The sequence below is a fragment of the Bradysia coprophila genome, unplaced genomic scaffold, assembly GCF_014529535.1.
Source record: "Bradysia coprophila strain Holo2 unplaced genomic scaffold, BU_Bcop_v1 contig_297, whole genome shotgun sequence".
Taxonomy (NCBI): domain Eukaryota; kingdom Metazoa; phylum Arthropoda; class Insecta; order Diptera; family Sciaridae; genus Bradysia; species Bradysia coprophila.
Genome location: NW_023503555.1, coordinates 9,020,148 through 9,164,326, shown reverse-complemented (window position 1 = coordinate 9,164,326; position 144,179 = coordinate 9,020,148). Strand labels below are relative to the sequence as shown.

Sequence of the window (144,179 nt, the reverse complement as noted above, 5' to 3'; positions counted from 1 at the left end):
TTGAAAATGAAATACCTTAAAAATCATGTAAAAATTCTTGAATCGACATTGACTAAAAAGTCTTGTCGAACCCTAGAAAATCATTTGAGCATTTTCTTCTAGAAAATCCATTTCCACTCAAAATGCACGATTATCAGCATTCAGCTAAGACATTCAGAATGTACGACCAAGGCTGTATACTTTGAGGAGGTCACGCAGACCGCCATTTTATTAGATACGCGGGAACACACCACTTCTGATGGTTTTACATGTAAAAAAAATTCACCACATCATCAAGACGACGAGAATCATCAGAGTAGGTGAATTTTTGTATGAAATCGGCCATTTTATCATCAACTGTGGTGTGTAACCCGCGTATCTGTATCTGCGTGACCTCCCCAAAGTATACAGCCTTGTGTACGACTCCGCTGCCTAATTCTGGCGGTAATAATTTGAAGAAAAAAATAAAAATAAGAATTAAGAAATACTTCGTGGTGGCGAAATAGCAGAGCAGAGCGTAGCACTGCTTCTAGCATGAACAGAGAAAATATTCGGAGACTGATGAAATTGCGTTTTTTCTTAAAGATAAATTACTTGTTTTCGCTGTATGAGCTAAAACATACAAAACAAACAATCCTAAGTAGTAGCTCTTATCACTAAAGGCTCCAAATTCGACACTTGTCGGTTGAGTGCTCAGTTCATGGTACGAGCTGTGCTGTTAGTGGATCGAGTTTACCCAGCTCTTCGAGTGTAGCTTGCCGATACTAATCTCACTGTATCGTACCATTACTCTCAAAGAATATTATTACTCTCGCTTACTCCGAGGATTCATGAAGTTTGGAGGGTGTTGCTGCTTCGACAAACCATCTAATAAACCATCAAACAGCTATGCACCCAAAAGTTTTGAAACATCTAAAGAATGACCGAAACGTTCTTGTACTTCGTTTGTTTTAGCACTTATTTTGCTGAATAAACTCACATTTACCGTAGGCCGCAGCTTATTTCATTCGTTGCTTTCGATATAACAAATGATTAGTGACGATTCTTTTAGGGTATTTATGGCTATATTAGAGACTCCACGGGACGGGGGCACTGAGGAAAGTACATGTAGCTCTAAATTTCTTTAAAATTATTTTTAATTTGTATGAGAATTTAGAATCATTGACGTATTGTGTTCGGCTTCGATCAATCAGTTCTTTCATTTCTTCATGGTTAATTTAAAAATAACAACTAGATGGCGTTGCATCTGGCATATGCCAAAGCAACGCCATCTCGGTATCATTACTCTGTTTGGCTTTTAGCATTAAATACTATTAAATAACGTTAATGACCTTTATGTACTTTGTCGTTGGTATGAGTTCGTTCACTACAATTTTCAACAACAACAGCCCCTCCAACACCAGTTGAGTCTAATTCGTTAACATCGAATATACTCCACTGTTGAACTTTGGCACTACCAAGAAACCAGTAGGCTATCGAACCCATAACGTACATTCCAGCCGTAATGAAGAATACGATGCGCCATTGGCCTGCTATTTCGTCTTTGTCCGATATGTCATTCTGCAATCCATTTGGGGTTTTAATCCATAACTTACAGTAATGAATTGAACTTAGTACATACCTGCACAAGCACTCCGGTAATCAACGGACTCAAAATTCCGGGTAAAGTGGTCAATGTATTCCCTAAGCCTCCTATGACTGCGGCAAAAGCTGGAGCGACATCAATGTAATTGATTCCGATGCCAGAATAAGCCAACGCTCCAACTCCAATACCGGCGGTGATGCACACAGCATTAGCTGTCGGATTAGCGACATACGCAGCACCGATGATCAATCCGGCTTGGAACAGCATCGTTACACTGATAAAATACTTTCTAAGCTGTGTAACCGTCAGCAACTGACGCACTAAAATGTTATCTGCAATCCATCCGGCCAGCAGAGACATAATGGTCATGGTCAGGTACGGCAGCGCAGACAGAAATCCACTTTTACTCATATCGAAATCCATAACATCCGACAAAAATTGCGGCAATTGAGTTAACATGGTCACATAGCCCCAACCCCATCCCAAACTGGCTATTAATACGCCATGTATTGGTAACGATTTTAGTATTGACAACCATGGTATTGGATGCGAGTGGCCTTTGCTTTCCTTTTCAATTGTGACGGAAATGTAATTTTTCTCGTACTTGGAAATGAACGGATCATTTTCCGGTGATCCTCTGATCAGAATTAACCAAATGATGTACCACAACAGGGCTGCGGATCCGATAACATAAAAAATGGATTCCCATCCCGCGTTGTCAGCCAATAGACCCGACACCGGTAGTCCAACCACAGTACCAACAAAAGCTCCTGATATTGCAATACCGTGCAGTCTAGATCTTTCTAGTGGAGGTCCTGAGAATACGATAAATTTGGAGAATTATCTGGGGGAATAAGATGTTTAGCTGCACCAACCCCATATAGTCCAAAATTTCATTATGCAGGGAATTGCAACTCCCTGCAACAGTCCCATTACGACACGGCTGGTCACTAACACCCATAAGGGTAGATGTGTTGCAATGAGCGGTGTAAGTATCGTAAGTAAACCGGGCAATGCAGTTCCGATTCCGAATACGATGTGTGGACTGATATACTTCAGTAGCATTCCCACAAAGATCTGCACTGGTACATATCCATAATAGAATGAACTCAAAATGACACTTTTCTCCGACGAACTCCAATTGAAATCGGGCACTTTGGTATCGTTAACAACCGCTTTTGTCATGGCCACTACAGCCACACTCATGTTCACCCTACAGGTGTACATATTGATCAATCCAAAAAAGCACATAATCGAAACATGGTAACGTCTATTGCGCCACATTTTCCACCAATTTTCGTCAACAATTGGACTACACAAGAGAAAAACGAATTTGAATTTGATTCCATTTTTCACTGAGAAAGACCAACCTTTCGTTCTTTGACTCAGCCATTGTTTAGAGAATGATGTAGAAATGGGTGCATTGACACACAGATGCTTCAAAGTTACTTGCTATCGTCTTAATGAATTAACCAATGAACCAATGGGCTAACAACAACCGATGAACACTCTTATATACATAATTTGATTAAACATTTCATGAAAATTACGATCCACCCATAAACTCAACGATTATTATCGAGCAATTATTTACATAGATAGCGAATTTATTGCGCTGGAATTTCGTCGTAGACGCTAAGACAACATTTACTTGTTGAGCAATTTTGTGGAACTTAAATTTTTACAATCACAGCCACGTTTTTCGGCATTTCGTTTATCTGTAACACAAACGGATTGACATTGGACTTTAACATTCAAATAACTGAATCTAAGAATCAAACTTAAGTTGTAAAGTCCAGTATACATCGGCCCTTCCTGAAAATAATTATGAAAAAAGGTAGATCGAAGCAAATTGTTGCGATTGGCTCGTGCGAATCTGTAAATCGCCCATCACCCCTGTCAGAGGTCCTCTGATTCGAGCGATTCCCGAGTGTCCTGACCATCCCTACAAATAAGAATTCTTTCCACCATTGTCCGGACCTCCTCTACCTCTCTTTTCCATTTCCAAATAGGAACCCACGAGCGCTGAAGTTGTATGGAAGAAAGTCAAACCGCTTATCGCATTTAATTTTGCCGATTTTTTTTATTGCTCCTTGTTAAGTATGTTTCAATCATAGAATCGCTTTTATGTCGTTTTATTGGCGCTTGTAATTAGAAGCAGAGTTGAAGTGGTGGTCTATGCAAGTACAACAAGTTTCAGTTATCGAATCTACTACTTTCTTTGTGTTTTCCACAGACTAAAACAAAAGCGCAAGTTCACTTCATCGTATCACTTTCGATTTCAATAGAATCTTCAACTCTATCGAAACTGTATGCGCTAAGCCGATCGAAATTCATCGTGAACCTGGGCTTTGTTTGTGACCTCCTGAAGATTTGCATTACCTTTCAGTGTTAAAAATACTTTGAATAAATCCGGCCTTGCCGAATACATTTTCTCACTCATAGTACGGGCCTGAACATGATGAAAGAGACCGACAAATCTGTTGCTTTTTGTGCTGGGATACGCCAAACTTTGTTGTTCGAATGTGTCAGAACTGATGATTTGATAAGAACATGTTTATGATCATTAATGAACATTGAAGTCTGACGAGTCAGTCGATTAAAGCAAACCATTCGAAAACTGTAAAAGAAATTTTGGAAATGTTAGTGGCTCAAAGGAGGTCTGTATCGATTATCAGTACTAAGTGGCTTCATCAAGGCCGAAGAGTTGAAACGACGACGTAGCAGCACAAGAGATTAATTTTCTGATGGTATTTGTAATCATAGAAGCATAAGAAGACATGAGATTCTTTTCGCTATTTGCAGTTTGTTTCCAGTTAAATATCAAACACATTAGTTTCAACATGTAGTTGGCAAAATGCAAAGGCAGCAGAATAAATTTTAACAAATGCGAATGTGAATTGAAAAGCAAAACTTATAACAAACCAACCCATCTGGAACAGGTTTTCATTTCTAACATTTTCGAAATAAATCTTCGTAAAATCAGTGACTGAACAGAAAAGTGGAACAAGACAATTTCCAACAGTACCGCAACACCCAAAGTTTTAGATTTTATGCCAAGCTATAACAGAATTATAGTTTGAGATTTCAGTTCAGATCTCTTATCGGGTACAATTGCAGTACTCAGATATTTTACTAAATAATATAAATTACATGAATAGGACGGGGATGGTAACATGTAAATAAAAGGGAAGTTGATTCACAGTCTCTTTGTATAAATGTAACGAATGAATGTATAATCGGGTAACTCAATATGGTATCCTTTATGTTCCGAGGAAGAGGTACACATCACAAACTATATAGAATGGAACTGTAAAACCACTGTCATTCTGTTTGACTGATTTATAAATAATTTGTGAGACGTATTGATTTTGTGCAATGCGTTGAATGCAAATCGAATGTAAAAGCATTTATGTGCGGAACTGTATTAACAGAGTCAGTGTTGGAAATGGAATTAAGCGAGGCTAATGGTGTAAATGTACCGACCAAATTTCGATATAATGAAAATTTTCGGTGTGGTTTGTGTCGGTGATAGTTTGCTAGTTGAAGGGATAATATGATGTGTGTTCAGTGTTCATCTGTATGTTCTTTGCGATTCGGTTAACTCTGCTCATTAGATAATTGGTGAATTGTTTGATATTTATTTACCTGAACGCACACGAATATTATTTTGATTTGCATTCGCTATCTGAGGTATTTTCAATGAATTTTCGTAATTTTCTAATTTTGACATAGAGCCAATGTTATTAGCCCTGACTGTAGTGAGAACAACTACAATGAAAACTCTTCCCAGTCCAGAAGACAGCCCAAAAACGCTTAGAAATCCCTCCTTGAATTCTAGAACCGGGAAGATAGCATATCATTGGGTGCAGAAACCATCACATTGCCATACAAATAATCCCAAAACTCACGAAGAGAACCAAAAAAAATCCACAAAACATCCTTCAGAATCCCAACATTCTAGAACTGGGAAGATGGTGGTCAATGAGAAGAGACGCAACTTGAAAAACCAACATACCTCCGCAACGTTCTACATAGATCGGGTTTTAGTTGTATGCCTGAACAACACTTATTATTCTACGGCTGAGTCGCACGATTTATGGCCACTCTTCTCTATTGGTGTGGTCAATAGCTCTCGATTTCACCATCAACCTTTTACTTACGGCAAGCATATCAGCAGTTTTACTGTCGAATCTATTACTTCATTTTGTTTGAGCAAAATTGAGCAACAAATAGCTCATCTGGGTTGAGGTTTTTGAACGTCCATCCGAATTCCATGGTAACTTTTTCAAAATCAGACAGATTGTAAACCCTCCCAAACCCGTTTTCTGTATACAAAAACCGTCCCAGAACCGGGAAAATTAATTTCGTAATTGGATTTCTCTAAAAGAAATTATTTCCAAAATTCTAATAACATGAAAAATGTCGACTGTAACTAAATATTCGTTTGGTATTTCCTGTGTGGATAGAATGTCCACAATGCCAATTCAATTTATGTAGTTGATTAACGGTCACATGTAGTTAGAGTGGAGAAACACAGTCGAGCGTGCTACCGCTCGAAGGTATTACGGTTAATTGGTTTTGAAAAATTGATTTGCGAAAAAGAAAATTCGAACACGAAATCCTTGGTATCCAGACGTCATGGCCAAACAATCAGGTATCACAGTATTGTGTCCACAATTGTTCATCTAAATTAGAAATGTAATGTCTTCTGTGTTGCTCACTTATACAGACTGCCTTATCAGTGCAGAGGTTTTCATTTTCCTTTCAGACAACAACAAAAACTTCATTTACTTCATTTTAAACCTACGAATCCGTTCAGTTTTCGTACAATGGTGGAGCTGAGATACAAAACCGCTTATTTGTATGACCACAAAGCACGATTCTGCATCATCGCCGGTACAATTTCGCTTATCGACAAATCGAAAATGGGTTCAAAACAATAAAGACTGAAAGTGTCCACATTCAGAAATGGAACAATCATATGGATGGGGTGAAAGTTTGATTAACCGGAACGAGATAGTTTACCTTATTCATTTGTTCACATTCTTTTATATCTCTCCTATCCGTCTATTTGTGTTAATTTAATGAAATTAGGCGAAGGTATTGATTGTCCATGGGGACATTGTTTGATTTTGCTATAAAAGAGTATTTTTGCCGGACACAATAATAAGTAGTGCAAACACGAAAGAACTACGCGAAGAAGAATTTTCTGAATGGGATGCTGAGTGGCTTTAGGAATGAAAAACGGAGAGATCTGTTTCAGTGTTAAGCCGTCTTTTACTTTAGATAAATTTTTTAATTGTAAAATGATGTTTATCCCCGTACGAAGTACAAAGGGGCTTATAGGATTTAAGTGATTTAAGTCTTTTGGTGATATCTATGGCAAAATAGACGATAGATAGATAATGTAAATGAAACTGCAAATGATAGGTATTGTCAATACCAATTAGGAAAAAAAAGTTTTTTTTAAATCGGGTGAGTGGACCGAGAGTTAGGCCCTTAGAAGTGAAAGGCTACTCGGCCCTATGCGTATTTTGCATAAACCTCGAGTAAATTTCATCCGTTTTTCGTAATTTTTGTTTCATTTAAAAGGTAGTCGAACACCGAATAGAATGTTGTTGAAAAAAAATATTGAGTATTTACTAAGTAGACTAAGTATTTATACTCAATAAATTAAAATTTTAGGGCTATTTGAAATTTTTGTTTCATTTGAAAGGAACGTCGTACGGGGCTTCGTATTTGTGCTAAACGCAATTTCTAAGATGTACACATTTCATATTAATTTTACTTTAACTACATTAACGGGCGCAATAGGCTTACGGTCAAAGTAGGGTGACAGACGCACTAGGGTCACGTACGCAGTAGATATACGGGTTTGTACGGGGCTCAGTCGCAGCAAACGCTCCGACTGTTCTGATGGCTCGTTTTCTGTAAAGATATAACGTCAATATGTGAATGAAGATGCACAAGTTGTCAGGACTGAAGGTTAGTCCAAATACTTTTTTCTCTTCTCTCTTAAAGTTCCTTAAAGTAGCAAAATGTGTGGTAAAGAAGCAAAATATTTTGTTTCGATGTCTCTGTTGAAAATACGTAGCTCAATAGAGCGAACAGACTAGACAATTAGAAATAAAGAGGCTGGGAGTAACTTAGTCCTAAAAATCACGAGATAAGAACTTTGGCAAGTAGTTGGTAAGTAGTCACGAACCAAGCTTAGCAATCATCTCTACAGAATGAATATAAGTCAATAGTCTGATCTTGTGTGGTAGCCGGGTCTGACACCCGACACTGGTGTGCACATCTTCAGCACCTTCGGTTGGATGAAAATCACCTTAGTGGCTTCTTTTATCAAAAACCGTTGAACTTCTATGATTATAGAAACGAGACAGTGAGTTAGGGACAAATGATCTTTGGTCTGTATTTCTACTTCTTTAGTATCTAAACCTCAAAACTAATCACTAATCTAATCTAAATAGCCTCAATACAAACAACACACACTCTACGGATAATAGCGGCAGAGTCAAAATGACCCAAAATTATATCGGCTAAATTTGAAGTTTTTGGACAAAATGATGTATAGACGACTTGTACATTATCAAAAATAAGGGGCACCTTCCATACATCACTTTTCGATTGGACCACAGGTACCACCCGGAACCACCTGGAACCACTTGCAAAAATCAAGCAAAATTTCGACTCGCCGCTATTATCCGTAGAGTGTGTGTTGTTCGTATTGAGGCTATTTAATCTAATCTAATGCGTGGAAGGTTACATGGAGACAAAATCAAGTACCGTTTTCCGATGAAACCTTCTACAGTGAACGACATCTCAAATGTCTCACTGTCAAATTTTTCTGAGAATTTTATTGTGTCATTGCAAATTCACAATGACATTCTCTGAAAAAAATGACAGTGAGACATTTGAGATGTCGTTCACTGTAACCTTTGACGGACTGTTCTTTTACTATCGATCTATTACTTAATTTGATCTGAGTATTTTCAAGAGATTGATTTCAAATCTTTTACTTTATTCTATTAGACATGATTTTTATCGATAAAAGAGTGCTGCAATCATAGGGAGTCTTTATCGAAAACAGATGATGATCCGTAACAAGTTAAATATGAACTTCACATCGCGGTTTTAAATGAATCAACATTTTATCGATAGGCCGAAAGTTTCGGCCCGAAACACCTGAGAAATTTTTCGTTGCAGAGATCAACACAATAGTGCTGCATTTTCCATTGTTTAACGTTTACGACAAATCCGATTACAATGGAAAACGAAGCTCAAACTTAAAATTGCTCGTGTATCTTATACCTTAAATCTGTTACTTCTTTTGTTAAGATTGCATCCTAATCATAGAGTTTAACATTCGTTTTCCTATCAAGAGCACAATGAATGAATGAATGAATTTATTTACACCGCCAAGACTGGCTGAATAAAGATACAAATACAAAAAAACAGAAACAAAAACGATACACTTTAACTTAAAATTCTTCGTCTTCTTCTTCTTAAAATCACGTCAAAATTAAAACTCGTCAAAAAATCACATCCTTTCGTCGTTCAGTCTTTCCATTACTTCACCTTTAAAAGCGATCCTATTGTCACATTTACTCACTGACGCCTTGTACTCATTGATAATCCTAATTAGCCGAACAATTGGTTGATTGGACAAGTATTCGGTAGACATCCTTGGTTCGACTAACAGTTGCATTGTTGAATCCCGAAGGTTGTAGACACTTTCGTTTCGGATAAAATTTGGTGAGATTATGTCATCGGCGATGTTGCCTTTGTAAATGTCGAAAGCTAGTGCAGCATCCGCGGCGGTTCGTCTCTTCTCCAAACTTTGCAATTTCAGCTGCTTGCAACGGTCTTCGTATGGTGCCAGCCTGTATGACGTCGCATTCGCTCGACTTTCCAGCAGATAGATAACAAATTGTTTCTGTATTGATTCAATGTCGTCGATGTAGATTTGAGCAGCCGGATTCCATATGGTCGATGCAAACTCTAGTCTTGACCGTACGTATGCCACGTATAGAATGCGCTGGGTCTCTTTCGTAAAATTTCCGTTTGAAAAGTGCTTGATACAACCAATCATCTGTCGCGCTTTCATCGTCATTTGTTCAATGTGATGTCCAGAATGGTACCATCTGTTGAAATAAACGCCCAAATCATTCTTTTCTTCAACACGTTCAATTACGTGGTCGCCCATTGTATAATCCGCTCGAATAAACGATGAATCGTGTCGGTATGCACTGAAAACATGGCATTTGTCGTTGTTAAAATGCAGGCAATTTCTTTCGTTCCAATTCATCACATTATCGATGTCTCGTTGCATTTTTTGTGTGTCGTCGACGTCACCAATAATGGCCGCCAATTTCATATCGTCAGCAAACAGCAAAGTGTAAGCGAATTCCAATACGTCGATCAGATCATCGATGAAAACGGTGAACATTACCGGTCCCAAAGAACTTCCGGGTGGTACTCCAGATGGTGACTCGTACAGTCTGGACTTCGACTTACCAATTTGAACATAATTAGTACGGCCGATCAAATATTGCCACAACCATCTTGCAGTTCTTTTACCAATTCCAAATCTGGCAAATTTGATGATCAACAGCATGATGATCAACTTGTCGAATGCAACCTTGTAGTCGCCATAAAACGTATCCAATTGACAATTTCGTTCGAATGCTTTGTGTGCGAGCGTAATCTGGCCTAATAAGTTCGTGACAACCGATCTCCTGCTCCTGAACCCATGTTGTGCACTTTTCAATTGTGGATCGATCATTTTGCTGATTTCACGTTTTACGGCAATGTCATGGACCTTCATGAGTATTGTCTGAATGGCAACGACTCTGTAGTTTTTAACGTTCGTTTTATCACCTTTCTTTTTGTACACTGCAACAATTCGTGATACTTTTGCCGCTGCCGGTATTTTACCACATTCGAACGATTTTCGATACAACAGCCACATAGGCCATGCCACTGCTGCTTCACACATTTTGATAACAAACGGCTTGATTTCGTCGGGTCCAGCACCGCCCTTCCAGTCGAGTGAATGTATTGCTGATTCGATATCAAACATCGATAGATTGATATCCACTGCACTACTTATCGGCATGTAACTTTCGTCGAAATTCGAGTTTCCTGCATCGGATACGTACAGCGATTCAAAGTAGTCGGCGAACATATCGACTATTTCTTCCGTTGAAGTACCAATTCTGTTATCGTAGTTCATTCTGTCAGGATATTTTTCGGTTCCACCATTCAACTTGGCGAATTTCCAAAATTCAGCTGGGTCTGATTTGATATTTTCTTGTACAATACGAATGTGTTCGTCAAACCGACGGTCATTTTCTTCACTAAACGCTTTATGTGCTTCTTCATACTCGTCCACCGATCCCAGTTTCGATTCTGATTTACGCTTATACAACTTGTTCCGATGATTATACATTTATAAATGAGGACGCGTTTGACGTTTGTACTGAAGCAAGGTGTTTTGTTTATACTCGATTGTAAATGTTGAATATTTACTGGTTTTTGACGAAGTTTTGAATTGATTTTATATGTAAAGTGACGAATAAGTTTGTTAGTTAGCAAAGGATTTGGAGATCAGCTGAAATTAGTAGCTGAATTAATGAAATAACGTGAAACGAATACGACGACAACAACAAAAAAGAATCGAGCTGACCTTAGTCGAACGTTATTATTGACGTATTTGGGATTTGGTGAAATTTTTGTTTTTCGGTGCGTTTTTCTTTTTGATCACTAGATAAAAACGAAAAACACCAGCCAGGTGATTGTTGATTTTTAAAGTATTTGACGACGAAAAAATTATCTGGATTATTTGATAGCTGAGGCGATCGACATTTGACAATATGGCCCATGTATGCAACCGCGATTCATGTCCGACGGCAAATGTTACTGGACCGAAAACAAGTTGCATCAAGTGCAAGAAAATGTGTTATTTGCTGTGCTACGGTGCTGAGAAATCATCGATTGGAATGATACGTTTTAAACTGCTGCAGGATCTGACGATTTATGTTGAAACAGCAAATGCTCAAGTCGCTTGTGGTGATTGTGTTTCGGAAGGCAACGTAGCAATACAAACGAAAATACAACTGACCCAAAAAACTGAAACGAAAGAGTCTGGAGTGGATGACGTAACGAATGCCCAATTGATGGAAGCACTGAAGACTGGATTTATGGATCTGAAAGAGCATATAAGCGTCAACGTGGAAAAGAATAAATCAGACGTGAAGCAGTGCATGAACGAAATATCGGAAACGGTAAAGAAGGCATCGACGGTTACTGAACCACTGAATGGATCCTTCAATAGGCCGTTGTACTCGTCTGTTTTACAAAGCAGAAGGAAAATTGTTTTTACGACACCGGCTTCCAACAAACGTAAGCGACCTGATGAAAATGAAAATGGAATCGACTGTGATAAAAACAAGACGACGAAAAAACTGAACACTGCGGTCCCGAAGCCAATGCTGGGGCGCAGCGAAGCTGTTATTGGACTGAAACCGAAAGCAATGGAACGAAGAAGAAATGGTTTAGAAAAATCTCTGCGTGTTGGCGGCTTAGATCCCTCAGTTACAGTGGACGTGCTTTCTGATTACATAGTAAAGAACACTTCGCTTACGGACAAATCTAAGTTTCGTTGCACGATGCTGGTTAAAAGAGGACAAGACCTAAGTGAACTTACGTATGTGTCGGCAAAAGTTGATGTGGCATCTGAAGATTTTAATATTCTGATGAATATGGACCTGTGGCCGAATTATGTCACAGTGCGTGAATTTGTGCGAATTAACAAACGAAACCAGCGACAAACTGAAAACGATGAAATGAATCCAAATAAGGTTCAACGGATGAATGATGAAAATTTAGACGAAGCATCGACGAGCTCAACGAACGATGCTAATTTAATTGACTTGAATTCTCAATTGGGGTTTCGAGAAGGAGAAGCTATGGAAGTGTTGAATTAAGTAATGAGAAACGGACAATTCCAAATGAATCACGACCCATGGTACTGTGGTGATCACAGTTTGCCATTGAATTGTCAAGCATCAAGTATATCTGTGGTGATCACAGGCTACTTGATGCTTGACAATTCAATGGCAAACTGTGATCACCACAGTACAATCACTGATAACGAGCTTTATTACAAATAATGAAATTGACGAGAATCTGACAAGTGGATTACATCCAAGATTTGATGATGTGACGATTCTGATGAAGAGAACCAGTGAAACGAAAAATTTGGTAGACATTTCATACTTACCGATTTATTATAACAATGTGAGGGGCGTCACTAGCAAAAATAATCTCTGCACGAAAATTGAGCTGGCAATATACAAAATTTTGGTTTTTACGGAGACTTGGCTAAGTAGAAGGATATCTAGCAGTCTATATTTTCCTAGTACATTTAAAGTTTATCGTAATGACAGAATTGTTCCGAATTCAATGAGAAGATATGGTGGTGTAGCAGTCATCGTTCATCAAGAACTACGACATCAACGTTTAAAGCTTAAAGAACAGGACGAAAGTGTGGAATGTGTAGCGGTTGAAATAAAATTGAAGCCGATATCATTGATTGTGTATGCTGCGTACATGAGAATTTTCGATCCAGAAGTGGCTGAGAAACATATCGTAAATATAAAAGAATTGTGTAACACGTACGGTACACACAGAATTATGGTGATTGGAGACTTTAACATGAGTTCGGTGAGATGGAGGCTGGATGAAAGTGCTGAGTATTACCTGCCGACGAATGTTGATACGAACATGGAACATTTCTTAGCCGAAATGCACGATTTGCCATTCTTTCAATTGTCAAATGTAAAAAACAAGTATCACAACGTTCTCGATTTGGTTTTTGTAAATGACTTGGGAGATGTGGAACTGTCAGTTGATCAATCGAAAATTATTGGAACAATTCAACAGGATGTATCTCATGTGCCTTATGAAATTGCTTTCGAATATTGTAAGAGGGGTACTTCAATGAACACCGTTGAGAAAGAAGTCATCTGCTACAAAACTGGCAACTATGAACGCATCATAGAGGAACTGGGTGCAGTGAATTTCACGAGTGAATTAAACAACCGAGATGTCGATTCTGCATTTGATTTTTTCTATTCGACGATAAATGCTTTGGTAGCCGCCAATGTACCAAAGAGAAAAATTACAGTCAATCTGAATAGACCGGAATGGTGGACAAATGAATTACAACGACTGAAAAACAGACGAGACAAACTGTTTAAAAGAAATCGGAATAGTACTGAATATATGGAGGTGCTAAACAAGTTCGACGAACTGTCATCAACTTTGTTTGATCATTATGTTGATGAAGTGCAAGACAGTATAAGTGACGATCCAGCGGCGTTTTGGAAGTTTGCCAAACGGAATAGCAGATCATCGTCTTACCCTAATGAAATGCATTATAAAGACACTACAAAGCAATCAACCGAAGGAATAGTGCAGTTATTTGCTGACTTTTTTGAAGGAAATTATGTGGAAGATGATGAGCAGTGGCTGTTTGAAAATGTCTACAACGCGCCAGAGGCACCACAAGAAGTTGACATTACTCGCGAAGACATCGAATTAGCGATCCATTCGCTGAAGTGGAAGGGAGGTATTGGTCCTGATCAAACGTCACCCTTTTTTCTCAAAAAGTGTATCGAAGTTGTAGCACTACCGTTGTGGCTGTTGTGGCAAAAGACTTTCGAGACTGGGAACATTCCTCAGAAGGTAAAACTTTCGCGTGTGATACCGGTGTTTAAAAAAGGAAAAAAGACAAACATAGAGAACTACAGGGTGGTGGCGATTGGTTCAAGCATTTTAAAGATTTTTCAACGAGCCAGTAAGCTTCACCTTACAATGATTGTAGAACCGCATGTGAGTGACTCACAACATGGATTTCGACCAAAAAGATCTGTTACGACAAACCTATTGTGTCAATCAATTGCGACACATGAAGCGTTCGAGCGTGGAATTCAATTGGACACGTTTATAGGCGATTTTGAAAAGGCTTTCGATCGGGTGTTTCATCGATTTTTGGTTGGTAAAATGGCAAAGTTTTCCATTGGACCAAAGACAGCTAGATGGTTATATGAAAATGTTCGTCAAATAAGATATTATGTCCAGATTGGTGAAACAAAATCGCGTGAATATGAAGCAACATCGGGTATTGTTCCTGGAAGCATTTTGGGACCAATTTTGTTCACAATGTTTATCAATGATGTGGTGGAAGTAGTGATACATGCGATGGTGTTGTTGTTTGCAGATGATATGAAAGCATCAATGATGATATATGATATGAATGACAGTCTGAGATTTCAAAGCGACATAGACAGGATTTATCAGTGGACCGTGACAAATCGACTTCTGTTCAATGTTGGAAAGTGTGCCACATTCACGGCTTGCAGAGCATCGAATAATGTGGAAACGAAGTACAAGCTTGGAAATCATGACTTGCAAAAGAAAGAAGAGGTTTGTGATCTGGGACTAAACGTTGATAAAAGATACAATTTAATTCATCATATGGAACTAACAACAATGAAGGCCCGTCAAATGGTTGGTTACATAAAGATGAAGTCGAACGGAAAGTTTAAAGAAAAGACGCTAAGAATACTGTATTGTGCATATGTGAGATCGAGGCTAGAGTTCGCATCTGTAATATGGAGTCCATATCAAGGAGTGTATAAAGATGACATTGAATCAGTGCAAAAACAGTTTATGATTGATTTATTAGACGATAGAAGTCGTGCCGCCTCGTACAGGCTTGCACCATATGTTGACAGGTGTAAGACGTTGAAATTGCAGCCTTTGTACGTGCGAAGACAAATCGCGGACGCCATGTGTGCTTATGATATTTATACGGGACACTCAAATGTTGAAATTTTGAAGTCGAAATTCGTGAGGTCAAGGTCGGTGAGACAATTGAGGCATAGTAGGTTGTTGGAGGAAAAGTTTTTCAGTGTAGACTATTTGATGAATCAGCCCATATCTCGTTTAATAGCTTTTGTAAATCAGTATGCGGAGATGGTTGTAAATTCGAGGTCGAGGTGTGAATTTAGAATTAAGCTTGAAAATGTAATGTTAAATCTAGTGATAGATTGATGTAAATGAATATTCAGCCAATTTGTTGGCGGTGAAATAAAGAAAGAAAGAAAGAAAGAAAGAAAGAGTGAATGTATTGCTGATTCGATATCAAACATCGATAGATTGATATCCACTGCACTACTTATCGGCATGTAACTTTCGTCGAAATTCGAGTTTCCTGCATCGGATACGTACAGCGATTCAAAGTAGTCGGCGAACATATCGACTATTTCTTCCGTTGAAGTACCAATTCTGTTATCGTAGTTCATTCTGTCAGGATATTTTTCGGTTCCACCATTCAACTTGGCGAATTTCCAAAATTCAGCTGGGTCTGATTTGATATTTTCTTGTACAATACGAATGTGTTCGTCAAACCGACGGTCATTTTCTTCACTAAACGCTTTATGTGCTTCTTCATACTCGTCCACCGATCCCAGTTTCGATTCTGATTTACGCTTATACAACTTGTTCCGATGATTATTCAAACGTTGCAATTCCGCCGACCACCACTTTGGTTTGTTAGAGTACTTTTTGATGGTTATCTTGGGGACATTACGTTCGATTAGGGATTTCATTGTTTGAACGAAAAATTCGTACGCCGAGTCCACATCCCTAGTATTGAATTCGTGCTGAAAGTTGATCGCTTCTAATTGTTGTGTCATCCGTTCGTAATGTCCTTTTGAGTACTGATAAACAATCATATTCTCTACGTTGCCGGACGGATTGGTGTCACAAATCATTTTTATTTCGTATGGGATGTGTCTGGCATCCTGCTGAATTTCATCGATGATCGTGTGACAGTCTTTATTTACATTGAATCCACTGGAGTCATTCACAAACACCAAATCCAGGAGATTTAATGCGTTGTTTCGGAAATTCGACAATTGTGACAAAGACAAGCGGAGTCCAAAAAGTCGAGTGCGTCAATTTGATATCTCGTTCGATTCGCATTAACATTATGTTCATTCGAAGTGTGCGGCAAGTAGGAGTTTTCGTCATCGTCATCTGGAGACCAGCTGATATCGTGTAAATTGAAGTCACCCAAAACAATTATTTTGTGATTGCGGTACATTTCTACGATAAGTTTCACATGATGATAATGCTTCAGGGCGATTTGCAGATCAAATACACTCATGTAGCAAGCGTACAAGATTAACGGTTGCGGTTTGATGCAAACCTCAATGGCCAAAAATTCGCTTCCATCGTCCGGTCCAATTGTCGAACTTATCGTTACTGTTCTGCTAGAATGATGAACCAAAATTGCCACACCACCTGAGCGCCGCAATGTTTACGACAAATCCGATTACAATGAAAAACGAAGCTCAAACTTAAAATTGCTCGTGTATCTTATACCTTAAATCTGTTACTTCTTTTGTTAAGATTGCATCCTAATCATAGAGTTCAACATTCGTTTTCCTATCAAGAGCACACAAGTCAGAGTTCCTTATTTCTGTCGTTTGCTGTCGATTGCAAAAGATTAGCCGTTTCAAAGATAAACGTGAAAATAAGACATGAGTACTGACGACAGTATACATCATTCAAATAAACCGTCTTCCGTCGTCGCCCAACTCTTTAATACGAGAACGGCAACAAATAATTTCCATTCTTCGCGAAAACAAAATGCATTTTCATCAATTACACCACACCAAATGTCTAGGAAAATAATCGTTGTTTGCCAGAAGTGTGTTTTCAAGTCTCAAGTCTTTACAGAAATTTATGCGAGGTTTACTTTAGTATCTGCAGAGATTTACGCCACACATACACAACAGCACGACAGCATTATATTTGCAAAGCGAAAAGCATTGTAAAGGTGCAATTAGATGTTTATTCTCATGCTACATAAGTACACAATTTGTTGCATAACTGAATTAAATGTGCATATTGCACATATTCCCAGTTTATTGTGCATCATCTCCCTCACCAAAATACACATTTCACATTATAATGGAATATATATTGTGTTGAAGTGTGTATACGCAGCGGTTGTATACCGTGTGGAACAATCATCAGCAGTGCACTGATATAATACAGCATACGAAAATAACAGTTTTATTTGCACAAAACCAATTCAATGAAATAAATTCAAGCACTTCGTCATGTATCGTATGGAAAGTGGATGTGGATACCAAAACCAAATGTGTTGTCTATTATTTACTGGTACATGTAATTACTGTCGATAACAATTTCGTTCATTATAATTAGGCTTATTCAGTTGTCCAGGGATCTGGCAACCAAAAATTAAACATTCAAAGTGGTAGTCGGCGCTCTGTTGATAATCACAAAAGTTTTTTTTTTTGGTTGATGAAAATGGTACACCGAAGACTTGAAAAAAAAAACAAATTTTTAGACGTGTCCCCCATTCACAGACCATTTTGTCAACAGTAATACCCAAAGCGTGATAAAGGTTTCATCATCTCTGTTTCAATGAGAGACATAAAACTGCCATGCACAAAGAGGGTGCAATTATACGCCGAGTTTTCCATGGAAGGACAAAAGGAAAAAAGAAAATTCAAAGTGACACATAAAAGTGTGGTACGATAAGGAAGAATGAAAGTTTAAATTGTCTCGTTAACATTGTCATCTCTATATGGATTTTCATATATTCCCGGCGGATGAATCATTTGTAGATATGCCCAATGTACGAGACATCGTGGCATAGAGACATTACACCATAAAATGACTGATGGTCTTTTGTAGTCGTGTGTATTAGGCAGGGATTATTTTTGGGAAAACATTTTCTTACATTTTCCGGAAATTTCCCAAACTTTTCCAAATTTTCCCAAATTTTGTTTCTAAAATATGGAAAAATTTAGGAAAATAAACGTTTTCCCAAAAATACTCCCTGGAAATGTTTCAGATTGAAATTTAAGCGATCCAGCAAGTACTGTCCTAAAGCATAACCGATTATTCCGATACAAAGAAATATGGCATCTGAATGTAAGAATGCATATTGTCAGAACAAACTTAGTTGTAAAAATAAAAGTTTATGACACGGTTGGGCTAATGTAGTGTCAAGCCCTTTCAAACATGTTCAATTTACTCTTATTACTGATTTGATAATGCTTTTAATTGCTTTCCCAGATGTGTCTATGAAGGGAATGCGATCACTTTGGGGTCGGGATCTTTCGTGATCTGAAGCAATAATAAGAAGAATGAATGATGGATGCCTATTTCCTTAATTGAGTGACGGAGCAAAAAGAAAATATTTGTTTAAGACCTCCCTAGCTTATGTAGTATTTTCATTCTCTAAAGTTTGGTGGACCTAAATGGTATCAGTCAAAACCCTTAATAAGGGAAATGTGTCGCAAGTCTTTTTTTAGCTTACTTCTAAAACATCTGATACCGTTGATTGCATTTAACTTGTTGAGGGTTTTGACTAATATCAGTAGTTTTGGAAGAATTATTTGATCTTGATCTTGAAAAGTAATGCACTCATTGCATTAACTCAAGCACGTTACACAGCCGTTGCATTATCATTTGAGACATCTGCTGTACAGGACGCAACGAACTACCACCTAATAATCCCGAAAGTCCAGCCAAAAGTACTCAAAATCCTAGAATTCTACGACTGGGAGCACTGGGGAAGTACAGTCTTTTCGCTATTCTTCCTAATTTGACCTCAGGTCCTTAAACCCCTTAAAATTCTAGAATTACGGTGGTGGGAGCAGCCAGCGGTTCGCGAGATTTTTTGTTCACTATTCACCCGTATTTCACCTCAAGGTGGCAGTTACTACAAAAAATCCCTGAAATACCACAATTATTTGTTACTTCCAACACTACTGAGTAGGGCCTACTCTGAGCTGTAGCTACAAAAGATTATGAGCTAAGTACTCACTCACTTTAGCAAGTTGCAAGTTCGTTCTCCTCATTTACTCCTCTATACTCGCTCTTTGCAGATTATAGCAGTAGAAAACATACCTAAGAATAAGAAGTTGTCGAGGTGGTAATAACATCAGCCTTCACTACATCCTATCCATATCTAACGAAGTGTATAGGTATCTCCTCTCTAACTGGAATATATCGGGCTCTGCTGTCTTCCATAAACGTTCATTCTACATTAGACGGTATCGCATTAGTCTCATGGTCAAATCTCGTTTGCGACGTCTGGAACACCCTAGCCAAAAATCACATAAAAAGTTTAGCAGCTTTCCACTAATTAGTTTTGTTTACTTACGATTTCAGAGTAATTGCTTAAATTTTGATGTTACAATTCAAAATCTAAATGAATTGTTGACTCGAAATGTATGGCTCTAAAGTTGGCTATGGAAGTAACTACGACCATTACATGTAACAGTTTATTAAGTAACCCACAGAATTACAAATATCCATCAAACCCAAAACAGTGTTCACCTGGGTGTATATGGAAAATTCCTATTATCACCTAACATCGCTCAATTTCGTTCCTCAAATTTCTACAGCCTTTTTTCCCTGAATATATTTATCAACTTGGCACTTTTCAACAAAGTTTTCTTCAATAAAAGCATTAATTTTTCTTTTTTGTTCTAACTTTTGTGTATGCGAGGGGATCTAATTGTGTGCAGGTTATACACAGCCAGTAAAGTTTCCTCTTTTTCACTCGCCTGTTGTGTGGCTGTATGTGTGTTCGTCTTTTTTTATATTTCTTTTTTCTCTCTTCTAATCCCAAACCAGATCGTATCAAAATACATTTGCGAGAGGATGTGGAAAAAATAGAACATAATTATGTACCTACCGATTCTCCACTCTCTCTACATCTCACTCACTCTCTCCCGACTCGAGTGATTGATAACCTTAGTGTGTAAACAGACCATTAACAAATTTAACATCAAAGACATTAATTCGAGGATTTTCTGGAATATAATAGCAACATTGAACACACATATATACCAACCATGTAAGTATGGTATCCGAACATTTCCATATACATTATACACAATGCATTACAATGGGCCATGATATTCTCGATGCTCGATTCACTGGAAAAAGGGAACAAGCGAGAAAGATTGACCATTCCATATCAATCACGATAGAATGCTATTTATATTCACTGTGATATACACATGGTAAATTACGCACTCATGGATATATAGGGAACGTAAAATAAGAATTTTCCACTCATGCTTGACATTCTAAGCACGCCCAGACTGAAAAACGATTTGCCAATATATAAAAATGTGGATAAAATAAAGCAAAAAAAGGAGAGAGCGAGAAAAAAAAGCCGGGAAAAAAATGTAATAAAATTCGTGACACTTGAAAATAGAAAATTGAGATAATGGCATTCGCAGTTACTTTGCAAAAAAAAGGGAAAAAATTGAATCTAATTCGGGATGCTGTTGATGTTTTACATTAATCAAAGGAACACAAATTTGATTGTTTTTTTTTTCGCCTATAGAGTTGTTTTGCAGAATGAATGCTCGAAATAGGTTTTTATTTTCAAAATTAATTTCAGAATTTTTTAAATAATTTTAAATCGATTATGAAAATAGCGCTCAATTCAATTGAGTTCTATGTTTTAGTATAATTCTTGTCTAGACGGGATACAGTAGCGCTATTTGTTGTGCAAGAATCGAAAATAATTAACATTACTGTCAGTGGTACAGTCGGACAGGATGGCTCAGTGGTAATGTACTAGCCTTCCACCAACATGGTCTGGGTTCGATTCCAGTGTCAGACCAAATTACACATAGAATTTTTCTAGCGATAATATCACATTGATAACGTTTGAGAGTGTGTTTGGTGGCTGCAACGATAAACACACTGATAGATGACTTAACTAAAATGCGACGAATCTGTATGCACGCATGTAGCCTACATTTAGACCAGCTCGCAATTTTTTTTTTTTTCAATGTTAAACGGCTATCGCATCATTTTAAGCCAATAATATCAGATTATCGACGCGAGATTGCCTCTCGTCTGGGTTCTTATGTCGAAAAAAACCGTTCCGCGCGCTGGGGAATTTATCGAAAATTTGACAATGAAATGTGATAGAGGGGTCAAAGTTGTGGAACTAATTTTTTTTTTGGTGTCGCGAACCGGTAATACCGGTAAAATAACCGGTTTAGTGTAAAACTAAAAACTTTAATATCTCCGTTAAAAATCATTTTCTTATGGGGTTTGTTTTGCTTGAACGTCTCATTCATTGTTGACATTTTAAAGAAGCACTTTTTTCTGGGACTGGAAAAGTGTTCTAGATATTTGGGGATCCCAAAAAAGTGACCCAAAAAACCGCTAAATTTGACCTCAATTTCCCTGGCCAAATTGAAACATATTTTATTTATATGGGGCTCTTTGGAAAGCTGAGAACTAGCACTTTCAGATGTAGCCGGCCGAGCTTGAGCTTTTCAGAGGGACCATAGATACGAGGCTGGAAACTGAGAGTAGCAAAAGTAATTTTTTTTTTGTGTCACGTTTCGTATATTGTTTAACCTATAAAGTGGTGCTTTTCGATTTTTTTTGTGCCCAAAATGTGGACAAAGTGTTACAATACCCACTAGTAAGTAGAACCTACAATTACTTTCAATACTGAATGCACCACCCGTTCACAATCCTAGAAATCACGGATTAAGTTTACTTCCATCAAGTTTTATTTGGCTTTCTGCTGGATTTGTGGCTTTTTAGAGGTGAATAGAGGTAAGTTCCTATGATTCCATTATTCCTGGATGCTCCACCTCGTTCCCTATCCTAGAAATCACGAATTATGTTTACTTCCATCAAGTTTTTTTGGTTTTCTGCTGGATTTGTGGCATTTTTGTGGTGAATAGAGGTAAGTTCCTATGATTCCATTATTCCTGGAACGAGGAGGGGGAACGAGGTGGAGCAATATATATATAGACTTCCCCCTTTCCTTTTCCCGAAAACTGACAGGATTTCATTTTGGCACCCGAAATTTTCTTTTTCAGGGTCCCAAGAGCTATCCAAATCACCCAAGACATCCCGTGCACCTTTCATGGACACGACCACTTCTATGGCTACTGCACTACCGGAGAGATCGTTAAAAAAAAAAAGTTAAAAAGTTACGAAATGATCACCTCGAATTTCCCCATCGATAAACGCCCAGAAACAAAAATGGTGTGTCTGTTTCAACAAAAAATTCAGCTATTGGAAGTCACTTAGATTTCATCTGTTTTTATTATTATCTGTTATCAACAACGACGACAAAAATAAGCGATAAGTGATGTCAACTAGGATATTTTATAATAAAATACATGCTAAATCTAATGAAGTAATAGATTTTGCATCGATCTTTTGAAAATACTCCGCGTAAGTAACAGATTCGATTATTCACCGACTAATAAATAATAAATTTGACGAAGCAACAATGCAATGAGTAAAATTAAGTTTTCGACGGAATGTCTGCTGTTGATTATAAATAATTCCGCATTTATATCGAGCGATAGTTACTACAAACGAACTAATTTAGCACACAAAAAGTTTATTCATTTTTCATTTAACGTGACAAAAAGTTACAAATTTTTTTCCTTCTTTTTATTTTTGCCTTTTCGAGCAAAGAATATTCGAAATAATGTTCCGTCGCTCTCCCTTTAACTTTCAATCTGTTGGGTGTATTTTCTTGGAACTCTTATAATCAAGACCATAACTTATGCTTAAGTTTTCCCCCGAAGTTAAAATGTGTTTCTTGGCGATGGCGAAGGCTACGGGCACCATTTACAAACAATTAAGCAATAATTTTTTGTTGAATTTAATTAAAATTTCGTTAAATGATGATGATTTCATTTTTCAAATTTGAGCAGCGCATTGTCAGCTGTTGATATTGAACAGATGAAGACGTCATGACGATGACGACGACGAGTAATACAATAATATGTGGTAAGGTTACCGCTAGCAGATACCACAAAGTTGCTGGGTGTGCGAAGGCTTAGCAATGATATAATAATGTAGTGGCCAAGAGATTTAATTTTCCATTTCCTTGTTATCAAACTCTGAAGAACTGTAATTTGTGAGGATTTGTAACACTTGCGAATTCGGCTCTTTCGAGGAATCGTTTTTCTGGATTTGTTACATCAGCTGTTTGTACTCATACTCAATGATTCATAGAAACGGTTTCTGTATTTTGTTTTAGATCTGCAGTGTGATCTTTTAGTTCTGAACATATTTGATATGTTTTAGAGTTTCAGAAGTCATCGCCGTTTCCAGCGAGGTTTCCAGTCAATTAAGTGTTTCTAGGTTATGATATTTCGGCGCAAAATTTTAAAACACCTTACCGAATTCAAATTTTAAAACGCTGATAAAACTATAATTGCCTTTTCATCTGGTAGAAATTCTCTTTGAATCAATTCTCTTCAGCCTGACCTTTATGCGACAAGAGATAAGAATATTGTAATGAATAATTGTTAAGTGGGGTCTATCTGGATATTCTGCCTTTATTCCAAGAAAATTTTTGGACGGAACAAAAATAAACTTTTCACCCGTCTGTTTATTTTACAAACTCATTCATTCGAATTATCCGAAAAGTTCTGAAATCAATTTCCATTAATTAATTAAACGAAACGAGAAATTGCAGCCTGGGAAAAGTTGAAACTTTTCGTAACAGAAACGCAAAAGGTTGTCATGCACATATTATAAAATAACAGGAAGGCTCTTATTACAGTCTTTAGTTGCAGCGAGGAAATTTATAGTGACACACATGTTATTTGATATACTGAATTCTAGCTCGCAAGAAAGAAGAATCCATGAAAAGTTTAAACTATTTGATTAATAAAAGCGCATTGCGAATTAATTTTAAATCTTATTTTCCAAATTTTGCATGCAAGTTGCAGAGAAACTTTGTGCTAGATGCGTTTCTTATTGTTTAAAATGTCGGAGGTGTTCTCCGTCTGTTATATATATGAATAGTTAAATGCAAAAAGAGGACGTAACACATTAGCGAATTATTAAGAAAAATGAAATTACATTTATTTAACTTCATTTCGAATAAGCTGACGACATTTCTTTTCGTTTAAACTATCAAAACACTTCTATTGACATCATCAGTCTATTTGGAGAATGTGATTAATGAAGTTTCATTTTTCTTATAATTCGCTAATGTGACCCGTCCCAGTTGTGCATTTAACAATTCATATGTGTGTCTACTATATACACTAGCCGACACGGAAAAAGAGTGACTATGATTGTACTCATAGCCCTAGTCAAAAAACCATGAAAGCGTTACAATAATATGCTTAAGGGGTAGTCACTAACATCAATTAAGCCAAACGTGCTAAAAAATTAACAAAAAAGGAAGGCAAAAGAAACGTTAGAGTTGGTTATGTCTTACTGCACTCGTCAGTGAGAAGGAATTAAATTTTAAGTTTTTTTAAAAGAATATTCAAAAGTCAATAATCACCGGGATCGTTCTTTCGGATTTCTTTAAGGTAGTGAAAAGAAAGCACTAAACAAACACATAAATTCACGGTACCAAACATTCCAAATACTGAATCGTCTGAGTCGTGAACTCTACGTCCCAATTCGCGGGATGATAAAGTTGTATCAATGTGGTTGACTGCGAGATTGAATAGGCGACAAGCAACGTTGAATGGAGAGAATTGCATGGACTAACTAATTCTGTCACGGATGAATTCACGCCGTAAGTGTGGTCGAAATTCAAAATCTTTCTCACGCAAGTCTTTCTAACGCAGCGTCATTTTCATACAAGAAAGCGTTGAAATGTGTTTTTCGTTCACTTTTTCTTCGACTCGTTCACTTGAATTTCAAATTTTAGGCACACTTACGACGTGAAATTGTAAATTGTCATGACGTTCATCCTACGTCGTTGTAGGTGAAATTCGTCACTAGGGTGTGTCGATTTCAATTATTTTTTTTAGTCATTCCGGGTTCCGCCCTACCGCGATTCACCCTCGCACTAGCAATAATAATCAGCAAATTTTTTTTTTTCTAAGTCAATATAAGCTTGCACCGTCACTTTTTCAAAAATTTTCGAGCTACACGAGATAGCTGGATTATGGGTCCGAACCAAAAAAAATCTACAGATGCTTTTGCAAAGTTTTCACTCTGTACGGCATCTAGAGGGTCTACTAGAACATACAAAAATTAAAAAAAGTTAAAAAAATGTTTTACCGTCATTTTGGTATAGCATTAAGTTTCACCGAGGTGGAATTTTCAAGAATTTTGTAAGTGGAAAAGTCATCTCTTCTGGGTGAATTTTTTTCAAGCTATTTCAATATTAAGCTATTTTTCAAGCTATCAAGGTATTTCAATAGCGAATCCAGCAAACATACAGTTTAGATAGATAAATTTAAATATTTTTTGGTTTCGCTGTTGGAAGGCCCAAAAATTGGGCATTTCTTCGAGTATGGAGACAATTAACATTTTAAATACAGCAAGTAAATGAAAAATTTTGACAGAAATTCAAATATTATTCATGAATAACACATTTAAAAGCTGAAAATAGTAAGATTTCGTTTTTTAAGAGAAGCCAATTTGTTATGTTTTCGAAAATACCCAAAGAAATGCCCCATTTTTGGGCCTTCCAACAGTGAAACCAAAAAATATTTAAATTTACCTATCGAAACTGTACGTTTGCTGGATGCGCTATTGAAATACCTACAAAATGAGCTATCACAACAATAGCTTGAAAAAAATTCACCCAGGTGAGATGACTTTTCCACTTACAAAATTCTTGAAAATTCCACCTCGGTGAAACTTGATGCTATACCAAAATGACGGTAAAACATTTTTTTAACTTTTTTTAATTTTTGTATGTTCTAGTAGACCCTCTAGATGCCGTACAGAGTGAAAACTTTGCAAAAGCATCTGTAGATTTTTTTTTGGTTCGGACCCATAATCCAGCTATCTCGTGTAGCTCGAAAATTTTTGAAAAAGTGACGGTGCAAGCTTATATTGACTAAGAAAAAAAAAAATTTTGCTGATTATTATTGCTAGTGCGAGGGTGAATCGCGGTAGGGCGGAACCCGGAATGACTAAAAAAAATAATTGAAATCGACACACCCTACGTCACACATTTGACTTCGTAAAATGTACTTAAACACAATTAATGGCGACGAATGTAGGCTTATTGTAAAGACGAGGTGTCCAGCATTACATTACAGTCAATTACAGATCGGTTGAGACTTACTTACTGCTGCATAGGAGGCCAAACCTGACTATCTATGGAAGCATTATCGAAAATTGACAATTTTAAGGTGAACAAATGGTTTTTCTTAAAAATTTTTGTCTATAACGGCGTGGTTGGTACTTCCTCTTCATTTCTTATTGAAATGTAGTAATTTCAAAGATGTTTGCGTAATATTTCGTTGAATTTTTTGGTTCAAGAGGGCCTCTAAATACTACTTACAACATTTTTCGTTAAATGTCCATTCCACTCAACAAAAAGTACTCCGTGAGAGAGCAACCTGTCAGATAAACAAAGGAAAAATTTAAAAAAATCAATTTTGTCTCTCATACGAAGTACTTTTTTGGTACGAGGAAACTAAGCATTTGTTATAGAACAAGTATCTTCCTAATTCGTGGTAAACGTCAAATATAAATGTCTAATTTTTTGAATATTTGTCAGCAGAGTTTGGCTTGAATCGAAATTTATGATCGATATACCATTTCGACGTACAGTGAACGACATCTCAAATGTCTCACTGTCAAATTTTTCTGAGAATTTTATTGTGTCATTGCAAATTCACAATGACATTCTCTGAAAAAAATGACAGTGAGACATTTGAGATGTCGTTCACTGTAATACCACTGAAAAAGTAAAAAAATCACAGATTTTTCTTGTAAAAACCTTACAAATACAGAGAAAAAAATCGAAAATAAAAATATGTTCTATGAGAAGGGATCAGCTCAGACATTTTCTTGCTTGTGGACCGCCGTGCGGAAGTATTTAATACAAAACTATAGTTCAGATTTAAAAACACTCGTAAAACACTGCTCTACCAACTGCTAATGTATAGGTATTCCAAAGCGAGGTGACTATTCATGATGCATTCAATATGTTAACTGAAACTGGTATTATCTCAACATGGAATGAAAAAAGGTAAAAAAAATCTTTACAAATACCCCTGTCGAAAGTCATCTATTATGCACGAAAAATACAACACACCGGCAACGAAAAAAATGCAAATATCTCAATAAAGACATTTTGTGCTATCCTTTAATAATAATATACGAATAGTGTACGACACTGAATCTTATACACACCTCAGTGCCGAAATTCTATTCTTAGATTACATTATACACCAAAGAAAAAGAAACCGTGTTCCATACAACGTATACTACTTTATATACAGCATCGAAACATACGGTTCCTTCTTGAGCTTTTCATGTTCTTCATTTCTCACACACCGAACGAACGAAGGAACGAAGAAAAAAAAAACACACGACGACGAAAATAAATAAACTTTTAATGCCATTTCCAAAGTTTTCTGTAGCTTTATTTATTCTGTATGCCTTTAGGTAGCTTTAGCGCATGAAGTGTTTTAAAATCCTCTTATGTTTCCTCTTATGATATTATGTAAAGTCGCTCGTTTCTTTGCACGTTACTTTTTCGTGTAAGTACTTATCTATGGTGTATTTGTGTATCCAATGAAATTTAACGATATCTTTGCTCTTATACCTACCATCCTACCATACTCATATACTGTACCGAAAATGCACACCGTATACTTATCACAGCAATATGTATACACATTGCATACACCATGGATTGGATGTGCTTGTTTACAATATATATAGAATGTCTTCTATAACGAACTTACTAAATGCTTTAAATGCGATTTTCGGGCTTTAGATTTTAATATCAATAGCCATCTAAACCAAGTTTTTGAAAGCATAAAGTAGACACAAAAAGTGTTTTCTTAAGAACCTCTGTATTGCTACATTGAATGAAAGTTTCTATATTTCGTATGGTACTGCTTTTGTCAGATAAGTCACAGTATGATCAGTTTTGTGGCATTGTGCTTTTTATGGAATGAATTGGTATGCAACGCTTAAAACCCATTGACATCAATGTTATTATCAGTGGTTGGTATGTTGTCCTGTAGGTGAACATCGACTCATCGGATAAGCTGTGGTTATTGACCTCTGGGTCTGCAGACTGAACAAATAAAAGTACAATTTCAGTGAGCCAGTTTTGGTCGATAAGGATTTAGATTCAATAGCCTGTTACAGGTGACGTTGTCTACAGGTACAATAGCTGTCACAGCTGTACAAAAAATACAACTCTAGCACATTACCTGAGGACAAAGTTATTAACAGACATTTTGAAAAGTTAACGTTAAGTGGGATTAAGACGGCACCCGCACTTTGATTAACCACTTCTTCATCATGGTTAATCAAAAAAGAGTACGTACCTTTTTCTGGATTCCCAGTTTTGACTTCTTTGCTCATACGTTTTTCCGCATTTTCCTGAATTAAAAAGAAAAATTGGAAAATGTGGGAAAATTCTGAAACAAGTAGGAAAATTGGTGAAAACGTGTGAAAATTCCGGAAAATATTGGAAAGTAGAGAAAATGAGGAAAAACTTAAAGAAAGATGAGAAAATTCTCAAAATATGGCAAAATGTGTTCTTACAAAAAGTCATTGCATTTTACACAAATTACATTTAGAGCAGCAAAACGAAGCAAGGATAGTCCCTAAAATGCTTTTGAATTTTCCCGTATTTTCCTTAAACAAAAAATGGAAAATGTCGGAAAATTCTGGAAAACGTCAGAAAGTTCCGTAAAATATGAAAAAATTCGAGAAAAATAAGAAAAACTTAATGAAATGTAAGAAAATTTGGAAAATATGGCAATAGTATATTATGTTACTAGGAATAAAAAGCTGCGTCCATCCTCGGACGCTTTCACCACCTGGGTCTAAAACAAGCACCTTTTTGTTCCGTGTGACATATACTATTCAGGCTGAACAAAAAGTCACATTCCGAACAAACCATAACAACAAACTTGAATTGAATATTTTGTTTACTGGGTTATCCACTGCGATCACAGTGATCACTGTGATAGCACTCATATTTTTGTGCCACCGAGAATTGAAATACGACGGATTTCAATATCGATAACTAGATTGAAATGTCCAAAATTACAACACCCGTTTTCATGGCTTATTACAACACTCAAACCAGTGTTGAAATGAAATTCGTATGAGTTATTACAGCATTCGTTTTAAAAAAATGCAAAGCAACGTGATCGATCAAATTCGAAGAGTGATTGTTTACAATGAAAATTCTGAATTTTTGTGCATTTGTCTATTTCAATTCTCGGTTGGCACAAAGCATGATGTGTTACACGTATTGTAATGAGATTTTTTCAGCACACGACCCAATTTTCCTTACGAGCGGAGCGAAAAAATCAACATTACAATACTTGTAACACAACATACTATTTACTTCATCAATCAAAGTAATGTAATCAATGTTTCGCAAGTTAACTCAATTCTTTATAACAAATGAAATCCGAAAATGTTTCAACGTTTAAAAATTAAAAAATTCCTTCATGAAGTTGACACATCGATCTAATATAGGGTAGATAAGTAATGTCAAAGCAACTTTATGCGGAAAGATCACATGGATGTAGGTCGCTCTTTTCGGGTCCTAGGTATGAAATAGTACATTTCGTACCTAGGACTAAAAGTCATTTTTAGCGTGTGAGAAGTTTCCAGACAGAGCAGAAGGCGGTATGAAAAATGTATTACAACAAAATGTCACTGGATTTTGCACACATTACTTAGCATTAGAGAAGCAAAACAAACCAAGTACCATTGATCCTAGGATGCTTTTACATTTTCTAGCATTTTCCTTAATTTAAAAAAATGTCAAATGTTGTAAAATTAGAGAAAAAGCGGAAAAACTTTATGGAATGTGAGAAAATTTGAAAAATATTAAAAAAAAGCAAAAAGTCACTGCATTTTACACACATTACATTTAGAGCAGCCGTAAAAAACCCTAGCAAAACAAAGCAAGGACACTAGATGCTAGGATAAATTTGCCATGGAGATCAAAATTAAATCAAGTCAACAGATCCAGTCGAGCAAATCCTTTACAAATTCATCTGTGGTAAACAAAAGTTAGCTATGATATCCTTACTTAAGTGACATTAAATAATAAAGTGTATGTTGAAGAAAATGAAGTAGATTACAGTAGAGCCTATGTAAATGAGTAATACATGTGTGCGATGTTTGCGGCGTGTGAGCCGAAGGCGAACCGCCTAATTTCTCACACATGTATTACTCATTCACATAGGCTCTTCTGTACTGTTCTTTAATGTGTAGGCATCCTGTGCGTTGTATTTACATTGTCTAAGATGAAAACTACGAAACAATTTTGCATAAAACAGCATTTCGGAACCTTTCCACTTCTAACCATTTTGAACTAAAATTTTATTTTCATTTAGTAGGCGTCGGTTGTGCACGCCATTTCGGCTATATTTAATTGACTTCTTTGTTGTTGACATTCTCAGTTTCAGTGCAAAATTTTTGATTTTGTTGTTTAAAATTGTAAATTCAGTTGTGATTTTAGTGTTTTCTTAATTGTATCGTTGGCAAGTGCACCAAAAAATAGTTGTGCCTGCGTAAATTCTAATTTATATCGTGTTTTGTGTGAAGTGCAAACATAAACAAAATCATCGAAAAATTTCCGACCAGCGCATGTAAGTGATCGCGCATAGGATGTAAATCATAGAAAAGTCTAACATGTAAGTTCCATTTACATTCTCATCGCAGACAATGTAAATTAAAATATTTTAATGTGTAGGCATCCTGTACGTTGTATTTACATTGTCTGCGATGAGAATGTAAATGAAACTTACATGTTAGGTTTTTCGATGATTTACATGCTATGCGCGATCATTTACATGCACTGGTCGGAAATTTTTCGATGATTTTGTTGATGTTTTCACTTCACACAAACCACGACATAAATTAGAATCTACACAGGAAGAACTATTTTTTGGTACACCTGCCATCGATAACATTAATAAAACACTAAAATCACACTGAATTTATAGTTTAAAACAACAAAATCAAAATTTTGTCACTGAAACTGAGAATGACAACAACAAAGAAGTCAAATAAATATCGCCGAAATGGCGTGCACAACCGATGCCTACTAAATGAATATTAAATTTTAGTGCAAAATGTTTAGGAGTGAAAAGGTTCCGAAATGCTATTTTTATGCAAAATTGTTTCGTAGTTTTCATCTTAGACAATGTAAATACAACGCACAGGATGCCTACACATTAAAGAACAGTACAGATTACTGCTGTAATCTACTATTACATGTAACCAAAATTGTTTGATCAAAGGAAGTAGTAGACGCAATAATTATACTCATGATATTCACTCAAAATACATATTTGGTCGATGAAGTTGAATGGGTAAATCATCGATGTCTTCAAATTGTGTAATCATATCTTAAACAGTGATTCATACCAGCCGTTTCACCAAATTAATAATAAAAGAAAAATCATATTAGCCACTTGCCACTTGTTACAAGTACCGTACATATTGATTGATATGACTTGCGGTTCTACTCCACTGCATTGATGTTGTACATTTCCTCGTGTTAATGATAGCAAATCTTTTCACTGCAAAATGAAATAACGAAATCAATAAATCAAATAAACAAACCCACCATACATTCATTCAGCACACACAAAACAAACTATATTTCAATGCCATCGATACAACATCAATTCATCAATTCACCAACCGCACAATCATATATGCCGACGAACCGAGAAAAAAAGCCACCACCACCAACAACAACAACAAATCGCAAAAACCTTAAATTCATACATCGATTTCTATACATAAAATTTTATTCAATCCACCCGCGGTTGTGCTGCATTCATATATATATGTCGATTTTTCAAGCTCTTAGTTTCTCTACAGCTATCGATGGTATAATCCTCTCGTTAAAATCACTCAATCACCACTTGAAATTTCCATTCATTAATTCAAATTCAAAACTGCGACTTTTGCATTATTCAAATATATGTGCGCTCTCGAAACAGTTTCCAACTAAAAAGCGAAAAGAAAAGTTTAATTTTGTGAGATGGGAATAATATTCCAACCGATGATGATGATGACGGTCGTTGGTATATATGATGTTGATGGTGTGACGGCAGGGAGAACCGTTTCTCGTTTCTCTTTTTTTTTAATGACTCCGGCACACTAATTAAGGTAATTTGATTCAATTTTATATATATTTCAATGTAATAGACTGACTCTGTGACTTGTGTGCCATGGATTTTTGTAGTCGAGAAAATCGGGATAGTGGACAGAGAGACAGCATTATGGGTTGATAGTCAGCACATTTTTCTGAAGTAAAATGAAATTTGACTTGGTGAAATTAAAATCTTTTGTTTTTGACTCACTCCTATTTATTCAACAAAAAAAAATCTTTTCAATTGATTCGATTTTGTTTGTTTGGCATTTTTAACTCCGTACGAAGTACTTGGGGCTTATAGGACCGCTATGCCATTTATTGTCGTTATTAATAGTGGAATTCGAAGTATTGATGAAAATGAGATAAATCGGATGAGTAGTTTTGAAGAGGTTCGGAGAGCTGGTTAAGGTCCTCATGGTCCAACATCTTTTATTTTCTAATTCTAGAAATATGAGATTTTCAAAGACTTCTGAGAGTTTTTTGGTCATCTTATAGACTTTAGGGATTATTGAAGTGGTAGCGTGTTGGTTTCCGAAACTCCAGCTCCTCACATGGTCCAGCATCTTCCCAGTTCGAGAAATCAAGGAATTTGAAAGATTTGTTGTTTTTGTTGGGTTTGTTGGGTTCACTCCTGAACTTTTGGGATTACTTAGGTGGTAGCGCGTTGATTCCCAAAACTCCAGCTCCTCACATGGTCCATCATCTTCCCAGTTCTAGAATTCAAAGAAGTTGAGGGATTTGTCAGCTTTTTTTGGATTCTCGAGACTATTTGGATTTTTGAGGCGGTAGTCGTAGGTGAGTCGTAGTTCCCTTTAAACTGCAGCACTTAACATGGTATACCAACTTTTCAGTTCTAGAGTTCAAGGAATTTGAGGGATTTGTCAGTCTTCTTGGGTTCTTCTCGAGACTATTGGGATTTTTTGATATGGTAGTTTGTTGGTTCCCACGTGAACCCACCATCGTCCAACATCTTCCCAGTTCTAGAATTCTAAGAATTCCAAAGATTTATTAGGTTCTTTGGGTTCACTCCTGAGCTTTCGAGATTTTTAAGGTGATTGTGTATTGGTTCCCAAAATTCAAATCTACTGACGCAATAGGATCACGTATACGCAAATAAGCATACTTGATCGTACGGGGCTAACGTCGCTGCATCTGATACGTCCTCCACATGTTTTTTCGGGTTTTTTTTGGTTCTTGCCGTTCGATTCCGTCGAACTTGGTAAAAGATGCCTCCCCCATATTCGGCGGAATTATCCCAAAACAAGACACATCTCAAAAAGGATTTTATTTATTTTACTTTTTCCCTTTCTTTGCATACACTTTTAAATTCCTTATGTTTGCCTTTCAACAATATTTTTCCTTCTCTCGTGTAGCTTCATCCTCCTAATCCCTTTTATTCCCTTTCTGAAATCATGGGACTTAAATGCATTGAGAATGCGAGGTACGTGATAAGAGAGTTTTTTTTCAGCAAAAGGGTGTTAGCGACAATAATGTATAACAATCGCAATGTGTTACATAAAAAGCTTGTGGAACATTTTCTTTTTATATTTAAAGGCAAACATATATATCTGTTCGTATGTATGTACACAGTGAGAGAGCCATATAAAAAACGACGCGCTTACAATTACGTAGCATTTTACATGATGTTTGGATACAGAAAAGGTCGTATTGATTATTGAAATGAATTGTAGAAGAGCAGATAATGCTAGGATACACATAAATCATTGATAATCAAATATATTCGTTTCTACAGTAAGAAAAGAAGTAGAACAAGAAGAAGAAGACGAACTTTTTTTTCCTACTGTTTAAGTTTTCAAAGCTTTTTAAAGTCTGATTTATGCTTGGTGTACAAAGTACAAAGTATGCGAATGGGGATGATCTCGCATATATAACAATATGGTGTGTGACATTTCCTTATGTAATCACGTATCCTGGCTTTTTGTTATTTTCGTGTGTGTTTTTGTTCATGCTTGAAATGAGTTTGACCGAAGTGGATGAGTTATACATATATGTAAAATGTGTGTGTGTGGGCGATGTTTTTTCGTTAAATTTTATTATAGGTGCGGCTATGTATATGTGGGGAACTGTTTTAAAACTGGAAAACTATGTTGGGGCAGATTTTTCATGAACTTAAAAATTCAGTGAAAAAACGCCATAAAAGTTGAGTGTGCTGATGGTGGCAATTTGTTTTGTACATTTTTTGAGTGTGTTCGCCTCTCGGTGTTCACTTCACTCGTTTAACAACATTGTTACCAACAATTTTATTTTGAATTTATATTAGACGTGCATTCGCTCACGGGGTTGTGTGTGTAAATATTTCTGTAGAAGAACCATACATAACTTTCACGTCAAAAGCGTCAGTTACAGAGGTGCAAAAATGTAAAGCTTCGCACAGAGGTTGCTGTATTTTTCTTCCCATTCTATAGCGAAATATATGGAATATGATGAAGGCGCTCTACGTGTGCTGATTGCAAGACTGTCTTTGACTTGTTCAACTGATGGTTTAATTGACACAAAAAGAAGCAATCTAGCGATAGAGAAATGCAAAACAATTTTAGTTTTTGTTGACGAAATTACGCAGGTAACTCGTTGTCGAAAAATGGATTTTAGCAGGGACCAGGGACTATTTGTGTTTTCCCACAAATAATCCCTAAATTTCGTATATTTTTGACTTTTCCAACATTTTTCAACATTTTCCAGAATTTTCCTTTATTTTGGAAAATCAAGGAAATTTTGGGAAAATTCAAAAAAATCTGTAAAAATATTTTCCCAAAATTAGTCTCTGGATTTTAGCGAATCTCACTTTTCGCTCTTACGAGATGTGTCGAAACATCAGATTCATTATACACATTATGGGATTTTGACGAATTTACCTTTGGCAGACTGCAAACGTGTCGACATATATACATGCTAGCATATGTTTTGATATAAAAGACCATAACCTAGAACTCATCGCATATTTTTGTCGGAAAATGCATCAAATTGTCGTCTGGTAACGGAACTATATCCCTACTACGGATTTCTATGTCCCTTGACTGAAAGTCAGTGTGTTCAGCCAAGGTTCTTCATTGATTAAATTAACCTCTCACATACGGCTATTCATTTGTTATCGATAACGATGAGAAAAATAATGACAAGCTCTAGGTAATATTAGTATATTACTTCCGAGGTTCCAAGTTGTGTATTTGATAAGTGGGGTGTTACAGCCCGACCCGAAGGGGAGGGCTGTATTCCCCACTTGTCAAATAACAACTTGGAACCTCGTAAGTACAATGCTTTACGTGATTAGGCAATGTAAATGAAAATGAAACATGCCGTAACACGTAAAGAATTTTGTATTGTACTTACGAGGTTCCAGTAGGGTCCAGTTAGCTCAATCGGTAGAGCGATGGACTCATGGCCTATGGGTCCCGGGTTCGACTCCCGGTGTGAACATGTTCATATGGTTTTTCCTAATCATGGATGATTAGTGTCTGCTATTAGTTTCAATTAATTGGCTTTATCGACTGTAAAATAGTCTAACAAAAATTATCGGAATCGCAAAAAAATGATTTCTGAGGTGTAAACACCATCATGACTTAAAAAAAAACGTCAAAGAATGCTGTTCAGCAGCTCCATCTATGATTTCCACCTATAATTTCGAATTGATAGATATTCAAAAAATACGTGGGCACGCACAACAGGCCCTTTGGCGGCCAAGGTGCAGGAGTCTATGAATATAAATTCCACCCACTTAATCTATCTATCTATCTACGAGGTTCCAAGTTGTTATTTGACAAGTGGGGAATACAGCCCTCCCCTCTGGGTCGGGCTGTAACACCCCACTTATCAAATACACAACTTGGAACCTCGGAAGTAATATACTATTATTTAAAAAAATCCATATTAAACAAATTGAAGTAAAAGATTTAAAATCAACCGACAAAAAATACTTTGATCGATGGAAGTAATAGACTAGACCCCATAATAATACTTGACATATGACATATGTGACAAGTTAAAACGTTACAGAACATGTCCGCAGCGTTTACACGATAACTCAAGTAATTTTCAACCGATTTTCAAAATTGTTGTTGTAATCTACGAAGAATACCTTTAGGTTAAGAGTCAATTTGCCAAAACGTCGAACAAGTTGTATGAAACAGGAAAACAAGCCATCGGCGATTTTTGGAGGGTATACAGTAATTGAATCAGGGGACCCTCTTGAGTCATTTGCAACAAAATAAAATCCTCGAAGTAATTATGTTTTCACGCCAGAAATCATGAAAAGATGGTCTGCACTAGGGTGACCAAAATAGTTTTTGTTGCATATCTGAAATTATGGTGGTTGGCAGAGGTGTTGAGGACGCATGCCTTTAAAAGATTTCGAAATTTTTCGTGTATGTGGTGCAGTAGCTATTTTATGGGAAAACAAGCCGTCAGAACAGTCGGAGCGTTTGCTCTAGGTCCCTTAGAGTGAGCTCATATTCGGCTACTCGGCCGTACAGTGAAGGTGGTGTTTTTTGCGAATATCTTCATTAAACTTTGACCAAATTTCCTGAATTTTTTTTTGTTTGAAAGGTATTAACGAATGCCGGCATCCATATTGGATTTTAATAAAAACGATATAAATCGGTTAAAATGAAGTAAAATTCATCTGATTTCTCTTTGTTTTGTTTTATCTGTCAGGTACTTGCACACCGATAGCGTGTTGTGGAAAAAGTTTTAGAATTAGGTCATTGGGCTAGGCCCTAAGTGTTTTTTGCACATAAGTCGAGTAAATCTCATCCGATTTTGCTAGTTTTTATTTCATTTCAAAGATAATTGAATACCGAAAATTGGCAAAAAAAAATTTTGGTTCCTTAAAACTCTATGATTACTAACGGTAGACCAAAAGTGTTGCATTGTTGCATTTTTGTTGTATTTCAGTACAAAATTTTTTGAAATTGTTGTATTAAAACAACACGTCTCCTAAGGGTTTTAAATAATGTCTTAAATTGTTGGTTTTATTTGAGAGGTACTTCGTACGGGCTTTCGTAATTTTCAACACGAACACTTTCAGTAAATTTGCACATGCCGTTCTTGGGCTAGGTAGGCAATAATTACAAGTACGCAATAGGGTTACGGAAGTATTTTGATAACGGACACATAAGAGGTTGAAGACATGAATACGTATTAGGTCTACGGACGTATTAGGGCTACGGGACGCAGTATAGCTACGGACGTAATAGGATTACGGGATGTAGAACGCTCCGACTGTTCTGAAGGCTGTTTTTTATTGCGGATTCGTCATCTATGAACATAGGCAAATGCTTTGCACTAGCCGTCTGCTTCTAATTCGGCATGTTACAAACGGCATATTAAACCTATAAGTCCCCAGTACTTCGTACAGGGTGTCAGGTATTCTAGCAAGTCACTCGAGAGAAAATATAAGAAACAATCAAGGAGCCGAGTTTCGGGGAAGAAGAATCTAGACGAGGGGAAAACCACTCTTTTTTATTGATGTGATTAACATGATTAACATGATTAACCAGTATTAACATGATGGCGAATTGGTGATTAACCAGTATTTGACCGGAGGAATCGTCGCAAAACTACAAATAAACGTGAAAAATAGCGGTTAATCAATGTTAATCACCGATTAACCCTTTAAATTCACAAAACTTATATTTCTGATTAACAGATTAACCGATTAACCATGTTAATCACAAAATAGTGGTTTCCCCCTCGAATCTAGACAGCGAGAAAAGGTGTGTGTCATAATGGTGTAATCGAGGAAGAAATAAAGAAATTGTCGGACAAGAGTTCGGGGGACAACATCCCCAAGTAAATAGTTTCAATGTAGAAAATAGCATTCCCAACACGGGGCTAAAAATTCCAACTTTCGAATAATGTTTACAAAAAACTATAATGATAGACTCGGAAGATATGGGTGTCGTTGGATAGGTAGTGACCTCTACTATCCATGACACCATAAACCTACCGCGCCACGACTTTCGTTGAGCTTCAATTTTGATTGAAGTGTACTAACACAAAAATTCTCTAGAATTCCAATATTCTCAGCGTCTAGCTTAATTTTTCTGACGAATTAGACTTTTTTAAGGCAGGGTTGGAGTTACTGCCAACTTCTGCTTCGGGAAATTTCGTTTAGGGCCTACAAAATTTGAAAAAAGTCAACTAATTAAATTTTGTCGTATAAAAATTCATCTGTACTTGTGTCCAGTATGGCCAGAGAGGCCCTGTATCAAGTGTTTACTAGCATATTATGATCATGTTTTGTACGTTAGCCACTTACCGGAAGGATTTGGAAATATGTTAAATTTTTCGTATTGGTGAATTTGTGAAAATTTTTCAAATCCTTCCGGTAAGTGGCCGTATCACGTAAATAGTATATTGAGTTTGTTGTTTTGGCAAGTATGAGCTTTGCGGAACGAGCCGAAGGCAAGTCGGGTAATCACACAAAACAATAACTTACTAGCAATTACTTAAAGTTACTTTACATGCTTATGTACGGTAAGTGCAATTTTATTGTCATAAACAGTGAGTGCACATTACCGTGCATAAGCATGTAAATAATTCCTACAAAGAACTTCATAAATGTTTCACTGAATAGTGGGCTCAACATCCTTACAATCGAAATCTATTACTTTTCAGCTTAAAGTATTTTCAATATATTTTTGACAAAATCTTGTACTTCAATTGTTTGAACACACATTTTGCTAAATATAAGACCACAAAGCCACAGCTCATTGCTTATTATGGTATTTGTTATCGATAACATATGAATAACCGTTTCAATTTGATTCCATTGCGATCAAACTTAAAAATTTCACAAACAAACAAAAAAGTGCAAGCTGATTCCATTTAAATGCGCATCCATTTCCATCCTAAATCACGCATTGTTGAACACATAAAAACACTTTTTTTCTGTTTTCGCTCTCCATTTTATTTACTTCACAGAATGTCACTTAAATTGCTCGATAAAAATAAATTAGTTTGGAGCGTTGCGAAAATAAAACGTTCGTCACCGGAGTGCAAGTTCTTCGCAGCATTTCACCATTGAAAATCGGCGCGCATCAAATCAATTATTTGGTTTTGTTTTTGTTGTTTTTTATTTGAGTAAATATAATAAAACAACAGACCGCAATTCTTCTCTCACTTTAATAGATAAACTAATTTTAAAGCCAGGCACATTGCCAATTTCGATAAAAAATATTTTCATTTTGTCTTGATGCCTTTCCACAATATATATAACCGTGGTGTACAATGTACACGGTTGAAGATTGATTGGTAATTTTCATACACTCTGTTATACTGTACGGCTTTTCTTGTGTGTCTTTACGTTCCGTATTAATAGCAGACTCTACACGATATAGTTTTTCAATTTGTACGATTTTAATGGTTATTTATAGGCCATTCTGGTGTAAGGTACTTAATACACTTGATGAATTTATTTATCGTTTAAAACGTTTTGAACACATGTTTAATTGACGGCTTACAAAATAAACCAGCCTTGTCTTCATTAATTAACAAGGAACAAAATGCTATGTTGCGGTTGGTTAATGTTTCGGTTAATTTATGATTTCTAGATAGAACGGACATTAAACGATGTGCATCAAAGTGCCCCAGTTCTCGTTCCTAATTGTCAGTTTCCGTTTAATGTACAAAAAAAAAGTTCGCTTTGGAAATGCATGAGGGTAGTATAAACAAATCCGTATGAAAAAACACCGTCAGTACTGAGACTACCTCAGCAATTCCAAATTTTTTTGTTTCGACTAGTGGGGAATTTTAGACTAGATCAGAGAATAGTTTGTTGTGTAAACAATATTCTTCGGGTATAATATGTCGTATCCTGAGGAGTGGGTGACATACTTCTTGGACTTTAAAACACTAAAGGGACGAAAAGTACTAAATGGACTAAAAGTACTAAATGGACTAAAGGTACTAAATGGACTAAAAGTACTAAATGGAATAAAAGTACTAAATAGGCTAAAAGTACTAAAAGACTGAATTTAAGTGCGGCCTCTTTCGCCTTGTCTTTCGCAATTATCGATTAGACAATTATCAAAGTGACATTTCTTATGATATACTCTCAATACTGACTATGGTGTGACTATTTAACGTGCGGTGCGGTACATACTACAAGCCAATTCATTTAAGAGGGCATACTACTTACTGAACAAGCCATCTGTTGGAAGGTTCATGTAAACAGCGTCCTTTGTATAAAATAAACCTCAATTTGTGTAATCATTATTGAACGGAATTCACATTAAGACATGTGTTGGACTGCAAAAAAATTAAAGTTTGGATCTTTCATCACCATGTACAAATTGAGCTTTATTTTATACAAAGGACGCCGTTTACGTGAAGCTTTTCAACAGATGGCTCTCAATAAGTAGTATGCCATCTTAAGTAAAAGGATTTAAAGTAGGAATAGTCTTTTTCCATTTATTTTATTTTGAGTAAATAAACATGTCAACGTTTCATGCCTATACCTGCTGAGGTACCCTTTTGCCTTTAAGACTTTGTTAAATGTAGTGTGCGTCATTTTTCTTTTCGTACTTTTACAAACTTTTGCAATGAACAAAATATCCAGACATTTTACTCTAACCCTCCTTCGCAGAAAGAAGGTAAAAACACCCGACCAAGGAAATGATTTCCCTATCGATTTTAGTTGTCATTCAATTCGCATAATCCCGTAATTCTGTACACACTTTCTTCCAACATTGATGATGATGAAAGGTACACGATACACGTTCAACATTCATTTTCAATTTCATTCAACTTTTGACTCTATCTCAAAACCTTGAATGACTCTGAAGTTTTCGTATTATAATTAATTGAATGTATGTTTACCTTAAACCATTGAAAATGGACGCCTCCCCCTTTTCAGATATTCACCGAATATATGGAAGGCATTTTCAAAACAATGAAATTTAATTCCATTCAAACGGCAAGGCACTATATTAAATTCCTCATCCGTAATCTCGAATATTTTCCGTCTGCGATAACATCTCAAAAATAAGTTAATTTGCACTTCACCATTCATTTGAAGATTATTTTGCCATCATTTTCCCAACATGAAGTTGTAATGCTTTTTGCGCTCTTGCTATCCGATATCCCAACCCACCATCTGTACATAAACATAAATATGCATGCAGTACACACACCTCTAGGTCATATTCTATTTAGGATTCTACTTTACATTTATGATAAACAAATACCACATTTTATTCAAAAGAAAACCATTGCCTGAGTATTAGAGTTGCTTCTGAAGGATACACGTAATTGCAGAGTGATAGAATGGTGTACCATTTATAACATACCCATCGTGCAGTATAGTAACACGGACGGAAGTCATGTAGGAAGCTATAAATTACAGCTGCATGCTAAAATGTTGGCTGTGAAGCAGAAATTTTATTAATTTTGTTATTCATTAAAAAACATGGACAACAACGATTTGATTTAGCTGGACCGTTGAGTGGAATGTCCACATTTTCAAACCTGTTGGTCTGCATTTCAGCAGCACCTTAATTTAAATAAATTTGAGTACTGGTTCGCATTCGCTGTGAGTCGTAGTATTTGCAGCAAATTGTTCTCTGAAGAATGACTACTGATTACATTAATTCACATAGAGAACGACAGAGATATCACCAGACCAGACCAGACTAGTAAACAATTTAACCACTATACAAACAACACACGCACTATACGTAGAGGGTGTGTTGTTTGTGTTTGTTTGGAGGTTAATTACAAGTAGAATTGCCGAATTTGTTGTATTCCTATTTTAGTAGGTCTTGGGCTTATTTTCAGCATTTTTTTAGAGAATTTTCAACAATCCTTTTCACGAAAATAGGTCCTGCACAGGCAAAACAAATTGGTTTTTGACATTTAAAAACTTTGTGCGGCTAAAAAGTAGCCAGCATCACTTTGGGCGACGTCTGATCCCTCAGTATAGTCAATCAGGGCCTGTGTATAGTTCCAAAGACTAGATCAGGAATCTGGGCCGGCGGTAATTCTTTTCATCTAAGTATTTTGAAACCGATTCATACAAAATCTTGTACTTCAATAGTCTTTGCAATAAGCTATGCTATAAATGCTGCAAGCTGTGCTACGCTAGAACTTACTTTTGAAGCACTTGTCGATAACAGATGAAACATCATTATACAGAAGGTTAAGCCGCAAGATGCCTATCAACGCACTTCAAGCAAAAGTGATCATAGTGGTCAGATGCAGAAAGTACTCTATTTTACATGAAAATGTGTGCCTTATTTAGAGTACCACTAATGCTTGGAGTGCGTTGCTATCATCTAAACATTGTGATTTCGAAGGTTAAACTTTGGAAGAAGACAATAAAGACGCTTTTTGTAACTTTTTCAATTTTTCATTGACATTATAGGTGTATGCGAGGACTATAACAACAATATTCGTCTTTATGGTAACCACTTTCAAAAAGTTAGTCAACTAATACTCTCTCTTAGTTTCTTTTCCAATTCCAATGTCTACCTAATATCGTCAGAGTCTTCAACTTCACTAAAAACTTTTGAATAAATATCCGAATATTTTCATGCAAATTCGATATGGCAGAGCTATATTCAGACTTAGATTTAGACATTTTGGGCTCGCAGTTGAAAATCCTGTAATTGTCGAACTGAGTTCGTGAATCTATCGTCACAGACACAGTGCCGTACTTGAGGCACTTGGGGGAGTGGTAAATCACAGCATAATCTATAATTTTTTTTGTTGAACGTACATTTTAATGTTTCGTACATAATCTTGTACGTCATAAGTTTTAACATATTTTTTGTCTTTACAAATTGTAATGTTGTAAGGCGTGGGGTAATTTGGCACACGATGTTAAAACAACGTATTTTTCAACTACGTAAAAGGTGAACTCGCACACGATTTTTCGATACCAAAATTTTGTAAAAGGAGTCATTACGTCGATGACATGGCTAAAAAGCATTTGTAGCAATAAACTTGCGTGTACGAGTTCACCTATGACTTAGTTTAAAAGTGTGTTTCTTTTGGCACCGTGTGCCAGTTTCCAGTTCCAGTTTCACGAACTTCTCATTGATTCATATTTCTTGAACAAATGTCTTAATTCGGCAGTGTCAGTCGAATATTTACTCGTTTTCGTTGTATGAATTAAATTATACAATACAATCTTATGCTCTTAACACTAATGCCTTCAAATTGGATGCTTGTTAATTTTTAATGGTAATACTAGGAGCATTGCCATTGATTAAGAGTTTCAAAAATCAGTGTTTTTGCTTGTGCCATTTAAATTACTGCTTAAGACGCATTGATACTTGGCTGAAATTATAGTCTACATTTGGGCGTTTCACGATATATTTTAGAAAAGTCAACGGATTGCTTAAATTTGCACAAAGTACTAAGCTTTCTCGCAGATGGTCCAACTGTCATAAATAAATCTATTTTTTCTTGAAACACATATTAATTTGTGGTAGGTCGGGCTACATTTTTCAAAAAAGATTTTTGCTGAAAGGTAACAAGTGTAACCAAAAATCCAGCACCTTAGTGTAAAATTTGTTATCAAGCATCCATTCCTCAGCATTTAGTCAGAGTAATCGATGCTTCGGTAAAACACCTACATTTAGGCGTTTTTTAAATATTGATGTTTTAAATAAAAAAAAAATCAATAAAAAATCAATGAAAAGGTTACAAATGCACGATTTCAGATAAGCATCCTCTAAATTGACGATCAGTCAGTTCTGTTCGCCCGTTAAGAGCAATGAATCCCTTGCAAAATTGTAGTCTACATTTAGGAGAAAAATTAAAAATATTCGTTTTTTGATGATTTCTATGAATCAAAATCTTTTTTTGAAAAAGTAAAGGAGATATTGGTTTTTTTGGTGCACAAATCTGCACAAATTTCTCCAAGTAGGTTTAGTTATTTTGACTCACACACCAATTTTTCCTTTAAAAGTAACACACTTTTGCTTACTTTATTGGTTTTACTTAAAAAAAATATTTTGGTTCAGAGAAATCATCAAAAAACGAATATTTTCCCTCCTAAAGGTAGACTACAAATTTGCAAAGGCTACATTGCTTTTACTTTGATTGAGTTCACTTTAAAACATTTCAATTTTAGTAGACGAACGCCTCGATGAGAGTTCTGATACTAACGGCTCTGTGCAGAGATACATAAGTTACCAACAAATCGAAAAATATTTTTTGAAAAGAAAGTCATAAGTCTCATTATTGTGTTACGTTCATCCCTCATTTTCTGTGTATCTGATAAGCATTCAACCTTTTTCTAACCAAAAACGAAAATTTTTTACCTTCGAAACTTTTACTTGTCTTTAAACTGAAATAACAGAAAAATTTGAATATATATACCCCAGTCAAATCGTTGTACTCTTTTTTCATCCACTAACACCTAAATAAACAAAAGTTTAAGGAACCCAAATCCCATACAATTTTTTCAATAAAAAAAAAGTTTTTTTCGCCAGAAAAAAGAAACTTTTTTTGCACACACACACACACAATATAATAAAGAAATATACAGAAAAGTTAAAACCACAATATAAAATTCAACTTGTTTGCGTTCCCCTTGTACTCTCCTAATGGTACATTTCAATTCGAAAAGTATATTCCACATAGGATTAAGTCACAGCATCAGTCATGGTATAGAAAATGTGGAAATATTTTCTATTATATATCCAACACAGAAGAGACACGAGAAGAAAAGATATGAGGAGTTGGTAACATGATGTATAAATTCAGTTTTCGCGACAACAAATAACAATTTGGAAGAAACTCATCTTTTGCACGTTCAAATTCAAAAAGATGGCACAGTATTTTCAGACTTGGTGGTTGATGCGACTGTTGTATAGCATCGTATAGTGATAATGCTGTACATTCTTCACTTGAACCATACGGTACACAGCGGCATCCCCTTATATTGTTATAATAATGTATCTCATTCAGATACTCTTCTTGTACCAGAAAGTAATACCAGAAAATAAGTTGGATACATAACACCACATAATTAAGTCTTGAAGAAAGTTTTAATGACAACAACAATTTTGTGCTACGTTTTAACTCTTAATCTTTAATGGTTTATGTTCAGCGTGCTCTGTAGGGGTTAAGCAATTTCAAGACACATGATAATTAAAGTAGATTTCTGAATTTTAGACTTGTGTAGCGGAGCATGTGATGGATGGGATGGAAATTTTGTTGTGTCAAAAGAATAATTTTTTATTGAGTTCGCCATACAATTTCTCTCGTAAAAAAGTCGAAACCGAACGGAAAACATTGCGAACATAATAATGATATTGGATGAGAAATAATTATTCAGCGTTGCTTTAATTGAACATTCGCGGAGAGAAGTTTCTCCAATTTTCTTTTTATTGAGTTGATGAATAATAAATCATTTTTCCAGATGAACTTGGCACTCGAGTTACAATGTTGGCGTACGGATAGCTATAGACAGCAATTGGATTCAGTTGAACGACATTTTAATTTTATGTCGTCGAATAGAGCGATGATAATTTTCGAAAAATGTAATCAAGATTTAAAGGGATGCAGATCGCAGGCGCGCAGAGTATCTTATTAAAATATGGGAATAATTTAAATTGATAATAGTTAGAATAGTAATTTGTTTACCGAATGGAGAAGATACGAAATTCCAACAAGAGCGATGTGTGTGTGACTAGAGTGAAGCGAGTGCCGCAATTTTACTCGAACACAAAGTGGGCGAGATGTAACCTACCGTTTTTCTCCACGAACCTAAAACCATTATTCGCCATACCATTTTATAAAATATAAACAAAGTGACAGTTCAAGTGTGAAAAGTTCTATTTTCTCCACACGGTAGATAAAGTGCAGCAATTTTATCACTATAAATGTCATTGGAATAATCGTCAGCAGGACGCAATTTTCTGATGGCCACTCTATCGGTAACAAAATAAGGTAAATCATACTGCACATATGAAATAGTTATGTGTTCACCGAGGGAAGAAAAGATGCAGATTTCAGAGAGTTTTGCTACGTAGCGAGGGACACAAGTCACCTGAGAAAATGAAATTTTCTACTTTCGCCCCAGGTCAACAGAACGTTTTTCACACGAACGGCAACAGAAGTTTCAGCTAAAGTGAGAAAATGAGAATTTTCTGGCCTGCCTTCTTTGTAAAAAATAATCTTGATACAGTCAGTAACATTGTAAAACGAGTCACTATATGGAAATTTATTTGTTTTAAGAGCGCTCACCCCTTGGCAAATTTTTAGCCTATATTTGTGTGCAAAAATATTCGTTTTTTGATGATTTCTCTGAACCGAGATCTTTTTTTGAAAAAGTAAAACCATTGAAGCATGCAAAAATGTGTTATCTCTAAGGGAAATTTTGGTTTAATGGTTTTACTTTTTCAAAAAAAGATCTCGGTTCAGAGAAATCATCAAAAAACGAATATTTTTGCGCACAAATGTAGGCTAAAAATTTGCCAAGGGGTGAGCGCTCTTAATGTTCACAGTGTTTAAAATGTCAAATGTCAATGGTTTTTTATTGGTTTTATTACTCGTAACGAATGTATATGACAAGAACTACCGGATTAAATGAATGTTCTTTGACGTCTTTATAAAAGAAGGGACGTAAAAATGGTTTAAATCCTGAGAAATTGTCAAAATAATCCTCTAGAATCCTATCAAATCCTCAGAAAATCATTTGAAGATTTCGTTTTAGAAAATCCTTTTGCACTCAAAATACACGATTATCAGGCACTCGGAGAAGTGTAAAAATTATCAATAAACTCGCTTCGCTCGTATCGGCAATCTCACATCTAGTGCGCAAAACAACCCCATTTACTAATCAGTTAACAAAATAGCTATTTGATATCCTGGAAAATAATATTCCGAAAATGAAAATGTGAAAAAATATGACTTTGAAAGCAAAAAAAAAATGATTTGATGTCCACAAACAGCCTTGTATATCCTTGGAATATAAACATTGGTAGGTCAGGGTCCCATAAAGGTCCTATCATTTGAATAATCTTTCTAATTAATTAGCAGAAAGCTTTTAAAGCTTTTAAACGACCTTAACGATCTCGTTTGATTTTTCCTTTCGTATCATGAAGGACAATTCAGTTATTTTCAGCTATGGTTTTCACTCCCCGGCCTGTTTGCAAGTACTATAAACATCGTTTACTACGCGTGATTACGAGTGATTTTGTATTATATAGCGTGTAAAACAGTCTTTCGCTTAGATGCTTAGAATAATGTTCTATGCCGATTTTGAAAGGCCCCCAGACGATACTTTTTAATTTCAAGAGCATTGAGTGGCATTTATGAATATTATTATTATTTATCAAACGTTTCAACCTCCGTGTAAAGTAGATGCATATGATGCAGCTAAAATGTTTCAACAATAAAAATTTCAAAGTGTTAAACAAGCCGCACTGTTAGACCAAAATAATTTACAACAATGACAACAACAAGAAGAGGTATACCACACCACACACCATACAACATAACATGTTTGTCAGTAAATAAACAAATGATTTTTTTTTCTTTTACAATTTCTGTGACTTCATCATATTCTTCGGTTGTTTCGTTCTGTTTGTTTTCCGCTTTACATTATATACTTAGCCCAATACCATCATTACGAACATGGTATATATCGAAAGTAGAAAAATTTATTTGAACATTTCATGAATGAAGTGGAATTATGAAAAGCAAAAGTGGAAATAATTATGTTCTCTGAAAGGCGATCATTGTTTTAACTCTTGTAACTGAAGATCTCTTCGTTTGTAGTTCTATTATTTATTGCCACCAAGTAAGATATGAAATGAAAAAGAAATGTTACAACGACTTCATCAAACTAAATATGTCTTAGAAAGCTTGAAGTGTTCTTAACGAATTAAAGAAAATATTTTTCACGACGCAGGCGAGAAAATAGTCATTTTCTCCCATCCACTGAAACTTTGGAAAACTTTGTTGTAAAAAACGTTGTGTTTGCCTCTGGAAAAAGTTGGAAATCACATTTTCACCAGTGATTTGTTACCAGTGAGTAGGAAGAAACGAAATACAATTTCCAACCTCGTTCACGTGCTTCTTATTTTTCTAGGGTCGAAAGTGGCTTATTACACACTTAGGAAAAACAAGAAAATTGGTTTAGGTTTTAAAGACATGTAAAATCCATCACAAACCTCGGGATAAAAATTTAAAGAATCGTTTTCGTGTGCTTATTGACCCAGAATAACTACTACATAACAAGGAATGCAAAAAGAAAAAGTAGGCGAGGCGGAGCCGAAGTCAATAAACACACGAAAACGAGGCTTTTCGTTTTTAGATCGAGTTATGTAATGTATTTTACAAGCGTCGAAGACCGTACTGAGGATAAAAATATGAAAAGTAGAGTTTTCGTGTGAAACATTGTTGATCCGAGGCGAAGCCGAGGTCAATAAACGCACTAAAACGAGATCTTTGATTTTTATCACGAGTTACGTAATGGATTTTACATGCCCGGGGCGTCGAAAGACGTGCTTCAAACATGAAAAGTACGGTTTTCGACTCATGTAGCATGTAAAATACTATTTACAACCTTTTGAGCCACTTTCGAAAAACCAAAAGAATGTTAGTAACTATTGTTGGAACATCGTCAATTGAATTCCTAAGATAACTGCCATATTACGGGAGCAGCAAACAGCAAAAATTTACCATTCCAACAAATCTTTTAATACTTGGAATTATACAGTGCAGGACAAAAATTCCACATCATATCAAAATCTTGACAGTGACAAGATATGACCGAATACTAAGATCTTACGTTTTTGCATATACATGTCTAGCGAATCATAAACAAAATGAAACTTTCATATCATTTGTTAAAAATGTTTCTTCAAGTTTGCCTACGAATCCCAATTCCGGTGTGGAAACAATACCCATTGTTGTTGGCTTCACCCAAACATCACTTATTCGTGAATTTATTCTGGCATTTCGTCGCAAAGGTGCTATTTGGACCGACAGTGTTGGAATAACGAGTGATAAGTTAAGAATATTTATCTTTGAACATTTAACTGCCAACTTGAGGAAGATTTACTTAAATGCTAAAAGATTTCAGAAAGCGAACGGCTACAAGTATTTGTGGACCAAGGATGGAAAAATTTTTCTTCGTCGAAGTGACGACTCAATGATTATACGCGTTTTGCCTCATACGGATCTGACCAAAATCGAGGTTGAGGCTAATCATGAAAGGAACCAAAAGACAAACGCTGGTGGTAAGCGGGGAGGCGGACGCAGTGGGGTGAGTAGAAGGTAGAGAGTGTCCCACGCACTCTCCGCATCCAATGTAATTATATCTCAATGACTAATCATCTTAAAGATGTGCTCTCGTCGAATGTCACGAATTATCAGTGTTTGGGTTCCAATGACCCTCCCCATTTCCTAAAAAGTGTCAAAGTATTTGAAGACGCGGGTCTCGTAATGATCCAAATAAATGCGCGCAGCATTGACAGTTTTTCCAAGTTTAACAAGTTCAAGCGTTTTATTACGCACATTAATAGACGGATTGACGTTATAGTCGTTGGCGAGACGTGCTTTAGGTACGGCACTGCGAGCTTACATGATTTGCCAAACTATGACCACTATCCTGCGTGTAGAGATTCTGCGGGTGGGGGCCTTAGTGTGTATGTTCGGGATGACTTGCGGCACACGTTTGTTGAGAAAGTAGACCTATCCTATTACTCGGTTGTCCTGAGGCTTAACGTCTGTGGTATTGATAAGCCGGTGACTGTGATTGGCTACTATAGGCCTCCTTCGTACAGGAATATTCCCCAGTTCCTCTCTCACTTTGAAGGTGTGCTTGATCGCTATCTGGACCAGTACTGCGTGATTCTGGGTGACTTCAATTTTAATTTGCTTTCTAATGTTATGATGGCTCACAGTGGTGTGAGCAGGTATGCCAACTTAATTTCTTCGAATGGTTTTGAAGTATGTAATGACCGGGTGACTAGACAGGTTAAAGGGACCTTGCTGGACCACGTCTTGTGCAATTTTTCTGACGGCACTCACGTGACCAACGTGACTATTGAAGTTGAGTTTAGTGATCACTCTGCAGTTTTAACCCGATTCCCACTGGTTGGCCAGACTAACCACCGAACGGTTTCGACAGTTGTGACTGATTATAGTAGTATGTGTGAGGCCCTGTCTGTGTCCATTGGATTGATGAGCCAGAGTAGTCCTAGCGATTCGAGCGACTACATGAAGGCGTTCGTTGACGCCCTCAATGAGGCTTACGCCGCGAGTACGACTACTGTGGTAAAGAGAGTGAAATCGTCGCACCTTCTGTGTCCTTGGATGAATGATCATTTGCTTTCGCTGATACGCGAGAACAATAGGCTCTACAGGTGGTCCAAGCGTCGTGGCAATAGGGGTAACCCGGCCATTAAGGACAGTCTCAAGGTCTCCAATGACGAAGTGTCAAGGTGGGAGCGCTATTATGCTGAGAAGTACTACGAGAAGCTGTTTGAGGATGCGACTAACCCTAGACGAATGTGGCAAAGGATAAATGGAGTGTTGGGACGGAGGAAAAGGGCTTGTGTCATTCCTGAGATGACTTACAAGGGACAGAAGTTATCTGATGAGTCATCGAAAGCTGCTGCGTTGAATGATTTCTTCGTTGAAATTGGAAAGAAGATTGCGAGTCGGTTCCGATGTAAAGCGAATGTCAACAAGTACGGCACCCTTCGATCGAGTGTCCATTCGATCTTTTTCCATCCGGTGCGTGAACAGGAAGTGTCTGAATTGATTGCGAGACTAGATAATGGCAAGAGCCCGGGTGTAGATGGTGTGACTGTTAAGATGTTGAAGGAGTGTGCATCGGTAGTGGTCCCTGTCCTCACCGACATATCGAATCTCTCTCTGTTTTCGGGTAAGTACCCAGATTGTCTCAAGGTCGCCCAGGTCGTCCCTGTATTCAAGGATGGAGATAAGTCAGACCCATCCAATTATCGGCCAATCTCAATACTCCCTATTCTCAATAAGGTGTTCGAACTATTGGTTTACAGGAGGTTGTTAGCCTTTCTGGATAGGCAAAACTTCTTCTACGTCAAGCAGTATGGCTTCCGACAGAAGGCTGGTACGCATACGGCAATGTATGAGATACTCGATAGAGTGTTCTTGGACATCGACGGTGGTCTCGCGGTTAGTGCGCTCTTTCTTGATCTGCAAAAGGCATTTGATTGTGTGGACCATTGCATTTTGATTTACAAACTTGAAGTGGCTGGGATTAGAGGTGGACCGCTTCAGCTAATGCGTAGCTACCTGACGGGTAGGAAGCAGTGTGTGTCTCTGGGTGGAGAGAAGAGTGATTTTAGAGAAATTGATATCGGAATACCCCAAGGTAGTGTCCTCGGTCCCTTGCTCTTCCTTATATACATAAATGACATTTTCCGTCTTCCCACCCACGGCGTAGCCGCCCTCTTTGCTGATGATACAGGTGTGTTCTGCTCAGGTGATACTGTTGAAACGAATGTTGAGCGTTTGAAAAGTGATGCGAAACTGATCAAGGACTTTCTCGACGAGAACAGGTTGTCCCTTAATGTAAAAAAGACTAAGTGTATGCACTTCCGACGCGCTGAACGCTTACTTGCAGATTCGGTGACCCTGGAAGACCAGGTCATTGAGAGAGTAAGTGTGTTTAAGTACCTGGGTGTCTTGCTGGACGACAAGTTGACTTGGAATTCCCAAGTTACGGAAATGTGTCGCAGGCTGTCGTCTGTCTGTGGTGTTTTGTGTAAGCTCAAAAGGCTGCTACCGAGGGCAGTGCTCATGAAGGTTTATTTTGCCCTTGCGCACCCTATAATTTGTTACCTGCCGGGAGCGTGGGGCACTGCGTGTAAGAAGTCTATCGAACAGCTACAAGTTCTGCAGAAGCGTTGTCTGAAGCATGTGAATAGACTTCCCTTGCGTCATCCGACTGTCGACCTGTTTCGGAGATACTGTCCGAGAGTCCTTAATGTAGACAGTATTGTTAAGTATAGCGTTTGCAGCTTTGTGTATAAGGCCATCGGTAAACAGTCCTTCTGTAACATACCCTTCCAAGGGGCCTCACATTGCTACAATACGAGAGGAAAGCACCTGCTCAGAGCATCGGCTACTAGGACGAAGAGCGGTGAAAGGGCGATTTCTGCTCTAGGGTGTAGACTGTACAATTCCTTACCGAATGAGGTTAAGTTTGCTCAGCCGAATTGCTTTCAAGCTCGCCTGAAGGGTTGGCTTCTAGAGAACCAATACTGATATTTCTGTGACATTTGACTGGGATAGTGTCGATGAGTTGATGGATCATCGGGGTTTTTTTCATTGGATGCTGGATTTTTGGTGCGTGAAGGATGCCTCTGCCTCCTGCTCCCCCACGGCAATGCCTCCTAGGCTTACTCCAGCTTGTCTCCCCATTCCTTTCTGATTTATTATCGTATTAAATTTTTCATTTAATTCTATATTTTTGATTTCCATGCTGTATTTCAAGTAAATTTTTCCATCCTTATTTTTAGGCCAGCTATTGTAAATTGCAGGTCAAGTTTCATGCTATATTTCAAGGACAATATTTTTTTATATAATTTTAATTGGTTACTCCTTTAAAGTGTCTCACAGTGGAGAACCGCAATGCGATTTGTTATACTAATTTCATGATGTAGAAATGTTTGAATAAACTAAACTAAACTAAATTTCATCACCAAGGAAGCAAACACATTCTGGTACATAGTGAGGCTACCACAAAACTCTGCTTACCCAACAAATTAACAAGTGTTGTGGGGGTGATGAGAGTTTGAATTATTGAGATAGAAGAGAAATGACAAAGGAAAGAATTCTAAATTTTCTTCTATATAATCCAAGCTTGTCCACCGTCGAAACTACAGAAAAAAACAAGGTTTCGGCCTTCGAGCTTAAACAAATTTATCCGTTTTACCTTCCTTCGAAATCTGAATTCATCGCTCAACACGAAACACACTCGTTTATCATAGAGATAAAAATGAACTCACAACACACATTTTATGTTGCTAACTCCTTGAGCTTTTGCTAATTAAATGCTAAACATCTTACACATACCTTATATCAATATTGTGTCTTGCCAAACGAAACGAAAACCGATTGTAATTTACATAATAAATTTTCAACTAAAAATAAACCATTTTATCGATTGAAAGACGTAGATGCAAAGTAAAATTACTTATTTGCGCTCGTTGATTCATACAATGAGGCGGATAATTTATGTTTAAATGGTTCGGCTCTTGATGGGTGAAAATATTACAAATTGTGTAAGTCTTTGTCTAATGTTAAATTTAGTTTGCTGCATTTGAGCGAGAAGATGTTTCTTTCATGTAGTCTTGATGCAATCGAAGAAACGGCTTTTTAGTCGCGTATAGTTTCGGTAATGCGATTATTCCAGTGAGATATTAAGCGAATATGTAATATAATATATTCATAATCACTGTGATGACTACACATCGCCTATTCGTTTCAACTTCCCTGTTTGGCGAATGGTGACTAAAACGTATCCCAAGTGAGATAGAGAGAGAGAGAGAGAGGTGTTTTCTCTGATATCCTTGCTAGAGATGGTTGGCGTTTGCCAAATCTAGAAAATGATGTTACCGATATGAATTTCATCTGTTATCAACAATGTCCGAAATAAACAATATTTTGACCCGGCGTGGCCTTACATATAGCGAAATTTATTAAAAGTAATGAAGTAATAGATTTCGCATCGATCTATAAAAAACATGTAGATCAATAAAAGTAACAGATTATTGAATAATTCTGGTGATATGGAAGGAAAAGGACTTAGAAATAATAGGACGAGAGCCCTGAATGGTCCCTGGCAAGGATAGGCCTAGTGTATATCTCGACCAGCGCACATTGTAGGAATTCCAAGTTTATTTCAAAATGAAATTATTTGTCACAAATGACGAATGGAATTGAAATAATAATTGATTTGACACCAACTTGAATTTTCTAAGATGTGTGCCGGCCATGCCGGCAGAGATACACACTATGCTTAGAGCTCAAGAATAAAAGTCGCAGAAAATTTGCTTTCCGTAATGTAACGCCTTTTTACGGCTATTTATCTGTTATCGGTAACGACAACAAAAATAATGACACGCTCTGGGTAATATGATACTTTATATGGTAAAATGCATGTTAAAAAATTGAAGTACAAGATTTGAAATCAACCGATTAAAAATACTTTGTTTATCTACTTTCCGCGTTCCTTGTGGGTTCCAGTCCAGTGCGATTTTGCCGATGCTTCCCGCAGGGCATCGGATTGTGTGGCCGATCCAATTCCATTTCCGACGTTTGATCATCACTTTCATTTTTTCGAATTTGGTTCCACAAGTCGATGTTTGAAATCTTTTCTGGACAGCGTATTCTCAGGACTCTTCTGAGGCATCGATTTACGAAGACTTGTATTTTGTTCTCGATTGTCGATGTCATTTTCCAAGTTTTGTAGCCGTAGAGCAATACTGACATGCAATTTGATTTGAAGAGTTTCAACTTCAAGTTTCTCGTTAGTTGATTAGAATTCCAAATATTGTTTAGCTCGTCGCGCTTTTTGAATCCGACTCTGAACGTCCATATCAGCTCCGCCGTCCCTTGCTAAGAAACTTCCCAGGCTTTTTTAGCGAACTCGATTCCAAACTCAAATATTTTCGAGAATTTAAATTCTTTCCTCATAATAGCAATCTGAACAACTTTCAATAAAATTTAACGCTGTTAGGAGGCATCGGTGCTTTGCTGAAAAGCCTACATTAGGGCTCGAGAATTTTCAGGAATTTAAACTCTTGAAGTCGCTTAAATTCTTGCAAATTCTCGGGGGGAAAAATTCACGGAAATAGGCCTTACCATCTTAGATCGCAATACATCGCCCGAGTCAAACAAACACGTTACAGAATTTGATTAGTGAAATTAGTGAAATTAATTTTTTAATTGCTCAACCTGTTCGTCTGTATTATACTTCAAAGCCTCTCTTTCCACGTTTACAAAAGAACCATTTCAACGGATATTTTCGATACATTTATTGTACCATACACTCATTTTAACGACTTAAGTCAACAAATAAAAAACAAATTTCGTTTCATTTGAACAAAAAAAACGAAAATAATGCGTCACGATCGGTAAAACATTTTTATTTTGAATTTATATACTTCTCACCTTTTATCACCACATATATATCAGTTTTCCCGCAACGAATGAGAAGTCGGTGATGTGAATTTTTTATACATGTGATAACCGAAAGCAAACGGTTTACACATTGTTTCGTTGTACGATAATAGTTGAAAAAAAAAACACTTTAACCTACAATTGAGTGTAGCTCAGATATTATTTATGTAGGTAGACGTATGGATCACATGTATAACCGAATATGTGTAGATGGAACACAAAATGAATATCTTTCAACACTTTTAATGTTTCGTACGTGTATTCCCCCCTCAAACTCATTGATGTACCGAAACACATTGATACGAAAACGAGCAATCCAATTGTACATTTTTGACTCATTTTTATTCCTATTCATAACTCATGCGTCTTCTTCCACTAGAGACATTTCTAGGGACAAAACACTGTGTTTATACCATAACTTTAACGGAACAATGAAAACATTTTTCGCTCATCCATTCAAAGAAAATCAGAAAAATGATAACAGATGGCGTTGCCAACGCCTCACCGGCGCCATCTGTTTTCATTTCTCTGAAAAAAATTCATGCGATTTTCGACGATTCTACAAACGACCATGGTCCATCAATTTGCTGGAGCGAAAAAAGTCATTCGAATAAGTGTTTTGATGGCCTGCAACAATGTTATCGCCGAAACGATCGGACAAGTTTCTTTCAAATAAACTAGGTAACTATCTTACAAGTGAAATCACTGGACGGTTCATCACGTAGCAAATAGGCAGTATATGTTTTATCATGGTCTGAATAAAATGCCATATAGCATTCTGTACAATGATGATGCGACGACGATATGGTTTCACAATATGTTTGCCTTAAATGCAAACAATAGACTAGCCTGTATTTGTATTTTGGATAATATTGCTGAGGTAAGGCAATAATTCGTATATATATGGTTTGAGGTACGTGTACACATCATCGTTCATATGTTTCCGATGTTCAATTTTCCTCTCAAGCACAATATTATTCAACGAGAGCGAGATTCGCATAATTATATCGAGTTTTTTTCTTTTCTTTATTATAGCGAAGTTGTTTTGAATGCGAATGTGTTTACTGTAGACGGCTTAGGAGATTATGATGTGAAATGCAGTTGATCCATTTTATTTACAGTCGTAAGCTGTTTTAAATTGCTATTCATATAGCGTACGGTGAACGAAAACATTCATTACGGAAATGAAAGAAAGTATTGACCCGTTGCTGTTCTAAAAATGTGATACAAGAAACTAACGATGTCTTTTTCACAAAATGCAACACAGGAAGGTAGTGTCAGAGGCAGCACTGTTAAAGTGACTGCTTTGTAAATTCCCGTGTTCTACACAGTGTAACTCGAGGGGAAGATAATCGTGCATTTTGAGTACAAAAGGATTTGTCGAAGGAAAATCCTCAAAGGATTTTTTAAAGACCAAGTTTAGGCGTTATTCATGGCTATATGTTTACATTGCTATGTAAAGCTGCCTTTACCTGACCCTAAGGAAAATCTTCAAAGGATTTTCTTTGATTTTCAACTATTATCTCAAAATTTATAGGATTTTCTTACCAAATGATTTTCTTTTAATTGCAAAGGATTTTCTATATTTATCTGCCCCTTACAGTAGCTGTTAGTACAAGGCTACCACGTGCCTTACGTGTAGCCAAAATGGGAAATCATTACTAAACGATTCATTAGTCCATATTCCCTATTTTTGGCTTTTCAACCTTCCGCCAGCGATACCGCAAAATATTTAATTTTACTTCCCTAAACTATTCTTTTATCGGATGCGCTATTGAGCTACACAGAAAATGAGCCATCACAAGAAAAGTTTGGAGAACGTTTATCATGATGAGGTGACTTTTTCACTTATAAAATTCTTGAAAATCGGACCTCGGCGAAAATTGCCTTGAAACATGGAAACAGCGGTACACTCCAGTAATCATCTGTTTTCGACTGGAACGCGAACGACTAAAATGAACGATTGCCTCAAGGTATTATGGTCTTATATAGTAAAATGAATGTTAAACAGCAAATCAAGTAATAGATTTCATATGATAAGACGTTTCGACCACTGTTTCGATCTGTGAGAAAATTTGATACGTCTTTCGACGTTTTGCATTAATATGCAGTTCAAAAATACTATTTCTCACCAGGCCATGGCGACAGCGCACAGTGGTACTACTCGATACAGTGCTCTATCGAACACTATACCGATTTGCTCACGAAAAATATTTCATATCAAACACTGAACGACAAGTGGAACAACAGAAGTAATAGATTTACTGATTATCCGATCTGATTATCACAACGCTACTTTTGGCGCTACTGGTATGATAGTTGTTTTTCGTGTTTGTTTACAATGTTTTTTTTTGCTTTCGAAATACCAGTTTGATAAATAGTATTGATACAAGCAACACACTACTCTACGGATAATAATAGCAGCCGAGACAACATTTTCGTCGATTTTCTCAGGTGGATCCAGGTTGGTGATCAACGGTTGGTCTGCCTGAGAAATAATGTATGTAAATTAGAAGTTGCTACATCTTTTCGCCCTAAGCCTTGTAATTTAGCCGCTGTATGATATCGGTGGCTCGACCACTGTTATTTGTAGAGTCTCTATCTATTTATACAGTCTAGCTAGTCTTAGATATGAATTACCGGAATTTATTCATTCCTCGGAGGAAAGGGAGTAACAGAAAACCATTGAAACCCTTAAACCATTGTTCTCAAAAAGTCCACACATTCCAAGATTTCCGGGCAGTACATCGTTATTATGCTAAGGCAATTTGTTTTGTGCCTCTATCGATTACTTCCTCTACGTCTTTCAGATACCATTTCATACAAATTGAAAATTTACACATGGCACAAATCTTCAATTTTTTGCAAGTAATACTGACCCAGAAAGCACTCCCAGCTACAGTCCACTGTAGTGTAATACTGACCCACAAAATCTAATATTGAAAATCGGATGATGACAAGGACATAACATAAAAAAGGGAAATGCAAAATCATTTTTGCAAAAAAAAATTCAATTTATGGAAAAAAAACCTTTTGAATGAGAAATCAATTCGATTCTCATTTCCCACACGGTATAGCTTCAATTTATCGGTGAGTTTTCGTTGGGATTTTTTTTTATTCCTTTTTTACTGTAGTGATGCTTGGAGTAGGTATTTAAAAGCTAAGCGTCACAGTTCGGAAAATGAATTCACATCTAACCAGAGACTATTTTTGGGAAAGCAATTTCCCATATTTTACCAAATCTTTTCCAATTTTCCAAAGGATAAGGAAAATTAAGGACATGGTGATGACATTATAGATTTGTGTGGCACTGACACTTACGGTAGTCATAGAATTTGTAAAGAACTTCAATAGAAAATAGGTGAACGATTATTGTGAGAAACAAACCGTGATGAAGAGTGATCGTTAGCTCGTATTTATTGCCTCAAGATACCGACACCTTGATAATGTTATTGTGGAGTTTTGTTGACCAGAAATTGCGGATTTATCGCTCTTACATTTGTTACAAAGTGCAATCTCTTATGATTCAAAACCGAGCAACCGATTTGTCGTTAGCTCAACCGTTAGCCCAACTCGACGATCGCCAACGAGTCACTTTCGCTCCCAGTTTTTTGATAAGTGAGATCCATCTGAATAAAACGTCGATTTTAATTAATTCTCAAAGGGCTTTAACCTGTTACAGACGGCAAACATTTGACCAGTATTATTATCGAGTCTATTACTTCCATCGATCAAAGTATTTTTAATCTGTTGATTTAAAATCTTGTACTTCAATTTTTTTAACATGCATTTTACTGTATAAAGGACCATATTACCCAGAGCTTGTCATTATTTTTGTCGTCGTTATCGATAACAGATTAATCAAATTATACTCTAGTACATTGATCATTGACGGATTTTCCTAAAAAACACTTGATTATCTGAATTTACGTCCACAATCAAATTGCTGCTGCTGTCTGTTTCCATTGACTCATGTAATTCTTGTCGTTCACCGGCTTTGAACTTTTCTTCAGCTTCGAAAAGTTGGGCCGCAACTTTATCTGGGTCGTTGAGCATGATGTCAAGTTCCGAGAACATTTCTGACGATTTTTATATACTTTTTTATCGGATGAGTACTCATGTAATATTTGTTCCAGCCGTCGTAATCTGATTCAGGGAAAAAGATGTTGTTAGCATTTGCATATGCCAGCACAATGTCCTTGCAACCTTTGGACGTCACCGTCTGTTTTTCCATTATTTTCCGTACGTTGACTTCAATATTTAAAAAAAATCAACAGAAATTCGTTCAAATCGAAGAAAATGTTTCCATTAAGCATGGCCCCATTAACAAGTCAAAACCGAGAAGAAGCTAGAAATTTTATAAAAGTTCTCCAAGAAAAATGGGCAAAAGAGCTGTCTAAAAGAAATGATGAATTGTTGAAAATACTAAATATGGATGATGAGCACCAACACCAGTTCAACACCAACATTCAACACCAAAAAGATAATTATGCCGAGCGTGTAAGAAATCATCGATTCTCATAGCCTTCGGTCGGACCCGATTCGTTTTATCATAAATACCATTCATCCGACCAACGATATGCTGATCACGTCGTGCAGCTTTGCCGATAAGGACATGGATGACACATTTGCGATCGATCGATTCAGCGGACGAGTAGTTCTGAAACGGCACCAAGACTACGAAACGAAACAAGAGTATGGATTGAAGCACACATTGCATACACAACACTGTCTGTACGCGTAACGGATGTAAACGATAATCCGCCTGTGTCCCGCATATCACGTCACTCTTTCAATTTTTCTTTCAATCACTCTTCGATTCGCCGAAATTGGACCGAGAATTGCGGTCAATGATTTAGAATCATCCAGTCACCACGAAGCTTTAACAACTATGTTCAACACTATTACGTCCACACTATATCTACCTACAACTTTATAGGTCAATGATTGATGCTATCATTTCGTATCTCAAAAGACCGACTCAACGCGATGGCAGTGCCATCGTTGATTTTTACTAAAGTGACAAGAACAATTTCCACAATCTATTAAGAGTACCACTTATGTTTGAAAATCGTAGTCTCTACACTTTACGTTGGAAAATGCAAAATTTAGTAACCAGAACTACAGGGTAGTAAACGTGCAAAAGATTTTCAGCATAATATTGTTTTTCAAGAACCTGAACCAAGAAATCTTTACAGTTTTGACAGTGATACTTCAATTTTAATCACACGACTCTTGAAAGCTTTTGGAAAAGTACTACGGAAAGTTAGTCACAAGTGCCCCGGCACATAAAAACCATAAACCTCAATGAATACAGATAAAACGTACACACACGTACCGCATTCTACACACTCTTGTGTATCTGAACAATTCGGCGATAAATCAGAAATTATTATTTTCACCTTTGGTACCTGTTAAACGTGCAATAATTTGTAAATATTTAATAAAATAATTTGAATTCTTCGCTGGCAATAACATGCATAAAATATGTGTTACATGTTAAGTTAAGTCACTTATAAATGGTACACACAGACACCTCCGCTCGCAGTATCATTTTTTAATAATCGTTTTTTATCTACAGAAGGAAAATCTCTGCTATGTTCGCAGGGAGTTAATATTCGCAAGCATCTACCGAACACAATTCCACCTACAATATTGTTGGTAATTAAAAGCGATTTTTAATAAAAAGTGCCTCTGGTACACGATAAAACACAAAATGCTTCTAGTGTTTGCTGATATGATTGTTTATCTGTTTGTTTACACTCATACAATAAGCAAAGCATTCCACTTTTCTACTGAAAAGCTTAATACACAGTTTTGTTATGCTCTCTTCTTCTGGTTCTGTTTGGGAAAAACTTTTTCATCATTCCCAGGTATGTTTGTTCATATATAATATAGATCATGCCAATCGTTGTGTGTAAAACGGAATAGACATACCATCGGATTATATATACACATACAATGTATGCTATACACCCAGCGTGGATGGATATATAAATTCTGTAGAGGTAGCGCATTTTCTAACTGATTGTATATATATACATGTGATGTTGGTTTGGGGGATGTGAACACGATAATGATTATTAATTTCGTTTTAAGCTTCATATTTATGTAAAATAATTAGCTTTTATATAGCGTAAATAAAAGCAAAAGTTGAATGAAAGTTGAGTTTATTGAAATTTTGGTTTTAATTTGTTTTAAATTTTGTTTTAAAATTTTCTGAATGAAAAAGTTTAGGCAATAATTACAGGGGATGAATGGATATATGGGTGAAAAATTCGAATAAAATATAATTTTAATGGAAAAATGATTTTGTAATAAAAAAAAATATAAAAAGTTTCGGTGGTTTAATGAAAACGCAACTGCTTTTATGTTGACGAATTTTAAAATGGAAAAAAATATATTTTAATTTTCGGTGGTATCCACAGAATTTATTTAATGGATGGATTTTAATTATTTAGAGAATATAAGAGAAATTTACACAAAATTTTAATTAATCATTTTATAAGGTTAAATATGGGCTACGTGGACCCGTACGAGAAGTCTCGGAACAGTTCGAGTTTGACCTGACCTGTACGTGAAATCAGCTAGCCTGCAAAATTCAGGTCAGGTCCGATTTTTTTTGACCTGAACCTGACCTGACTTAAATTTTAAAAAAATTCATTTTAAAATTGAAAAAAGAAACCGAAAAAATATAGAAATCTGACAGCTTGTCAGGTCAAGTCAGGTTACTTTATTTTAGGGCATTTCAGGTCAGGTCAGAAAGAAAAATTCAGGTTCAGGTCGTCTCAGGTTTCAGGTTTTTCGGGTCAGGATTCAGGTTGGTCTGACCTGCTCAGCTTATCTGAATTCTCCATTTCGAATTTTATTGAATTCGTTCAGTAACAACTTTACGGCCGATAACAAGTGCAGTACGGACCACCGGCCTAATGTGACTTCCGAAGCACGCCTCGCCATGCAAATACTTTATGAGTGCTTAATCGATATATCGCCTAAATGTAGGCTTTCATGTGCACTCGGATTAGTCATATTTGGCTTAAGAGGCATCGGTACTTTATTGAAAAGCGTACATTTGAGCGTTTTTAAATACTGGATCTTAGTTTACTTTTGTTGATATCTTTCTACCAGAATCCTTTTTCAAAAATGTACGACCGCAATTCCGACCACGAATGTGGTAGCTTTATTTAGTTCGTAAACACTGAGCCGTCCCGTCCATCATTTACCCTTTTCTACATCTTCCCTCTCTCACTCAATCAATCTCTTCTGCATCTCCTTTTACCCGTGACTTTAATTAAGAAATTATGTTTCTTTAAGAGGGCAGACTAGGTGTGAAGTAGGCTGTAATTGAAAAATTGGTTTTAAAATTAATGTAGACCATTTAATGAAAATCTGTTCCAGCAATTAGATGAGCAATATGTTTATCTATCTCTAAAAAACGAAAAACGATTTACAATAAGCAACAGTTGGAAGAAAACCGATTTCCAAAATATGAACGTCGCTTAAAGTTAGGCTATGCAATATTTTTTTGGAAATCGGTTTTCTTCCAACTGTTGCTTATTGTAAATCGTTTTTCATTTTTTAGAGATAGATAAACATATTGCTCATCTAATTGCTGGAACAGATTTTCATTAAATGGTCTACATTAATTTTAAAACCAATTTTTCAATATATAGCCTACTTCACACCTAGTCTGCCCTCTTAACATTACCAGCAATGTTTATCGACCTCTCCTAATTTTTGATATTCTTTCACGAAAAAAAGGTTATTGAAATCGGTTACGTTTTGCTCGTTGCAAAGACAGACCAACTTTGACCATAACCAACGCACTTCAAGCAAAAGTGCTATTAATGACAGCTGCCAAATAGAGTACTATTTTGAATGAAATTTTATAAATTTTATAAAGTATTAATGCAGCTAGTTTTTGTAGTTGTAAATTACCAACAAAAATGTTCAAATAGTTGATTCTGTACTAGCATTGCCAGTGTAACTATTTTATTCCTCATCAAATATTTACTAAAAAAAGTTCGAAAATCTGTAGCACATAGTAGCACAAAGTGAGTCAACTTCACTTTGTAACTCTTATGTAACTTGCAAATTTGTCAAAACCTTTACCGAAACCATTTTTTTCGCTTAATAGAAAGGAAAAAGAAATGCAAAGTACTTCAACTACAACAACTACTATTACGTATGTTCAAACAATTTGGGTCAAGCCCTTCGGTTTTAATGTTTTTATCCCTGATGCGAGATGTATTGTATACCCAACGATGAAATATGCAGATGCAGATTTCATGTCTGAAACAAATTTCTATCTCTAGAATTTTAATCAAAAAAAACTTATTGTTTATGACCCGCTGTAGAACTTCATTTTGTATCGGAGGTTTCTTTGGAAAAGCAGCATATAGAAACCCCATTTTCCGTTTTAGTCATTTTAATTTCCCAGAAATTTATTGAACTAGACTGATCTGAAGCGGATAAATCTGCCTTATCGCAACAGCGAAGTTTTTAAGTGAATGATTTTCTTACAGTGGACGTCAGTGAAATTTAGGAATGAATTTGCTTCAGCTGTTTTTCAGCTGGTCCACTCATACAAACAAAATACTTATATCTTAACGGATGAAACAGTTATGCGCCCTTGCGTGGTAGTGGTAAAACCGTATAACAATGTATGATTTGAACCGTTTTGTCTGTATGAGTGTACCAGCTGAAAAACAGCTGAAACAAATTCTAAATTTCTTAATGTCTAAATTTCACTGACGTCCACCGCACTTCAAATGTGTCATTGTCAATTGAAGTATGGTCGTAGGTAGTTATACTATCTTAGCACATTCATAAGTCATTTTAACTAAATTTAACAAAAAATCGACAATAACATCTTTTGTTACGTAAAATAGCAACAACAACCACAAAACAATAAAATTATTAACTGCCACGATAGCAACAATAACTTTAAAAAAAATTGTCGTCTGTTATTCTAACCGCATTGTGTATATCAATTAACTGTTGTACGTATCCACCTTTTTTCAATATGGAAAAAAGCAACACACATCGATCGAAATATTTTAATCGTCCGTAATCGATACACATGTATAATACGCTCTGTATTGAAAGTACACACGGCCCAATATCAATACGTACGTACTAAGCATTATAATATCAAAACGGTATACCTAATGTATGATACAAACCAACTCTAATCAATGTGCATTCTTAATAGTTAGTTTCACTAGTATAATAGTTGAGCGAAGCATGGCTCACATGGTGTGTATGTCAATAATGTGCCAACCTAATCGAAATATTTTTTTTTATATAACCGAACATTACACTAAGCCGACTTCCTATCGTTATTCGCGGTTCTCGTGGTACATTAGGTTACTTTTACACACCGTATTCTTCAAGTGTGTATTCATTGTATGGAAGGTGACTCTATATACACTTTGTTTGAAAAAGAACGCAAAGGAAATTACCCAGTTAACAGATTCGTTTTAGTGCTGGTGTGTCTAGATCTAGATGCATCTGGTGTAGATTATTTATTTCAGCAATTAAGTAGCTTTATTAAAATCTACTACTTCGAGTGATCGGTAATTAAAGATTTTTAAGCTGCGATAAGTTGTAGGTTTCGATCAGTTTCGAGTCGAGGAGCTATAAGTTTCGAATAGTTGTAAGCTTCGGGTAGGTGGAGGTTTCAAGTACTTGTAAGTTTCGAGGACTTATAAGTATCCTGAAGATGTCAGTTTCGAGATGTTCTAATCTATCTCCAACAATTTGGCACCCTTTGGTAACCAGTCCGGCCCTGTTTGAAGGAGTTGCAAGTTTCGAGGTGTTGTAGGGAACGATGTGTTTCGAGAAGTTGTAGATTGTTGTTATCTTTAGATTTAACACCCAATGAGCTGTCAGACAGCCAGTTCGGCCCTGTTTAAAGGAGTTGTAGGTTTTCAGAAGCCGTAGATTACGAGTAGTTTCAAGTTACAAGTTTAGTTTTAGAACTGAAATTGTCTAAACGTGTCAAGAAGTTGTAGGTTTCGAAGAGTTGTAAATTTCGTGTAGTTGAAAGTTTCTATGAGTCACAATGTTCTAGAAGCAGTAAATTTTGAGGATGAACTGTTGTAGCCTACGAGAAGTTGCAATTTTCCTTTGTTTGTTAAGTAGTTGCAACGTAAGAGTAGTCGTGGTCTTTCCAGTCTCGCGGACTCGGCAAAATACCTATTTTACAGGACCTGTTCAATAAAGCAGAGTAGTCATCTGATGTCGACAACAATGACAAAAATAAGCGATGGCGTCTAGTCCGTACTCTATTATATATAGTGAATTGTATGAATGAAGTAAAAGATTTTGTGCCAAACACTAAATAAACTTTTAACAAAAAAAAGTAACAGACTTGGTGATACGTTTGTCGTTTCTGAAAGATTGTGGTGAGTTTTCATACTTACTGCACGAAGAAAGTGCCTGTGAGAGTGTAAAAAAGATCTACAATCAAAGAATCTAAAGAATCTACTTCCTTCGAACAATATGATTGTCAAGGAATGATTGTCACGGGTGGTCACGTAATACCACGCATTCATTTTTTGTACAGTCAGAGACAGTGAAATTTCAGCATGAATTTGCTTCAGCTGATCCACACATACAATCGAAGCTGTTTATGCGTCCTTATATGGTTTCACCACTCCACGCGCGCGTGTAGCAGCTTCAATCGTATAAACAAGTACAAACCATTGTGATTGTATGTGTGAATCAGCTGACACAAATTCATAATGAAATTTTACTGCCTCTGACTGTTATTCTTCAACAAAAAAAAATCTCAGAAATATCTTACAGCCATCTGGGTTCCACATTTTTTATCCATCCTCGACGAATTAATGACTAATAATAATTGAATGAGTTGGACCTGCAAAAATTTGTTTAAAAAAACAATTCAACAAAATCGCATGAATCGCGAATCGCATCCAAATTCTAAATAAGTCTGAAAATAAAAGAAATATTTGTGTTGGTTGGGATATGGCTATACAACACACATATGTATGTCAAAAAAATAATGAATAAGACGAATACCATACTGTTCGCGTTGCTCATTACCTCTCCGCACACACGAGAGTCGCGAGGCGCGATTTCAATACACATCAATACAAGAAAACTACAATTCAATATTTAGAAGTTCTCTTTGGAACTTTAATTTTTTTTTGTTTCTTCGTTCTTTCTTCAATATTTTTCTTTTTTGTTATCGGTCGAAACGCTAGAAATAGTCTGCCATTACACCGTTCAAGTAGTTTCAATCGTCTCGAGAAGAACTATTTTTTTTTCATGTATATAAAGTACGCAGTGCATTTCAAAAACGTTTTCAATATACCTTCTGTGTTAGCATATAATATAGCATACACAGCATTACTCTTACTCTTTATACAATCGCGCGAGTTGAGTAATTTCAAACGCAAAGACGAACCGTCGATATTGAAACGAACAGAAAAAATATTAAACTCAACGCTGCTATCAATTTGAATATTGAAATGAAATAAAGACGAAAAAAAAACTATCGTCAACAATTTTTTTTTGTCATTGTGTACATAAAATTAATAGTTAAACTAACGTCGGACATACTAGTCGCATGTGTATTCTTTACGATTTTTTTTCCGTTCGTTCGTTGGAACAATATTAAGTGACATAACGTTTGTAGTGGAGTGTCTTTCGAGTATCATAAGAATATTGTAGTCAGAAAAATGTGCGGTTTATACAGTACACCGAGACATAACCAAGGTATATTGTGATGATAATAATAATAAAGTTAAAAAAAAACGGTGGTGCTATTAAGTCATCCGGTGTAAATTATGCAATCGATTTGATTAGACAATTATGAAACATTTTTTGATTCCATCGATGTTTCGTACTAATTGACATTGACGTAGCCGAGGACGTATACCTGTTGAATCATACTATACCAGTGAATTGACAAAATAAAAGTAAAAAAAAAAATTGTGCAAAAAAAGCTGCTACCGTTGCTACCGGAATATATATTCCGCATCTCAATAAAAATTGTTTTTTCAAAAAAAAAATTATTCTTCCATCAGTTTCATCAAAAAATAATATTTTTCCACGTGAATAATTCATATACAGCGCTCATTACGTCCCACAAAAATTTTATCTGTTTTTCGGTTTGTCGTCTTTTTTTTAAAAAAAAAAAAAAAGGAAACAACGAGACACTATTTTGGAATCGTTGTTGTTGGTAATTCATGTCTCTAAATCATTGAAATTCGGTAATGTGACATCTTTTTCACACTTTAACGTGACGATTACACAGAGAAATTCATTATTATCATTTTTTTTTTCTCTCGGTCGAAGAGCAAAACAATACGTTAATAGATTTCTCATGAGTTTAGCAATATATAGAGATTGCATTATACAATATATATATTCACAATATGTGCAACAAGTGAACGAGCGAAACAAGTGACACACTTTATGTATTATACACACAACTCGTACAATTTGAATCTTGTCGACGCACCCATAGAGACTTTGGAAAATATACTTACCGATCACTTAATTTAAAAAAAAAACGTTTTTCATTTGTAAGAAACGATCTGGTTTATTTCAGGCTGAAAACCCAACTTTTTTTTAACATATCGCCGCAGAAACAACTCTTAATACTTCTCATACCGAAAACCTATAAAATAATAATTAAATTTGACTGATATGCGATACGTGGTGTATCTGGAATAATTCAATGATTAGAGGAGAGAAACACATTTATATATCCATACATTATACCAGAATATTGTCGAGTGATACGTGTTCATTACTCAAAAAAGATTTTTTTTTTTTTTTGTTAAATGAAAACCGATTTTTTTTTTATTTTTTGAATGAAATTCAAGTGTTGCATTGATTCGACCGAAACTCCAGAATAATTTTTTTCTTTGTTCCTTATACATATACAAAGTACTACGTGAAGATTTTACATAATTTCAGAGTTTATCTTTTGTCATTACATAAAAATTTCGTAATTTCGTAATAAATAAAATTTAACAAAAAAAAGTGCAGTGCATAGATAGACATATATAGACACACTATAAACCATCATATATATCTGAATGCACTTCACATCAGAGCATCAAATGCACTACTGCTGCAGCTACAATATACAACAGTGCAACAACAACAAAAGTGCGGCTTGAACTATCATGGAACTATATGCAATTTTTGAATTGCACATTATAAAATGAATATTATTGTGTGTTTTGTTGAATGCATTTTTCATTAGGTTTTAATTATAAATGCACATAATATTGCCACAGTATATACATCGCAGTACATACATGCATTATAGTGTTGTGTCATAGAATATAAAAAAATTGAGAATCGAATGTAAAATCTACCTTAAATGAAAACACATGCACATTAATACGAGGTTTTTTTTTTGATTTAATTGTTTTCGTTAAGTATTTCAAGAAAATTAAATTAATTTTTATTTTATTGTGTACAGTTTAAGACGACAAAAAAATAATCGCAGAGAGTGTGAGCTATAAAAATTGCTTATATTGTAAATTGGTGTGTCACGACAAGCTCCAAGTCGTTACAACAAAGTGAAAAATCAGTGAACGAAAATTAAAAAAAAATCAAATTATGAAAAGTCGTACCAAGCAAATAAATTCGTTTTCGGTTCAAGGCTTAAATCATACTCAATCAAATGGATCCACATATCCCTCCATAAGCTCGGCGTATTGGCAGCCGGCACCCAATCCGACACCGTACTTAGTGCCAGGTAATTTAAATGAAAAGATTTTTTATTTGCTAACACTGTAAATCCGATTAGCCGACGTTCATTTCGTATACATGTTTTCAATGGGTAGGTGACAGGGACTATTTTTTAGGAATAGATTTTCTCATTTTTTTAAGCAATTTTTCCTCAATTTTCCCGCTTTTCCTCAAAATTTTCCGTATTTTTTCTGAAAAATGTTTTTGCGAAAATTTTTGAAAATTGAAAAAAAAAATTCACAAAAATAGTCTCTGCTCTGGAAGACCCGCCTTTTGTTACATCTTTTTTGACTTTGATAGCACATGAGATTATGTTGCGAAGGATAATATTATGTAAAATGTGAACATTGGTCGGTCAAAGGATATTTCTGGTATTGTTGTTGAAAAAGCGTATTGCTTTCACAGAAAACTTTCATTCCGTAATTGTTGAATTACCTGAAAGTTACAATACAAATATCGCATCCCAACGGGATGATTCTGGAAATATACCCAGAAATGCATAAAGAATTCTTTGATACATAACATATTACAAAATAGTTGAATTGTTGCTCAACATATCAACTATGGTTTACAATTGGGTTAGAGCATCCAGAAAAGCATGCTTCGAAGCAAAAAACTAGTCCACGGTATGGCTGCAAAAAGATTTGCTCCGATATAATTTAGAAGTTAGAAGAAGTTTTTGGAGTCCAGAAAAGAATTACGAAATGGTGGACCAATAACTTCGATTTTACACTATTTTCAGACATTCCTTTGATCAAAAGTGTGGCCAGACATAAGGATCAAAAAAATGTTGTCTTATCACGACAGCCTGAGTCAAGTTTAAAGCGACTGATAAAATGCGGTGCAGTGCGAGAGTTAATATTATGACCAAATCATTTTTATGAAATTTTAAGCATTTTAGAGACATACCACAGAACAACTTCATTTGATCGAATATTTTCAGATATTGATTTCAGAAATCTTTTACTTCATTTGGTTTGAACATGCTTTCTGCTATATAAGACCTCATTAGTCATACATTGTCGTTTATTATTGTCGATAACAGATAACAGCCGTATGTAACTGTTAGAACAGTCCTTAAATGATATTACTTTTACGTTAGTCCGAATTTCAAACCGCTTACCAATGACAAGTCTGACAAGTCTCCAGAACTTGATACAAAATCTTTTTTTTCATTTGCATTGACATACGTTTTTCTATATAAGAAAAACTAGTCAGATCGTCCCATTACTTATTTCTTCTATTGTCGTTAGCAGAGGTGACAAGTAAGAGTTTCTGTGGCTTCTTGAACACTTGGCGTTCATGTGATGCTTGTTACAACATAAATATTTTCACATTTTCCCCCATTATTTACTTTTCCTGATAAATGCTCTTTTCATTAAACGTAGAGGTCATATTGTACTACTAGTCTGGCCCTGTGAACAACCGCAATGATCTAAAGAACTCATTCGGGAATTAAAAACTCGTTACCCAAAGTGAAGATTTTGACATATTTTACATGAAAGAAGTGTCAAAATTCTCACCAGTGAAACTTAACGAAGAGTTTCTGAAAGTGATTAAAATAGCAGAATGTTTCTTTGAAAAAGAGCGTGAGAAATTTATAGGAAATGAAATAAAATAAAATCATTGCTGCGAAAAAAATGTCAATCCGATCCGAGGCCAAGTTTAACGACACACTTACTTGAGACGAGTTTGAAACAGAATTGAAAATTCCATTGAATATAACTCACTAAAGATGAATGTTAGCAAGACTCGAAAAAAAAAAACAGGTTAAGGCAGTGGTTCAAAGGATTTTCAAGTATTTTTAAGGTTGTAAGGATAATACGTTGATTTCCTAGGATTTTCTTTGATTTATAATGATTTTCTTAAAATTAAAAAAAAAATTGAGGATTTTTAACGAAATATAGTTTTCTTTGAGTGCAAAAGGATTTACTACGTTTATCTAACCCCTGGCGCGACGTCATCTGTGAACGGCCCGTGACAGATTCCATAAGATGATAGATGTTATATTGACTCTTCGTCAAAGAACTTGCGTCACTCGGACTCCATGAATGAAATAAAATTTCTGTCAACTGTCCCAACGTCACTAATCCTTTATTTTCTGCAACATTTTCCTTTGACCAATATGCAAACTTTTCCTATTTTAATTCATCTCAATTTTATGTATTTTATGCGCTCCATGAACTCAATGCCATCGTTAGAATCCAAAAAGCGATTGGATTATGACTGTAATATTAGGGCCAGTCATGGAGCAGATAACGAAATTATATTTTCGGTAATAGAATTCATTCAATATGGGGGCTTGTATGTATGCAAAATATTATGCGAAGCCGTTTACTGAATGTAGGTGAAACCAGACTGACATTCAAGCTCTATTAAGCCGATTATGGGAACAGAATGAATGTAATTGAAAGTTGATAATAAAAGCGTTAAGCTCGTTTCGCTTTTATGTTATATTTTCCGCATAACCGAACCTTTATCCCAAAAATTGCGAACGAATTGGCATTTATGCAACATTATTTCGACGAATTTGAAAATTTTATTTTACATTTTACAATCCAAACACCATATACCAGATTCTGACCATCGTTGCATGAGAGCACAGATAGACTACAGAAGAGTCACACTGACAAACATTTATTTTCCATTTAAAATATTAATGCTGATGTATGCAATGTGCATGTTACGTTACGTATGTTTAAATAAATATGAAAAATTACGACTCGCTCGTACAAATTTCTAAAACTACCAGAACTGTTATGCGAGGAGTCAGGGCCGGACTGGCTCGAAAAAGCACTTCGGTCGTTGGATGAAGAAAACTTCTGAAAAGTCCTTTGCCCTTCATTGATACAAAAAATAAAAAACTCTTCGAGCATCGCCCCAATACCCATAAGGTCAGTACGAGCCTGGTGAGACCAGCGCCGTTCACGTTTTATTTTACTTATAATGGAGTTCATTCATAAGATTTTTTTGAATACAATGAAGCATGGAGACAGCTTAACATGATGACATAAGTGCATTTTCTACACACGATTCGTATTACGCATTTACACATCATCCACTTCATCCACCATATTTTACATAGAACGGCACACATTGTTTGTATACTACAACACACGTTCAGTGTCCATTCGACGCCTGAAAAAAATTGGTAAATCTACTCTCTCGTTTTATGTTGTCTGACTTCTCTTAAGATTTTTGATTTACTTGCATCTCCATCCACTTTCGATTTTTTTTTTTTTTTTTTTGAAAACTGTTCTGTGAGTAATGAATGTCCGTCAAATGCATCGAAAAAGGAGCACAACAATTGGAATTCCAACCATATTGGTATGAAGCTTGTCGGAGCGATGACCTCTTGTGTTGTTGCTTCAGCAATTATTGTTTCCCTTTTAGATATGCAAATGTACAAACCTAGAGTTTTCAATTTGTTAGAGGCACAGTGAACACGTGAAATTAGAGAATGGAGCGGCAGATTCATTATTTTTGATTTTCATCAAAATTTTTGCACCGCTCCTTGTGTTCCTTCATTGTTCTATATTTGTTATAGTTCATGGAGTTTTAGGAATATTTGTCTGTATGTGCACAGTTCCATATCATTTTCAACAATTTACTCGAGAGTTACCAATTAGAGAGTTTATGAGAAGTAATAATACTAGAAAGTCATAGGCAATGGTCTAGGTTGTACATCCTTGATAGCTGTGACTCCTTGAAAGCTACAAGTTGACACATGTATAATTTACAAGTGATTTTCTATGGCTCTGTTGTCCAAAATGTTTATTAGCTTTTCTTAGTCATGAAATAATGTGGAATACCGCAAGGCAAGGACGAATCAATATAAAATCAGAAACCATTGATCCAGTGTCTGCAGCCATTTTTTCTCCATAAGTTTTTCAAGTGCTGCCATATCATTTTCAGCTTAATGGAAAACGGATAAAGAGTGAAATTTTTGGAGAGCGAAGCGAGCGTTTTAATATTAACCGCTAAATGCAGAAAGAAAACGTGTCACATTAGTAAATCGTAAGAAAAATGAAATCTCATTCGTTTAGCTTCCAAAAGTCGGACGATGTTAATAAAAGTTTGAAATAGATTCAAATAGGAAGAAAATCGTTAGACTCGAAGTTAAACGAATAAAATTTCATTTTTCTTACAATTCGATTGTATGATGTGCCCCATTACCATTTAGCTATTAATGTGTGACCCACGGATGTGGAAGAGCAAAAGAGATGCACATTCAATTCAAAACCATATCATACATTTGTTTTAGAATATAATGAAAAACCGGTTTTTGTTTAGGAACTGACCAAATATTACCTTCCTTGAGACTCAAGTCCAGAAGGGAACCAATAAGTTCACCTCTATCACCAGTAGTTCTCGAGTTCTAAGACCCGAAAGATGGCGGACATCAAGTGGAAGATTTCTTTTAGGTATTTATCTCTGTTCTTTTCGATAGAAAACTAATGGAAAAATGAGTCTTCCCAAAACCTTGAAGGGATCCGAAGGAGGAAGGAAGTATGAGCTGAAAATCTGTCTCAGGACCAGGCAAAAACGAATCCCAGATTACAGCCATGTACCTTTTAAAAGTCTAAAAAAAATTAAAAAAAACTTTGAAATGACCCATTCCCAGTCCCTATAGTCAGCTGTCCTGGATGGTCCAAGTTCGGCCGGCCAATATGAGTAGTATTTGAATGTAGCTTTCGAATGACACATCAACTTTGAAAGTTCGATCAGAAATGGCCAGGGAAAACCGCACCATAGTTGAAGAATTTTTCGGTACACTTTTTCGGAAAAAGTGATTTTGACCTTATTTCCGTTCCATACAATATCGGCATTGAGCCATACTTCGCAAAACAGACTTTTAAGGTTTTTATATAAATTTTTCCGGTTGGATTCCAACCGTTGGAAAAACAAGAAAAGACAATGTACAGAATAAGTATCATCTGTTATCGACAGCTCGGCGACAACAAAGTGCGAGAAGTTCTGTGTAATGTGATCTTATATAGGAAAATATATGCAAAAACTAGTGAAGTAATAGATCTCGTGTCAATCTGTTGAAAAATACTTACATCAAATGAAGTAATAGATTCGATAAAATTACATTATTAATATGACTGGTTCTCACAAAGACACCACTGCTACTTTCTCACACCAATTTCAACGGTTCATTTCATTTAGTAGCGATCGTCTACGTCAATCCGACACAAAGTCTGTAATTACAACTGTTTTAGTAGGTCCCCATTTGCCACCAACATTTATAATCAGACTACTAGCTGGTGTACATTATTACACGACGATTAAGCTGTGCTATACGTTCACGTATGATTTACAATAAATAAAATTTGAAAACATATGTGTGTACGCTCGCTCCCCCCCAACACACACACACGGCTTGCATGCCATCCACGTTTAACAATAATTAAAACCATTTATTTTTCTGTCAACAATGATATCCCTTGAAAACGTTGCCATCTGAATATTTGATGGTAAATCATACAATTCGTAAACATTAATTGTACAAAACAGTTTTCGTGAAAATTATAATAAATTGTGTCGTCGGACGAACATTCCTGGTGACTATATGTTGTTGGATGAGCGAATGTGGATGTTCTTTCGGGGGTGTTATGTTTTAGTGAATAATGCAAATCATCTGACTACCATATTACTACCACCACCCCTCGGTATATATTATACAATGTACACAGTCGGATGATATGTTATATACGTTCATTACTGTGTATTAGATTACACATAAAAGCTAAAAGCTATGCGTTGTCTTTCCAGTTAAACAATACGTACACTTACACGAACATTTGTCATGCACCATCGTGTATGACATGGATATACGTTGCTGCTGTAAATACATTTTCATTTGACACACGCACATAATGGATAGTTATATGTACGTATCTCGACTGTATCCTTTGCGAAAAATGTATAATTCTCACTAATATCCATGAAACATACAAAGCGAAACGTTGTACGTTTAGTGCCATATAAATTTAGTCGATCACTTTAGATGTCATGCATTATTGTAGCTATCATCATACGTACACGTACATTTACATCAGTGGTGTGTGCTATGTAGATATATCAATGATCCTTACACTATATATAGCGTACGACTAGACTAGACACATTTCACATACAATAATACGTTCATTGAAGATGGCCCAAGGCAGTTTAGTTACTAATTACATCTTTGTGCCTACAATCTCATTAATCAGCATATATCAAACTTTCTGTTTTACACAACTAGACATGTGGGAAATGAATTTATTGCCACATATAAAGTGCCACAAAGTGGCGCACGAAGTGAGCTTTTGTGTTGACGAACAAAAGGAAAGTTTTCTTTTTTGTGTGTCGAAAAATGTTCCAAGACGATGTTCGGATGGGAAAACTATATTATTTCGACACAATGTGCACAGATAGACATGGGTGTGGGTTTGAGGCGAGAGATAGAGAGAATGTGTATACTCTGCCAGTGGTACGTTTTCGAGAAAACATATGTCTCTGGCTGACAATGCATATGGATTAAAAGTTGTACGAATTGACAAGTACATTGGGGAAGGAAAATGATTAAAAGTTTTCTTCCATCTTACACTATACGATGAAGCAATTGCATATCAAGCACCATTGCATGAACTTTTGCATTATGGACTAAAGTAGCGGAAATTCACCATTTTGATGGCATTTTGATTTCACGAGTCAGTGGAAATCGTTTCATCGTAGCCCGGGTGCAATTGTTAGGCAAGTGAATCGATTTGAATTGGTTTAATTGGTTAATTCAGAATTCCTTGTGAAGGGGCTGGGGATGCGGTCTGAATCGAATTGTCTTTTCAAGTGTGGTGAGGGCAAACCAGTTAAAACAAACTGCAAAGCAGTGGAAATGAGTTATCCGAAAAAAAGTTTTAATTAGTGGTTGGCAGTCAAAGTTTCTGTGTCGCTTGTTCAGAACTCAAGATTTTTTCCTTTTCATTTCACAGAGAGGAATTCTGTTATTGATTGGCGGTAGCTATTTTATGGATACGTTGGTGTCTATCTGGCAGTGCCTATTTTCAGAAATTTTCGAGAACCTCGAGAGTTTTCAAGAATTTCTTGAATTTTAAAACTTTGATCCATTTCAAGAATATTAAAGAATTTCCAGATTTTTGAAGAATCAATCGCACGAAAATAGTAGCAAGGCTGCTTCCATAGCTACTGTTTCCGCAGCAACAATTGCCTTCAGAGCTTTGCGATCTCGACAGACTCTTAGGCGACTGGTAGTACCTATTATGAATAGTAAGCAGTGATAGGCCTCGAGACAAACGAATGTCCATAGTTGTTGTGCACAGTAACGGTGTTATGACAACATTCTACATAAGTGATAGTTGGGATCATATTGACCTTTTCATTGGCAGATGACAGCGACGCTTAAACGTCAAACGAAATAGGTATGAGAATTAGCCACGCAATGGTATATTTTCCCTCAATTGTAATTGTGAAATAGAATTGAAGAAAAATCGACGATTTTGTGACCACTTCGAATTAATATTTTCGTTTGACGTTTAAAATGTCACTTTGACATTCGGTCTTCACTGTCACATATCAAGCCTAGCCAGCAATTTTGTAGCCATAGCTAAAGTTACCGCAGAAACAATTGTCTTGAGAGCTTTGAGATCTCCATAGTTACTGCTTCTTAAGAGTTAAGAGACCTTGTGACTATCAGACTCTTAAATTCTTAATTGTTGCGAAGACTACTAGTACTAGTAATAACTGGTTTGACTAGTAAGCAATGGCCTTAAGACTAACGAGCGTCTATTCTTGGTGTTTTCATATCAAGACTACACATATAGCAAGCAGTTACACAGTCTACAGTTTCCGCAGCTACAATTACCTCGAGAGCTATGAGATATCGATTCTTACAACTTCTCGAGAGGTTAGGACTGGACATTTAAAGTATATTGTAACATAGAGAAACTAAATTTCAAACTCCACCGGAACCCCGTGCTTCTGCTTATAGTATTATACATAAAAAACACATATCGGACGAGCCAACCCAACGAAAAATTGCTCGTATGTTTTCAGCCTAAAGTTCATTACACCATTGCAATAGTTTACTTGTACTTGTGGCTACACGGACCAAAATTTATACGGTTCACTAGAGTCCCCCAAAACCATTTCTTGTTAAGAAATCAACCATAAGAAATTGGACAATCGTAAAATTTATCCCATAATCCCATAAAGAAGGGAAAATATTTCGATAACTCTCTGGGGATTCATCTCCCATGACAAATAAATTGATTAAAACTTCAAATTCCAGACCATATTCCTCGATAATATAATCCCTTTGTGTAAAAAATTCCATCAAAAACAAATCATAATTCTCTAGTTAGTCTCTCCATGCACGTATAAATAAGGGCATTAGTATTCCGAATAATATCTCTATCAAAACGAAGTACATGTGACTCTTCATGCCGTTATATGGAAAATAATTTTTTTTTTCGGTGTTTTTCAAGCATTAGGGGAGAGAGAGTGTGTTATGTGTCACATTCAATGGTAACAACACACATGGGGTTAATCGGTTGACCTATGCGTACATTTATGTATACAGCATATGTATTGGACAATATCTCCGTCAACATATAAAGTGGGTATACGAAACACTCGTTTTCATTTCCAGAAAAAGGCTATCTTCATCAGAGCAAACTAACTTACATTCGGAGCTTTTTCCTCGTTTTACTTTCGGAAGTAACTAACCAAAATCCATTATTTATGCTTTGTGTTGAATAGAGAATAATACGACGACGACGAACAAAAAAAGAAGAAGCAAAAATCGAAGAAAGATAACTCTTACCATGGAGCATTTCTGAATAGTTGGACGTGTACACAGCCACACACTATTCGGATACAAGAACCGAAACAACATAATAGAAGAAATAATAAATTTTGTTTTTATTTTACTTTTCTGTCGGAGGATATAAAGATTTTCACGGTACTTCGTCTTACCCATTGTACGAAAAATGGAGAAATGGGGGTAACAACGTACAAAACAAAAGTCAAAAACGGAAATTAATTATCTACAAGTGGCTCTTTGCTTTTTGCGATATATAGGTCAAGTGAATGCGAGATGCGAAAGCAGGAAGAAATCTTCTAGCGAATAAGTGGGGAAGTTGTATACACGAGAATAGTTTTGTTTTGTTTCTGTCTGTATAACGGAAGAAAAAAATGCGAAGGATAATTGAAGATGAGAATAATTCAATGATACTGAATGATTTAAAGAACAGTTGTTAGTTTCATTGTGTGCTGTTTTGTTACAATGCGAACCCGTGAAATGAAGAGTCAAACAAATTAACAAAACTACTTGGATCAACGACTTTTCCGTTATTTCGGAGCATAGACAGATGCCCCACGGCACTTTGAGTCTCTCATAAGCCAACGGCTTGAAACCTATGCCATATTATTGTATTACCTAAGACGCAAAACATTTGTTCTACGACTTTAGTCATCTAGCGGTAGAAGGGCTAGAACGTGGGTAGTGTGTATCTCGTCAACCACACATCATAGCAAATCCAGACTGGAGTGAAACTGAAGGTATTAAAGCCAAACCTTTATTTTGACCCCAATTTGGGTTTTTTATGATGTGTCATTGTCGAGATATACAATAGTGCTACTGTCGTTCTAGCCCTTCTAGCATTAGATAGCCAAAGTCGTTTAAGTCGTGGCCTTAAGAAGGACTCAAAATGCCGTTCGGTATCTATTACTTAAATCTTCAATAGACCAAGAGTACACGGAGAGTCTAGTTCTAGTTGAGGTAGAGTCTAGAAGGCAGAGAGGTAACTAGTCTCTCTATATACTAGTCACTAGTAGAAGGACAGACTGTAGTAGAGGGATATAGTCTAGTATTGTCTAGAAGAAAGAGTTTCACAACGTTCCTGAAAAAATATATTTTTAGACACCTTAGAAGCTCTAGAAAAAGAGTTCTAATGATGGCATGCCTAATGTATGTATTAGAGAAATTAAATAGGTGTCAGAATAGAGTTAAATTGGCTCGCATAGTTTGTACTACGTAGGTGAAAGCACTGGGTTTCAGGTGGTTTAGAAATTTAGTTTTTTCATGTTGGTGGCAAATACTGTCTTAGGTCTTAAGTTTGTGAAAGAGAAAGTCAATTTTGAACAAAGCAATATGCGTAACCTTCCTATAAAAACCTTGAATTTGGCAAATGAACGTGTGGCAACGTGTAAAAAACAAAAATTAAAACCCCCTCAAAGCCAGTGGCGGTCCACTCGTCAAACCATTACCTGAACAAATTCCTTAATCTCTTAGTGTCACACGAAGCTTGCCATTGAAAAATTATATTTCTACTGGAAAATCTGTCGTAGTAAACAGATTCGCCAGCATGTTCCCAGTCTACGTATCCTTAATTAAATCAAAGTTGTTATTAACACAAGCAAGCTCAAAACAAAGATCTGGTCCATACAAATTGTTACGCAAAACCCATGTTTCGTACAGTTCAGGCAGTTTAATGATAAAATGGTGTTTTTAGTGTTATATTGAAAAACAATGACACTTCAAGATAATTGAATTTACATGCTTTTGTTTTCCCTACAGTTGAAAGTGGCTTATTACACACCTAGGGAAAACAAGAAATTTTGTTTAGGTTTCAAAAGCATGTAGTGTATATTACACACTTGTCACGAAGAAGTCGAGACTTGCCGAGTAAGTGTTACATAGAAAGCAATTTAATTATTTACTTTTTTCATGAAATTTTAATTTATTCAACAAACCTAAATTTGTATCTGTATATGATACAAATTCCACCCATGGAGTGGCTTCTATTCTTAACAAAAATTGCCCTACTCTATCCAGAACCATGGAAACTGGAAACTTTTTATGCCTTGTTATGTAAATAACTATTGTTATACGGTTTTCTTAACATGATGCGCTGCTACGTTTAATGAAAATCGATGCCGTTTTCTCATGCGATTACTGACTATGTTAAATAGGTCTGTTTCTGTTGCAGTAAGGTTGTTTCAATTTAGCATTATTATGTATTTATAAGATTGGGTCCGACTACTTACATTTACCATGCTAGTCGTATGGTATAAGTACCTCGTATTTACTGTCAGTGGCAAAATGCTTACATTCAGGTAGCGTGCAAGCTTCATGGATTTCTTTGGCAGTTTTATTGCATGTGAGTAGATTCAATGAATGACATTTTACCGCCCTTGTTATCAGTTTTTGTTTAGAATTTTTATAAATCTGTACATTGACAAGTTGGTGTTGAACTATGATACTAACCTCTTAGAAACGGTTAACCATCTGCTATGACGAAAATGCCAAAAATCAGCAATGAGATCCGGCCAGTGATCCCTTTTATATAGCAAAACGAAGCAAAAGATTTTAAATCAATGACTAGTCCATACCAAAGAAATGGCAGATTTTTAATCATTCTATCTAACTTGGGTTTCGGTTATGTCGATTTGAGGATATGTCGGGTTGAGGATCAGGCGAGTTAGGGATATGTCCGGTTGAAGTTTAGTCGAGTTAAGGATATGTCGGATTTAAGATGTGTCGGTTTAAGGATTATGTCGGTTTGAGGATGTAAGGATATGTCAAGTTGAGAAAATGTGCAGTGCAGAATATGTCGAGTTGATGATATATCGGTTGAAGGATACGTCGATTTAAGGAAATGTCGGGTTCAGGATTAGTCGAGGTAAGGATATGTCAGGTTAAGAAAATGTCGAGTTAGGGATATGTCGAGTTGAGTATATGTGGTGTTAAAGCCATGTCGTGTTAAGGCCATGTTGAGTTAAGGATATGTCGAGTTGAGGATATGTTGATTAAAGATAGCTACGTTTCATTGGACGTTACAAACGAAAATATAATGCAACGGCTTGGTGGCTCTCCAAATCCCTAATGCAATGTGATATCGTATCCACTCACAACCACATTGAGATTAGAAATTAAGAGCAAAACAATTGTTAATTCGATTGAGTTGTGAATGGAAGCCGATGTGGATTGTGGCAGAATGAAAATGCAGAGTCAGCATTTTGATATGTACGAATGTGAATCGTCTACCTTGCATATTTTAGACAGTTTCTAATCGTTGCATGAAGAGGGTTTTGCAAACAAACGATTTTCAGATTATTTACGTACGAATGATGTGAAACGTTGAGTATATATGTGAGCGTGCATAACGTTATTTCCCAGAGAGGAAATGCTAAAAGTTTGTGTTCCCATTCAATGGCAAAGAGACGTACGTAGCCCGAAAGATTCTACCAGCAAGTAAATTTTGGAACGTCTGTTCTGTAGTTAGATTAATTATGATACATGATCGGAACGATGAGTTGAGTAAATTTGCGGTATTTTCGAACGGTCTTGTTTACAGCCACACATTAGTTCACATTTCTGTATGAACGTGTATTCCAATTTTCCATTTTCTACCCAAACCGAAAACCTGATCCACCTTACCCCAAACGGACAGTTTACATATTCGATATAACGGTTTGAAAACCTCAGATAATTATACAAAAACATTAAATACAAAAGGTTTACCCACCTGCACACATTTCTACAAATTATTAACTAAAACGCTACAATATAATTAATGATTTTAATTCCAATTTATGAGTTTTCCTAACGTTTATACATACATACAATACGAGGAGAAAAGCTTAAAAGTTTACAAACTCCATGTATAAAGCGACCACATTATATGGGCATAATACCGCAGAAAATGCAGAGAGTTTCTGTTAGTTTTGTACGTTTTAAGTCAGTATATTTGAATGGAAAGTTGATAATTTAAATAGTCGCATGTTATATGAGCAACGAGTTTCACCACCACTTTTTTAACGACGGTTTATTTATAATGTTGCAGTTGCGTCCATATAATGAGTACCGTCTCCGTAATACCCCATATAATGTCATAATTCTGCCTCCCGTTTTTTTAATTTTATTTTTTATTTTAACATTTTTGAATGGGAAAATATTTAAATGTGAAATTTGCATTTGTTACTCTCGACTCTTAAATATACGGATTATGTGAATTCCAGGAATAAAAAATAAATATTTTACGTAACTGGTTGGCAAATTTAGACTGTGACACAGTTTAAGAATATCCTTTGCTAGTGAGGTTCCTAATTCAAATTTTATTGCCAGACTAGGGTTGGGTAGAGCAAATAGTTACATTTTAGACATTTTGAGACATTCAAAGGCAAAATTGTAGTTTACGGTGGTCAATCAATTTTTCCAATCTAAACCCTTCAGATATGACAATAGCACAATTATGAAGTCTGTTCCTTCTTTTGTGTTAAATATTTTCAACAGATGTTAATTGCAAACCTTTTACTTCATTTGTTTTAACATTTAATCTGCTATATAAGACAACATTAGCCAGTGGTCACTGAGCATTTTTGTGGTAGTTGTTGATAACAGATGCTACACCAACATAATGTCTTGATCTGTCATGGCCTTATGGAACGTTGGCAGCATCAACGATGAAATATGAGACGTTGAAATGTTTAAGTCAACACTCTATTCTTTCTGTTTCATGTATCTCGAGAAACTTCTGTAAAAAAAGAAGTTTTCAGTCTTTTTCGATTAAAAACTTCATCTGTACATATCTCAGTATGGATGAATTTTAAACCCATAAGACCCTATTTGTCCCGAAAGTACATGCGATTGCATTTCTAATGACACCCACACGACCCTGTGCGGTTCGTGTAAGTGGAGAAATTTCTGTAAGAAATGTGCAAGTTTTTGGTTTTTGACAAGCTTCGAATCGAAGAAATTTTTTGAAAGTGGTTTTGGCTTCTAGGGTGCATGTAAAAAAAATCACTGGAAAATGCGTCCGATTTCGGTAGGCTGTTTTTCAAAAGAATCCCTCACATAGACCTAAAATGGTAATCCGAAAATTCTATTTTGCCTGGAGTTGCTCAGATTGCAGCAATTTTATTTTTCCATTCATTCCATTTTAGGAATTAAAAGTGTGTCATTGAATGTATGCAACAAAATATTCAAAATGTCAAGCCAAGAGAATGATTCCAAAAAGACTAAGCCGCCGAACCTTAGTTTGATTAGAACCGAATTCAGTATAATTCAGCATTTGATTCACATCCGAATCTAAATTTACTGAAAAATAATAGGCTCTGATGTGACGTAAAAAAATCGTTTGTTCACGATCAAATAACCCGATCGATCAAGTTTGCTAGAATCCTAATTAGAGATTTACCTGGACTACTTTAACGAATTCACTGATTTTCGAAAGAAAAAATATTTATGCAAGGACTACAATCGCTAAACCGAACTGGTGTGCATACGTTATTTTGCACCAGCTGGTCACATACAATTCCAAATGGTACCAGCTGGTGCAAAATAACGTATGCACACCAGTTCGGTTTAGCGATTGTATTTCTAAAAATATGATTTCCTTATTTTCCAAAAAAAATATCTGATATGCACATAGTCATCGCAAGACATAGGTGCACTGATGATTGCGTGATACGCCGAAATCAGCATTGTTTTGTCCTGTTGTTCGTCCACACAATGATTGTAAACGGTAAAACGTTTCGTCACGAATCGTAAACGTTAACACGTTTCGTTCGCCCTTCGTTGAATAAGAGAAAAAAAAAATTCAACAATTTTCGTCAAGTCAAAGCAATACAACACTTTGTCAATGTTGAATTACTGACCAAGCAATACAACAATTTTATCAAGAATAAACGACATGCTCTGACTAATGAGTTTTATATAGCAAAACGCATGTTCGAAACAAATGAAGTAAAAGATTTCTGAAATCAATCTGTGAAAATCGTTGATCAAATGAAGTAATAGTGTGAATAGTAAAACTGTTAATATGCTTGCCGTCCGTCTGTGACAGGTTAAAATTTAATCGACAGTATTCAAATAGCGTGACAAGCATATATATCTCTTCCGCTCTCTCTCTCTCGCCTACCACAAACTGCTTTGAAATTACAAATCAAATCGAAACAATGATGGCCCTACGTCAGTGAAGAGTAGTGTAGTGATGCCAGTCCATTCACACAATTTTAACAAATCCGTAGAACCTTTCAACTTTACCCCTTTGTTCGAGTTCAACGAGCTATCACACGCCTCATAAGGTTAAGATTATGCCGAGATATTAAATTTCAAAACTTGGAAATTTGTATGAAGAAATGGATTTTCATACATTTTGAAATTGATGAATTTTACCTTTGTCACTTTGTTACTCTGTGAGTTTGTTACAACGAAACTTTTCAATTACTCGGTGGTTGTGGCTGAAATTTTCAGGATATGTTGAGGACGTAATTCTAATTTGAACGAATTTTTATAATAGCTATGTCCACTCTGTGACGCAAAATTTTTTTCTACAATTTTTTCGGTAAAATTTTTGCTTTTCTTTTTGCGAGTCGAAGCTGTAAGCGTCACCTCCATCGATCTCAGTTCTTTTGTAAGTGGATAAATGAACTTGCGTCACAGCGACGCTGTAAGTGTTTTTTTTTCGATTTTTATTCCACTGAAAGCCAACCCATTTCCATTTGGTTATTGAATAATCATAAATAAAATAAAAAGTTCGAAACTGTGAACGAATTCCCAGCGAATATTCCAATATTCTACGTTATTTGACTAAAATTAAGTTTTCATATCCTATCCAAATCCCATCGAACAACAAACTAAAATAGACAAAATTTAATCCACCTTGTCCGGATATTGTAAAAGTTGTTTTCCAATTTTGTAAAATAGAAAAAAATAAATTTGAAAAAAAACGCTCCGCTCAACTGACGATTTACTTCGAATATTAAAAAATACCTAATATCCCGTTTGCCATTCCGTACACATAAAATTCCATCATTTCACATTACATAATGTCGTGCACAGTCATCATATTTGTTATTTTGCATTTTGTGAACATCTTCTCTATGCATGGAAAACTATTATTGAAATGCAGATACCGAGTCAGGTATTTGAATATTATGTATCTAGAGATATTTTCCACCGATGTTGTGTATCTATACAACGGTAACAACACAGTTTTCCATTGGAAAAGCCATTGCAAACAACATTATACAAAGAATTTACTACACTTGTTGTAATGTGCTATATAATACGTTTGCGCTCCTTTTATGATGGTCCATATCGAAAATTGAACAACAAATTTTGATTAAATTTTAATTTTAATATAGTTGCTGCTTACATATGGGTTCGGTGTATATACGTACAAGTATAACACAGATGTTTGTTTGTCGGTAGCTTCTGTGAAATGTTTGTATTTAGGATATGTTCATGGTTATAATTTTGCTCATAATAAATTCTGTGCTTCATGTTTTAAAGCTTGACTTACTGTACGAGTTGAGCGTTACATTTACATTAATTTCAGTTTTTTTCTCGCATATGAGCTTTGTGCGAATTTACAATTTGTTTGTTTTTCACAGTATTTTTGTTACAGTTAATTCCTAGAGTCAGGCTTTTAATATATTTACGTGGAACAGGTCTGGTCAATACCCTCTCTAGCAAACACACTTCGTTTTGACGCTGTCAAAATACCAACTTTTTGCCTTGTTGGTAGAATCATCCATGCGCTGCTAGCGAGGGTAATGGCCAGATATAAATACATTTAAAAACGAGAAATTTAGATAAATAACGAGAGTGAAAAATAAGTGAATCCGATGTGAATTCGTCTAATCAATTTTGAAAATAAAAAAAAAATCTGGGAAAGCTCCAACTAATTCCGAAAAAAAAGTTTTCAGAAATTTTCGGATTTTTCTTTGAGTTTTCAGATTTAAAATGTACAAAAATTTGTCCTGCCATGGCTTGAATTTGAAATTTTTCTTGAAAACGATTTTTTAAATTCCCGCTGGATGTCCAATGCTCAGAAACTGCGAACCGGAAATCGTTGCCCACACATGTCTTCGTTCATTTGTTCATTTGCAATTAGATTGCAGTCAGCAATTAACGTTTTACAAGCGGATATTTCCCTGATCGCAAAATATTCGATGTTGTTATCAGTAACATGACGGCTGTTCCTCTCCGTTTCTCTCATTTCGGATGCTATTTCAAATGGTAAAAGAGAGGAATCATGAAAAGCAACAAATAACGCTGAGAACCTCAACTAAGATTTCAGACTTGACACGAACTTGACCTAACAGACTCGAACCTAAATTGGTTCAACCCGGATTCGAACCCAACCTGAACTTTCACTTTCGTGTTTGACTTGAACCTGACCTTCAACCATAGATTGTTTTAATTGAGAAATTATACTAGATAGGCTCGTAGGTTATCACAGGTGTACGTTGTCAGATTTTCCATAGAATAATGTGTGATGCGCCGTCTTCCCTAACCTGTCACATAACAGGTTATTCATCTGTTATCGATAACGACGTCAAAAATAATGACAAGCTCTGCGTAATATGGTCCTTCATATCGTAAATTGCATGTTAAAAAAATTGAAGTAGAAGATGTGAAATCAACAGATAACAATACTTTGATCGATGGAAGTAATAGACCCGATAATAATACTGGTCAAATGCTTACAGTCTGTAACAGGTTAATATCTTTGTATTGACAATGTACCACTGGGTGCTGTAGTATAATTTCTCAACTTAAACAGTCATAGTTTTGCCGACTCTAAATCAATGATTGAAATTAAGGAGAACAGTTTCCTCGTCCATACATTTTATTCTTTCTTTCCATAAACAATTTAGAGCACACACCTAGAAATCGACTTATTGGTTCTTTAATTCCGATTGATTGGCTAGCATAGTCCAAGGTTTCTCATTAGTTTGACAATTACAATGTACCTAGAAAGATGGTAGGTGCTTTTCTTAGAACGTTCTTAATTGATGAGTAAAATAATAATACCAAATGTATAAGACTAGCAATCCCAAACAAATGTAGCCAATTACTAATGCAGTTATTCTGCATGTATCTCTAAAAAGTGCATTTAAAAATTTCGCGTCAGTCAAAGGTCAATGAAAACATTTACTCATGAAAAGCATTTTCACGTACAATTTACAATCTGCGATCACACCAAGTTGAAACAAAGAACCATCGGTTGTGATGGAACAATTCAGCAGTGATTGATCGGCGAATTTGGCTAAAAGTGAATTTGGCATAATGACAAAGTTACGAAAATTTTCCGGTGACCGGTGACGTATTGAATGACTGAATGACTTAAAACAATCTGCTGCTTGCTATGCTGATTTAGTCCTTATTACCATATTATGAATTGTGAAGTGACCGCAAGTCATAAATCGTTTTGAATCACGTGTACAGTAAGTCATTGCATTCAACCCTCAAAAGTTTGGGTTATTAACTAACGATCTAACTATTTCAAACCAAAATCCAATTTCAAAATAAGTATTTACGTTACTAGGAGTAGGAACTAGGACCAGGAAAACTTGAAATTTATCGATACGACGCAACGTCGAGTCAATCTTAGTCACTTTTCAACTTTCCTGTTCGTCCTAGGTAAGTACGATATTTTGCATGGACTACAAAAAGGGCGATTTTCGGTGTAGAGAAACATGCAATAGTAGATTACTCTGCCAAGGAAGTAATTTGATATCTCGTATCCAGATGAGTAAAAGGATCCGAGGGCTTCGGTCCGAGGTACTTTTACTCATCGTGTTACGAAATATATATATTTTTTTCCGTGTGCAGTATGCCATTTTACTTTACGAGCGAGGTAAAGGGTTTTCCCAGTAAAGTAAAAAAAAATCCGGCAAAATAGGAATTAATCATTGACAGAAGATGTGTCTGTCTGTTTCTTTCCGAAACAACAGGCACAGTGATGATCAACTTTCTCATGGGGCAGGCAGTAAAAAGTTTGTTTTTTTTTGCAATTGACAACTGCACTATGACAGATTGTAACGATGTCGATAAAAGGTATGTTTTCGAACAATTTTCGCTGGTTTGAAAATCTAGGACAACACCAATTATTTGACATACTTTTCCGCTCTTGTATCGAAATGACGTTATAATTTGCCGCACTTGTATATAAATGAATGACGTTTGCGTTGATAGCGAATTTGATTTCGTCTCAATTTAATAAAAAAAAATTTTAAATTATTTCGGTGGTTGTCCGTTGCAGCTGTCAGTTGCAGCCTTGTTCACAAGTTGATTTTTGAAGCACACGTTCTGAGGGATTCTTCTGAAAAACAGAAGACCGAAATCGGCCACATTTTCTATTGGAATTTTTTATATGTGTCCAGTAAGATATTCGACCCCAGAACCCAAAACCACTTTCAAAAAAATTCTTCGAAGCTTTTGTGGCTGGTAAGAGGTCATCAAAAACCGAAAACCTGCACTTTTCTTACAAAAATGTTTCTGTGTCATTAGAAAGGTAATTGCATGTACTTCCGGGGAAAGCAGGCACATATAAAAAATTCCAATAGAAAATGCGTCCGATTTCGGTCTTCTGTTTTTCAGAAGAATCCCTCTCTAAATTTCTTGAAAAACTTAGGACTGGATTGATTTTGTATCAACACAGTGAACTTGCACAATGTACTCTTGAAGCCAACGCTGGAAACCTATCGTTTCTCTAGGAAAAGTGCGTTGAGCATCGCATATGAGGGATTCTTTTGAAAAACAGAAGACCGAAATCGGACGCATTATTTTTTATATGTGCCCAGTAAGGTATTCGACCCCAGAACCCAAAACCACTTTCAAAAAAAATTTCGAAGCTTTTGTGGCTGGTAAGAGATCATCAAAAACCGAAAACCTGCACTTTTCTTACAAAAATTTCTCCAGTTACACGAGCCGTACAGGGCCGTGTGGGGTGTCATTAGAAAGGTAATTACATGTACTTCCGGGGCAAGTAGATATTATTGGGGTTTGGAATCATCTACGACGAATTATGAGAAGCTGAAATGTTTAAGTGCTTATATTGAATCGCAGATGCTGCCAAACTTCAATTACCTTTCTAATGACACCCCACACGACCATGTACGTTTCGTGTACCTCGAGAAATTTCTGTAAGAAAACTGTAAGTTTTCAGTCTTTTTTCGGTTAAAAACTTCAACTGTGCATATCTCAGAGTGGATGAATTTTAAACTCAATAAGACCCTATTTGCCCCAGAAGTATATGCAATTACCTTTCTAATGACACCCCACACGACCCTGTTCGGCTCGTGTAACTGGAGAAATTTTTGTAAGAAAAGTGCAGGTCTTCGGTTTTAGATGATCTCTTACCAGCCACAAAAGCTTCGAAGAATTTTTTTGAAAGTAGTTTTGGCATCTAGGGACCAATACCTATCTAGGCACATTTAAAAAAATCCAATAGAAAATGCGTCCGATTTCGGTCTTCTGTTTTTCAGAAGAATCCCTCTCTAAATTTCTTGAAAAACTTAGGACTGGTGCTGTAATAATTGATTTTGTATCAACACAGTGAACTTGGACAATGTACTCTTAAAGCCAACGCTGGAAACCTATCGTTTCTCTAGGAAAAGTGCATTGAGCATTGCATTTATAGACATTTGAGTTAGTTGATTAACAGACAATAGAAACGTCCATTGCAAATTAAAAACCTATTGACAAAGCAGTTAAATCATCATGACTGCTTATGTCTAGCTATACCAAAACTACTAACTTCTGTAGTTTCACCAAAAGCAAAAGCAAACCGAAATACTTTTAACTTACTTTACATAATGTTCACTTGAAATTCAATTATCATCGCAATAGTATTTCAGCTTGGACATAATGGATCACACATGATCAATCAATTAGCGTTGAGGTGTAGTTCACATTCAAGTGTGAGAGCAGAGACCTTCAAAAAAACGATCTCTGTTCATTGCAGTGGATATTGCCAGCAGAAAGTGAAGCAAAAATTTAAATCAAACAAAACGACTGGTTGTTAATGTGTTGTATCAATGCATTGGTTGTATTACTATTGCGCCGCCAGATTTTAGCCAATATAACAAGTTATCGAATAAATTCTGCTTAAATGCGACTCATTTTAATTTATATTTTCATAATTATTATCATCATTAACTACATTGATGCTATTGTTTCATGAACTGAAGCGGAAAGGTGGTAATATTTTAAACAGAAATAACCAACCCGCCTGCATCCACTTCCGAATTGATTGTACGATTGTAGTGCATGTAGTGGATGTAGTTCGGGTTGGTATTAAAGCTATTGCAAATGAATGTTTTTTTATTATTATTTATTTGCATTGATCGAACAATTGATATTTATTTGCAATGCTATTGTATCCGATAACCATTATGCAATCCAAAATATGTTACTGTTCGACGCATTCATTTATTGTTTCGATAAAATGTAATTTTATGTTGTGAAAATTGAATTGGGTCAATTATTAATAGGTGCACCCTCATTCAAATGTGAAAGTTGATGGACTACAAATCAATAGCATGTTCAAATCAAAAATTCTGAACCGTGTCAGTCCTTCTGACCACGGTTTCGAGGAAATTGGGAAACATTAAAATTTTACGATATTTAAACCCGGTACATTGGACCCTCTAATCGACTAGTTTCCCTTGTCACTGCTACAATTCGTACTTAGTCCCATTTTAGCTTATTTTGAACCGTTGAACCGAAAGGACAATACAATAAATGTATCAAATCGTAAGCAACTATATCTGCGTACTTACGTACGTAAAGAAATGACAGGAACACACGACGTATTTCGCAAATATGCGAGCAAATATGTCTGTTATTTCACTTACAGTGACAGTGACTAACATTCCAAAACGAGACACCCACAGTGGTGAATTACGTACGTCAATGGGAATTACATAGGTGTTAGGGAATCTCGCGCCGCGTCATTCACAATAACTCACAAAGTGACATCTTCCTTATACAAAATGTGTCAAAATGTGAATTATTGTGAATGACGCGGCGCGAGATTCCTAGCAACCATGACATATCTACGTAATTTCGTGTTGAACGGTACTTTTGGATATGGGTATCAGTTCTACTGTGGAATGTTTAGTTTTTTTAATGTCCACAGTCGCTGTGGAGTTAAGCAAAACTTAAATAGGGACGCGACACCATCTCTAATTTTTTGTTCATATTCTGGCTTGAGTGCTACACGAAACTGTATTCAGCTTTCGGATCCGTTGGGCCATTTCGGAGAACCGGCATCGCTGGCCGCCCGGAACTCACGAGTCATTTGAGTACAGATTGTTTTCGCAACGGATAGAGGAAATACCTCTTTCCTTATTCGTGTTAAAATGGTTTTCGTTGACAACATGACCACGAAGCTACAGCCCGCGAACGTCAAGGATTCTATATTTTGAATGGTGATATGTTCAAGACGAAGAGAGTTTGAAACTAATTGAATGGCGATATTGGTAGAGCATTGCATGCTCCATTAAACACCGAGAATGGATTTTACAAAAGTCGTCCGATTTGTACGATATTTGAAAAAGTTTATTTTCACAATCCTCGACGAAACTTGGACCCCTTATAATACACAGGTTGACCCTGCTTATAACAAAATAATAATGCCGAATCAGCATGCAGTCTCAACTTTATATCGATATCGAATATGCGATACGAGGCTCACAACAAGTATCTGTTACGACATTTTATTTGGAGCAAGGTCACGTCACATTATACGACGAAAATTTCAATTTATTATCTCAAATGATTTAAATCACCTATTTATGAAGAATGGACAACACTTCAGTACCTGCTAAAGGAACGGGCATTTAAAGACAGATAATGAATTGAAAATGTCGTCGTAGAGTGACCTTGTTGCAAACCAAGGTAAATACATGGGTGGAGGTAATGCCATTCAGACACATTAGTCTAGCACATTAGTTCGATGCTAATGACACCTTCTTTTAAAATGGTTGACTATGATTTGCTTGTGTTTCACAAAATATTGCCCCTATCACAAAACAGATGGCCCAGGTTTCTAAGCAATTTTGTGTTTTTAAAGAAAACGAGAGATGGAGTCTGTATCCAACTTTCCTGCCACCGCAAATCTGATTTGGTTGTATGTATATGGCATTACCTACGACCATGTATCTTGGTATATACCTTATTGCAAACAAAGCTTAGACTATATCCTGATCAGGCATTATTGTTGTGTTGTAAGCAGGGTTAACCTTCATATTACAGAGGAGTTTTCTTCATCTCAACCGAGCAGTGTTTAAAGTGTCAAATATCAGTGATTTATTTATTGGTTTCCTCATTTATACACGAGCACAGAATGTGACAAGCACAGCCGTATTAAATTGATGTATATTGCGTTTTAAACATTTAGAAACGTCAAAATTATCGAAAAAAAACTAAAATTTCTTTAATTGGTTGGTTTTAGAATGTTATTGACTGTAAGAAACCTCGCACACAAAACCTTCCAAAGTTATCGACGACATACATTTTGCGGTCACGTTTTATGAAAGAGCTATACGAAGACTTTGGATTCATACACGGAATGTGTTCCTCCCATTTATTAAGCAATAAATGCTTATTCACATTTCAATTCGAATATAATACATACACCGCACAAACCACGCTTTTCCATAATAAAGATCTGAATTTGAAAAGCTTCTTCAACATTTTACTGGTACTCACTTTGTGGTGTAAAATGTTGGCTTCATTCGTCGAAAAATTTCGCTTTGATAAGCATATCCGTAAAATGAATCGGGTGAAGAAAAAAAAAACCCTGTGTCTCCATACTCTCACTCACTCCTCATCCGTTTTGCTGTGTGCAGATGATTTCCTTTCATCAAAATGATGTTTTATACACAACAAACATAATAGATTCATCTATGTTCATATAGAAAATAAAATTTGTGTGTACACATTTAAAAAGATATAAATAAAATTCAACAGAGAGAGAGAGAGAGAGCGCAAAAAAAACATTTTTTTCTTTCATTGAAAACTGTTTACCATAGCGTGTTTATATAACCTGTTGATTGTTGCATTTTCAATAAACATTTTGGGGTGTACTTTCGTATAATTGAAAGTTTTTAGAATGTAAATATATATTCGGTAAAGATGTGTACGTTTGATATATAATTGGTATATCATTCAAAACCCTTTTTTTCAATACGAAAATTGCAAACATTTTGTTTGTACATTTACTTTCGTTTATACCTTTGATGATGGTGAATATTATATATCTGTATCTAGACTGTGCTGTGGAAACAAATTTGGTGGGGAGAGAAAAGTTCTTTTGCATACTGAAAAGGTAAAATTGATCTCAATGAAGATTACTTGGTATAGCACAATAAATTGCAAACAGACTCAATCCATTCACATTTCGACTTACTGATTGAAGTCGGTAATGATTTTTTATAGAAAGAGGGAGAACCAAACTAATTAAATTGACCTTAGTTTGCAAAAATTAGTACAATTTAATTTTTTGCGTAGTTGCCGTTGTTTAATAACAAAAACTTTACCTGCTCCATCCAGGGCTCGACCTCGGGTAGTTTTTTAATCGATTTTAATCTTATAGGAAAATCGTGCTGTACTCACTAAATCTGTTACTTCTTTTTTGAAATGTATTTTCCACCGTGTTTGATACAGAATCTTTTACTTCATTAGTTTTAACATAGCATTTACTTTAACAGAAAGCATAAGCTACAGTTAATTGCTTATATCAGTCCTCTTTCTCGATAACAGATGACCTGATGACTTAGTAAATTTTTTTACGTCCAATTTGCTTTTCTTAGATAGATGCTAATATGACGACTGGGTCGTTTCGACTGATAGAGTGAATATGTTGAATGACAGCTGGTTTTTTGAAAGAGAATTCAATACATTTTACATGCTACATGCGTCAAAAACCGTACTTTTCATGTTTGAAGCACGTCTTTCGACGCCTTCAGCATGTAAAATCCATTACATAACTCGGGATGGAAAAGTCTCGTTTTTGTGTGTTTATTGACCTTTTGAATCAACTTTTTATTGACTCCTTTTGAATCAACTGCTATACGAGAATCAATCTACTACTAACATTTAAGATCCCGAGGCTCGAGAACTGGGAAGATGGTGAACAATGTGGAGAGATGGATTTTGTAGGAACCAACCTACTATACCATTTCAATAATCCCAAACGTCGAGACGATAGTCGAAAAACAAAACAGTCAAAAATCCACAAAGTTCTAGAATTTTTCAGGTGGTAGCGGTGCAGGAGGAAAGCTTTTTTCTCATTCTTCCTCATTCGACCTCTGGAATTAGCTCCTGCCAAAAGTCTCTAAATTACCAACACTTTCTATTACTTTCAATCCTATTCTCAGCTGAAACACTTCGGGATGATGTGTTAGCTCTTTAGGTTTTATAGACTCACAAAGCAATGAATAATCATTTGAAAATGTACTCATACATTTGGGCATGTACACATTTAGCGAATCATAAAAGAAATGAAAATGAAGTTTTCAAAATCCGGAAACATGCGAGTATTATGATATAGTGACTCTTACACCGATTTAAACGCTCAAATAATGATTCTGTCTAAAATAAAACTTCAATTGCATTGAATAAAGAAGTGATACTTCAGCGAACAGAAGAGAATTGAGATTCACTTCGCTACACAATATCTGTTTCAATCATCTCGAATCACGACACCACCCGTCTCCTGTCTAAGTAATTATGTTGGTTCAGTTTTTTTTCTGTTCTTCTGTTCTCCTGCCATTATATTCTTCTTCTTGAATTTGATATGATTCTGTAGATTCAACCTCTGACACGATACCGTTCGCTTCACCCCTCGCATAGATATATTCAAAATCTCATCCAATTATAAGTAACCCGACGTCAAACCACAATGAAACCGAAATAAATCTTTTCTGCGGTTATGTTATATGGTTTAGATACAACATCACAATACCCCCATGACACCATATCAAATTTACCGCCGTTACACAAGACTCGTATAGCGTGTTGATTTCGTTTTCTGACTTGGCAAAATATATGTATCTCCTCGGTAAGTTATACACTTGCTCTACAATAATAATGCCTTTTTCCACCGAAAAAGAAGATAGATAACCACCAGCAAACTATAAATAAATAACTCAACGAAAATATTGTGTTGAGTATCCAAATGAGATATAAAAATGTTGTTTTTGTTAAGGAGAATTGATAGAGCATTCGTTCGTTTCCAACCCAAAATAACCGCCCACCACAGCCCAGACTTGTTTAAATGTTTACTTCATCATATTCCATTTAACTTTGGTTCTCTCTCTCTCTTTCCTCTGATTGATGATTTACTTAATTTTATCTTGGGTAATAAGATATATATGGAATTAAACTAAGTCAACAGAACGACGAAAGTATTTTAGCCTGTAAATGCAATAAGATATGGTAATTAGTTCGAGATGTCTTACTATACAATTTTGTATTTTATTATTTATGGTTAGTAAACACTGTGGGTACTTAACGGGGCAATACACGAACGATGTATTTGGCATATTATTATGTACATTGTAGATGAAGCTCTATGTAATAAATGAAATTATTGATATTATTGTGGCAACAGTAAATTACATTTTGTATGTTTAGTAATAAGCATACAACACAAATTAATTAACAGCACAACAGTCTTAATGGTACGGCGTATGTATTAATTTCGTGCAAACAGCATAGTATATCACCATGTTAATTTTAAATCTGCTACTTCTTTTGTTGAAAGTACAATTTGCATTCGACACAAAATCATCTTGTACTTCGTTTTATTGTAACAAACAAATTGCATATAATAGAGCCACAATCAATTCCATCCTATCTTTGTCGTCGATATCGATAACAAATGAGTTTCTGTCCGCGTCCGCGAGAATTTATTGTTAGAGTTGAAGTAAAATTGGCAAAACTCAACTATGAACTGAATTTTTTCGGTAATTTCGACAAAAAGCAAAAAAAAAGATTTGTCTTTTAGTTTCTTAATTAACGTAAACATAGTTAATACGTTCTAGTCTGACAGTCTGACTAATTCGACTAATTAAATAGGGATTCTTTTTAAAGACAACCTACGAAACTCGGTCTTATAAATTTTTTAATATTTTTTGGTATGTATTGATAGATCATGTGATGCGAAGACTCTAAAACCACATTTAAAAAAATGTCAAAGTTTGAATGGGCTTTTGGAAGAATCCCTGAAAGTTACGAAAGTGAAGTTTTCTTGCAAAAATTACAGCTACACCAGTTGAGGAACATAAGCGACCATGGGTCCGTTGGAAAGCTGAGGTCATGTTGATTTGAGCCGAGATTTCATGAATATGCTCATCATCACCTGTCCAATCACTTAATGCCCCATATGTGATAGTCAGAGTTTAACGTTTTCCCTAGTTTCCCGAAAAATGTTTCTGGAAAAATACAGTCGGCGACTTTGAATTAACTGACGTATTTTGTTTCACTTGATACAGACAAATACACTAATACACTTGATTATACGGGTGAACAATGAATACACATGCACGTGGTAATGGTTAAACCGTTTAAAGACGTAAAACCATATTTTGATTGTACAAGTGGTTCAGCTGAAAAACAACTGAAACTAAATGCGTCATTTATTTCAAAGTCTCCGACTGTTATGGAAAAATGAGGAAATGTATGGAAAGTTGTGGAAAAATCAGGAAATTGTCCTTGCCTATTTCACTTTCCGCCAGCAATTATTTTTGGAAAACCAATTTCCTCAATTGTCCCACTTTTTCCCGAATTTTTATACATCTCCCCAGATTTCGAATTGAGAAAATATTCTCCCAAAAATAATTCCTCTTTTCAGTCTCTTTTTTTTGTGCAAAACCTTAATTCCTTTATTCTTCCGCCATTTAATATCAAGTTCCTTTTAACACAAATGAACCTGCGTCTGTACATGAAAAATACCGTCCCAAAAGAAAAAAAAAATTAAATATCCCAAAACAATGGGATCAAAATGTAACAAACAAAAAAATCTTTCCATGGAAAGCTTTCACATCTAGCCACACAAAGAGTGCATCATTCATTCAGCTGAATTGTTGCATAAAAGGTGCATTACATCCAATTCATATATAAATGCTTGTACATCTAAAACTCATATAAAAAAAGCCATAGAACGCATTTTACTTTACATTCCCGGCAAAGTACAAGCGACATACAACGACATATACACAAAAACCAAACGGAAAACTTTTTACGAAATAATCTTTTTTTATTATGTGAAAATTTGTGAGCGCACAAAAAAAAATTGGTTTTTGTGCGAAACAGTTGCCCATATAGTCCATTATTCTATGACGAAACACAAAAATGAAAATAAAAATTCCGAGTATTCCGTGCCAAAAATAGATAATCCCGCCGAAAACATGAAAGGGATGATTGAATTGAATGAACAGAGGGCTGCAGCTGCGGTATACTACAATATATACGTCGAATACTCACATTATATTATATACACAACGTATATTATATACCGTATACGGTGTAATTATAATACGGGGTACTTTAAAAAGTAGCGAATTTTCGAGTTCATTTGTTCATTGTTTTCGACCATAAATGAACAACACGATATATTGTGGATTTTAACCATTTCCATCATCGATATAACATCGACCTAATGAAAATCTCATCATCAGAAAGGCAGACGAAATTTCGTCGATAAATTCCATATCATATTGTGCTCCGTCCATCTATCCGATGGTATCCGATATATATATATAGAGAAATATCCGATCCATGTTATATGTGGTGTAATCTCTTTCGACATATATAAGTACGAAAAGCATAATAAATGCTTTTCCTAATACGTACAGCATGCCATTTTCTATATATCTCGTGTATTTATACGATGTAGAGAGAAGTATTATTATGGTGGAATATGTATATAGATAAGTATCAAATAATAGACACATTTGTAGCTAATGGTCAATTATTTTCCAATTTTTTGTTTGTTGCTGTCGTTTTTTTTCTTCGTTTCTTTTTTTTGGGTTTTTCATATGATGGGACGTTAAAGAAAATATTATTTATAACGAAAAAAGAATGAAATTATAGCTGAGACAGGCCTCCAACACCTCCTAAAATTTCATAAGTGCACCTATAATCTCCAAGGCCTCGTAAAACTCCTAAAATTAGACTTCGATAATCTCATTAGACTATTATAAATGAGGATGAAGTGGATGAGTAAAATAACATTAAAAATAATTGAATTGAAATAATATTCGGAAAGATGTTAGTGTTGCTTCATTCCGGAAATAATTTTCTCAGAAAAACAATTTCGAACAGACTTATCATTTTTGAACTAAAGAATGCTTTTTATTTAGTTCTAAACTGTTGTACAGTTGTGCAGATGTACAGATGTAACTTTGGGTGACTGCAATTTTTCTGGGTAGATCCATTTCCGATCCTGTAAAATCGGCCACCCTTAAAAACTTAGGTTTAGAGTATGCGAAGATCTAAGAGTACTAGTGCTAAGAGTTTAATTTAGCTATATACTGGTACGAACAAGACAATACTTTGCACATACGAGTCAAAGAATGTTACAAGAAATAGAGACTTCCCAGCAATACCCATTGTAAAAGGAAAAATATGAGTTTTATGGCCTTAAGTTTCTAACAAAAAACCTAAATCTAAATTCCTCCTCAAACTCCTGAAACAGGAGAATTTTTAAAGCGTGTGAGGCCTGCGGAGAGCATGTGAAAAATACTCCATATATCAGAGTTATATTGTTGGGCGAAAGAAGAAAAGGCAATAAAATAAACGAGAGCGATAATGCTGAAGGTGTTTAGGTCCTCGGAAGGTTGATGGTATCAACTTGATACCATTTTTGGATACTGTAAAATTGCCGGAATCTATTGGAATTCAAAGAACCGGAATTGGAATTTAATTGTCTTGATTTCAGGACAGTTTAAGTTCAATTTTTGCTACTTTCTTAAAGAATCGAAATTCACTTTTTAATGGTATGGGAGTCACTTAATACCTAATGTTCAGTTCACACCAAACTGACGAATTAGTTAATTCTAGGACGGTGCGATATCTTAATGTTGACGACCTATTTCCCGAATTATATTGACAGCTAGCCAAACAATACGGCAAGCAAATGTGCTGTAAAATGAATCGAATCTATTACTTCATTTAATCTAAATTTTTCCACATTCGATTCAAAATCTTCTACTTTATTTTTTATGACATATATTGCGCTTTAAAAGAGTGCAACAACCAGAGACCATCGAGTATATTTCTAGTATTTGCTAATGAAACGTTCTCCTCCATTTCAGATCGAAAATTGTTCGTTGGCATGCTCAACAAAAAATACAACGAACAAGATGTACGGCAATTATTTTCTAGTCAAGGAAGCATCGAAGAGTGTACCGTTTTACGTGATCAAAATGGTCAGAGTAAAGGCTGTGCATTCGTTACGTACGCAACCAAACAATCAGCAATTAGTGCGATAAAGGTAAGTTAAATGTGACTGAGGATTTGCTAAATTGCAATCTGTTCAGTGTTCAATTATTTATTGTAAGAAAAAAAAAATAAAAACAAAAAAAACGGACTCGTACGAAGAGTGTATGCAACAGCTAGCTGTCCATAAAAGTCATATATTGAAAAAGCGCTGCAACACCGCAACTTTAAACCTCTACATTTAAATTTCTCTTTACATTAGCTCGGATTAAAATTCATTTAAGCAATGTTGAGAGGCCCGTCCGAAGTCAGAGCAAGTTTCCTACCCTAGGACAGGAATTTCAATGAATGTAAATTACCAGATATTGTCGTAGGCGATAACGATTTTAAAAAAGGACCCAAGCGCACTCATTTTCATATTATTTTGACATAAAACATAGTCACTGACTATTAGTCAGGATGGATCGATCGATTTTGAAGAATCGGCCATACCGGGATGTAGATGTTTACATTCATTAAGGAATTTCGTTGCGATAAATTTTTCCGTTGTGACTTCAACCTGGAGGGTATACCCCACACAAGATAACTACTTCTAAAATCCAACATCGGCCATTTTCTTAGGGAACTAAAAACAGTACTGCCGCTTTACAGTCTTCAATAAATTTCAAATGAGAAAATTACAAAAAATCGGCTACCATCACTGTATAGCTAAATGGCGTAACTCACGCTCAGTCCCTGAACCCTTACTTTTCCGCTTTCGCGAAAAAATTTCAACAACAAAATTGGGAAATTCGGGTGCATAATTGGACAGAATATGCGAAAAATTCTGGCCAGTACTCTAACGTAGCAGTGCTATAACGTAACAGTACCATAACGTAGCAGTACTATAACTTAGCACTTTTTGATCATATTTTACGTCCGTAAGGGATTACTTTCGATTTGTTAGGGACGGTCAAGGATTAAAGACGTATTTTAATCCCACTGAGTTTTTGCTCTCTGTAACTTCGGTTCGCAATTACGAAAGAACAAATGTCACACTGTGATGATTCTCGGCTGGTGTGCTCTAGCTCCCGGGCTCGGCAGGTACATACGTCCACACGCCTTAAAAAACTTTTTTTTGTGCTGATTTCCATCTTTGAGCAACAACAAAAGGTTTCCCTTACTCAGCTATTCAAATTCGTATTGCTACAAACGTGATTGCAGTTTGCAAACCGTTAATACCCACCACTTTGTACGGGTCCAAGAACAAGCTAAGTGAAAATATTGCCTTCACTATTAAAAATTCTACCATGTCCATACCCACAACAACATTTACGCATAGCAAAATGTAATCCCCGGTACATTTGTAACAAACCATAACGACAAATTTAATAGGATTTTCAACAACATTTTCTTCATCCGTACGATCATTAAATTTGTATTTCGTTTTCCATTAAAAGCTCACCAGCAGTACACACACACAAAAAAAACTGGTAGATTTTTACTTTGGTCGGTGATGGAAGAGACGGTAATAACCATGTATACGAACTAAATTTTAAAGTAATACTCATCAAGTTGAGTGCAATTTACCTCTGCTTAATGCTATTTCAAAAATAATGAAATAAATAAGCCTTTCAATTTGCCGGGAGTAGTAGGGAAACGAGCAAAAAAAAGTTTCATGAAAATTGTAAATATAAAAAAAACACACAACAAATGAATGAATTGCTTCCAGGTATATAACTCCGGTGTATGCATAGTACAATGTAAAAAATACGATAAAAACTAAATTGTAATATTGTAATTGCATATAGCTTTCGCCTTGACAACCATTTCTGAATTTATTTATTTTTTTCTGCTGCTGCCATTGTTGCTGTTATCGTAGAAGATGCTTCGTCTGTCTGCATGAACACACTTTAATGGTATACATAATTACGTAAACGTTTATTTGAAGAGCTGAACAAACACGTCACAATACGATCTCGTTTAAGTAGCACACAGTTTAATTTACGAAAATTGACTAACATATAACTTAACACACATATTTCGTAGCTTGAGAGACAAGTGTTTGGCTCACAGTATACACCACTCGGTGGACACTGTTCAATTGCTCGTACTTTTATCAGAAAATGCAGCAAATGGAACATTTTTTTTAGTAGGAACGACGATTTATTGTTAGAGGTCAGGCTTTACAGGAGCTTCATTTCTTGGAATTTTTCCTATTTTTGATTATATTGATCTTACATTGTCGCTGTTTCGCCGAAAAAATTTCCACAAATTTTCACTATTTTCCACAAATTTTCAAGAATTTTCAAAAACTACATTTCTTCAAATTCTTTAATTCTTGATATTTCTTGAAAATTCCCGAAATTTTCGAGAGAAAAACACCTATAATAATCACTGGCGCCAGGCCTTAACATTTTTTGTCGCCAAAGGAAAATTGTAAATTCCGCAACAAATTTGCGAAAAGGCTGCGTTGCAGCGTGCTCTTATTGTTATTAGTATGTTAGAGCCAACTTCAAGTTGTATGCCCAGAACAAAAAGTTGTAGAACCAGTCGCAAGATTAGGGGAAAAAAACTTTCGGAATTTTTATGAACTTCTTGGAAATTTTGAGGATATTTTGGAGTCCTTGGGAATTACAGTCGAGGAAATTTAGTTTTCGGGTTTTCCAAAGGTATTAATCTTATTTAACCCACACTTTATCCCACAACAATGGAATCCACAAATTTAAATTTAGTTAACTCAGCGGTCGCAATGACGGCGCTGCAGTCACGATTTCAAAATGTGATATAGGGTGGATAAACTAAATTTTGGTTTTAGTTACATTTTCTCTTGGTTTTTAATTATTACATCAGGCTTCTAAATTAAGAGTAAATTTATGCAATATAAACCGTTTGAGTTTGAAAAAAGATGTTTTGTATCAGTGAACGATATAGGAAAGCGTTCAGTACGTCTCAACATACAGAAGAACGTAAAATATAATTGTACATTTAGCCACCCTACGTCCGTCATCGCTTCTATTGTCTTCAAAAACATATTGTGTGCTTGTCATGATATGTATCAGACGTTTGTTTATTTATGTGTCTCATCTAAAATGCTGGCCAGCAAAATTTTGATCATTAAATTCAACGGCCAAATTGATCTAAATGTTAAAATAATTGTGAATAATAGTGAAGTTAATGTGGTTTTGTTTTCTCTTCATAAAGGAATTTGCATCAGGTCGATGTAAAGTGCGGAGCACCATTAGAAAAAAAACTTGTCGCTGAAGAATGATCAAAAAGTTGCTGGACGCAATAGCTTCAACTAATGCTTTGCAGGATATAGAATCAAAATTAGAGAAACACCAAGAGCCGTCCATTTGAAATCTTCACAATCATCATTTCAACTAAAGGCTTTTTTTAACGAAACGGAAGTTCGCTCGCAGATTCGGATCGGAACATCTCATTCGTTTTCGCTAAAGCTCGTAGCCGTCATTAATCATGATTCCCATGAAGAATCGCCAAAAATAAAAAATTGGCAAGGGATGAAGAAACGCCGGCAAAAACAAAGAATGATAAATTTGTCTTTGTTGCGTTTTTTCACACTTTGGCGATTCTTCGTGGTGATTAAACAAATCCTTGGAAATTTATCCTTTTACGAAATTTATCTAAAAGGCGTTATTTGTTCGAAGCTAGTGAATCTATCTATCCTTTTATAAAAGTTACGAAATGCTGCCTGGTTCGATCCTAAGGAAACTCTTATTTTACGTCAGGTAACGGCATCTTGTTCGATCCTAGGGAATTCATACTTTAACGAAAGATCCCGAGGAAACTATCATTTTACGAAAGATAATGTAGAGACATTTCAAAAAGGTATTTTTACACCTTGGCGTTTCCTCACACTCTGGCGATTTTTCTCTTCTTCTCTTCACACTCTATCGATTTTTCTTGGCAATTCATCATTATGGTTGATTTGTTAAATCAACAAGAAAAATCGCCATAATGTGAAGAAAAACCAAGAAATATCGCCAAAGAGTAAAGAAACTCCAAGGATCATAGAGAATTGAAAATTTGTCTTTATGGCGTTTCTTCACACTTCTGAGACTTTTCTTGATGATTTAACAAATCAACTAAATATGATGAATTGTCAAGAAAAATCGCCAAAGTGTGAAGAAACTCCAAAATATGACAAATCGCCAAATAATACAATATTGTCGATTTGACTATAACTTTTATATAGAAAAAGATTGTACGGGACAGTATGCACTGCATATCATATAATTCCTCTCTCTTGTGTTTATCTGTGTTCTACGAAGCCAAAATATAATTTCGGACTACAAGTAAACCGTCTCGACTGCCCAGTAGTTATTTTCCTAAGTTCGTAATGAGTGCAAAAAGGCTATTTCAACATTAGTTAGGAAAGCATAATTTTTATGTGAATGTTTCTGAGGTTTTCCATCTTAATATTTTCATGAAGTTACAAATAATCCACAGAAAATTTTATTACCCTAGAACGAGGTCGGAAATACATCAAATAAATCAAATAGAAAACAGACTTGGAAATTGTTATTTTGTCTAAAAGTTGATATTAAAATTCTTTGGAAATCGTAAATCGCATAATTGCATGAGCAGGCATCTCAGGATTATAAATCAGGAACTTTGAAGTTCGTCATATATTCATATTCTTATCTTATTCCTGACCAGATTCTGTTTTCATGATTGAGCTCATTCATGAGCTTCACTTATACAAAGAGTTGAATTTATTTCCTATGCCAAATTGTAATTTGGCGAAAAAGAATGTTCCGAATCTGCGTTTCGTTTAAAAAAAAAACCTTTAGTTGAAATGATGATTGTGAAGATTTCAAATGGACGGCTCTTGGTGTTTCTCTAATTTTTATTCTATATCCTGCAAAGCATTAATTGTAGCTACTGCGTCCAGCATTTTTTTGATCATTCTTCAGCGACAAGTTTTTTTTTCTAATGGTGCTCCGCACTTTACATCGAACTGATGCAAATTCCTTTATGAAGAGAAAACAAAACCACATTAACTTCACTATTATTCACAATTATTTTAACATTTAGATCAATTTGGCCGTTGAATTTAATGATCAAAATTTTGCTGGCCAGCATTTTAGATGAGACACATAAATAAACAAACGTCTGATACATATCATGACAAGCACACAATATGTTTTTGAAGACAATAGAAGCGATGACGGACGTAGGGTGGCTAAATGTACAATTATATTTTACGTTCTTCTGTATGTTGAGACGTACTGAACGCTTTCCTATATCGTTCACTGATACAAAACATCTTTTTTCAAACTCAAACGGTTTATATTGCATAAAGATATTCTTAATTTAGAAGCCTGATGTAATAATTAAAAACCAAGAGAAAATGTAACCAAAACCAAAATTTAGTTTATCCACCCTATATCACATTTTGAAATCGTGACTGCAGCGCCGTCATTGCGACCGCTGAGTTAACTAAATTTAAATTTGTGGATTCCATTGTTGTGGGATAAAGTGTGGGTTAAATAAGATTAATACCTTTGGAAAACCCGAAAACTAAATTTCCTCGACTGTACTTCAATAATATGAGAGTTTGATAATAAAAAAAATTGGAATCCAATTTCTCAAATTTGGTTGAACTTTCGAACATTTTTCCCAATTTTACCGAAAACTGTGAAATTTAAGGAAAATCAGCGAAAGTTTTTAGAAAATATTGGAAAAGTTTTCACAAAAATAGTCCTGGCGCAGGAATCATCTGCCTATGATGTGTTTTGTAAACTCTGTTACTTCTTTTAATCAAATCATTTTCTGGAAATTGTTTCGAAATCTTTTACTTCATTAGTTTTGACATAGATTTTGCTTCATAAGACCTCGCGGTGCAGAATCGGTTATACATGTCATTGATGTCAATAGCAAATGACATGGTAAAATGTCAGATTCTGCTCCGCGGCATTTCAGTAGAAACTGACAAAATACAGAAAATATTTTCCACGTTTCCTTTTACATTAGAGAGTAGATTGTGGACCGAGTTACGCACACTCATATGAAAGTTTGTTTATAATAACAGACCGAATTGCCTGCAGCGCTGTTCTAAAGCGTACTATTCTCTACAGTTCAGAGGATTTATTAAATTTTCAAATGTTTTAATATTCGATCGCTGGTATTTTAACCGTTCGACACGTTCCAAACACTCAATGGAAGAATAGTCTCGGATTACACCCGCTCTGAGAACTAAGATACAGACACCCTCCCACAATATAACTTCCAATAAAAATGAACTGCCGACATTTCTCTGCTGAATTTGTTGCATAAAAATACAATTTTGTTGTGAAAATGCAACAGGGGTTTTTCTTTCGATTCATTGCAAAAATTTTCAATTTCAAATTTGAATAAATGTTTCCATTTAAACACCCGCAAAACAACAATATTCCCAATAAATGGTCTGGAAAGTATATACGGTTTGTATAAATAGAAATTTATCACAAATAAAGTGAGAACACCATAAATTCTAAGAGGTTTTAAATAGCAAACTAAACTTTTGCTATTTACGAGTTTTATATCACAATTTTATGTGTGCAGCAAAAACAAAGTGCCGGATATATTAGTAGTCGAGTGTAAATACCTTTAAAAAGAGCTTCTATTACCGCCACTATTGGTTCACAAGCGTTATAAAATGCATATCACACCATAAAGCATCGTCTACCTTATACTATACATACGTACACTCGGTACACACATTGTGAACACGTCTAGTTTTATGTAGCTCAGCAGATATGGTATAGCAGATTAAATAACACTTTCCCAGTAGAATTTGAATCAAGAACATGATACATTCATTAGCAGCCGCGAACAAACTATACGACGACAATATTGTCATTTACTTTACACTTACAGTATTGTCTCCTTTTAATTTTTGTTTCTTTGTCGTATACGAGGTAGCGTGCTATAAGCTCGTACAGCATTTCTTCGTTGTCAGTTTATAAAACTACAAGTTGAGCATGAACTAAGATTACGGTTCTCATGGTGTTACGAAAGATAATATTTTGCAGACATGTGTTAAAAAGGAGTGAGCAGCTGTGGGTGACCACATTTTATACAAAAAAATTTGATCAATCAGTTGAAAGTATTTTGGACATGATTCCTTTCGGTTACCTTCCAAAACCAATAATGGACAAAATCGCTGTTGGTGCAAACAACAAATCACGATTTTGTAATCATCTGTTATCGACAACGACTACAAAAACAAGCGAAGCGCTCTGACTTGTATCGGTTATTTATTGCAAAATGTATGTTACAACAAACGAAGTAAAAGATTTTGTATCAAACACTACAAGATACTGTCGACAAATGATGCAACACATTTAATGTTGCTCAATTGTTATCGCTTATTTGTGAAGGGAAATGGATTGACTTTATCTTATTTCCTCCTCGCGGAGTGAACTACATCCCCTATGACTGACGTTATATTAGGTAACTGCTCATGAATCGAATAGACAACATCTTCCGAACCATATGGCTGATTAAAAAAAAAGTTTATCAAAATCGGTTCAGTAGTTTCTCAGATATCGGAGATATGCCTCTTAGTGAAGTTGCCTTCGATACGTGGCGACCACATTTCTCAGATTTTCTGATGTACTGTTGCTTCGGTTGTTTGATGTGACCTGTGGATGTTGAATCATGAAATAATTGCTGATATCTCTTAATTTCTTTAAATTTTAACAGATTGCAGCATATCACTGGTATTATCTAGTCTGTTACTTCTTTTGGCTTAAAAAGTTTCACGTGCTTCAATCAAAATCTCTTTCTTCATTTGTTTCAATATAAATTTTTATGTAAGGTTGAGTCAGGAAGAGCTCTTCGCTTATTTTTGTTGTCGCTGCCGATAACAGATGCTATTCAATGTAATCTTCCTCTTCCATATGCTAGATTTCGCCATCACAGACTAGGAACAATATAAACCGTACGGAGAATAGAGGCGGAGATTTTCAATAGTTTCACGTCATAGCCAATAACAAAATTCTTTGTCGCTTGAGTGTGTATATTTCGTACCCTAAATTTTTGTGTATTTTATCTCTATGTTGGTCCTTAACAGAAGGCGAAGCCACGGCTACAGGTATTATTTTCAATTATCATAGGGCTTCCGTTTTTCTTATAAGAGTCATATCGCCAAGACTTCAGGCGATTGGGGAACAGGTCGTCTCCGATTTTAATGAGTGATAGCTCGTTGGATTCGTCTTTCAATTCTAGGAAACACATATCTTTCACTTTTTCTAAAAAAAAAATATTTTCTGTCAAAAGATCTCAAAAGTAAAGACATATCAGAGGGTACCGAAAACAGTTTTTCGGCAATAACTCAAGAAAAAAATATTTTAAGTTGTTGTAATGTTGGACGAATGTCGGCCTTGGAAAGACTTAAACATTCGCGACATATCGAAGCGTTTTTCTATTGATAAGGTAAAAGAATAGTAGACGATAAAAAATGACTGTAGTAGTACCGTTCCAGATGCTGTTCCAGCTGTAGAACCCTCAGAATGAAGGAAAAAATCTGCATTTTGGCACCAACTTTTTTTCCAAGACATCTGTGGGCTTGCAGCACAAAAGTACTGGGTTCATTTATTTGTGCAACGATAGTGGGTGAGGCCAGCTACAACACCCCATATTCAGTTCCGTGGAACAACGAAGCTGCGGAGAATCCAGACTCTCCGAACATTCACTATATTTTTTTGTCATGACTCTCGTGGATGTACTCGCACCAAGCAGTGCGTATACTCTACCTGTAGGTTTTTCCAAGGCCGACATTCGTACAACATTACAACAATTTAAAATAATTTTTTCTTGAGTTATTGCCGAAATCTGTTGTCGGTACCCTCTGACATGTCTTTACTTTCGAGCTCTTTTCACAGAAAACAATTTTTTTTTAGAAAAAGTGAAAGATACGTGTTTCCTAGAATTGAAAGACGAATCCAACGAGCTATCACTCATTAAAATCGGAGACCGCTTGTTCCCAAAGTTAAAAAAATCGACTGAAGATTTGGCGGTATGACTAAAGTAAAAACACTGACGCCAATCCCTATTCGCTGCGTGGCGCTAATAAGAAATCTTAAACCACACCTCAAATAAATGTAGACGAAAGAGTTGAGTATAGTCTCATAAGCATAGAAATCGTATATGTTAAAGACATCGTATACATTGCATTAAAATTGAATTGCAGTTTTTTGTTTAACTTCAAACAATTGGCAAGCCTCAATAACCAACTCCTGGACATTATTCATTCGTGTTTCGAGTTTGTAGCAAATTTTCCATTCGCCAATTGGCATTAGCGGTGGTGCTATCGGACTAGATTTCGGACCACTTATAAAATAACTAAAACGTCTTCCCTAGAAATTGAAAGAAAAAGTGAAGTTAGGAGTAGAAATTGCGATCGAGAAACGATGCGAGCAAATTGGGTAATATGCGGAAATAGGGTTCGTACGCAACCGGGAATCGTCAATAGACGAAAGACCGCACTACAGGAAGATAATGAATAGTTAGCACAAGTGACTTTATGAATGCAAAATAGAATATTTATAAGAACAGAGATGCGAATGTATAGTGAATTGTTAGAAAAATTCAGCTCTAAGTTTGTCGTTAGGACGGTTCCTGTTTCCGTTTTGTTGGGTCCATCATCTGTGTCTACTACATCGATTGGTTCTGCCAATTTGCTACCTCCTTTTGTTAGTATATTTTGGTGTAGTGAACGATGGATATAGACACAAATAGAAACCAACAAGCATCAATAGATGAAAATAAAAATATGTGGGACAGGAGTCGCTCGCATCGTTTCCCCTCGATTGCAATCTCTACAGACCATTAATGGACATGGACGATAAAAGTTTGTTGTACCATTTTGACTCCGCCATTTTGCAAATACTTTGGCCACAAATGAACTGGATTTATTTCCCAGAATGTCGCAGTAATTTTCCCTGAGAAAAACCATTGTCGGTCGATAGACGGTAGCAAATTTCTTGTGGGTTTTAATTTCGATCTACACGACGAAGTTGTGACAAAATTATCGACAAGACTGAAACCGTAAGAGTTTTTGTATTACAAAGACGTCGTAGATTTTTAACTTGGGTTTAATGATATATTCCGTTGAATGGGCCTTCGTGTATCGATCAATCACTTTGGTTGAGCAGGTTGCATTCACCACAAATTTCGGATTGTACAGCTTGCACTCGACTCGAAGCAAATTGTACTTGACCAGTTTGAGCTCCTAGATTATTGTCCGTTTTTAATTTCAATTCGGTCAGATGATGAGACAGTCAAGATGTATCTTACCTCCAACCAGTCACAAGTGATCGGTGCAATTAACATCAAGACTACAATGAACGACATTTCAAATGGAATTCCGACTGTGCATTGAAATGGAGTTCATAAAAATCTAAATCACTAACATCGCACATGCTGATGATGATTAGTGCTGGATCATTTACTCGTTAAGCGTTGATGGTATCATTACGTTAAACAAAATTTGCTTTATGCAATGCTATAACGACTTCGAAAGATAGTTGATAGTCGACACGTGTTTCGGAGTTTTTCGTAACGTCATTCATATGGGGGCTCTGAGCATTTTAAGTGCCTATCCGTGTCCTTCGACTAGGTTTTCGATGTGGATACAAACTCACGGGTCTGCGTAGCCCTATGTTTCAATGAAAATTCGATTGAGAAGAGGACCCAATCCTTACAAGAGAACTGATACCGCCCAAAAACTACTTACAGTGGAAGTTTGACGCAAGTCCTTTAATCCACTTATTGAAGAACTGATATCCAGTGGGGGCGCGTTACAAATGGAAGATGAAGCCGAAATCAACTGCAATTTGTGTCGCATTTCTTTTTGCGTCTCGAGACTGTAAGCGTCACCTTAGTGACATCAGTTCTTTTGTAAGTGGATAAAAGGACTTGCGTCACATTTCCACTGTAAGTAGTTTTTGGTCGATTGGGGTTAATGTCGGTATTGCGATAGAACGAGAAATCAAACTCATTAGGAAATGTACCTCTGAATCCAATTTTTTTATTCAGTTTCTAATGCTACAGTTCCATTGGAATTTTCTTTTTCTTTTTGTAAAAAACGTAACTGCAGAAGCCATTACTGCTGTTGATAAAAACACTAAATTAACATCCGAAAAATTGTATAAAACATTCAAATTTAAACAACCTGTTGGACCATATGATGTCGTTATGCAGAACGATGTATTTTTTTCCGCTTTCTCATACTCTCGAACATAACGCACACATTGGTGCGCTCAATTCAACAATGTCAGGTGTATAAGCATCTAAGTACATTAAAAGATTTTTTGTGCTCAACTATGAGCTAATTAAACAGAATTATGTTTATGAAGCCTCAATTTATTATTCCACCGTCTAATATACACCAGCCTGTCATGTTTAATTTATTATTTCCAAATATTTAAAAGGCACTGCTTTTGGTTTACGGGGAAAATTTATATATTTTAAACGGTTCGTTTTACCAAATTTTGCAACGCGCCAGCATAGACCGAGAGGGAGCGAGGGAGCGAGAAAGAGAGCGAGGCACTTTGGGCGGTTTTATTATTTATACAAGATTTTGTGTATGAAGTAATGTAGAATTGTTTGAATACCTTTTAACAATAACGAGTAATTACATTATCTTACCCTCAGGCAATATTATTTGCAGTTGGGCGGTTTTGTTAAGCTCAAGTGTATATTTAAATTATGCGACAATACATTCGGATAAGGGCCGGGGGGAACGGTGTGTGTGCATGTTGTATTAATACCTTAAACCTGACACGAATAAATCGGAGATTTATTTTATTTTGCAATTTTTTTGGTTGTTGTTGCTATAATTTGAAAAGAAATGTGATTTCCCACCGTAAATGTACTATGTGGCATGAAGAACGGAAAATTGAAACAGAATTTTTAAGTGTTACACGGTAGACGTGGAAAAAAAACCGTTGTTTCCGACGGCTATGTGTAACGGGAAATGGAACGTGATTTGAAAAGGTGAAATAAATCTTCTTTTTTGTGTCATTTTTTTTCTGTACCTGCACATTCCCTTGCCTGGGATTATATACCGTTTAATTGCGTTGTATTAAATTCAGTTGGCTCTGTTTCGGTAATTCAGAACTCAATTATGCTATTAGCACTTCTGTTCAACATCCTTTCTTGTGTTTTATCTGATTAAGCAAATTAAACATAGAAATACCAGCAACATTTTAAATCTAGCTGATGTTAGACCGAAGACATACGAGAAGTTTGAGTTGTCGATATCGACAATTATGCTGCATCTATCATTGTAATCGGATTTGTGGCATACTTTGACCAGTGCAACGCAAAATTGCTCTGTTGTTTTCGGCTTCAGATATTTGTTATAAGCTAAGCAACACTGAAATTTACAACTCAAAGGATATTTAATTCGCCAATTATGAAACTAATGAAGTAAAAGATTTTCCACCAAAGCTCCATTTGGGTTTTTACCAAAAGAAGTAATAGAATTGTAACACATTTTAGTCGCACGGTGAGGCTTAAAATTTTTAAATAAACGAGTAAGTTAACATCCAGGTTTTTTTCATGAGTAAGTTGGGGGAGTGAAGTGCTGTTCAAGTAAACAAGTTTTAGCAAAATCCCCTGAGCGGTTGGAATTGGTAGAGGGACAAATTCTAAGATTTACAGTGTAAAAATTATGGCTCTCGATAATTTCTTCATCGAGCAGTAGTAGCTAAAAGTAAAAATTTCACCATTTTAAAAGACTGATATCTCCTTTACGAAGCAACCGAGGAAGCCTTTGAATGGTGATCCTAGACTAGTTTTGCAAACCCTCTTTGAACAGCAAAAAAAATTATTTTTGAATCGAAGTTTTCTGTTACATTTTCAGATATTAAATTTTTAGGCTACCCTCGGTGAACTTTGGACGCTTCAATACCTTACTGGTAAGATTATTCCAGTCAATTTGGTTGCTTATATAGTAGGCTGGGGTCTCAGCTTTGCAACAATACCAAATATGCCATGCTTGATCCTTTACATGAAATATTGAAGAAAAAGTTTTGCATCGAGGGCGCTCTACTCGCAAATCTAGAGCTATCTAGAGTAATTATCTATTTTTAAGAAAAACAAACACTTTAAATGTTTGATAGATAAAAGAAAGACATTTATTTGGAATGTCGTCTTGAAAATAGGTAATTCCTCTAGATAGCTCTAGATTTGCGAGTAGAGCAACCTCTATGCAAAACGTTTTCATCAATATTTCTTGTAAAGGATCAAGTATGGCATATTTGGTATCGTTGTAAAGCTGAGACCCCAGGCTACCATATAAGCAACCAAATTGACGGGAACTACTCTTACCAGTAAGGTATTGAAGCGTCCAAAGTTCACCGAGGGTGGCCTAAAAATTGAATTTCTGAAAATGTAACAGAAAACTTCGATTCAAAAATTATTTTTTTGCTGTTCAAAAGGGTTTGCAAAACTAGTCTGGGATCACCATTCAAAGGCTTCCTCGGTTGCTTCGTAAAGGAGATATCAGTCTTTTAAAACGGTGAAATTTTTACTTTTAGCTGCTATTGCTCGATGAAGAAATTATCGAGAGCCATAATTTTTACACTGTAAATCTTAGAATTTGTCCCTCTACCAATTCCAATGTAAATCTTAAGTCCTCACTGTTTCACAAGCCCTGGCTGACGCTGGTGTTGGTTCTCAGGAACCGCTCAGGGGATTTTGCTAAAACTTGTTTACTTGAACAGCACTTCCCTCCCCCAACTCACTTATGAAAAAAACCTGGATGTTAACTTACTCGTTTATTTAAAAATTTTAAGACTCACCGTGAGTCGCTACGTCAGACATTTTAACAGATCGTCAAAAATGACGCCGTAAATGTGCTGAAAATTCAAACTGAAAGTTGGCAAGTGCTAAACAAACGCTGCTTTGAATTAGTCTAGAACGCCTCACCTCAGAATAGTTAGCAAGAAATTCATGTCTTTGATTGTTCACCTTAAATTTAAAAAGTTCGACTACAAATTTCATGTCAGATGGTCAGCTTCCATCCCGGCGGGTAACATTTTCTTTCCTGTTTGTGCTTTCCATTCATTGTAACCATTTCCATAGCAATCTAATTCCCGAGAGCTATAAGCTTATACGAATTAATTTGTCAATTTTTTCCTACTAGACTAGACTGAGGATTCTATGCTTTTGAGCTAAATTGCTGCTGTCCCAATTTTTGCTCTCGTAGTATTCCATTGGTACACAAACATTACCTGTAAATCAGTAAATCTGTTACTTCCTCTGCTCGAAGTTGACGATTTTATGCAAAATCTTGTACTTCATTACTTTTAATATTCACTTTTGTATAATAATAAAAACCAGCCAGCGATCATTGCTTCTTTTTGTCGTCGTTGCCGGTAACAGATGGTACCGCATTTCAGAAGTTAAAAATGCTCTAATAGTTTCTCAATTGCATGCAGACCGACAAGAAATATTATTCAAACATTTACCGGACAGAAAACCCAAAATCCATCTCGTTTACTTGCAAGCGTTTCACCTTTGCAAACACATTTTACAAAATTAATCGGCCGGATGTTCCAAGCTCCAAAGCAAACAAACTACGGAAAAATTCCGAATATAATCCGTGACATAAATACCAATCGTTTGACACGAAATCTCGCATGGATTGATAAATAGTTTCCTGATGGAAAATGATATTATACTTTTAAGAATGATATTGGCCCCATCTATGTCTTACATGGTTTATGCATCAATTTGTTATATTACCAGAGGCCGCTCATCTATTAATTTGATTTATTTTTTTCTATAAATGATGGTCGATCATTATTCAAGTTGGAGGATTTTCTTCTTCTTCTTCTTCTTCGCCTGTTGTATATATTTCCACTCTCTTATGATGGGTGTTATTCATGTTGATGGTTGCAAATGTATTCAATGTGTTTTTTTCCGCTCTTGGATAGAACAACCGTCGAACATTACATTTATTCACACATGCATATTAGAAAAAAAAATCTTTTTTATGCAATTCTGTGACGGAATTGTACTGTTTCTTGCCTCTTTTTGATAACGCAGTGAGAAAGAGTAACACACAGAGGTTTACGCACTCCAAAGTGTTGCCAGGGGTGACTACTCTAATATAGGTCCTCTGCAGACTGTTATGACATGGAAATGTTCCGAAGGTGAAATTACTTTAAACGAAGAACTTGCAGGAGCTGTCAAAACACTTACATTTCTTTTTCATTTGACACTTCTCGCAAGTTGAAGCTTGAACAAATTGCAGGAAGTGTCAAATGAAGGAGAAATTCCAGTGCCAGTGTTTTGATCTCAATGTAAAGATGCAAGTCTTTTGGCTTTATACATGTGCATGTAAAGCGAACCATAAGGAAAATGAAACACATTTTTACATGGAAAACGTTTACAGAAAATACAATTACATTTTTCTTACGATTCGCTAAACATGTCCATGCATGAAGCTAAGACTAGTCTGTTAAATATTTTGAGAATGAAAATTCATGTTTAGACGTGGCAAATGTAACCGATTTTTGTTGTCGGTAACATTTGCCTGGCACTATAGTATCTCAGAATTGTAATAGTGGTCGGACAATATGTACCTTTCCGTGTTTTGGCATGAAAACAGTTCATACGAATCTTATGCTAGTATATTATCGCACACGAAGTCAACCGCGAATTCGCAATCGTCACCTAGTGAGATAATGTACCAGCATCCGATTCTTGCTGCATAAATGACTATTTTCGTCTACTTCTCTGATTTTTTTTTCCTTTATCTTGTTCACTTTGATCCAAACACATTTATTATACGTGATAGGTACTTCATCAGAGCCAAACAATGGAGGGCTGCTCTGCGCCATTAGTTGTCAAATTTGCTGACACACAAAGGGAAAAGGAACAGAAAAAAATCCAGCAATTGCAGTCTACCATATTGAATGTGTCGAACAGTGGCATACCGACCAGTATTGGACAAAGTGCAACAACAATTGCATCGCCATTGATGACAAATCCACCGCAACATCCGAATCCGTATATCGCTGCCGATGCAATTACGCCATCGTCATTACAATTATTGCAATTGGTTGGTTTACAGCAGCAGCAGTTAATGCAAGGTATGAATTTTGGATTTTTCTTTTTGTTTTTTATTTTTTCGGGGTGAATCGAGGTTTAGTTCAATTAAAAAAAAGCGGGGGAAATCAATCTACCCAAACCGAATATCTACGTAACCCGACATTCATAAAGTATACGCGTACACCGTATAGGTTCAAATTGAACGAATGAAATGAATTTGTTTTCCAAATCATCCATAATGCATTTATGCAGAAAATGGAAAGAAATAAAAATTTTAAGGGTGGGAGGGGATAAATAAATGGCAATGTCGTGTGTGTGAATTCACCGACTTTATATGTACATAAAGAGCCCGCTTTGAATGACGCAAAAAACAACTCCGTTTCTCAAAACAATAAAAATTTAAATTAGTTAGAAGGAAGTTTTTCGGTTTATTTACACGCAGGGTAATGTATGCGGTGGGGGTTTGTGTGTATGAAAAAGAATTTTGTTTGTAATGATCTTGTGGGTGATAAGGGTTAAACTTTTACACCAGAAATTTGTCAATATGTAAACGAAGTTGTGCACAGTTTTTGTGTGAAAAATCTCACATTTGAATGCACACAATGAAAACTGGAAAGCCCGACAATTATTACCTCAAACAGTTGATAATTCCGTTTAGAATCGTCAAGCCATCTGTTATCGACATCGACAGTTCTGACGAAAATAACGCGATTAGAGCTGGATCATGTTCTTTTTATTAATGTATTCCAAAATTTTCCTAATTTTTCAATATTTTTTCAAAAAAACATTTCTCGGGATATTAGCGGAAATTTTGAGGAAAATCGGGAAAATTATCAGAAAAAAATGTAAAAAATGTAAAATGAAAAAATGAGAAAAAGATTTCACAAAAATAGTCCCTGGTTGAAACTCTTGGACTGGTTCCTGCGATGAAACAAATATGTTTTGAGAAAACATCAGATTTCATTGAACAGATCACGGAAAAGTAAAATAAACCAGACAGCAGCGGTTAATTTTCGAAACGTCAAATAAGGGACCTAATACCAGAGCCTAATATTTGTGAATCGTTTTTGAGAATTTTTGGGAATTTAGGGAATTTTTGGTAATATGAGGAATTTTTGGGAATTTAGGGAATTTTTGGGAATTTTGGGAATTAATTCCCAAAAATTACCTAAAATTACCAAAAAATTTCTTTTCTTTGTATTTTTATAATTAAATGCTCGTAAAAGATCAGCAAAAGTTCAAAAACCTTTAAAAACTATGAATAAGCAAAAAAAAAATTGGATTTTTTTTGGAATTTTAGTGAACTTTTGAGAATTGGTTCCCAAATATTATGCTTTGAAGGATATAATTCTTGTCGATGTACTCGCACCAGCCAGGGCGTATACTCTACTTGTAGGTCTCTCCAAAGCCGACATTAGTACAACACTACAATAATTTAAGAGCAATCTACACTCCGACCCCCTATGAAATACATTTTTGATGATAACTTTTTATTCTAATTATTTTTGAAAAAAGTGGCCTCATCGTTTGGTGCCAGAACACATAAGGTTTCGATAGCCACTGGAATTGTCCAGATTGATGTAGTATACTGAGCGAGGGGTAACTCACTTCTAGATTAAATGGATTAAATGGATTAAATGGATTTAATGGATTAAATGGAATAAAAATTGGATTAAATGGATTAAATAGGAAAAAAGTTCATTTTACCAAATACTGTAAAAGTCTTAAAAATTGTTGATTTTGATCGAACCACGTACTACAACTCATACTACAATGTTAAAAAGCGAAAAAATCCACTTTTAGAAGTTTTTGGTGTAAAGTGGATTAAATGGATTAAATGGATTAAATAAATTTAATACCATTTTTCACAAAAAATTTTTCCTATACCTCACGAGTACTTAAACGAGCTGGGGATCGTGCAAATCTATTTTTCGCAATTACTTTACAAATTTTTCAGGTCGGTAGCCTAATTATTTCGGTAAAACTAAAAAATTTTTTTTGGATTAAATGGATTAAATGGATTTAATGGATTTAATGGATTTAATGGATTTAATGGATTAAATGGAAGTGCGTCACCCCTCGGTACTGAGAAAAGACTCAAAACTCCTAAAATTTGTGTTTTTTGTAATATTTTTTGGACTTTTGAGTTTTCTCGGCGTAGACTGCGAGCGTTAGTCCATATTATTTTTATTTCAATGAACACACTGAAAATGTATAATGATATTGGAAAAGTGGAATTTGAAATTCTTAATTTCAGTTTAAAAAGCCGCTCCAATTTTCAAAAAATCTCGCGCTTGAAAAAAAAAACAATTTCGTGACTTAACAAATTGGGATGTTTTATTTGTTGACAGTTTGTTTTAATTGTGATCACCGAGATAACCAAAAAACCAACACTAACAAACAAAATATTCCTATCAGCTGACAAATACCTAATATCACATTTCGATTCTTTAGAGTTTCCGTACGTGAGTTCATCATGGCAGTGATTTTTTTAATTAAATTCTATAAAAAAATATAAAAAGTTTTTATTACAAAAATAAACTTTTATTAGAAAAGGCTCGCGGTTTATTCTGGTGGCTATCGAAACTTTATATGTTGTGGCACCAAACGATGAAACCAATTTTTTAAAAAAATATTCTAATAAGAAATTATCATCGAAAATGTTTTTCATAGAAGGTCGGAGTGTAGACTGCTCTTAAAATAATTATTTTTGAGTTATAGCCGCGAAAAGGTTTTCGGTACCCTCTGACATGCTTTCACCTTTTAACACTTTAACCGAAAATTTAAAAAAATGTTCGAAAAAAATGAAAGATACGATTCTCTAGAATTGAAGACGAATCTATCACTTCTTAAAATCGGAGACCACTTGTTCCCCTATCACCATCACATCCAGTTTTGGCGATATGCCGCTTAAGCTCAATTTACTGAATATATTATATTCAATATGTTCTGAAATATTTGTTGTGTTTTTTGGGACTTTTTATGAATTTTAGGGAATTTTTGGGAATTTTTGGGAATTTAGGGAATTTTTGGGAATTTAGGGAATTTTTGGGAATTTTTGAGAATTTTAGTGAATTTTTGGGAACTTTGGGAATTTAGAGAATTAATTCCCAAATATTAGGCTCTGTACACTGTATTAAATTGAACTCAAATGAACACTGACATAAATTGAATAATTCACAAAAAATAAGGCTACTAGATAATTTAGGTCTCTAGTAAAATCAAGCGCTCCTGCCTGGTTCACTTTACTCTGCCGTGAACAGATTGATGAGAATAAATAAGTCTTTTAAGGAATACAGAAAGCTAAAACAATTTTACAGTGGTCAACACTCAACATCTAAGACCCAGCCATAATTACTTAAGTAAACGTCGAAATCGATTGACGTTCACTAACTTTTACTTGAATGGAATAGGTTTGTTCCAAGTAACTGTAAACACGAAATTTGTGACACTAAAGTATTCAGCCAATTGGCTTTAACTACTAATTCAATCTGGAATGTGAGTAAATTAAAATTCTCGATAGTGGCTGGGTCTCATATGTTAACCTGCGTAACGAGCAAACTACTACAAAATACAGTTATTTCATCTGTTACCCACAGCGTCAACGAAAATAAGCAATGAGCTCTGTGTCATTGTGTGCTCTAATATAGAAAAATGTTGGTTAATGAAGTAAAAGAATTTCTGTCAAAGACAAGGCAATACTCTGAACAAACGAAGTAACAGATTTGATAGTACCAATTTTGTAAAAGATTAACTAAGTGTTAGGAAGTCAACTGGAGAATTGGTTTTTTTTTAGGCTGGCAAAGGTTTATGGATTCGGAAACTGACAATCTCGATAATAGAGGTTCTTAAAGTTCGTAAGTGTGGCAAATTCTTGAACCTTTGACTTTTCACGACCTCTACGAACCATAATGGCTTGCATAATGGTTTATCCCCAATATTCGCTTATTCATACTCAAATGAGAGGAATAGAATGATTGTCAGGCGGAAAAACAAATCGGAGCTCATATGCCGCACTTACCTCTGTTGATGTGTTTTCTTGTTAGGATCATGTTCCTAGCAAAGTCTTACAGGACCGGACTGACTTCCAAAACGTGCATCGGACGCCCTAAAGTGGCGCCAATATAAGAAAGAAGCGCCAAACTTAAAATATATCAAGGTTCGTTAGATCGTCCAGTATGGTCGGTCAGCCCGATTCTGACGTCTACAATGTCTATTCCAGTAGATTCTTTCTCAGATCAAAATTTTACCTGAAATATATCTTTATTGTCCCTACATAACGAACTTAGAAGGCATCTCCCCTCCCTTTCAAATCTATTGAACTATTTTATGAACTGGTTCCGCAAAACGTGTCTAACGTCCAACGATGACATAAACTGAATCCGAATTTATTAACACTTTCGAAAGACATCAATGCATTGATTTGATTCACAAACCACTTCGCGGCAACTCTATTAACGACCGATTAGTGTCTGAGCATAACTCGCATGCAGTCATATTATCCTAACAATCAGTTTACATAATTCCATATTACACAGAGAATGGAAGAACAAAAGAAAAAAGAAATGTTAAATGCAGTAATGTGATATGCAGACGACACGACGCGTCATTATAATTATACATTCCATTAAAAGCCAGCAACCAACGCCGCAAAGCTATACATTACTGAATTTTTTTAATACAACACCCAGCCGAAATGAAGAGAAGGGGGCTACACATTATAATCCCATTGCTGCGGCTGTGACGAGTGTAAGCTATCCGAGAAAGCTTATTTTCTGTTTGCTTTCTATTATGCATATAATTTGTCATTTTACGTGTAGGTATTTTTTCAGTGTATTTATATTCGTGAAGAAGGCAAGAAAAAAACCGTTGAGCACAGCAAAAAAGTAAAAAAAACATAGCTAACGCCGACCCGTACGAAACACCTGTTCGTATCAAAAGCCTTTAATGTGAAACTCTTCATTTCTCTTACTTCATTTTCTTCTCTGCTGAAAAACTATTCTCCCTTTAAAATCACTTACATTATCCACTCTTTGCCTTGTTATCATATACAACTAAATTGCCGGAGGCAATATAGACAGCCCCGTACGAAGACAAATTTCATAAATTCCTATTTAAACAGCTATATACCGCTATATTTAACTATATTTCACTATAAATAAACATTTCACAGAGGAATATGCTATTATATAGCTCTATATGCCTGTATATAGCTCAATATAGCTGTATATAGGTATATATAGATGTCCGTATATGGAATCCCTGAAACCCCACACACATAACAAATTATTTCCATGTTAACAGAAACTCTCTAAGTATCATTTTTCCCAAGATATTTCTATTTTACTAAAATCCAATATGGCCGCCGGCAGCCATTTTGTTAGGAGACCGGAAATAGTACCGACGCTTTACATTCGTTAATACCTTTCAAACAAAAAAAAAATTCATGAAATTCGGTCAAAATTTACTCGAGATATTGTCAAAATACACCACGTTCACTGTACTTCCGAGTAGCCAGATAAGAGCTCACTCCAAGAGACCTAGCTCACGCTCCGGAGAACATAATTTCATAAAAAAAATTTTCTCTGATTGGTACGGTCAATACCTATCTAATAAAGCTAAAACAGACGAAATATGTTCAAATGTGGCCGACCTACAAGCAAAAACTGCTTGCCGCCCTGTGCCTGTTCAACACCAAGGGGTCTAACTCACGAGTCGGTCATCCGATTTCCATAAACTTTTTTTTTGTCGATCGGTATTGTAAATACCTTTTATTTGACGTATCACTTACAAGTTTAACGTTTAAATGTCCGGAGATATCTTCGAAAATCCGTAAAGCACTTATTGGGCCACAGCTCGGGAGGGGTCGATCCAAAATCACTCATCTTCGAACGTAGCCTGTCTTTTGACATTACCAAACGGGAAAAAAAAGAATTTTCAAAATCGGATGCGTTTTACTCAAGTTATCGTGCAGACAGACAGACGGACAGACGGACATTTTTTTTCGCGGATTTGGCATCTCTAGACAACCACAATAGGTTTCCCCTTACTCAGGGAGTCCAATTCGACGTGTTACAAACGTATGCGTAAACCTATAAGACCCCAGTACTTCGTACGGGTCTAAAAATTTGAAAAGAAACGAAACTGTATCCCCGCTATTATGTGAGGTGAATGAATATATTCCGTCACTCTGTAGTATTTTGTACATTGAAACATGGTTTAGTTATGCTGAATGTACAAAATTTGCATGTTTTTAATAGAATTTAATACAACCCAATCTATATAAATCATAAAAAGAGGTAGCGCTACATACACACACATATAGCGTGGCAGTCGACTATTAACTGTTTAATCCATAACACAAAAAATGGTTTAAGTTGTACGAGTTGTGAAGATAGACGAGGAAATTGAAGGAAATATTATTTCATATTTTCCATTTTGTTAATCATTTCCACTGAATTCATATACGTCGGCGGTTAGGGTAAGAAATAAATTTTCGCACCATACTTTTGGCATGGCTCGAATTTAGCGTCAAGTTAGGAAAATGATTTAGTCACGGATTCGGTTTGCAAAGTTTTTATTTGGTATACATGAGGGTATATAGACCGTAAGATACACTGACGGCTACACGGGAAGAAATGAGTAACAATTGCAGCTTAAATCAGCTGAATTTGACATTTGATAACATTTTCTCTGCCAAAACTTGTTTTTGCCCAATTTGACAATTTTGTAAAATTTTCTGGATTTCTCTTCGAAATAAATATTTTGGTTACAAGAAAAACATGAAATCCGCTAGATTACGCAACATTTTTTCAGCGCAGCCAAGTTATTTGATGGCAACACTGAAAAAACGCTACGTAATCTATATCGAGGCTGTAAACTTTGGTGAGGTCACACAGATACAGATACGCGGGTGTCACACCACAGTTGATGATAAAATGACCGATTTCATAGAAAAATTATTTTTTTTATATGTAGAATCATCAGAAGTGGTGTGTTCCCGCGTATCTAAAAAAATGGCGATCTGCGTGACCTCCCCAAAGTTTACACCCTTAATCTATATGTGATCCCTCATCGCAAAATCATTGAAAATTTCCATAAATTTGAGGATGAAAATTACTAGGATATCATTAACAGATCCTTTTGGAGAGATCTCGTGAGAATTTTGTTTGGAAGAATTTGTTGCTAAACTTTATCTGCAAACAGAAAAGAAATTGTAAAATTGTTCCGAAGAATGTAATTTGAGGCTCGGGCGCGGGATCTTCGAGTATGGTCTAAGCGTTAAGTGTTCGAACACATTAATTCCCACAAAATATGAAAGGTATCAATCATACCAATCAGTAAAAAAGTTTATGAAAATCAATTTGTGCACTGAAGGCATGGCCCATTGAATGAAACTCACTCGAACTACTGCATTTTTCCTCAATTTCACAGTGGGTTCACATTTTCACGAATACTGATATCTTTCACATTACCGCTGAGACCATACTCGAAGAACAGAAAAACCGTTCCCGAGCCTCAAAGATTACAATGTTTTGCGGTTCACAGTATCTCCGGAACAACTTTACCAATTTTTTTCTGTTTGCAGTAAGAGTTCAACCATAAAGTATTCCTAGCAAAATTATTCGAGACCTTTAAAGACTGTTTTGTTATTCAAATTTGTGTAGTTTTGTAACTTTCATCCAAAAAACAGCAAAAACTGTATTTCCACCGGATTCCATATTTTTTCCTAGACAAAGTATTTGTTTCGATGAGAAATCCAGAAACTTTTGCAATATTGACAGAAGGGGGACCCTATTGGATAAGTGTAGTTCATTGAGCAGTAACAATGAAATGCACAATTTTTGTTGATTTTTCTCTGTGTGTATAATGAAGAAAGTGAATAAATTGGCAAGAGAAGCAATATTGACAGGCCTGAAATTAAACCATTTTTTTTTCTTCGTCGAAATCAAATGTTTGTGTTCGAAAGAAAACAAAACTGAAAAATTTTCAAATTCAGTGAAGCGGAAATTTGATGGATTGCGTAATCATGTGTCCATCAAATTATATCGTTGATAAATCGTATTAGCGAGCGACGTTTCACATTCAACTCTTCCCTTATATTACATTTCGTAGTCTATGGAAGTTACATTATCATGCTTCTGCACCGAAAACCGTTCATTTCATCAATGAAGCATCTTTTTCGGTGTGCTCTGCATATTCACTTCACGTAAAACCTCGACTTTTTAACTTTTCTGTCCTTGTGATAGAAATGTCTATTCTAGTACAATCTCACTCTTATAAATTTGATTGAGGAAAATAAAATGTTAATTGGAGAATGTAACAGTAAAATATTGTATTGCCTGTCTCCATGCGAAAGTTGACCATTACGTAGCAGTTTGCCCCCTGCAAAAATGTTCCATTACATGAAGAATATTTTGGGTCCGTTTTACGTGAGTTCGTTTGTGATAGACAACTTTCGCACGGGGCAGGCAACAAGTCAGTAATACATTGGATGCTGCTGAAGTAATTCATTGCATGTGGTAACTCACTCTTGTGATTTTGATCAACGTGCATTCTTTATAGACAATTTTAGTTTTTGTTGTCTACATTTGTCGCAAAGCCTCAAAGACTCGGTTGTTCAAAAAACTACAGTTTGCTTTTATCACAAAACAGCTATCTCATGTGATGAATTCTATGGCAACAAATTGTGCATAGTTCGAGGCGTGATTGGGTTGTCACGTTAAAACGGTGTTCCACACTGATCTTGTTATTGGCCGTAAAAGGCTGATTGTGACGACAGCTTCACAGATTTTGTTTTTTAAATTTATCGTTTCATGGCACCAATCGTAGGTAGTATGGCCTCGGTTTCAAAGCATAGCTCAATGGATTGATATGAAAGTGGTCTATCTGTCTATTGAATAGCTATTTGTTAACCAATTGGAGAAAATAGGAAATTATCTCACCGAGGTGAACACAACGTTTTTCATGCTTGCATTCTGCGAAAAACCGCATTTTTGGCCACTTTGAAGAAAATAAAATTCTCACATTGTCTCAGAATGACAACAAAACGACCTTTTCACAACGCTTCATAGTGGACAAAATAGGGATTTTCGCATCGCTAGCATGAAAAATAATATTCGTCAATTTCAATCCGTTGGATTGTTGTCAGTGTATCAACAAAAAATATACGAATTGGTTGGATCCAGAGCATATTTCTCAGAAATTATTTTCTTGAAACTTCTTTTATTTCTTAAATTTGTTTTCTTCTTGAAAAAAGCTCTAAGAAAAAGTCAAAAAATTCAAGAAAAGTCAAGAAAATAATTTCTGGAGAACAGGCCCTGGTAGGAGCTCTAATTTTTTTTTCCTGAAATATTCCGATAGGGTTTTCATATCAATCGGAAATGTAGCACTGTCGTCAATAGACGTAATTTTCGACAGAGAAAAAAAACTTAGATTTTCGAAAGATTAGGCATTTCCCTCCTTTTTTATCGCAACCCACATATTCGTTCACGTAACACGCTTCCCATTCGATGTCTTCCGCATATAATATGAATATTCTGCTGTTTCCAACTTTTTCTTCTTCGTCTTCGTTTTTTATTTTATTTTATTTTATTTACAGTACACATGAGTAATTTTTCCATTCTGATTTCCTTTCGATCATTCATTCCAACCATCCGGTTTTCATTCAAGCAGAAAGAAATTCAAAAATAGAAGTGTATGCCAAATACATATATCTCTCATTTGTGAGTAAATAGAGGAACGCACAAAACAGATAAAACTACTTGAGATTCGATTTTGATATTGTGGAAGTTATTGAAAATATTCAGTTTCCACTCTTATGCATGAAACAGAAACGAAATCTGGTTTTATTGAATTAAATTTATCAAGAGGAAGAGAAAAATTTATATTTTCGGGTATATCGGCTTTTTGGTGTATATTTTCTGGCATTTGTTGCTCATATAACACGTGCATATATGAACAGATTCCGATTTATTATCAGAATTATTATGGAGAAAAACGTACCGAAAATGTATCCGATTGACCGAACTGAAGCAATTCGTTTCTTTACATTTTTGACCTGTAAACCTAGGTCTGCTCCACACGTCCACCCACTATGTTTGTGAATTAAATGTATAATTTGAAGTTGTTCTCTCAAAAATAATCTCATTTTATATTTTGGGTACTCCTAAAGAAGCTATGATACGTCTTCAGACCACTGCTTCGATCTGAGAGAAAATTAAGTATTATTGGCGACAGTCGAACAGTGTACAATGAACCCTTTACCACCTTGCTGACAACTGTAGCGAATTATAGTTGAAAATGAAATTTCAACTTGTTAACTCGTGGCCAGTGTGGTCTGAACAAGAAAAGAGTATGCATGTTCATAAGGACTTCATGCACCTTCATACATGCCAAGCTTTGCTGAGCTTGCTGAGTTTTAAGAAACAATACACCTCATCTCATCGTTTTATAGTTACGATGCCCAACTTTATCTCACACAAAAAGAGAAACAGAGGTATAGGTCACCATTAATTATTGATTCTCCAGATCATTGTCCTCTAAACAAAAATGTGCCTAAAAAATTACTCCTAGTAAGAAAAGCCTTGGCTTACCTGAAAAATATACTAAGGTACCACATTTAAGACTCTTTCAACCAACTGAAATACAATCGCTAAACCGAACTGGTGTGCATACGTTATTTTGCACCAGCTGGTCCCATTTGGAATTGTATGTGACCAGCTGGTGCAAAATAACGTATGTACACCAGTTCGGTTTAGCGATTGTATTATATTCTTTCTATATGAGGATCACAACACGTTCAGTCGTATCAACATAATAAATAATAATCATTAACCTGTCACAGACGGCAAGCATATTAACAGTTTCACTATCTGATCTATTACTTCATTTGATCGAAGATTTATGTAGATTGATTTTCAAGAATCTTTTACTTCATTTGTTTTGAACATGTTTTTTTGCTATATAAGACCTCATTAGTCAGACCTTGTCGTTCATTCATGCTGTCGTTGTCGATAACAGTTTGACACAAAATCTTGTACTTCATTTTAACTTGTCATTTGTCATCGTTGTCGTTGGCGATAACCGATGAGCTGATCCGGCTAAAAAGGACGAACAAAGCAGAATTTATCAAAATTGTCATGTACGTTCTTTCCGGTGGAAGTGGTCACGAATCGCTTTTTGAAAATGATCTATTAAAGTAAATTGTACTCGTGACCGATATTGTTGAAAATGTAAAGGGAAGATGGATCAAAGTTTAGATCTAATCAATACAGTACGGTTCGTTAGTTTAGTTTACTAAACCGCGGTGGTGTTGAGTTCACTCACAACGAGCCGCCACTTTAACAAAATGCAGTCATGGTGGCATTTAGCACGTATTGTAAACAAACATTGTATTAAAGTGCGCACTAAAACACAGATGGCATGACAGCATTCGAAACAACGATCAGGTTTTAAGAGGAATGTAGGCTCTGTCCAAAAGGCTACATTAGGCGTTTTTTTAAGTACTGTATTTTCGCTGATATCTGTTTACAAAAATCCTTTTTTTAATGTTAGACGACAATAATCACCACAAATGTGATAGTATAGAACTGATCAAACAACTCAAATCGATATCAGCAAAAAACGCTTTTATGTAGGCTCAGTAAAGCCTCTTAAGAGGCTTGGGTGCTTAGCTAAAAAGCGAATATTCTTAGCCTACATTTATGCATTTTTCCATTGTATTTTAGATGATATCCGTTCACTTTTTAAATAATGTAAATCAGCAATAACAACCACAAAAGTTCTGGCTTTCAATAAAAAATACTACTTTTTTCCGTCGGTTGCACCAGTTCTGAGGAAACTGAACAATTTATGTAAATTTGATGAGCTGCTCACTTTATTCAGGACTAGTCAGACCGACGCAAATATTTCTAAAATTCTAAAATTTATCGGAAGCCAACACTTTTGTGGTCATGATTCTGAAACGATCCAACGATACAATAAAATACGCACAAATGAAAGGCTACAATTTCAGCTCAGTATCCATGTCCCTTAAATTAAGAGGAATCTACACATAGCTAAATTGTTGCCTACATTTGGGCGCAAAATTACAGCTATGTTGATGATAATCTTGGTCTATAGTCCTTTTTGTAAAAAATACGACCATTGTAAAAGTAAAAAAATTGAAATGTTTATGGGAGATGTAACCAAAGCTCGATAAAACTCAATATTTCACGACAATTGTCACATATTTTGAATGTTCTGGTAATTATCACCATAAATATTTCAATTGTTTACCAAAACTAACACGTTTAAACATCAAACGATGGTTGTATTTTTTCCAAAAATGACAATAAACCAAAATTGTCATCAAAATAGCAGTCATTTTGCGCCCAAATGTAGGCAACAATTTAGACATGTGTAGATTCTTCTTAATGAAGCAATCTATTAAATAATAGTCTTATCAAGGTAATTGGATTCAGTTTATCGTTTCATCACAAGATCTGTCATATACTTTTTGCTACCCCCTCGTTCTGTCTCTGAAAAATGAAAACGAGAAAAACCAAGTGAAAAAACGCTGCTCTACGTTCGAGCTAAAATGCATTGTCTCACTAATTTTGATTTTCTTTTTATTAAAACTCGACAATTATAATATGCGTTTATACGGAAGACTCTATTAAAATATACCACGTTGATTGCGGACCATGCGAACGGTGAATAAATAACTTTTATCATTTTTTTTTCACTGTAAAAGCTTTTAACAAAGTTTAACTTGTACACTTGTAATTTTCTGCTATTTACCTCTCTTATACTCTTTAAATAATGCATTTAAATGTCATGTTCTCTATAATTTCCTGTACAAAAAAAAAACAGAAAGACGAGAAAGGGAAAATTAAAATTTATTTTCATAAAACAAAAATTAGATTTTGGTTGTTTGTAATGGCTTTATTAAGTGTTTTGTAATTAATTTGTTACAAATTTTGTATTTTTTTCACATAAAACAATTTATTTACTTATTTATTACACTTAGTATGTTGTTGTTCGTTGTTCGTTGTCTATTTATATTTAAACACAAAAAATAAACAAACAGGGCTAAGTGGTGTACAAACTGATACAACATCGGTAGCAGCGGCTAATGGAATGCTAGCACCATTTTCCGTACAAAATTTATTAACAATGGCTGCATTAGGTCAGCCACAATTGGGTGCTTCTAACCAACAAATTTCAGCTCAATTAACAAATGCGGCAGCTCCGTCGTCGTTGTGTAAGTATCCAATTTTTTTTATTATTTCTTGTTTGTTTTAGTTTGTTTGATTTGTCGTATTTTTCTTTTAATTTTAATTTTATTTTAATTGAATGTTTCCTTCCTGTGTATACTGCAAGACTTAGTTGATATTTTTAATTTTATTCGCATTTTTAATACACTGTTTTTAACGAAGAATGTTTTGTTTGTCTTACTCATATAAGGATGCCGAAAAATACCATCGAAATTAATGCTAACCTTTTACCAAAATAACCTTGATCTCTAATTTGGTTCCCAGCAAATTGTCAGCCCATTTAGGAATTTAGAGTTTTAGTGGTCAGGGGCGCTATGACGAAATGTGGCGATTGGCTATTCACTTTTGTGTACCGCAACCAACTTCAATACCGCATGTAACATCCCACAATTAGTTCATTTTCGTTCATTTTAAGTAATATAGAACGCAGTCAGTTTAACTGAGTCAGTTATTGTGAAAAAAATCAAGGTTCTGAAAGAACAGGTTAATACAACACTGAGTTGATCACGAAGGCGGTGACACACAAATTGCGTCAGCGGCTACGAAGTTTACATGTAAAGGAAACTTAACAAAAGCAAAATTCCGAATTTTCCAAAAAACCATTTTCTTCAAGTTTATTTCACACACTATCTGTATCAACTTTGGTGTCACCCGGCTTCGTGTTCTTTCAGAGCCTTGAAAAAAATCATTTTAATGCTACCGTTCATGAAATTGGTTGTGTCAAGACTGTTGAAACTTTCCTAAGTTCACATCGTATGAGACACAAAAGCCAAAATTTACAAGTTTAGGAGTTTAAGAGAGTAGGGATCATTCGTAATAGCGCATTTGCATTACCGTCAGTGTTAATATTCGTTGAGGTGAATTCGATTCCATCCAAATTAGCAGGTGCGGTATTACGTCAGTAATAAATGAGAAAATATTCCAATGAAAACATCACAAAAATGAATGAACATTTCACGCTCTATCAATCAAATGTCTTTAAGTTTCACCCAAAATACACCGATCTTTCACGAATCTGCGCTAGCTGGGAAAATCTAGGCAGTTCGACAAAACGGCTTCAATTTGAGCGGTCATACCAAGGTGCATAACTATAATACATGGTAATAAATGGGACTGTCATCAGTTATTAACGGCGAGAATAAGTTGTTTGATCTGGTCCGTTTCATCTTATATAGAAAAATGTATGCTAAAACAAATGAAGTAAAAGATTTTGTGTGGAAAATTAGGTGATAACAAATCAAGTAGCAGATTTAAAATGGTTTAAGCACGTTAAAACAGAAAAGTGTCAGATCGAACACATCTCGCTTTAGACTATAGTTTTAGATTCGTTAAAACGTCACCTCTGCTGAAATTTCGGGTTAAAATTATAGCTACGATTCAAGGTATATTTGGTCAAAGTATTAAAGACTCGAAAATTTTATAAACGATTTTTGACACCCTATGTATTGATGGAGCTAATAACTTTCTAAAAAGTAATCGTTGTCGTTCCCAAATTTATTATTGCACTCTATTCCGTTATCTGTGCTAAATTTTGTTTGTTGTGTCTGCAAAGCAATGTAAACGATCGACTTTTACATGTTCATTTATATTTTCTCTGTTTTTGTATATTTTTTTGTAAATTTTCAGTAGAAATTTTGCGGTCTACATGTGCATTGACTGTTTGTTTAAGCGATATCATTGATATTCTAACTGTCCAATTTTATTTATTTATTTTAGATTATGTTGCATGTGTGTGTTGATCATTTGGCAAAACACCAATTGAATTTATATTTGAGCCTTTTTAACCGAATTTTAATTCCCTTTAAATGAATTCATACAAACTTTTGTTGCTTTCATTGAAATTCATACCTATAACATTGTACGTACCAATATCGTATTGTATGGCCTGTGGACTAATTGCAAAACATGAAATATAATTTCAAAACTTGATTCATAAAGTTTTGTTTCAAATTTAATGTGAGCGTTTCAAAAACCTCTGCCTAACTTTGTGAAGTGAAATTCTAGAATTTATCTGAAAAACATGTTCGAGAAAATTGGCAAAATTTTTAGAAAATTCGAGAAATATTTTTCAAAGATTGGCAGTTGAAACGATAAGCCAATCAGGGTCGATTTTCGTGAAATTGATTCTTGAAAATTCTCGCAATTCCTAAAAAATCTCAGATTAAGATTTTCGAGAATTTGAATTCTTTAAATTCTCGTAATTTTTCAAAATTCTTGAAACTGCTACGAATCCTGGCTAAGACTAAGAAAGGGCAGCGCCGGTTATTGCTAGTCTTTGTTAGAAGCCAATTTGCACTTCAATTGAAAAATCAAATTTTTGTTGAAAGACCTGGCGTGCCTGACAAGTAGAGTTTTAAACTTGTCAGGCATGCCAGACCTGAAGGATCCAATACAGTCTGTTTATCTTTAGAAAATACAATTTTAGATTTATCAGAGTTTTAAATGACGTCCCAGTTTACAGTTTGTTCAAAAATGAAATGCACAGTTTTTAGTATTTCGAGACATTTCAAAATTTCAATCTGTCAGATAGTAAAGGATGCGTTTAATTACCCGGCGCATTAAAAGATTTGAAATTTGAATGATTTTTTCCACAGCTACAGATTTTTGCATGTTAAGTTTCTTACATTTTTGGCAGATAGCATTAAGGAAACTTAGATTTCGTAGGAAGAATTCGTGGACGGAAAAATGTAAATTTATTTTGAGTCTGAGTATTGTTCTACATCTATGATTTCTCTTAGATCGTGTTTCTATTCAAACAAATCGATGGTCTTTGAATACTCAAATCTGTAGAAAGACCGTCTGCTTCATACATTTAGCAAATTTTTTACAAGAAGTTTTATCAGCACTGGAAGTGACGATATTGGAAACACAAATAAGCATCAGGGAAAAAAAATTTGTCAACAATTATAAAAAAATGTGGCTCCTCTACAGTCCAACCGACTAGGCGAATAGATCAATTTTTGCATTTATCAATTAGTTTCAGTGATCATTCTAATAATTATAACGCACTACATGGGAATAGAGTTGAATTAAATTCTACTTTACACACATTTAATAGTTGCTTTTGTTATTCAATGCACAAAACTTATTCTACAAAACCAGTTCATTCGGCCAACATACATTTCTATTGAAATGGCAATTGTCAAAATGACATCGAAGCCATTGATTTATGATGCCAAGAAGGAACATTCATCTCGCAGAAATTTTACTTTTTCATTACTTTTTATGTTTTTGTATTTACTTTGAGTTATCATGAATAATGAAAAGGATTTCGTAAAATCACAAAAAAATAAACAAAACAATAAAAGAAATGAAAAAGTAAAATTTCTGAGAGATGAATGTACCTTCTCGTCATCATAAATCAATGGCTTCGATATTATTTTGACAATTGAAATTTCAATAGAACATGTTTGTTGGCTCAGTGGACTGGTTTTGTAGAATAGGTTTTGTGCATTGAATATTTAACAAAAGCAACTATTAAATGTGTGTTAATTATAGGTTAATTCAACTCTATGATTCCCATGTAGTGCGTAATAATTACTAGAAAGATCACCAAAACTAGTTGATCAATGCAAAAATTGAACTTGACTTGAAGCAAATTTATTCGGTATTTGAAAAAGAGTCGCTAATATATGCAGCTATAGTATTTTTGACAACTATTAAAAGTTATGGAATGTATTGTGGATTGGATTGTTTCGATTTATTTAAAATTCTCAATAGTGGCTGGGTTTTAACAGTTAGCCGCTGTACAACACCATCGATTTCTTTGAATAAAGACACGATCTAAGAGAAATTATAGATGTAGAACAATACTCAGACTAAAAATAAATTTAAATTTTTCCGTTCGCAAATTCTTCTGACGAAATCTAAGTTTCCTACTATTAAAATGCTATTTGCAAAAAATGTAAGAAACTTAACATGCAAAAATCTGTAGCTGTGGAAAAAAACCATTCAAATTTCAAATCTGTTAATGCGCTGGTTAATTAAACGCATCCTTTACTATCTGACAGATTGAAATTGTCAACTGTCTCGAAATACTAAAAACTGTGCATTTCATTTTTGAACAAACTGTATGATATTTTGGTGCAACATTTGAATTTAATAAAGTTTATTCAAATTTTGCGTTAAAATATCATACACTGGAAACACTTAATTCACTGGAAACATCGTTTACTCTTACAACATTTGAAATACTCTCAAATGTGTTTTATTAGACTGAACCAACTGTACCTTAACTTTGACAATAATTTGAATTTTCCACGATGTGTAACGACTGAGATATACATTAGGGCTTCCCCCGTTAGAGCCGACTTATCGCTGAATGACAAAGGTCGTAGAAAAGTCTGTTTCACCTTGCAAAACCCAACAATACTTCAATCTCCATTTGTGACGCGATGAGGGACTGTAAGAATTGGGTTTGATTCTTAAACTTTTATGTTTGTCGTCTGTTATCTTGCTTTCATATAAATGTTTGTTAATGAAGTAATAGATCTCATATTGATAGGTGAAATTTTGATTAAAGGAGGTAAATATGTAGTTATACGCTTGCCGTATAGGATAAAAATTCAGATGGTACGGATACAGATGGTCCAATAAATTATGATTTTGAATTGCCTGAATTGCTTAGAAAATTCTGTTTGACTTCTCTTCTTGGAACGTATCCTTCTTAATGTTAATAACTCACATTCACTGTTCCGTTACAGACGTCAACAATGTTAAATGACCAGAGGAAAATTAGGAAAATTTGATATTTTTTATTCGGAGCTTAACTATTTACTACCACCGTAACTACATATGGTAAATTTTGCATATATTCACACATGAATATTGTGAACAAACTCCGTATCATCTGTCTACCATTCGAAGTTAAACTTTCAGATAGAAAACGAGATGTTGATATTTGAGCTAACTTTTTATGAAAATTAGTTTGTGTTTCGAATTTAGAAAATTTCTATTTGCAAAAGTTGTTTTATTTATCTTCCGTTTCGTTCACAAGTTTAATGTCGAAAGTAAATAATTAAAATACCGCCGTAAAGGCACTAGACTGACGGAAACGGAAATAAAAACCCACACACGAGACAGTGCAAATGATGCTTTAATTTTGAACTTAATAAAAAAAAAAATCTGAGAGTCTTCAAATAGTTGTTCAAGATCAGCAATGTAATAAGGAATTGAGTTACATAGACGGTTCACAATGTTCAGTCAGGTATAGTTATGAAGCTTTTTCTTGGAAGTCCGACGTCATCAATGTTTGTGCAGTGTTGCCATTATTGTCGTTATTTTACGTCTTATTAAAATTTTATGCGAAAATTCTTAGGGATCATTCAAATAGTGCGCGTACTACAACATTGAGAAAAAACTTCTGTTTTAATGTTTTTTTGATCTTTCTTTTAGCGTACGCACTATTTTAATTACCCCTTATCAATACCCCTTTAGTAGTTGTAAATTAATGTCCCTTAAATCTGGCGGTGAAAAATGTTCGCCGACGTCTCACACACTAAACGTCTAAATATGGAAAGGGACATGTCTAATTGGCGAATTATAAGTAAAATGAAATTTCATTGATTTAGCTAAATAGGCTGAATAGCCCAATGGGCTGACGACGGTTTTTCTTCTGAAGTATCGAAAAAAAATTAATGACATAATCAGACTATTCGAAACAAAGATAAATCAATGAAATTTCATTTTGCATATTATTCACTAATTGTACAGCCTTTCCGCATCTAGATATTAATTTGAACTTCAAAGTTTAAGTAGAATTTGGAATACCACCGCAGTTCCAATGGATTTAACGGCTGCGTCAGATAAGTTGGTTCATAAAAGAAATGGAGCGCTGATATTAGTAATTTAATGACGGAATATAATAGAATTATACAAAAATCTATTAAATTTGAGCGTTAGTTTCCAAACAACATTTCCCTATTCCGATGATAAGTTTGTCGTCTTTGAAACATTAAATTCTCAGAAGAGTGCTTTTGATTTATGTTTCCTTCAGATTTTATTAATTTTAAATACTTTTCAGCAGTGCAATGAAGATGCCAAAGTGAGATTTTTCTACAAGATACTTGAATGGTTCATTCCGGTTTTCCCTTTTGATGCCGCACATGGTACAGACAAGTTAAATGCAATCGACAAGTTAAATGAAACAAATTATCTCTTCATCCACATTTATGACAAACAGTTTCGTCTGTTTCATTTCACAAGATGATTGCTTCCACTGCTTTTGCTTTTGAGTACTTGACGTCAATAGTTTCGTTTACATTTCATTTAATTTTTCAGCAGAACACAATTTCCGGTTATATTCGCTCTATAAAGGTGTCCTGCACATGGTAGCTTTCTAAAATATGTTACATGGGAAAAGTTCTCGAATCACGACCTCAAAATTGTGTGTGTACGTTTCAGACATTTTTCTTTTCTTTTGAGAAACCAACTGAAGATTTATCAAAACTTTTATTTTTCTTATAATATTCGAGTTGGAAGCAATTTTTTTTATCCGCCCTCAAAAGAAAAACTTTCAGTGCTTCAGAATATGGATGCAGAAACTGTGAACTGTGTGTGCACGACAATTCTTTGTTCATGCAATGTTTTCAAATGCCAATTCAAGAGGAAGGAACTAAACTTTTAAAGTTTAAAAGGCCAACAAGATTTCTAATTAGAGTTTTAAAGGAGTTATTTTAAGTACAAGAGTACGGCTGTGTACGAAGTTTAATTACTTAATAATTTGTTTGGCTTCTAATGTTTACTGTACAAGAAGAGGAGAAAAAAATTCCACCGATAGAATAATTTTATTGCCATACATTAAACATTCTTTTGATGCAGACCAATCGAAACTTTCTTATAACATCAACGTCACGTTGTCATGTCCTGTGTATAAAAAAAGATGTTCGGGATTTTTCAGTTCAGCTTTGACTTTATTCAAATTTTTAAATGCAACAATTAGCACTGAGCAGAAGAGACGAAGGGGTTGCCCAATGGAAAACTTGATAAACGCCGGTCTAATAAGGATCTTTAATGAGAATCACACACTTTAACAAAATGTCTTAGAGTGAAACTACTTAGTAGAGTTAACCTTTCTCAGACAGCAAGCATTTCAGTTGTTTCACTATCGGATCTGCTACTTCATTTGATCAAAGTATTTTCAACAGACTGATTTAAAATCTTTTACTTCACTTTTTGCTAAAAGACCGCAGTCGTCCGTAGTAGAAGTAGTTTTCGATAACATCTTTAATAGCAGTCTCCTTGTGGTTTTGAAATAAAGACAGTGGTAGACAAATTAATTCGCTTAATTTAGAACTGTCATCTGTTATCGATGGAACCGACAAAGATAAGCGACAATCTCTGGTCAGTCTGCGCTTATATATCGAAATATATGCTAAACTAATGAAGTAAAGATTTTGCATCAAACCCCAGACGGATACTTTACATGAAGTAGTAGATTTAAGAATGCAATTCGTTAATCGATGATAATCCTTCAGACTCCATCGAAAGTGGGAAAACGAATCATTTTAAAGTCCATTGAAAATCCTCCGAGGATTTTCTGTTTCAAATTCCTTTATCAACGAAATATACAGATATCCGCGTAAGCAAATAGATTTCTCCCACACACCAATCCCTTGTAATTCAAATTTTCTTTTGACTTACTGTCAAACTTGGCAGGAGAACAAAAGAAAACTTTGAAGTAGGTCCTCGACTAGGTCTCATTCGTGTAGCTATGTGTACCCAGACTAATAGAAATTTTTAGATAAATAAAATCTTCTCTCCTCACCCACACCAATCTAAAATATTCAGTGGGTTAACTACGAAATACAATAACTGTTCGCGCTGACAACATAGTAGTTATTGGTGCAACAAAAATCGTATGAAGGTAGCATTAGATGTGGAGATGTTGACAAGAACTAGACACTAGTCTTAGCTTTATGCTAAGCGAATCATGAGAAAAATGGAATTGTATGTTCTAAGTAAAAATTTGTTACATTTTTCTTGTGGTTCGTTCAACATGCACATGCATTAAGCTAAGACTGGCACACTTACGTTGAGAGTACTTTTTCTGCTGCTTGACATGGAGAATGTAACCGATTTTTGTTGCCGACATTATTTGCATTGCCCTTTGATCTTTCAGGGTGCGAACAGTAGTTAGAGTAGTTGTTGTTGTAGTATATCGTTAATTATTACTTCTCTCTGAATTTATGGTATTCTCGCCAAGCAAAACTAACAATTTTTTTTTTTCAAAACACAGGCGAGAAAACAGTTGTAACGTATGAAGTCTTAGTTGTGAAAAACGTTGTGTTTAACTTCGGAAAAACGTTGATAATTGCATTTTCTCTGGTGACTTGTGGCACTCGAAATGCAATTTCTAACTTTTCTCCTTTCTTTCTTCTTCTTTTTCAGCAAGTTTCTATCCACTGCTGTATGTAGGCCTCTCCAACTTCTTTCCATTTCTCCCTTGTTAAATAGAAAAACCATTTTTCATATTCGTGGTGTGGTTTACCCTTTTTTCTCCGCTCAATAGGCCATGAGAAAAATGCGTTGATGATTGGTCGAATGACATTCCCAATGACAACTTACTCTCAATGAAACTTTTCTCACTTGAACTGTCACTTTGCTTGAAAACTTTGTTTTGAAAAATGGAACGGTGAAATTCACTGGGTGAATTGATGTTTTCTGTTTCGTGGAGAAATTACACATCGCACATACGAGAGGTTTGAAATGGGGGATTGAAGTTTTGACCAATTCGACGCAGTACGTTATTCTAATCAAAAAATTGTTCTACGTTATGGCTATAAAATGCACAGATTTTTTTATAAAATTAATTTTGTATACAAAGTACGACCCAAAATCGACCCAATTTTGTCAGCCGCCTAAAATGTGCCGGAGGCCGTTTCCAGTCTCGATGAAAATAAGTATGTGTAAAGTGTTCTGCAGCAAGAACTACATGGGTATCGACAATTCTGATCAAAATAATTTCTAAAAACAGTGTAAAATCAAAAATATAGGGCCGCCATTTTGTTTTCTTATGGGCGTAAGTTCTAAACGAACTTATAAAAAGATCAAAAGACATACCGTAAAACAATTTTTTGTTTGGAATGATGTTTTACTCTGATTAAAAATAACTTGTCAAAACTTCAGTCCAATTCGGACAGAACATCGCTCTTGTTGGAATTTCGAAACAAAAAAATTCACTGCAAGACAGTGCCGTATTTTGTTCAGAAAATGCGAAAAACTGGTTTTGGGTGTGATGGTAATGAGTCATTTTCTGGTCGCAAGCCAACATTTTTTTTTGCACTCTAAATCCAAACCTACGCGTCTCATTATGATGATATCACAGAGAGGCAGGAAACAGTTGAATTCCGTCACAGAATTGCATAAAAGGTATTAAAGAAAGGAAAAACTACACCAAAATGAACTTCAATTAGACTGATATCACAGTGCTAGTCTCTGCGCCAGACGAAGAAGAAGACGAAAACGAAAACCCCTTAATCCAAAAATATTGATTCATTAATGAAGCTTAAGTTCAAATAACAGCGGAAAAAAAATTTAAAAAGAAAATAATTCGACCTGACATTTCAATCTCCCCTAATTAATAATATCGTTTTCAATTTTCTCTTCGTCTTCTTTTTTTGCCAGGGTTTTTTCTCATAATTTATATATTATGATAGGAAGGGGATAATTATTTAATTTTAAGCCGATAAAAATTTTAATATTCAGATAAAAAAAAATCAGATAGAAATATATTTGGGCTCGGGGAGTCGGTCGACAAATGGGAATATCAATTTTTCATAATAATTAATTTAAAAGAAAATTACCTGACAATTTTAACGATTTTTTTTTCTCTTTCCTCATCCTTTCTGTTTAAATGAAATTGTATCCAAATCTGTATCTACAGGGACAGTTCCCGATACACTTCCGTCAGCCTATACAACAGCCGCGTTGCCACAGTATGCTGGAGGATTATATTCACCCACACCACTGACGAATAACAATCTCACCGCAACAGCTTCAATAGTGGCTGGGAAACAAATTGAAGGTAAATTTTTCTTTCATTTACGTCGTCGGGTGTTTTTGTTGTTGGATTTTTCTTGTGTAAAAAAAAGAAAGATTTTTATTCTCTCCTTTGGATGGGTTTGCGGCGATACGTACACTGTACAGTGTACATGTATGTATGTACAACACACAACTGAAATCTATTTATTACATCGTGAGGGTATGAATGATTGGATATATTGAAAATGGAAGTCACTATTGATTGAGGAAATTGGAAATTTAAGAAATTTTTGTAATGCTTTAACACACAGTCAGTCTTTTTGCGTTTTGTACAAAAGAAAATGAAATAAGAGCTTTGCCGAAACGAGCAAATTGTATATCTTTTTCGTCGTCGACAATGCGATTACTGGTTCCGTGTTGTATCTGTACGAAAATGCTCGAATATGCGGAAAATTATTTTCAATTTGAATGGAATACACGTATGCCTTTTTCGCAAGCGTATGGTGTAACAATTGTTGAACGAAAACGAAATTTTTTGCATGGGAGTAAGCTGGGTAAATGAGGCGGTAATAGGACTCGTCAAGATTCCATTTTGCAGGGAGAGAATCGAATAAACGATTGGAAATGAAATTTAAGCCGGAAGTGGGTGTTAGGAATGTTTCTCACGACATTGTTGGAGATGTGGTGCAACGTTTCAATTTTATTTTAATTAGCAGACGAGACAAATTGATTGAACTGAAGATGCGTGATATTGATGGCGAGGGTGCAAGTGAATCAAGGGATGTTTGGACAAATGACGGAATGAGTGGGAACTCGCCAGGGCCTATTTAATAATGTTCTTGAAAATTCCTGAAAATTCGTGAAATCTTCGAAAATTCTTGAAATTTAAAAATTGTTGAAAATTCCTGAATTTTCTGAAATTCTTGAAATACTTGAAAAATCCTGAAATTCAGAAAGTGGAGTGGACACCCGTGACGTAATCCACTGTACTTACTATCACAGTTCAATACAAAGGAAATTTTAAGACTTAGCATAACACTGCTCCTAGCATGAATGCAAAATTGTCTGGATCCGCCCCTGGCTTTTTAGCGTCTGAAATATAAGTGGTAATGTTAGGACCAGCGCTACGACCTCACATCCTTTGTACGTCCGTCACAACAATCACCAATTAATTACAACACTACCACAAGTCCATTGAACGAAAATTTTTATGATTTTAGGTCCAGACGGTGGTAATCTATTCATCTACCATCTACCTCAAGAATTCACCGACACAGACCTAGCCTCAACGTTTCTGCCGTTCGGTAACGTTGTGTCCGCCAAAGTGTTCATTGACAAACAAACGAATCTATCGAAATGTTTCGGTTTTGTGTCATACGATAATTCGCAATCAGCCCAGGCAGCCATTCAAGCGATGCATGGATTTCAAATCGGAGCTAAAAGACTTAAAGTACAATTGAAACGATCGAAGGATGCTTCAAAGCCATATTAGTAACGTAAGATAAAAATTCCTTTTCTAGAAAATATTTTTTACTGAAAAATTGATGTCATACCACGTAGGAGTAAAAGATTTCCAAAAAAAATGTAAAAATAAAAAAAATAGTCCAATGAGTAGTTGTATTAGGTAAAACACGAAACTAATTGTCCTAATAAGAATCTGGTCCACTCAGATCGAATTAACTTTTTAAATGAACTTCAAAAGTTTAAGCGGAAAAAATTTTCCAATTCTATCGAGACCATTATTGAAATCAATCTCGTGTATTCTTCAGCAAGTTCTAAACACAATTCTGCGAAATTTAAGTTCCACATTCTACCCGTTCGACAGCACTTCTCTAATTTATTGACTCTAGTACTTCATTTGATAAAATCATTTCCAGAGTGATCTATGTGTGAAATCCTGTAGTTCGTTTGTTTTAAAATTCATTTTGTTATAAACAAGACGACATAGCGTAAATGTCATTGCTCATTTTTGTCGTCGTTAACGATACCAGATGATAATAGTCGTTCGTGGATCAATCTTGGCTATCTCTACTTTTAGTTTGAAAATACCAATCTGAAATTGTCTGGTTCAGTTTCAGATTGGAATTCGGATTAAAAATTCAATGGAACTAAATGAACTAAAAGCCAATCAGAAGAGATCAGCACCTGAAATTTTCTCTCCGATCCTGCCCTGTCCTGAAGTACTCAATTTTAGGTATTTATATTCTGGGAAGCTCAAATGTTAACAGATCCGGATCTGACACAGAACCAATCAATCATTTCATTATTAACACTGAGAAAGTGTTCATTTGGAAACAATTCGTCGATATCAACATATTTCAAAGTGGATCAACGAACTTTGAGAATTATGTTCGGAATTGCATTAGGTTTATGGAACCATTCTCAAACGTAAGCGAAGCGAAAAATGCGACGAATTTCAGATCTTCTTTTGTACGCAAAAATGCTAGGAAAAAAATATGAAAAATGTAGCGGTAGCCCTCTTGCCGGTCTGAGATATTGAGATCCTAATGAGAGCACGTAGTTTTTTTTAAATTAATATTTGTTATTTTGTTGTTCATGCGTCACAACCAGGGCCTATTTTTGAGAAAATATTTTCCCAAATTTTCTTAAAAATGTGCAACAAAATTTTCAAGAGCAAGTTCTGGTCGACCTGCTTCGCAGGAACAGATCTGTGAGAAACTAACTCGCTTAAAACTACGACTTAAAGTAAATGCCTTAGCAACAAAAGTGACTATTACTGTTCTACGGTCCCAAACTTTTCACTCAACAAAAATGTTGGTCTCCATGCAACACAAAAAAAAAATTAACGCAGGCATTCAATGTCGTATTGCCCTGTGTTCCATACAGTCGTGCGTTCTGCCGTCGTATACAACTCAACCAAAAACGACCCATAAAAATCTAATTTGTGAAATAAAATTCAATTGGAAGAGAAGCTCACTTATTAGCAGAATGGGAATCAATATGAAGAATACACTCGAGAATAAAACGGATTAAGATAATGGGGACACTCGAACGTTCGCTTTAATATTAAAAATGAAAAAAAAAAAATCAAATCTTGAAATGAAATATTGTTTTGAAACCTTCGCTGTACTGAGTAGCAGTTTTCGTTCGTCAGAATATGGTAAAGAAATAAAAAATAAAATTTAAGCCAATGATAGACACCAAAATAGAATGTTAACGAGTTGAGTTAATGCCTCATTTTTCTTACTGAAGAAAATTTAGTAGCTAAGTGAATTAAGTCGTTTAGGGAGTATTTTTAGTGCTGATGATTTAGTTGTTTAAGTAAGGTTATGTTGCTAAGTTACATTAAATTAGATCGATGTAAGTTCACATTGCAAAAAAAAAAGATTTTTAATTGGAAATTGATTGGAATGAAGAAGCGAGGATGTTTGTCATGTTTTTTTTTACAAAAAATTTTAATTGACACCGACAAATTGAACAGGAAAAGTAAAGAGAATGTTTGAGTATAAAATAGTTCGTTTTAATTGCAGAGCTGGGAGTGGTGAGTAGACGAGTACCCACTTTTAAACAACTTTTTCTATTTTTTTCCCACGCTAGAAATACACACGTGTTATATGTAATAAAATGGTCACGTGTCAGACACGTGATTGAAAAAGCTACCACACGTGTCGAAAGCTATAACTCGTGTGTTGTGGTAACGGTTTTATTGATTTAACGGCTTTATTGAATTAACGGTTTTATTGAATGTTCTCTAGCATATTGATTGAGTCAGTAAAAGTGACCTCGTTATCGTCATTTATTGAACCTCAATCAGATTTTTCTCATCGAAAATCAAAACATTTATTTGACCCCATTCATTCTCGCATGTAAAAAAAATTAATGTCCTAGCGTCCATACATAAATACTCCTTCTTCCATTCACCGAATTGCAGACTCATTATTGAAATGTCAAAAAATATGGTTGTTTATGACCTTGGAACAATTCCTAATCAAAATAGCTATTTCCGTTTGTATCATACACGTGCGTGACACGTGTCAATGCAAAATTTTCGCACTTGGACGTTAGTATTGGATGAGGAGCAGGAGGAATGGATGAGGAGCAGGAGGAGTGGTTGAGGAGCAGGAAGAGTGGTTGAGGAGCAGGAGGAGCGGATGAGGAGCAGGAGGAGTGGATGAGGAGCAGGAGGAGTTAATGAGGAGTAGTAGGAGTGTATGAGGAGCAGGAGGAGTGGATGAGGAGCAGGAGGAGTTAATGAGGAGCAGGAAAAGTTAATGAGGAGTGGATGAGGAGCAAGAGGAGTGGATGAGGAGTAGGAGGAGTGGATGAGGAGCAATAGGAGTGAATGAGGAGCAAAAGGAGTGGATGAGGAGCAAGAGGAGTGAATGAGGAGCAGGAGGAGTGAATGAAGAGCAGGATGAGTGGATGAGGAGCAGGAGGAGTTAATGAGGAGTGGATGAGGAGCAGTAGGAGTGGATGAGGAGCAGAAGGAGGAGCAGTAGGAGTTAATGAGGAGCAGGAGGAGTGGATGAGGAGCAGGAGGAGTGGATGAGGAGTAGGAGGAGTTGGAGTGAATGACGAGCACAAGCGGGTAGAGTATGACGAGAAACAGAAGAAATTTTATTAAATAAAATTATAGATTCACAGGAAACTAAAAAAAAAACACAAGATTTATTTTTGATACATTTATTTCCAGGCAGAGTTGTACGGATTACAGTGAATAATTGAAAATAGTTTATTTCTTATGATATAAAACTAGGCCTGACTTGTACAGCTTCAAGTATAAGTTTTCTGCAATATCCATTTTTCCAGTCCACGGGCGGCAAGCCGTCCAAGTCCCTTTTGACTTTTAAAATAACATTTACTGCTCTTGCTATCTCGCTCGTATCCATACGCACTGTACTTGTGGTTGATAGATCGTTGAATAAACTCATGAGAAATGGTACAGTGCATCCAATTTTTGGCAAGCGAATAACACGCGACTTTTTAGTCACTTTG

The 144,179-nt window shown here is 35.5% G+C and overlaps 2 protein-coding genes and 2 long non-coding RNA genes across 9 annotated transcripts; 2 read left to right on the top strand and 2 right to left on the bottom strand.

Annotated features, from left to right (window-relative positions):
- Positions 1 to 1,124: 1,124 nt before the first annotated feature.
- Positions 1,125 to 3,066, bottom strand: LOC119079067 (sialin-like). Its single transcript, XM_037186876.1, has 4 exons — positions 2,935 to 3,066; positions 2,440 to 2,876; positions 1,601 to 2,379; positions 1,125 to 1,539 (listed from the first exon to the last, which is right to left on the bottom strand). Exons 1-4 carry the CDS (start codon positions 2,955 to 2,957, stop codon positions 1,303 to 1,305), a joined length of 1,476 nt encoding a protein of 491 aa, XP_037042771.1. The 5' UTR covers positions 2,958 to 3,066; the 3' UTR covers positions 1,125 to 1,302.
- A 27,036-nt stretch (positions 3,067 to 30,102) lies between these two features.
- Positions 30,103 to 47,500, top strand: LOC119079145. Its single transcript, XR_005088111.1, has 3 exons — positions 30,103 to 30,116; positions 34,237 to 34,239; positions 47,467 to 47,500. It is a non-coding gene; the product is annotated as an uncharacterized LOC119079145 (long non-coding RNA).
- Positions 47,501 to 66,985: 19,485 nt separating this feature from the next.
- On the top strand, positions 66,986 to 142,695 carry LOC119079084 (CUGBP Elav-like family member 1-A). Of its 6 annotated transcripts, none has more exons than XM_037186898.1 (7): positions 66,986 to 67,682; positions 69,406 to 69,684; positions 99,807 to 99,985; positions 115,730 to 116,024; positions 129,056 to 129,229; positions 139,126 to 139,266; positions 140,444 to 142,695. In XM_037186898.1, the coding sequence occupies exons 2-7, from the start codon at positions 69,546 to 69,548 to the stop codon at positions 140,713 to 140,715; spliced, it is 1,200 nt and encodes a 399-aa protein (XP_037042793.1). In that variant the 5' UTR covers positions 66,986 to 67,682; positions 69,406 to 69,545; the 3' UTR covers positions 140,716 to 142,695. The 6 variants fall into 6 exon arrangements, with proteins under 6 accessions (XP_037042793.1, XP_037042792.1, XP_037042790.1 ...); XM_037186897.1 differs by having other exon boundaries at positions 69,184 to 69,684; XM_037186895.1 differs by having other exon boundaries at positions 68,892 to 69,684.
- LOC119079140 lies at positions 87,389 to 87,817 on the bottom strand. The gene is made up of 3 exons (XR_005088106.1): positions 87,658 to 87,817; positions 87,511 to 87,579; positions 87,389 to 87,449 (listed from the first exon to the last, which is right to left on the bottom strand). It is a non-coding gene; the product is annotated as an uncharacterized LOC119079140 (long non-coding RNA).
- Positions 142,696 to 144,179: the final 1,484 nt, after the last annotated feature.

Coding starts and splice junctions, on each gene's coding strand:
- LOC119079084 (XM_037186898.1), top strand. CDS start 69,546: ATGAAAAGTCGTACCAAGCAAATAAATTCGTTTTCGGTTCAAGGCTTA. Junction 129,230..139,125: donor GGCAGCTCCGTCGTCGTTGT/GTAAGTATCCAA, acceptor CTGTATCTACAG/GGACAGTTCCCGATACACTT. Junction 139,267..140,443: donor GGCTGGGAAACAAATTGAAG/GTAAATTTTTCT, acceptor TTATGATTTTAG/GTCCAGACGGTGGTAATCTA.
- LOC119079067 (XM_037186876.1), bottom strand. CDS start 2,957: ATGGCTGAGTCAAAGAACGAAAG. Junction 2,877..2,934: donor GCTGAGTCAAAGAACGAAAG/GTTGGTCTTTCT, acceptor TCTCTTGTGTAG/TCCAATTGTTGACGAAAATT. Junction 1,540..1,600: donor TTACCGGAGTGCTTGTGCAG/GTATGTACTAAG, acceptor AATGGATTGCAG/AATGACATATCGGACAAAGA.